This window comes from Centropristis striata, chromosome 3 (assembly GCF_030273125.1).
Source record: "Centropristis striata isolate RG_2023a ecotype Rhode Island chromosome 3, C.striata_1.0, whole genome shotgun sequence".
Taxonomy (NCBI): domain Eukaryota; kingdom Metazoa; phylum Chordata; class Actinopteri; order Perciformes; family Serranidae; genus Centropristis; species Centropristis striata.
This window is the reverse complement of record NC_081519.1, coordinates 44,530,360-44,634,203: the sequence shown is the minus strand read 5'-3', so window position 1 is coordinate 44,634,203 and position 103,844 is coordinate 44,530,360. Positions and strand designations below refer to the sequence as shown.

Sequence of the window (103,844 nt, the reverse complement as noted above, 5' to 3'; positions counted from 1 at the left end):
AATATACTTTATACTTCTTACTTCTGAAATCAGCTTCAACTTTACAAGCTGCAAAATCACTTACAAAGGTGTCTCTTGGAAAATAGATTTTTTTTGTGTCATTTTTTAGTCATTTTGTGTCTTTTTTGTCTTTTTTATTTATTGTGTGTCTTTTTTTGGTCATTTTGTGTCTTTTTTGGTCATTTTGTGTCTTTTTTTAGTCATTTTGTGTCTTTTTTTAGTCATTTTGTGTCTTTTTGATCTCAATGAGACTTTTATCTGGTTAAATAAAGGAGATATAATGTTTAAAATAGATAAATAGATAAATGCACATAAGACGTGCTAGTTATCAGCCCTCACACACTGCTTCACTCTTTACTTTATTCATGTTGTTTAGCTTTGATTTAGAAAATAAAAAAGGTTCTCCTGTTGTTCTACAGTATTTATGTTCACTTCAATAAATCAATAAAACTACTTGTGACATGTCATATTTGACTTTGACTGAATATTTGCTCTCACTTTGAGATAAAAATATCAGAATATATATCGTATATCCATATTTAGACTAAATATATCAGATATACTGTCAGTTTAACTAGAGCTGGACCAAAAGTTATCTCAGGTGTTGATGATGTTTTATTTGTTCCTGTGCAGCGCTGCAGCTGTTCCCCTCCCAGCCTGTAGGCGGCGCTGCTGCAGCCTTCCAGAGCCTGCTGAGGATTCTGGGAGCTGAAGCGGCGATGGAGTCCGTCATCATGGCGGTCGGCCTTCTAACCAACGATTAAACAAGACAAAATCATCTGTACAGGAACCGTTTATACACTACAGGCCAAAAGTTTGGAAACAAGATCAAATTTGTACAAAAAAAGTTTAGTTTCATTGTTATACTTTGCAACATACGGAAGCCCTGAACCGCAAGTGAAGAAATTTTTTTTTGAGATGTTATCTTGTTATTTCGAGATAATATCTCATTATTTCGAGATAATACACATATGTAAAAAAAAAAAAAGAATTAAAAAAAAAAAATCTTCCAAAAATTTTTTTTTCTTCAGATATCTCATTATTTCGAGATAATATCTCGTAATTACGAGATAACACACCTATGTAAAAAAAAAATAAAAAGATTTTTTTTTAAATATATATATATATTTTTTTACATAGGTGTGTTATCTCGTAATTACGAGATATTATCTTGAAATAATGAGATATCTGAAGAAAAAAAAAATTTTGGAAGATTTTTTTTAATTCTTATTTTTTTTTTACATATCTGTATTACCTCGAAATAATGAGATATTATCTCGAAATAACAAGATAACATCTCAAAAAAAATGTTCTTCACTTGCGGTTCAGGGCTTCCGTAGCAACAAAATAAACATGATTATTATAGAAAGAGTCACTTATTAAACACATTTTACTCTAAGCAATAAAAACCCAAAGACCTGATACTTAGACTTTGTGTTCCCCTAATGTATAAATCTGAACTCTTGATTCTTTAGTCAGAGAACAGTTGAGATTTATTGGGATTTTTGTCTCCAAACTCTCAAAAGACAAAGAGATAAAGAGAATAATGCAAACTGTGATTTGTTTTTTACTTTTGAACTGAAGTTGTGACTCTTCCTAATCTCCTCCACCCTAAAACTTATTTTCTTTTGGTAACATTTATTCACCAATGGTCTGATAACATCAATGTGCCTTTATTTGGTGATTTTGTGTCTTTTTTAGTAATTTTGTGTATTTTTAAGTCAGTTTGTGTCTTTTTTGGTCATTTTGTGTCTGCTAACATCAATGTTTACCTAAAGGTCAATGGAGGAAAATGGTTCAATTCAATAAAGGTAAAGTCTGATAATCAGTAAACTCAACCAGAAATACAAAGAACACACACTGGTTTTTAATAAGAAAGACTTTTGGAGACAAAACATTTAAGTTGCTTACAAACTTTTGGCCTGTAGTGAACATGTTAAAATGTAAAAACTGAGCTGAAGTAGAAATAAAGAGAAAACACACAGTGATGTTTAGTCTCTTAGAAATCTTTATTCAATAGAAAGAACTCGACTGTGACGCTTGTAACAGCAGAGCTCATCGGTCAAAATCTACAAAAATAAATAATTTAAATACAAAATGCCAGACAGCAGTGTCGCCTTTGTATTCTCAAATAGTTTTCTGTCTTTTTCTCTCAGATATTATTTACACACACGCAGTCATTAAAGTCTGTAGATCACAGTGCTGTGATGTTCAGGCAGCAGACAGGCAGGAAGACGCTCCAACCGACAGGTTAACATCATCTGCATAGAATCACATTCTGCACTTTATCAGCTTTATGGGAGGTTTTTGGAGCTGCTGTTTGTGTCCGTCTGGTCTTTATTAGTATTATGTTTTAATTAGAATTAAATCTCTGACAATCTGAACCCTCGAGGTCGTTTAACACCTAAATAAAACTGGAAAAAGAAGAAAAAAAGTTTTTTTCCAATTTTATTTCCGTTATTTATAGACGAGAAGCAAATTTAGAAACTGGAAAATCTCAATTCAGGGACCACCGACTCTTATTCTGAAGCTTTTGACTGAGTCGACTAGAGCTGCAACTAACCATTATTCTCATTATCGATTAATCGATTAGTTGTTTGGTCATTAAAATATCTGTTTTCCCAAACCACAAGATGACGTCCTCAATGTGAAATATTCACATTAAATAGAAAGGAAATAAAAGTCCAAATTCTCTGATTTCAGCTACTTCAGTCTTTAAAAAACTGCTCAAACCAATTATTGGATTATCAAAATAGTTGACGATTAATTTAATAATTGATTATTGTTCGATTAATAGAATTGTTGCAGCTCTAGATTCGACTCTGTTATTGTGTAAATGTTTAAACTTTCCTTTATTCTTAGCACCTTTTACATTTTCACATCAGCCAAAGTTTTATTATGCTCATTTTATGGATCTAGTGTTTCTGCACCTTGTTTTTAAAGCAATTTTTTAATGCTGCAGTTATTTTCATCTCGAGCCGTCTGATAACGTGACGGGACACAAACAGCTCCGGTTTCTTTTTCTCTGACGAGATCATAAAAATATTAATTCCAGACATCGCTGAAACGTTTCAGATCGGATGCTTTGGTTTCTATTTTTGTTTCGACATTTTAAAAAAAGCTACTGGAGACAAATACAGCGACTTTTTCCTGTTGTTATTGGAGACTTTTTGAGACTCGTTCTTACTCTTCTATAATAGGACACTCATTGAAATACTTGCAAATTCCAAATGTCAACCCTAGAGAATATTGGAGGATATTACAGACAGAATGTGTAAAAAAAAAAAAACATGAAAATAATATTTTGAGAAAAAATTTACAAGATTAAAGTGACAAATCTATGAGAAAAAAATGCTCAGATTTATGAGATTTAAAGTGGTGAATCTGGGAGGAAAAAGTTGTTTTCCCACTTTTTTCTCGTAAATCTGCGACTTTTTTCGCGCAGATTTGCCACTTTAAATCTCTTAAATCTGCGACTTTTTTTCTTATAGATTTTTATCACTTTAATCTAGTAAATTTGCAACTTTTTTTCCCGAAATATTACCTGAAGTTACCAAATAAAGTTCTTTGCCTGATAAAGGGTTAAGAAGAGTAAGAACGAGGGTCCGGAGGCTCGTTAAGAAGAATTTGAAACATTTCAAATCAAAGTAAAATCAAATATCTGGCGTCTCATATCTGAGACAACACAGACGTCCCTTCTGACTCCAACTCCCATGAGCCTTTGCTTCCTGTCAGCTGCCTGCTGCGTCTTCAGTTCAACAGTTAGAACGATCAGTGGTTGGTTCACTTCTCTGCTCTCCACTCTCCAGCCGGGACTCACAACGGGGACATCTGATTGGTTAAAGGTCAGAAAACTGCAGAGCAACAAGTGGTGAAGGAGTTCTGAACGACAAACTGGAATCTGTTTTAAACCTTTTTAGTGTTTGGATTTTACAGAACTACTGTTGTAGCAGTAGGGCTGGGCCATATATAAGATATAAAAGATATATATCGATATATTTTTAAATGGGATATGGAATTAGACGAAATCAGATATATCCATATAGTTCAAATTGTTTCCTTTCTTTCTATATAAATGCTGCCCTTGCTAGGGTTTGTCATATTTAGTTGTTTTGTAATGTTCATTGTTCTTTTCTTATATAAATAAATTTATTTCTGGCCATATGATGCTTTAATATGTAACGGAGTGTATTTTGATCATTTTTAGGCATTTTAAAATTTGAATGACTTTTATTTTGAAAGGGTAATTTTTGCACATCCCATAAAATGGTGTTTTTCTGTCATTTCTGACCATATTACGCTTTAATATGTATCAACAGACTATAATTGACCAATTTTAAGCATTTTTAGACATTTTAAAATTTGACAATTTTTGACCAAAATCGACATGCTATAGTATGACTTTTATTTTGAAAGGGTCATTTTTGGACATCCCATAATATGGTGTTTTTCTGTCATTTCTGGCCATATTATGCTTTAATATGTATCAACTATACATAATTGACCAATTTTAAGCATTTTTAGGCATTTTAAAATTTGACAATTTTTGACAAAAATCGACGTGGAGTCATTTTTGGACTTCCCATAATGTGGTAATTTGTTTCTATTTTTTGACAAATAGTTCCTGACCCGTGAGTCCTGGGATTCGAACCGATGGCCACAGACCACACATATATAATAGTGTTTTTCAGCTACTTTGGGACAAACTATACCACCATTGGTCTATTTTATTTCATAAACAAAAAGGTTCTCCTGTTGTTCTACAGTATTTATGTTCACTTTAATAAACAGTTTCAACAAAACTACTTGTGACATGTCATATTTGACTTTCTTCAACATTTGCTCTCATTTTGTGATAAAAATATCAGGATATATATCAATATTCATCCTAAATATATCTGTATCAGCCCTACAGACTCTGCAGCAGTTATCAGGATGGTTTCAGTCTTGTAGTGTGATTTTTGTGATTTTTGTGGTTTGTTTTGAGACGTTTGGTTGTTGCTGGAGGTTGGAGAGTGGACGCTGTAAACAGGAAGTGAAGTCAAGTGTTACCAGTTTATCTGAAGCGTCTGAGAGCTGATAGTTGGAGAGGACGATGACATCACCAGGAGGAGATGACATCACAGGTTTGTACCTGATGAAGACCACCAGAGAATCTGAATAAAAACATTTCTCTTTTCTTTTTCTGTGTCTCCTCCTCTGTTCTTCTGCCTGAGACCCAGAAATCTGCTCCAGTGCTCCACCTTAAAGGTCTCAGGTCCTGAACTTTATCTTGAGGAGATATTAGAGGGTCTTTTCTGCACCGTGACGTCTTTAGGAGTCTGTAAATCTGTAAAGTTTTTACAGTGTTTTTTTTTTTAAGTGGACATTTTCAGCCCAGAGGGTCTACAGTGGAGTAGATGACAGTGGGATGAAGGTGCCCAGAGGGTTAAATCCTCCACAGTAACAGAGCGGTCTGTGCTCTGAGCTCCTGGTGACGTCACCGTCCCGTCCTCAAAGCTCCCAGCGCCCCTGAACGCATCGTCTGACGACCTGCTGAGCTTCAGGATGTTGGAGGTACTGAGAGGTCACGGCTGCGTCCAAACTGATCTACAGTCAGTCTGAAGAACCAACAGCTGCTCTGAGCCTGAACGCAGCCTGTAACAAGGGTTATCAACACACACACACACACACACACACACACACACACACACACACACACACTAACCACACACACACACTAACCACACACACACACCTCCCTCCACCCTCCAGTCCCACCAGAACATTTAGGCACATGGACAAACACACAACAAGCCACTTATGGCACAAAAACCAGCAGAGCAGCAGCATGAAGCTCGGCCCGCCAGCAGAGGAGCGCTCCGTTACCCAGAATCCTTTGCTCTGCTGGGTAACAGACACATAGATAGATATATATATAGATATATATAAGAAAGGCTAGATGGCTAGGTTAGTCTACGGTGCATGTAGCATTTAAATAACCAGAGATTGATTCATTTTAACCCATTTAAGGTGTTAAAGCATCACCTCATCTCTACCATTAAAACCTGTTGTGTTATTCTACCATTAAAGCAGAAAGAGGATATGTGGTTTTGTAGTATTTGTAGTTTTTTCCGCCTATTTTCGGTCTCTTGGCCAATGAAATGCATCAGAATACATGTGGGAGTGTCGCAATGCATCATGGGACTTTTCCAGAACTTTGAAATCATCACCAAAAAAGACACAAAATGACTAAAAAGACACAAAATGACCAAAAAAAGACACAAAATGACTAAAAAAGACACAACATGACCAAAAAAGACACAATATGACTAAAAAAAAAGACATAAAATGACCAAAAAGACACAAAGTGACTAAAAAAAAGACACAAAATGAGAATCCATGTGGGAGTGTCCCAATGCATCATGGGACTTTTCCAGAACTTAGAAATGAAATTCATAAAGTATCAGAGCTTATAGCTGTTATATCTGAGCTCCCTCCGCTATAGTCGTCTTCACCATGATTTCTATCTGCTACAGAGGCTGAAAAATCTATTATTTAGTAGAAGAGTTGACACTTCTGTTGGATTTAGAGAGAAACTTCAGGTTTTAGGGGCTGATTTTAAAATCACCAATCAGAGGTTTACAGGCAGTTTTTATTATTCTCGAGTACGCAGGAACAGAACTACAACTCTGAGGTTTAGAACAAACCAAACCGTTAGAAAATGGGTTTAAAATGAATCAATCTGGTTATTTTAATGCTACGTGCAGCTTTAGACTGATGTTATGAGTCGTCTCCGTTGGCTAACAGCCATCTAGAGTTATATATTTATATATAATATAATTGTATATATCTATATAATATAATTCTATCTATCTATGGACAGAGATCTGCTCTGCTGTGGCTCTGCTTCCTGCTCCGCCAGCGTACGGTACATCAGTCTTCTGCTCATGATGTCACGCTGCAGCAGTGTGACATCACAGGTCAAAGGTCAACTCTGACCTGTGATGTCACACGGAAACACCAGACTGAAGTGTTACTGTAACCGCACTGTTACAAAGCTACGCATCACCAGGTTAACACAGGAGTGTTAGACAACAAATGTGATAACAAGAAGAAAAGCTAAATAATAATAATAATAACAATAATAATGTGCTTTTTTCTACAACACAAAAGGAGGTTTTAGGTTGGAACAGAAAAAGGCAGCTGGACACAAACGTCGACAGGAGGAAAGTCTGGATCCTGTTGAAGTGGGACACTTTGAGATTAATAATCTGGAATCTCGGCTCCTAATCTGATAAGAAATCAGGTCAAGTTTATGCTATATTTATAATATTTACACTGCTTTACCCAGCGGTCAGGTGGAGAACTGGGTTTGAAGGCTTCAGACTCATCAAAAGTCACAATAATACCAATAAACGGTTTTAAAAGGTTAAAACTAGAGCTGCAACTAACGATTATTTCCATTATGGATTAATCTGTTAAATATTTAAACAATTAATCGATGATTTAAACAATTAGTTGATTAGTTGTTTAGTTAATAAAATGTTGAAAAATATCAATCTCTTGTTTTGTCCACAAACCAAAGAGATATTCAGTTTATTGTCATAAAGGAACAAAGAAACCAGAAATATTCACATTGAAGAAGCTGAAATCAGAGATTTGGACTTATTGCCTTTAAAAAACTGCTCAAACTAATTATTGGATTATCAGAATAGTTGACGATTAATTAAATAATCCATTAAATGAATAATTGTTGCAGCTCTAGTTAAAATCCTCCTTTAGAGTGTGAACAGGGCTACAGTCTAACAGCGAGGTAAAGCACTAGAAATAATCATAAATATTTGAAAACGCTTCTGATTTCGTCCCACTTCAAAGAACTCTGAACGTTTCCTTTAACGCCACTAAACTTTCTGCCCTGATAAAGAAAAAAACTAAAGCCACAAACATTTTGACCTTCGACACGTCAGGTAGAAACACCTGACGAGAGAACGAGTTAGCACGCCGCTAACGAGTTAGCACGCCGCTAAGGACTCACCAGGATTATAAAACACAAAGTCAAACGTCATAAATCACAATCTGCTGGAGGAAGGTTTCTCCTCGTCAGACTGGTAAACCTCCAGAGGACTGAAACAGCCCGTTGTGTAATCAGATTACTTCTCCTCTGTGTCTGCAGCTGGTAACTAGTGCTCCCGTTACCATGACAACGACACAGTTCAACCTGGACATACATATTGGCTCCGCCTCTCTGCCACCAGAGGCCCCGCCTACATTCAGGATATGACATCATACGTACGACAGCGCCCCAAAAAAACCTGCTTCCACTTTCCTTCCTTCCTTCCTTCCTTCCTTTCTTTCTCTCCGCTGAGATGGTCGCCATGACGACAGTAAACGTCCCGTCAGGAGGTTTTTTTTTATCTCGGAGAGGAAAAAACAAACAAAAACAAAGCTCCCTGTGAGCGAGTTTTCTAATAAATATGTATCATGTTGGATTAAACCTCCTGACAGGTGAAGAAGAAGAAGAAAAACAACAAGAATCAGTAACAGAAAAAGGTGGAAGTCGCTTCATGTCTGATGATTTTACTGGAGACTTCCTGGAGAGTTTTAGTTTTGCTGAATGGAGACAAAGTGCTGCAGCTGACGTGGTTCTGGACGTCCCTGTTTGGGTCTCCAGCGTGGTGGTGGTGGTGGTGGTGGTGGTGGTGGTCCGGCTCTCGTCGGGCTCACAAAGGTTTGAAGTGCAGCGTGCAGTCGGACTCTCTCTCTGCAGAAGAAGAGCAGAAGATGGCGGCGTGCGGCTGCAGCAGAGACACCCTGGGCAGAGCTCCTCCCGTCCTCAGGTAGCAGGACACGATCTTCTGGTCCAGGCGCAGCTGGCGGGGGATGCTGTCCAACGGCTTGGGGTCCAGATCCAAGATGGACACGCAGTAGGAGAAGGCCGGAGGTCTGGAGGAGGACAGGAAGTCCCTGAGACGCCTCGGACTGGACAGACTGGAGGAGGAGAAGAAGAAGAAGAAGAAGGAGGAGAAGAAGGAGAAGAAGAAGAAGAAGGAGAAGAAGAAGAAGTAGAAGGAGGAGAAGAAGAACAAGGAGAAGAAGGAGAAGAAGAAGGAGAAGAAGAAGAAGAAGAAGGAGAAGAAGAAGAAGAAGAAGAAGAAGAAGGAGAAGGAGGAGAAGGAGAAGAAGGAGAAGGAGAAGGAGAAGAAGAAGACGGAGGAGAAGAAGAAGAAGAAGAAGAAGAAGAAGAAAAAGAAGAAGGAGAAGAAGAAGAAGAAGAAGAAAAAGAAGGAGAAGAAGAAGAAGAAGAAGAAGAAAAAGAAGAAGAAGGAGAAGAAGAAGAAGAAGAAGAAGAAGAAGAAGAAGAAGAAGAAGAAGAAGGAGAAGAAGGAGAAGAAGGAGAAGGAGAAGAAGAAGAAGAAGGAGAAGAAGAAGAAGAAGGAGAAGAAGAAGAAGAAGAAGAAAAAGAAGGAGAAGGAGAAGAAGAGTTAGTGGTGTTCATGTTTAGATATGAAGTGTGGCTCCACCTGCTGGACGTCACCAGCTACTACACTGGTTATTAACAGCACATGATGCCTTCAGGGACTAAAACTAATGGTTCGTTCAGCTGCCCCCTTTTAAATTTGTTCTCATCAGGAAGTTGCCCTCAGATAGTTACACTCCTTTATCATGGGAACATCTGCAAAAGGAATTGAAATAGTCTGAGTTGATCACAATTGGTGAATTTAAATCTATTCTAAAGGATAAATAAATAATTTCCCTTGGTCAGTGTGATGCTCCTTATAGTCTCTACTGAGGCTCTTTTCACTGTTGTTGTGATATTTGTATTTAATTGTATTTAATTGTTTATGTTAACTGTGTTTAAATGTTGTAACTTGTCACTTTTTATGCTGCTTTCTTGTCCAGGTCTCTCTGGGAAAAGAGATTTTTTTCAACGAGTCAACGAGACTTTTTACCTGGTTAAATAAAGGATCTCTCTCTCTGATTGTATTATAATTAATAATTGTATTATAATTAAAATATATAATGAACAGAACATGCTTGTACAGACTGATGAGTTCAAGGTTCAAGGAATCTTTATCATCCTCGAGGGGCAATTCACTGTATTTTAAAAACTGTTTTTAATCATTTCGTTGAATTGAAATCAGTATTCCACTTTTTGGTAAATTATTGAATTTAATATTGACTTTTTTTTCTTATAACTGCCAGAGATTCTAGATTCTAATTGTTACTCTGTATATTTAAAATGTGTCCTGTTTGAGGACCCCAGGAAGAATAGACATTACTCCCACAACAGAGTGATGGATAATGGGGATCCTAATAATAAACTAAATAAATAAATTAAATAAATTAAACTAAATAAAATAAATTAACTAAACTTAATAAACTAAACTAAACTAAACTAAATAAATAAACTAAACTAAACTAAATAAACTAAACTAAACAAATAAACTAAACTAAATAAATAACTAAATAAATAAACTAAATTAAACTAATTAAACTAAACTAAATAAATAAACTAAACTAAATAAATAAATAAACTAAATAAATAAATAAACTAAACTAAACTAAATAAACTAAACGAAATAAATAAACTAAATTAAATAAACTAAACTAAACTAAATAAATAAACTAAACTAAACTAAATAAATAAACTAAACTAAACTAAATACATTAAATAAACTAAACAGTGCAACAGCAGGATGCATCATAATCACATACACACACAAACAACCATCATCAACAATAGACAGAATTCATTCATCTTACATTGAATTATTAAATTAATCTCTATCAGCAGGAACAAAAGAGTTTTTGTGTCTGTTTGTTCTGAGTTTATGCAGCAACGTGAATCAGCTGGTCACAACCTGAACCTTAATGTTACACATTAGATCTGAGAGTCTCACTGCAGACTGAAAGTTAACCCTTACCCTTCATCATCCTCCTCTTCCTCACTGCTGGGCACCAGGGCCACCATGATGGAGCAGTCCTTGGTCGTCATGGAGACGCGGTACTGATGGACCTGGAGACGCAACACACAGCAGTAAATCTACAGGATCCTACATCAGTTCAGAGGACAGCTGGGACATAGGAAACATACATCCATATATGGAATTAGACCAGATCACATTGTTATAGTTCTTTTCTATTTAAATGCTGCCCTTACTAGGGTTTGTCATATTTAGTTCTTTTGTAATTTCTTTTTGTAATAATTTCAGAAAAAGACTGTTGACTTATCTCATAATTTCCACTTTTTTTATCTCAATTATGACCTTTTATCTCATAATTATGACTTTTTATCTCATAATTATGACTTTTTATCTCATAATTATGACTTTTTATCTAATAATTTCCACTTTTTTTCACAATTATAACCTTTTATCTCATAATTATGACTTTTTATCTCATAATTTCCACTTTTCTTCACAATTATGACCTTTTATCTCATAATTATGACCTTTTATCTAATAATTATGACTTTTTATCTCATAATTTCCACTTTTTTATCTCAATTATGACCTTTTATCTCATAATTATGACTTTTTATCTCATAATTATGACCTTTTATCTCATAATTATGACTTTTTATCTCATAATTTCCACTTTTTTATCTCAATTATGACCTTTTATCTCATAATTATGACTTTTTATCTCATAATTATGACCTTTTATCTCATAATTATGACTTTTTATCTCATAATTATGACCTTTTATCTAATAATTATGACTTTTTATCTCATAATTATGACTTTTTATCTCATAATTATGACTTTTTATCTCATAATTATGACTTTTTATCTCATAATTATGACTCAGGATATGAATTTTGGTACGTATCACCCAGCCCTAGAACAGAATGTGGAAAGCCAGCTTGTTTCGTAACAGATTGAGAAAGATTTAACAATGAATAGTTGTTAATGAGTCAGGACATTTCTTCTTGGTGTGGTCATCAGTAGAAATGTCCCAACTTCCCTTCTTCACTAGTTTTCCTCAGTTGGACTGTTGAACTGTACAATCCCAACTAAAGGAACAGTTCCTGCTGTTTCACCTGGTTTAAATGTTTTAAAGTCTGCTGGTGTTTAGGGAACATAAAGAACAGTTCCTGCTGTTTCACCTGGTTTAAATGTGTTAAAGTCTGCTGGTGTTTAGGGAACATAAAGAACAGTTCCTGCTGTTTCACCTGGTTTAAATGTGTTAAAGTCTCCTGGTGTTTAGGGAACATAAAGAACAGTTCCTGCTGTCTCACCTGGTTTAAATGTTTTAAAGTCTCCTGGTGTTTAGGGAACATAAAGAACAGTTCCTGCTGTCTCACCTGGTTTAAAAGTTTTAAAGTCTCCTGGTGTTTAGGGAACATAAAGAACAGTTCCTGCTGTCTCACCTGGTTTAAAAGTTTTAAAGTCTCCTGGTGTTTAGGGAACATAAAGAACGTTTCCTGCTGTCTCACCTGGTTTAAATGTTTTAAAGTCTCCTGGTGTTTAGGGAACATACAGAACGGTTCCTGCTGTCTCACCTTGTTTAAATGTTTTAAAGTCTCCTGGTGTTTAGGGAACATAAAGAACGTTTCCTGCTGTCTCACCTGGTTTAAATGTTTTAAAGTCTCCTGGTGTTTAGGGAACATAAAGAACGTTTCCTGCTGTCTCACCTGGTTTAAATGTTTTAAAGTCTCCTGGTGTTTAGGGAACATAAAGAACGGTTCCTGCTGTCTCACCTGGTCTAAATCTGTTAAAGTCTCCTGGTGTTTAGGGAACATAAAGAACGGTTCCTGCTGTCTCACCTGGTTTAAATCTGTTAGTCTCCTGGTGTTTAGGGAACATAAAGAACGTTTCCTGCTGTCTCACCTGGTTTAAGTCTTTTAAAGTCTCCTGGTGTTTAGGGAACATAAAGAACGGTTCCTGCTGTCTCACCTGGTTTAAATTTTTTAAAGTCTCCTGGTGTTTAGGGAACATAAAGAACGTTTCCTGCTGTCTCACCTTGTTTAAATGTTTTAAAGTCTCCTGGTGTTTAGGGAACATAAAGAACGTTTCCTGCTGTCTCACCTGGTTTAAATGTTTTAAAGTCTCCTGGTGTTTAGGGAACATAAAGAACGTTTCCTGCTGTCTCACCTGGTTTAAATGTTTTAAAGTCTCCTGGTGTTTAGGGAACATAAAGAACGTTTCCTGCTGTCTCACCTGGTTTAAATGTTTTAAAGTCTGCTGGTGTTTAGGGAACATAAAGAACGTTTCCTGCTGTCTCACCTGGTTTAAATGTTTTAAAGTCTCCTGGTGTTCAGGGAACATAAAGAACGGTTCCTGCTGTCTCACCTTGGCGGCAGCGTACTCCACTGATCCGTCGTCCTCAGCTGGACACTTCTGCAGCTTCTCCAGGAACGCCTCGTTGTACGGTCCGTCCATCTGGAGACGAGTCCTGACAGAGGCAGACAGGAAGTGATGTCAGAGAGGCAGACAGGAAGTGATGTCAGAGACCAGCCCACGCCCCTCCAGCAGGGATGGCTCAACAGTGAGTGCAGGTTTATTACCTCTCCTTGGGGAAGTCCTGCAGGTGTTGCTCCACCCGGCGGTACAAAGGGAAGAGTCCTTCGATGTCCAGCGTGTCCAACATCTGAGTCTGAAGGATCCTGAACAAGACGCTGTCGCTGGGTAAACCCTGAGAGCCTGCACACAGACACAAGGAGAGGGGTCAGCTTTTCTCTTCTCATCAAACAGACAAATTTACAAGGAAAAAGTGACAAATTAACGAGAAAAAAGTGACAGATTTACAACAAAAAAATGACAAACAGCCAACATTTATTGTGACCTTATTGAATCTGGCACCCAACAAATACCCCATTACAAAAAAACTAAAAACTAATAAAAACTAAACTAAAACTGAGCATTTTCCAAAAAATAAAAACTAACTACAACCAGCAAACTCATTCTAAAAACTCATTAAAACTAACTGAATTTGAAAACAAAAAATCACAACGAAATTAAAACTAAAACTAATGAAACATCCAGAACTATTCTAACCTTGATCAGGAATAGTATTATGTGTCTCACTCTTCGAGAGAAAACATGCAGAACAATTCTCAGGTTTTTTAGTTTCACATATTTACATAATCAGACTCAGATGTTGTTGAGCAAAATGTTTGTGGTTTGAAAGAAACATTTGTGTCTCTTCAACACAAACATTTCTGACGGAGGCTGCTGCACAACAACAAGCTTTGTGAGAGAACAGACGGACGGATCTGTTCCAACTGGACCACAGAGTTCTTTTTCGCTCATTTTTTTTCAGCCGTCCCATTCATTTCAATGCTAAATTTTGGGCAGTTTTTCACGACGTCCCTACAGATATTGCTGGATGGGACCAGTGCTCGGTGCGATTGCCCCGTGGCCCTAATAACAAGAGGTTTTTTTAAAAAGGATACCTAACTGAAACTGTATTGTATGGTTACAAAACACAGAACAATATAGACGGACAGACAGACAGACAGACAGACAGACAGACAGGTTCCTACCATGGCGAATCCTCTCCTTGTTGAACAGACTGGCTTCACAGAAGCTCCGTCCTTCTCCTCGTCTGTCTGTCACCACGCCTCCACCTCCTCCTCCAGCACTCAGCAGGGCGTTCACCAGCACCTGCAGACAGACAGACAGGCAGGCAGACAGACACAGAGAGACAGACACAGAGAGAGAGACACACAGACAGACAGACAGTTTGTATGAGGCTTCACCACTGTGTGTCTGAAGGTAATAAACCATTGAGTTTTACATTCTGGCTGATTTTCCTGAGTCAGAATGTTTAAGTTAATTTCAGTTTATTGCTCAGCTGTACAACATTGATTTTTACTGTCAATAAAAATGACTCTTGTTGGTTTTACCTGGATGAAGTCGTTGAGGACAGCTTTGCAGGTCATGTGACTGTTGATGCGGTTGTTTCCGTACAGGAAGTAAGGTCTGAGATGATGCAGCAGAGAGTTGAGGTCTGTCGACTCATCACTGCCCTCTTTACTGCTGTAGACACACTGACCGCCCTGACACACACACACACACACACACACACACACACAGAAATATTTATCACAGTTTTGGTTCAAAGTGAAACAGGCAGCATCAGAAGATCTAATAAATTACATTTTCAGCAACTTCAGAGGTCTAAAGCAGAGATAAAGTCTGAACATCTTGGATTAGAATCTACAGTTACACATATAAAGGTTATTATATTTAACAAAAACTAACAAAATAACCAAAACTAGAATTGAAAAAACATTTTCGTTAACTGAAATAAAAAATAAGAACGAGTTTAAAAAAAAAAAAAAAGATTACTAACTGAAACTGTATTTTGTGGTTCCAAAACTAACTAAAACTAACTAAAATTATAGTGAAAATGTCCTTCGTTTTGGTCTTTGTCAACTTTTTTCATCCGTAAACCTTTTTGGTTGATATGAAATCTATTTCATCTATCTGGTTTTATGACTTAATAAACTTATTGGGGCTGAGATGGATCAGACAAAGGAAATAAAGGAAACATTTATTGTGACCTTATTGAATCTGGACCCAACAAATACCCCATTACAAAACAACTACAACTAATAAAACCTAAAATACAATTAAGCATTTTCAAAAAACAAAAATAAAAGAATTAAAACTAGCAAACTCACTCTAAGAACTCATTAAAACTAACTGAATTTGAAAACAAAAAAATCACAAAGAAATGAAAACTAAAACTAATGAAACATCCAAACTATTATAACCTTGGTTCATATTAAAGTGTATTTGAACGGGACAAAGCCGGTAAGTTTTAAGGAGTAAAAGTTAAATAATGTCAGTAGAAATCTTTGAACTCAATGGGACTTATTGTACCAGAATAACTAACTTTGGTAGATATAACGACTTTATTGATCCATCTCAGACTGCTGGAGCTTTTTATTTGTTCCAGCTGAACTTTAAAATGTTTTTCTGCACAGAACAAAGACTGGATTCACTCCGTCTCTGACATAAAAAATGGTTTTAGAAGAAAACGCTTTGCAGCCAGTATAGACAAGAGGAATAACCTTTAATGGACTTAAACGTTAACAATTAGAAGCTCTTCTATAAAGCAGGAGTTTAGTATTGATCCACTGTGGTGCTGATAAGGCCTGTCACAATAATTACTACATCAACTTATCGTTTGATATATAAAAATAGACATGATAGTTTTTTTCTGGACTCAATATATTGACTTTTACATGCGAGACTTTGTGTTTTTTTAAGTTGCAAATGTTTGACAGGCAGCACGAATTGCCAAAAAAACCTCTATATTTCCCAAGCAGCCATTCCAGCTGTTTATATGTTATTTTAATAATAAAATAATATTATAAATAAGGTTTATCTCAGTGCAATGTTTTGTTAACAGAGCCTGAAAGTCTATTTAATTTGTTTTTGTTGTAGTTTATATATTTACGTTTTATTTATCTAGGATATTTTAATATTTCTTTTCCACATTTTAGTTCCAATGTTTAATATTCTCCATTGTTGTGTTAAAGGATGAACTTATTATGCTCTAATATGGTTATAAAACTAAAACAACATTGATGCAACGATACTATCGTTTAGACAGACACTCTTAGGTATAGACAGACAGACACTCTCAGGTATAGACAGACACTCTCAGGTATAGACAGACAGAAAGACACTCTCAGGTATAGACAGACAGAAAGACACTCTCAGGTATAGACGGACAGAACAGACAGACAGACACTCTCAGGTATAGACAGACAGACACTCTCGTACAGACAGACAGACACTCTCAGGTATAGACAGACAGACACTCTCGTACAGACAGACAGACACTCTCAGGTATAGACGGACAGAACAGACAGACAGACAGGTTGTGTCTCACCTTGAAGATCTTTAAGTTGTTCTGAGGTTCTTCTATCAGGTGTCTGATGGCAAAGTGCATTCTCTGTCTGTTCCTGAACAGAGAAACCAGAGAACATCATGTTCTGCTGCAGAACAACGACTCAGTGCTGCAGAACTAACTTTAATATAGTTACAGGTAGAGAAGTGTTGTCATATACACTACACAGGTATAACTCTGTTTGTCACAGAGAACAGAGCCCAAGGGGAATCTTTTAGAAATTAAAATTTGACTTCTCAGTGTGACATTTTGTTTTATTTGTTCCATCAGAAGCTGATGTGATGTGACAGTGATCTCACCCTGAGAACAGGTCCAGAGGACAGTACAGGCTGCGTCTCTTCCACTTCCCATTGGCCACCTGCACACACACAAAACACAACGTGATGAGGAAGAAATGTCAGAGAAACAGAATTACCGGAGACAACAAGAAAATATTTAGTTGTTTTTTTTGTTGTACTCGTGATGATACAGCTCATCACTGCAGGAGGTTTTTCCATTTCGCTGGTGAAAGCTACAAGGAAAACAGTTGTTTCATATGATAAATACAATAGTCATTTCATCATTGACTGAATAAAATCATTCATTTGCCTGCCACCACGTGCCTCGACCACAAACCACGCTGCCATGACAACACAGTCTATTCGACTCCATTTTTTCCAGATATTTCAGAGCACCAAGCAGCAAAAAGGAGACAGACTTTCTGTGCAATTTCCTATGAAATGTCTGAAGATAGCTGCATAGATTAAAATGAACTTAAAATGAATTAAATTACAAAGAAAACAGACCTTATTATGAGCAATATCCTGTAGAAACCGTTCTCCTTCTAGTATCGTTTCTACATTAAACTGCTCAGTCTGTGGATTATCTTCCACTTCTGGACAGAGACATTACTGTTGAGTATTTAAATAAATCATCCTGTTCTACTGTATTCAGGAGAAGGCAAACGGCTCTACAGCAGATATCTAAACTATCTACACTGATGAATAGAACGACAGGTGGGGAGAAACAATCAGTTTTTTCTGGTTTGGGGTGAAATGTGTCTTTAAGAAAACAGCCCTACCTATTCTGTAAGTGTATTGATTGTTCATGTATTTGGTCATAAAGTCTTAAAACCTAAATATTGATTGAATATTTATATTTTTGACTTTTTTTTTCACGTGAATTTGAATTTTTTCTCCTTATTTTGACTATTTTCTCGTTATTATGACTATTTTTAGTGATTTCGACTTTGTTTTTCATTTTGAATTATTTCTTGTGACGACTTTTCTTTCATTATTTTGACTTTTTCTCTCGACTTCAACTTTCTCGTTATTTTTACTTACTATAAACTCGTTATTACTTTTTTTCTCATTTTTTATTATTTCTTGTGACTTTTTTCTTCTCATTTTGACCTTTTTTTAATGCTTTCAACTTTTTTTTTCTCATTTTGACATTTATCAGACACATTAAAATAGCAACAAAAGCTACTAAATCTGACTTGATCCAAACACTGAAGAACCCTGATTCAACACTATTATGTTTACCAACTTAACCTTTCATTCATAGTATATTAAAAATAAGTAAACTTTGAGTTGTGCTGCAGTCTGTGTAGTTGTGCTGTAGAGTGGTTGGTGTAGCTGCAGGTGTATCGTGGTTGTAGTTACCTTGTAGTGTTGGTGCATGCAGAAGCGACATACTTTGGTCTTGATGTCTTTGCTGACGTGTTTGGAGGACGGCAGGAAGCCACACTTGGGCTGAAACACAGAAAATAAGCAGTTGAGTAACACACTCACAGTGAAGAGTCACACTCATGTGATTTGTTGCTTTAACTCTGAGAGAGTGATTCATGGGCAAAGATTTCTAAAACTGTGGCTGTTTCTCAGGAGAGAGAACAACATTTTAAAAAAACTAGAAACAGAGTTTTATTACAGAGATCAAACAAATAAAAAACAGCCTCAAAAGAAATTACAGTGTTCTCAAAAATCTTAAAAATCAAAGTTGATTCAATTTGACTCTTTTTTGTGCGCTTCTTTGTTAGAAATTTAATGAAATAATGTCAGTGCACACTATTCAAATTAAAAAACTGGGAACACAATGTTATTCCTTTGAAAATGAATCCATAACCGTGTGTGTGTGTGTGTGTGTGTGTGTGTGTGTGTGTGTGTGTGTGTGTGTGTGTGTGTGTGTGTGTACCTTGATCTCGATGCAGAGTGGAGGAGTGTGTGTTGTCTGGTGGAGAGCTGGAGACGTCAGGTTGGGCAGACAGAGAGCACAGCCGCTGTAGATGTCCATCACCTTATCACAGCGCCACGCTGACACACACACACACACACACAGAGAGAGAACATGTTCACTACGTGTGTTGTGTTGTGTGTAAATAAATCTATCTATAGAGCAAAAAGTGTGTGTGTGTGTGTCTAGTTCATATCTCCTGACCGTTAGTCAGACTGACCTCAGATCTCGTGTGTGTCTTGCTCATGGCATGAAGGTGTGCATCCGCGATTTTGAAGATTTTTGAATTAATTTTTCTAAATATCATTATTTACGTAGGACGCATTGCAGCATTGCTCCTTTTAGGGGAGCTCTGCCCCCTTTTAGTGGAGCTCTGCCCCCTTTTAGTGGAGCTCTGCCCCCTTTTAGTGGAGCTCCGCCCCATTGTGTGATAGGCCTACACCTGGTCAGTAACACAGTAATTCTCTCTGGATTTCCACCCTGACTCATCTCATCTGAAGTCTATTTAGCTTTATTCACTTCTTATGTTACATTACTATAGCCTGGCTAACTCCAGACTAATCTCAAATGAGATCTAGTCTGGGAACCAGCCGTTCATTTCTCCGTAGAGGAGGTGTGGTTTACGATCCTCCAGAGCCGTTTATTGGGCGCTTAGAATGTCTATCAAAGCGTCTGTAGGTAGCTCTTAGCCAATCAGATCAGTTATACCAGATGACGTAGTAGAGCAACAGAGATGGATGTTTGTTGTGTGTGTGTCTGTGAGAGAGTGTTGCTGCTGCTTTGCTTCTCCAGTTCTCGCTTTCTGCAAGATTATTTATTTTCACGCTTTATTCCCCCTCATGTCATTCAGCCACACACATCCACTGATTTTATGGGCAATAAACAAGCTGCTGCGGGTCTCTGGGGGCTCCGCTGTCCCCCGGCTCGGAGCCAGATCAGCGGTAGCGCCGGTGATTAGCGCCGCTAGATTCGCGCCGCTAGATTCGCTCTAAACTATTTAAAACACCATCTACAGCTAAAGAGAGTTTCGCGTCTGCAGCAGCCATGTTGGATCCGTAAGAAAACTACAAAACTACAAGCTTCCAAGTGCCGAGTAGTACGCGTCATCGTCTTGCCGTCCCTCCCCGCTCTGTGATTGGATCCTAAAACAGGGCTAAGAAAGCTTCCTGGTTGCCAGACCGTCTGGAGGTTCGAAATTAAATTCGAGCACGCAAGGCAGTCTGGGTATACCAGGCTACCATTACTATGTAATTCAGGGATGACATTCATTTTGCTTAGCGTAATGCCCATAATCATTTCATATGAGATACTTACATGTAATATATCAGCTAATTGGGTTCATGTTAATGTACTTTTAGTGCAGCATACTGTGTAATGTGCTATCTCACCATTAGCATGCTAAGCTAAGAGATTTAAGCCCTTTCTTCTACATCAGTTTGATCCATTGAAAACAGTAAAAACTAAACTTTATTAACTGACTGAAAGATAGCGTCTCTGTGTTATTTAAGGTTGCACTAGCAAGAGGCATTACCTACAAAATACAATCTCGCACATATCTAATATAACTTCTTTTAAATGAGGGGAATAGTCCAACGTTTTGGGAATATGCTAACTGACGTAGTGATGACTGATGCCACTTTCAATATAAAATGTAATATTTCATCATATCAAACACATTGTGTTAATTAGTGACCTGATTGTGTAACCTGGAGATAGAACCAGGCTCGAGGTTTCTCCAGTTCCCAGTCTTTGTGTTAAGCTAAGCTAACTGTGGCTAGCTAGTTTACCTCACAGATATGACAGTTTTTAGTGTCTTTCCATCCAACTTAAAACACCAAAATGTTTGACACAGAGGTAATTAAAAACAGTTTTACCTGGTCGTTGATGTTGAACTTTGATTGACAGCTGTCTCACAAACTCCAGCGGCAGTTTGACCACTTCCTGTGGAGGAAACCAAGAGTCCAGTTAGTAAACACAACGTTTCACTACTTCTGTTTCTGCTGACGGCTCCTGGTTTCTGTTTTATTACCGATGAACAGCCAACACACTCAGTTTATTACAGGGTTGATGATGTACCGAGTCATCTTAGTGACTTTTGACAGATAATTTGAGATGGTGAATCCAACTTCAAGCTTAGAATTAAATCTAAAATGAGGCTCCATCTGACCAGAGTGCTGCTCATGTGCTAAAACCTCCACACTTCAACACTGAGGCTCTTTGTTTTTGACTTCAGCTGCTAGAAAACTGTTTTATCAGCCAGCAATAATTGGAGCGTGTATTCCAAAAGGGTTCACATGATAAAAATGATTTATGTACTCTTACTATTGTCTTTATTTCTTTGATTCTAACCCCAAGATTTTTGACAACCAAACTTTCAATCTGAACAGAGAACCAAACAAGAGATTTGAGGATGTCATCTTGTGGTTTGGGAAACACTGATTGATATTTTGATACATTTTCTGTCTTTTTTTAGTCATTTTGTGTCTTTTTTTAATCATTTTGTGTCTTTTTTTAGTCATTTTGTGTCTTTTTTTAGTCGTTTTGTGAAACAACCAAAAACAAAAACAACCCCAAATGTGTGGCGTCTTGGAAGCCAGGTAGATTTTCAGGTTTGTCCAGGTCGGTCTGGTGTCCAGACTAGAACCGGTTTGATTTTATGCCAACAGGCAGAATCAACATTGCTCATGATGACACGTGTTGGCAAATTACAAAGCAGCAGATATCAGAAAGCTGTGTCAGCGCTGAATCTAACTCATATTTCTGTGTTTCCATACGTAGACTACACCTGGCCGGGCCACCGGTGTTTAGTTTAAAAATTTTTAGTCATTTTGTGTCTTTTTTTTTTCATTTTGTGTCTTTTTTAGTCATTTTGTGTCTTTTTTAGTCATTTTGTGTCTTTTTTAGTCATTTTGTGTCTTTTTTAGTCATTTGTGTCTTCTGTGGGGTTTTTTAAATAATTCTGTCTGCTCATTTTGTGTCTTTTTTTAGTCATTTTGTGTTTTTTTAGTCATTTTGTGTCTTTTTTAGTCATTTTGTGTCTTTTTTTAGTCATTTTGTGTCGTTTTTTAGTCATTTTGTGTCATTTTGTGTCTTTTTTTAGTCATTTTGTGTCTTTTTTTCTTTAAACACTTTATTTTTTATTGTATTTTTACATTTTATTGCTTGAAGTATGCCTAGGTTGTTCTTTTTATTTAATTGTGTTGTTATTGTCTCTGTGTGTAATGCTGCTGCTACACTGTAATTTCCCAGCTTGGGATAAATAAAGTCAGTCTATCTATCCATCTATCCATCTATCCATCCATCCATCCATCCATCTATCTAAAAGATGAGATGTAAAACGGATATATTAATAGTGTAACAGTGTGTGGATGTGGTCTGACCCCGCTGTGGATGAACTTGTCCCCCAGCAGGCTGCTCATCACGTTGGAGCTGAAGTCAACAATGTTCTGGATCTGCCTGAAGGCCTGCTCCACCGTCTGCACACAAACAACAAACACACCATAAATAAACAAGGTGAAACCAGTTTAGGACTTTGTGTTTACACTCAGAGCACTTAGTTCAGTTATTTGTCCTCTGGCTCAAAGAGGACCACAAAGTTATCTCTGATCTGATCTGATCCGTCTCCACCCAGACCAACAACAACATGGGACTCTCACCAAGGTTACAATAGTTCTGGGTTTTCATCAGTTTTAGTTTTAATTTCATAGTCATTTTTTGTTTTCAAATTCAGTTAGTTTTAGTGAGTTTTTAGAGAGAGTTTGCTAGTTTTTATTCGTTTTTATTTTTGGAAAATGCTTAGTTTTAGTTTAGTTTTTATTAGTTGTAGTGTAGTTTTTATTAGTTTTAGTGTAGTTTTTATTAGTTTTAGTGTAGTTTTTATTAGTTTTAGTGTAGTTTTTATTAGTTGTAGTTGTGTTGTAATGGGGTATTTGTTGGGTGCCAGATTCAATAGGGTCACAATAAAGTTTGTCACTTTTTTCTGTACGTTTTTCCTGTAAATTTGTCACTTTTTTTCTCGTTAATTTGTCACTTTTTTCTCGTAAAATTGTCACTTTTCTCGTAAATTCGTCACTTTTTTTTCTTGTAAATTTGTCACTTTTTTCTCGTAAATTCGTCACTCTTTTCTCGTTAATTTGTCGCTTTTTTCTTGTAAATTTGTCGCTTTTTTTCTTGTAAATTTGTCGCTTTTTTTCTTGTAAATTTGTCGCTTTTTTCTTGTAAATTTGTCGCTTTTTTTCTTGTAAATTTGTCGTTTTTTTCTTGTAAATTTGTCGCTTTTTTCTCGTAAATTTGAGATTTCTTTCTTGTAAATTTGTCACTTTTTTCTTGTGAATTTGAGATTTTTTTTTCTCGTAAATTTGAGGGTTTTTTTTATTAGTTGTAGTTGTTTTGTAATGGGGTATTTGTTGGGTCCAGATTCAATAAGGTCACAATAAATGTTTCCTTTATTTCCTTTGTCTGATCCATCTCAGCCCCAATAAGTTTATTAATCATAAAACCAGATAGATGAAATAGATTTCATATCAACCAAAAAGGTTTACGGATGAAAAAAGTTGACAAAGACCAAAACGAAGGACATTTTACTATAATTTTAGTTAGTCTTAGTTAGTTTGGAACCACAAAATACAGTTTCAGTTACTTATTGTTTTTTAAAAAAAATCTTTTTTATTTTTATTTCCGTTAACGAAAATGTTTTTTCAATTCTAGTTTTGGTTATTTCGTTGATTCTGACTCAGATTGAGTGAAACTCTTCCACAAACTAAATTCTTTCAGACATTCAAATGTTCCTGCTGCTGAGCTCCCTGACAAACGTTTCCTCATCAGATAAGAACATAGAACTCTACAGAACTTAATAGCCACCAAGGAAGAGGATTACACAATTCATCTGTGACCATTATCATTATTTTTTTTATTGAAAATGAGAATTATGATGAAAAAAAAAAAGGATATGGTAATAAATTAATTGCTGTTAGTCCCTGCAGGCCAGGGGTCGGCAACCTTTACCAACCAAAGAGCCGTTGTTGGCCAAATAAGAGAAACATCGTTGGAATTGAGCCGCAAACATTATTATTATGAATGAAAATAAAAGTTTTTATTAGTTTTAGTGTTCGTTTTTATTAGTTGTAGTTTAGTTTTTATTAGTTGTAGTTTCGTTTTTATTAGTTTTAGTTTAGTTTTCATCAGTTTTAGTTTAGTTTTTATCAGTTTTAGTTTAGTTTTTATCAGTTTTAGTTTAGTTTTTATCAGTTTTAGTTTAGTTTTTATTAGTTGTAGTTCAGTTTTTATTAGTTTTAGTTTAGTTTTTATTAGTTTTAGTTCAGTTTTTATTAGTTTTAGTTTAGTTTTTATTAGTTGTAGTTTAGTTTTTATTAGTTTTAGTTTAGTTTTTATTAGTTGTAGTTTAGTTTTTATTAGTTTTAGTTTAGTTTTTATTAGTTTTAGTTTAGTTTTTATCAGTTTTAGTTTAGTTTTTATTAGTTGTAGTTTAGTTTTTATTAGTTTTAGTTTAGTTTTTATTAGTTTTAGTTTAGTTTTTATTAGTTTTAGTTTAGTTTTTATTAGTTGTAGTTTAGTTTTTATTAGTTTTAGTTTAGTTTTTATCAGTTTTAGTTTAGTTTTTATTAGTTGTAGTTTAGTTGTTATTAGTTTTAGTTTAGTTTTTATTAGTTTTAGTTTAGTTTTTATTAGTTTTAGTTTAGTTTTTATTAGTTTTAGTTTAGTTTTTATTAGTTTTAGTTCAGTTTTTATTAGTTTTAGTTTAGTTTTTATTAGTTTTAGTTCAGATTTTATTAGTTTTAGTTTAGTTTTTATCAGTTTTAGTTTAGTTTTTATTAGTTGTAGTTTAGTTTTTATTAGTTGTAGTTTAGTTTTTATTAGTTGTAGTTTAGTTTTTATTAGTTGTAGTTTAGTTTTTATTAGCTGTAGTTTAGTTTTTATTAGTTGTAGTTTAGTTTTTATTAGTTGTAGTTTAGTTTTTATTAGCTGTAGTTTAGTTTTTATTAGTTTTACATTATTTTGAATGAAAATAAAATAGCCTACTAAGTCTAAATCAGTCTACACACATGATTAATTGGTCAAAAGGAGCATTTATTAACATGATTTTGTCGTTTGGAATTGAAAGTTAGCCTAGCGAGGGAAACTCAGAACTAGACTTGAAGTTGGTGAAACGTAGAGGTTATAAGGCTTTTTAAGATTTTCATAAACTGTGAATATATAAACAGGTGACAGCTGAGTGAATGTGAGCTTCAGGTTGGGTGAGGGCGGGGCTGGGTGTACTTTAAGGCAGAGTCCTGATCCAAACTAAAGCCTTTAATCTGAGCAGGATGTAGGATCCGTTAATGCTCCGCTGACTAGAAACAAAGCTGGAACCAAACATCACAGCAGCATGAAGCCTGAAGGCTGCAGGCTTCATGCTGCTGCAGTAGACAGGGACGCTCTGTGGTAATTAATGCACCTGATGCAAACCAGCAGCCCAGTGTGAAGCCTTTACACCAGGGGGCTCAAACTGCCGGCCCGCGGGCCAATTGTGGCCCTCGTGATGATATTTTGTGGCCCCCACCTTGATATGAAAGTTTAATGTGAGTTTTATATGAATGGCACTTTACTGTGTTGAGTGTGGAAGGTCCCTTTAATTACTGTTTTTGGTAATTTTGTGTCTTTTTTTGGTCATTTTATTTCTTCTTTAAGTAATTTAGTTTTTTCTGTCATCTTGTGTCTTTTTTGGTCATTTTGTATCTTTTTTTGGTCATTTTGTGTCTTTTTTGGTCATTATATATCTTTTTTTGGTCATTTTGTGTCTTTTTTGGTCATTTTATATCTTTTTTGGTCATTTTATATCTCTTTTTGGTCATTTTGTGTCTTTTTTGGTCATTTTGCATCTTTTTTTGGTAATTTTGTGTCTTTTTTTGGTAATTTTGTGTCTTTTTTTGGTTATTTTGTGTCTTTTTTTGGTTATTTTGTGTCTTTTTTTGGTTATTTTGTGTCTTTTTGTTTCTTTTTTGGTCATCTTGTGTCTTTTTTGGTCATTTTGTATCTTTTTTGGTCATTTTGTGTCTTTTTTTGGTCATTTTGTGTCTTTTTTTGGTCATTTTGTGTCTTTTTGTTTCTTTTTTTGGTCGTCTTGTGTCTTTTTTGGTCATTTTGTATCTTTTTTTGGTCATTTTGTGTCTTTTTTGGTCATTTTGAATAGCGTAACAGGTTTTAATGGTAGAAATGAGGTGATGCTTTCCTGCCTTAAATGGGTTAAATAATCCTCATCAGAGGATTGTGTGATAAGTGCCACAGGTCTGAACATCACCTCCAGGTCACTGAACACATCATTCATCAACATGAAGCTTTTATTCCCGGCTCATATTTACCTGTGGAGGGTTCTCAGAGTCCTCAGCCGGATACTTGAGCAGACGCAGAACTCTAGAAAGCTGCAAGAGAAGAAGAGAAGCTCAGTAAGAACCAGAACTAGTGATCAGGTTCAATACAACAGCTATTCTCAACCTGGGGGTCGGGACCCCAATTGGGGTCGCGAGATGATTTCTGGGGGTCACCAAATCATTTAGGAAGTCAGCTCTGTCTCCACTGTGTTAAAGTGTTCATGTGTTTGCCTTTTTGGTCACTTGATGTCTTTTTTTTTTGGTCATTTTGTGTGTTTTTTGGTCAATTTGTGTCTTTTTTGGTCCTTTTGTGTCTTTTTTTGATCATTTTGTGGTCAATTTGTGTCTTTTTTGGTCATTTTGTTTCCTTTTTTGGGTAATTTTGTTTCTTTTTTGGTAATTTTGTGTCTTTTTGGTCATTTCGTTTCCTTTTTGTGGTCATTTTGTTTGTTTTTTGGGTGATCTGAACTGTGCGTGTGAGATTGTGTTCAGTGAGCGGGGGTCACGGACAACATGCATGTTAAATTGGGGGTCGCGACTCAAAAAGGTTGAGAACTACTGCAATACAAGAACATCTCCAGGAGAGTCCTGGTGGTTCAAACACTCACAGACAACAGGAACAACAAGTCCACTACGAGTTGGGACAAGCGTCTGGGATTATCTACAGAACTTTAATACATAAAACACTGTAGTAACTGACACAATACACAACTACGTCTGCAGCAGGGTGTGTTTATATAAAGAACATAAACATAAAGACAGAACAGATGTGTGAATATTTTAACAGTGATTATCGACATGAGACAATCAGGTTCAGCAGGAAACCAGTTAATGTGTTTATATGTATTTTATGAAGCTGGTTATCATTAAAACAAGCAGACGGTCGGTGATAAAATGTCTCAAAGGTGACTAGAGATGGAACCATTAGTCAGCTAATCAATGAGGGAAACGACAGGAGAATTTATTTACTATTTTGATTGAACTGATTTATTGTGAAGAAAATGTCGTTTTCAGCTTCTCAAATGTGGAGATTTTCTGCTTTACATCATATTAAATTTAACATCTTTAGGTTTTGGACGACTAACCGAGAAATTAAAACTAAAACTAATGAAAAATCTAAAACTAGTATAACCTTGGTCAAGAGGAAGACAAACCTCAAAGTTAAAATATTAAGTAACGTAAATAAAGTGGTCAGAAAAGTTCGATATTGTAAGAGTTTAAAAAAGTCATAAGATTAAAAAGAAGGTAATAATTTGAAAAAAAGAAATCCTAATTTTACAAGTTATGATATGCAAAGTAATAGAGTCATGGAAAAGATGATTAGACCTCCTTGTTTTCTTTAGTGTCTTGTTCATTTTAATGTCTGGTTCAACTAAAGGTTCATTTGTTTGGACAAATATAATGAAAACAACAAAAATAGATGCAGATTTATTGTGCAGAAAATGCCATTTTCAGGTTCTCAAATGTGGAGATTTTCTGCTTTACATCATATTAAATTTAACATCTTTAGGTTTTGGACATTTAAAGACTTGGACTTAAAGAACTGAGATGGACATTTTTCACTATTTTCTGACATTTTATTGACTGAGAGATTAATCCAAAATAATTAAATATTTCAGCAGATCAATCTCTAAAAAAATAAAATAATAAATAACTGTTAGGGGACACTTTCCCTTTTTGTTTTGCAGTGACAGTTTTTCCTTCCAGCTCAGTTTTGTCCAAATTTTACAGTCAAATGATGAATAGAGGAAACAGGCTCATTTAACCCTCTGGGGTGAAGTTGGTTTCACTTTTAGTCCGGCTCTGAACTGAATTATTCTGACTAGGAGGATGTGATTATCTGTCCGTATATCCTGTCTCTGACACTGTCCCTGTCTGCACCTGCTGAAATGTAAAAACGTATTTTAAAGCTGGTTATGTGTGCAGCAGACGAGACAATATATTCAATAAAAAGAGGAATGTGAAGAGTTTTATATCAGGTGAAACTGCTGGTTGCTTTAACTCTTTGATGCTCAACATATAAACACCTTCTAATGTACAACATTCATTCTTTCCCCATGTTATTAATGCTGCTGTGTTTGAATATCTTTTATTTTATTACAACAGATCATTAAATCAATTTTTCCTTTCATACTTTATGAAGAAAAATAGTTTTTGTATTATTACATCAAGTTTAAACACATGGGTCTAAAATGACCTTGTGCATTAGAAGAGTAGTGATACAAAAAGTGATTCACTGAATTAACAATGTGAGTATATGTGTAACTATGTTTGTCTTATTTTGAAGGTTTAACTTTAAAAGAGTTGTTAGAACCACCAGATTACATTGGAAAATCACATGTTTTAACATTTCAGACTTATTAGAGCCACCAAATAATAATTTCCATTGGAAAAAACACCAATTTAACAAACGAGGATAGTTAATATTTGTGTCTTCTTTGTCAGGTTTTAAATTGATAAATATATAAACACCTTCTAATGACCAACATGGGTCAGAAATCACCTTGTGCATTAGAAGAGTAGTGATAAAAAAAGGGTTTTTATTCAAAAAGTAAGAAATGAAAACATAAAATTAGGATGTATGACGATCAAAAACAAGTTATTGGAGGAAAACCTGCAATACTGAATGATGAAATAAATTTATTGCAAATATATAGAATATAAAACCTTGTCTGGTCACTTTAGAGCATGTTGGGCATTAAAGGGTTAATTGTGTTTCGGGTTGTTTTGCTTTTCTGTCCTTCTGTACAAACTGTGATTACTATCAACAATAAAAAAGATACAGTCTAGGAAATATGTCTGTAATCAGTGGAGCAATGTTGATAACATTACAATATCAGAATATGACAAATAATCTGCAACATCACAAATGAAATATTCACCATAATTAACCCTGTTGCAGAACATCTTACATGACTGGATTTGACAAATGCAAACGCTGCATCAAATACGGTTAAAGAACTGAAGTTTCATATTTTTTATCTTTCTATTAGTATAATTGTTAATGTTTCTGTTTCTCTGCTCTTTTGCCTCCCTTTATATTATTATAATACTATGGGTTTTTTTTATTGCATTGTTTTGTTTTGTGGGTTGTCTCTTTTTTGTGGTTCTTTGTTCTAATGTACCCTTTAAAAAACAATAATGTGGAAAACAGCTGTGGAATAAGTTATGTCTTGTACTGATGCTTATGAATGCTAATTTCCAATAAAAAAAAAGAACTGAAGTTTCTTATCAAACAAACCCTGATTTCAATAATAATTTTGCCATCTGAGACTTTATTTTACTTGGAAAAAGTTCCTGTACAGCTGTTTGTCTTAAGACAACACATCATTTGTACAGTGAAAAACAAACAGTTTGGGTTTTTTTAAAACATTCCTTTAAATACACTAAAAAATAGTTGCATTTGTGTTTTTATGGAAGATTACAAATCTTCTCTTAGAAACAAGAAGATGCTACTCTCTGCTGTTCTTAAGACTCTTTTTATGCAAAGTTTAGTTTTTTAATTACCTGTGAATATTTATTAAGTTGTAACACTTTTTTACTGTTAAATAAGTTAACTGCAGATATAGTGCTTTTGCAAAAAATGCAGGAAATAACATTTGTCTCATCTGTATAATAATTATTGGATTCAAAAACACCACCAGCATTATACAGTCATGGAAGAGATTATTAAGCCTCCTTGTTTTCTTCAGTTTCTTGTTCATTTTAATGTCTGGTTCAACTAAAGGTTCATTTGTTTGGACAAATATAATGATAACAACAAAAATAGCTGCAGATTTATTGTGCAGAAAATGCCATTTTCGTCTTCTCAAATGTGGAGATTTTCTGCTTTTTTCTGCTTTACATGATAACAAATTTAACATCTTTAGGTTTTGGACGACTAACCGAGACATTTAAAGACTTGGACTTTTTTTTTTTTTTCCAATAATGATAACAACAACAAAGATAGCTGATAAGAGTTTAATTTAAGAGCTGATATAGATACATTTAACATGGTTTTCTTGATAATAAGCAAAATCATGATCAAGAAAACCATGTTAAATGTCTGGATATGGCCAAACAATGTACCTTTAGTTGTACCAGACATGAAAATGAACAAAGAAATGAAGAAAACGATGGTCTAATAAGTTTTCCCATGACTGTATAAACACCCTGATCTCTAAATGTCGACATGAACCTTTGAACAACACATGTTGGTCAACCACTAATTCACTTTAAAGTCAGCAAACAGCGACATTGACTCATTGACAAGACAATGTAAGTTGATCCATGTAAACCAGGGGGGCCAAATTTGGCCCGCAGTGTAATTTTATTTGGCCCACGAGCCAATACCAAATTATTATATTATTATTGTACTATAAAAGCTGACCCGCCGGTATTATACGGCACATTTACCGCTAATACTAGATTTATTATTGTTATTTTATTTTTAAATGTATTAACCTGTTGAAAAACTTTGTTTTGATATTTAAATCAGAAGGATGCAAATAGAAAAGAGGCATACGATTTTTATTTAATTTTAATTTAATAAATTAATGACACTGATGTGTTTTTTATTTGAAATTTGATTTTGCATGTCTGCACTATTTAGTTATATATTGTATGTTTATAAGCGTTGCTGGTTCCATATTTAATGTTAAAGCAAAACATGTTTGGTATATATTAAAAGGTTTATTTGTTCAATGTTGGCCCGCGATTTTATTCAAGTTTTACATTTTGGCCCATTGTGTATTTGAGTTTGACAGCCCTGCTGTAAACAATCAGACAGGTTGACAGGTTGACAGTTGCTGATGTGATGACAACCAGAGATGTGTGTGATTACAACACCGCAGCATGTCGTACGTCATACAACATGTCAACTGTTGCTCAACATGAGCAACATGACCAGACCGGTCCACGGAGGACACTTTCCCACAGTCTGGGACGGGCTGAGTGGGTGTGAGCCACCAGCAGGACCGGGTCCCAGCAGGACCGGGTCCCAGCAGGACCGGGTCCCAGCAGGACCGGGTCCCAGCAGGACCGGGTCCCAGCAGGGACTCACCTGCCTGCAGGTGAACTCAGTCAGCCATCAGGTCCCGTCCCAGGCAGCAGAGTGTTTCTCTGAAGCTAACGGCTACATTAGCTCCCTGCTGCCTGTTACACTCTTTATTAACCAACAACAGACAACCAGTCAGCCACTTTAACTCAACATGAATATATATATGTCATTTCTAATAATTAGCTATGATTTAAAGCGTTGTCGTCACTGTTTGGACATCATTTTTTCTTTTCTTTTTAACTCTTAGTTGTTTGCTAGCAAGCCGGTGTTGATAACAACCAAAATCATTATGATAATAAAAACCATGTTAAATGACTAGATATCAGAAGATCTAATATTTTTTTCCATGACTGTATTTTTGGTCATTTTGTGTATTTTTTAAATTCATTTTTACATCTATTTTTGTCATTTTGTGTGTTTTTTTGGTCATTTTAACATCTATTTTTGTCATTTTGTGTCTCTTTTGGTCATTTTTACATCTATTTTTGTCATTTTGTGTCTTTTTTGGGCATTTTTACATCTATTTTTTTTATCATTTTGTCTTTTTTGGTCATTTTTACATCTAATTTTGTTCATTTTGTGTCTTTTTTAGTGATTTTTACATCTATTTGTTAGTCATTTTGTGTCTTTTTCGGTCATTTTTACATCTACAGTCATGGAAACATTCTTGATAATAACCAAAATCATCATCAATAAAACCATGTTAAATGACTAGATATCAGCTCTTAAATTAAACTCTTATCAGCTAGTTTTGTTGTTATCATTATATTTATACAAAACGAATTAACCTTTAGATCATTAAAATGAACAAGAAACTGAAGAAACAGCCGCACACACCAGTGCGGGGGGCAGCAGATAGCTCGGAAACCAGTTAGGACATAACACCGGCTAGGCTAGGCTAGGCTAGGCTAGGCTAACGGTTAAATAAAACCCTAACAGTTGACATTTCTCCCGTCAGTTATAAACTAAACTTTACAGATAATTATGGTAAAGTTCCCGTCGGCAGCAGCACTAAGGTGACCCGGAGTAGATAAAGTGTCTTATAAAAGGTGACTCTGTCTTTAAAAGCGACATTTGTTGGGTCTGAACTTGTGTTAGCTCCGTGTTAGCCTAGCCTAGCCTAGCCTAGCCTAGCCTCGTTATGTTAGCTCCGTGTTAGCCTAGCCTAGCCTAGCCTAGCCTAGCCTCGGACCCACCTGGACGTGTGAGACCACCAGGCTCTTGTTGCCCTCCCCGTGGTACTTCCAGTCCTTCTCCTCCATCTTGTCCAGCTCCATCACACCGGCGCCGGCTCGCGGAGCTCCGTTAACGGCCAGAGAGTCACACAGCACGACGGCACGGAGACATACAGGTCGGTCCTCCCGGTAGCTCACTGATCCAGCCCGGCCCCGGCTCACCATAGATATCTATGCGGCGCACCATAGGGATCGATGCGGCTCACACCCAGCAGACCTCCGCTTCCGGCCAGCACTTCACAATAAAAGCCCCGGCCGTTAGAAGGACAATAATAAAGTTGTGAACTTCATCACAGTATATATATATATATATATATATATATATACAGGCAAGCTGACAGTCTTGCCTGGGCCCAGGACGAGATTATCTTAGATGGGCCCCCCGCGCCCAGATCTCTCCTTTTCTCTTGTTGTTCCTCTCCTCTCCTCTCCTCTTTCTTTATAAGCCATGACTAAATGTGCAGCTATTTACCCTGCAGATTATAAGTATATATTTTGAAATAAGGGGCTAATTCCCATCTTTCAAGTATAATATCCCTGATTTACAAAAAGCTTTTTTGCAGATAGCCTATTTGTGCAATGAGCTTTATGAATCTATTTTATACTTAAAAAATAAATTAAATATTAATTTAATAAAACATTGCAAGCAAAAACATTCTCTCCTGTTCCTCTCCTCTCCTTTCCTCTCCTCACATCTCTCTTTGACAAGAGACAATAATGGTTAAGATTAACAAACTACACATGCGCTGTTGCTAAATACACTCTTCATATGTATTGGAATTCTGACACTAGCAGGAAAATAACTGACTAAATAAATAAACTATAAATGCATCACTCTCTCTGTCACCTGCCAGCTGCTGGATCTCTCCCCTCTCTGTCTCATCCTCTCTGACGGAGCTACCAAACTTTGTTTCTGTCAAAGATAACGTGTTGTGTCAGGCTTTCATACAAGCTAATGGACGTTAACATTAGAGCGAGCTTGTTAGGTGACGTCACAAGGCTGTAAACATTGGCTGCGCTGTTTCTTACCTTGCTCTACGTTCACTTTACTAGTCCCAGCTTCACCTCACCACCTTTTTAAAAAATACTTGTTCATAAAATAAGGCCTCCATTTTCTTCTTCTTGTCTTCTCTTTTCTTTCCGTTTCTGAGCACCGGACTTGTGTTTACCGGACATTTTGAGCGAACTTCAAATCAAACGGCAACATCAAAGTTTGATCAGTGGCCAAACCATTTCTGTGTTGGGGGTGGGGGGGGGTTCTTGACCACTAGTTCAAGGACAATTAGGAAGAAAACAAATAAAAAGCTTTTAACTCAAATACATATTACATATTTTTTCCACAAATAGGCCTATTTCATTTTGTTTTAATCATTCCATAATTTAATGAGGGCACAGTTCTGGGCCCCCCCCCCTACCCTGGGCCCGGGACAGCAGACCCGTTTGTCCCCCCCTATCGGCGGGCGTGTATATATATATATATATATATATATATATATATATATATATACTGTATATATATATATAGTATATATATATGTATATATATATATATATAGTATATATATATGTATATATGTATATATATATATATATATATATATATATATATATATACAGTATATATATATATATATATATATATATATTTATTTATTTATTTTTTATTTTTTATTTTTTCATCAATATCTTTATTGATGGAGACATAAAGTGACACAAAATGACAGAAAAAAACTAAATTACTTAAAAAAGACACAAAATGACCAAAAAATACACCAAATTACTAAAAAAAAAAAAGACAAAATTATTAGAAAAAGACACAAAATTGCTAAAGAAAAAGACACAAAATTATTAGAAAAAGACACACAATTACATTTATATATATATTTAAATATGTATATAATATATATATGTATATGTAGATATATATATATTTTTTTTTTTATTTTTTATTTTTTCATCAATATCTTTATTGATGGAGACATAAAATGACACAAAATGACAGAAAAAAACTAAATTACTTAAAAAAGACACAAAATGACCAAAAATACACCAAATTACTAAAAAAAAAAAAGACAAAATTATTAGAAAAAGACACAAAATTGCTAAAAAAAAAGACAAAATTATTAGAAAAAGACACAAAATTACATTTATATATATATTTATATATAATATATAATATATATATCCATCCATCCATTTTCTATACGGTGCAACTTTTTCCAATATTACGGTAAAATGATATTAGCACTGTTGATTTCACGTTTAAGATTGCCATTTTATTCCATATTTGAGTGCATAAATAAAAAGTTTTTCCATCAAAAGAAACGCTGTTCTGCCATATAATTGACAAGAAAATACTTTATAAATGCTGCATAAATTAAATATTTTACTATTAAATATTACAGTATATTTCTGTTAGAGATATGGTGTTTAGTACATTTAACAGGGAGAAAAAGTATTTTTACAAAAAAAAAAATGCAAAAATGATGGATTGTATATTTTTGCTACAAACACGGTGTCAGAGTATTTGTTATAAAAACTGTAAAAAAAATTACAGTTTTGTCTGATATAAACATTTACAGTGTTTCATTGTTACTGAAACTGAATTAACTCATTTATCATTTTACGTCTTTTACTGTCGTGGTTTAGCAGTTTTTCACCCTAAAATCTTTTTTTTACAGTGTGTTGTAAATATAATTTATATTACATGGAACACTTTTGGATTTTCTGGCCTTTGGACTCTGGAGCTTCAGAAAAAAGTCAACAAATCCTCCCAACTGCTGCAGAGATGTGATTGGCTGCTGCTGGTTTTATATGAAGGAGCTGACTGACTGGTTCTGGTTGTGATCAGCTGCTGTTCTGCCTGTTGCTCGTGTTCCTGAGCACTTTGTTAGAGTAGACAAACATGGGCATTAAGTTATCCTCAGAGGCAGTGTATTTCAGCGTTGCTCTTGGGTTGTATGATTTGTCATTAAATCAGGCGTGTCTCTTCCCAGATATCGGCCTGGATGAGTCTCTGCTGAAGTATTCTGGTACCAACTCTACTGCTGAGCTGCAGTCTTACTCCGACGGGCTCCTCGACACGGTGCCGGGCTACGTCAACAGTTTGGGATCTGCTTTGGGTGCGTTTACATCAGTCCCGAATGCTGTTGGACTTGGAGCTTTGGTGATTTCCATGATCATCGAGATGTGCATCAAGAGCAGCAGTGAGCCTCAGGAGAAGACGTACAGCATGCTGCAGAGAGTGTTCGGGGAGGAGAAAGCTTCCGACGTCCGGGACACGATGTCAGAGTACCTGAAGCGCCATCGCATCTTCATCAACAATGAGCAAAGCTTAGGGGTGGAGCTCCAGAGGCTGGAAGCCCAGCTGAGCAACCACCTCACCACCCTGAAGAACTCCCTGCAGCAGGACGGACAGATGAGCACCCGCGGCTTCAAAATCTGGATCAACGGAGTTTCCTTCCACGTCCAGATGATGATCCACCAGGCTCGGCTCAGTAATCACACCATAAAACCTGCTGCACAGTCTGAGAATGAAATCCAAGCTGCCATAGATCTCTATCTGCTGGATCTGGACAACATGCTGCAGAAATACAAGACGTTCATGATCAATAGTAAATTTGCTAAATATTTCATAATCTCGGCTTTTAACAATAATAGAATTGACTGTAGCATGGCCAATAATGACACTATAGAAATACCTTGCAAAAAGGTTGAACCCGATGAGTATGACCCCTGTGGAGATGTTGGTTTGATGGAGGCTTACATGGATCTTCTTTTCACAAGATATGAACCCATCTCTGGGTTAAAGAGTCATTTTTTAGATATCAAGCGAAGCCTCACTTCTCTCATCAGTCAACGTGATTCTTTCACTCTGAACCACACTACACTTCAATAATTGGGCATAAAATAATGTGACAGAAAAGTATCTTAGAATAATAGTTTGTCATTATAAATGTGTGATCAAGTGGTAACAACTTGTTTTCATGTTTATTTGATCACTTTTCTGTTCCACTGTCCAGAGATGTGTTAATGTCTTTTCCACTAACATGTAACCGAGATATAAAATGCTTCAATAAATGTTTGTTTTTTCAAATAAACTGCTTTGAATGTTTTGTATTTGAGATATTTTGTCGCCTCAGTTAGTTAGAGCATTTTAACAGAAACACAAACCAAATATTGTCACATCAGAAAAAGGTCAGCCTGTCCTGTGATTGGTCGGCTGGACCGATGACTGTTTATTGATTTTCACAGCACAGAGTGAAAAACAAACAAACACAAAGAACAAACAAACAAATAAAAAAATAAAACACTGGGCTATACTACACTACAACTCGGCTCACAGACACAAAGAAAAATACATATCAACACATGATTCAGAAATGATATAGATACAAAAATAAATGCCAGTTAAGCATTAAGTCCTGTGTAAATCCTCGTGTAAATATGGTTGAAATATTCATACCAATGTAAAACATAAAAGGGTCCCATGTTCTATGAAGGATGTTTATCATGCAGCAAACATGTCAGATAGTCAAAAGATAAATATTCTATTATAACATTATGCTATTGTGTTCTAGAGGTAAACTTTATCTCTTATCCACTTTAAGAGAATTAGTTAGAGCATATTAACAGAAACACAAACCAAATATTGTCACATCAGAAAAAGGTCATCCTGTCCTGTGATTGGTCGCTGGACCGATGACAGCTGATGTGCAAAAGGAAATAAATAACTAAACGTATTTACTCTTTGTTGTTTACGCGATGTTGCTACTCAGACTTCTGTCGGGTTAAATATTTGTTTTTAGCTCTAAACTTCTGGACCTTGGACAGGAGCGTAACATCATGGTGGTGGGCCCCGGAGACCGCACACACACACGCTATTATCTCCATCAGGGGATAAAGTGGGCTGGAACACTCAGAAACTGTGTTGTGGCACCTCAGATAAATGAAAAGGTAAAAAGATTCATTCATATCAACAATCGTGCGGTGCAAAAACTGAAATCTAAGTAAGATAAATATCTCAGATCAAGGGGATATCTGCTTATTTTCTGTCTGATCAGATAGTTCTTCTAAGTCAGCAGTTTTTATTTTAGTCTGTTTCACTTGTTTGATATAAAGATTTCTGTTATGGTTTGAATGAGCTGGACCCAAAAAGCACACGATGGGAATGATAAATCAACCACAGCAGTTTATTGTGAGGGGGGAAAGGTGAGGCGGCGTCTCCAGACGCAGGGGGGAAGTCAGGGCTGGGTGTGCTCGGAGGCTGGCAAGCCGAGGGGGTTCGAGGCAGGGGGAGAGGGAGGCAGGAAGCCAGGTAGGGTTGGTGGCTAGAGCTGGTGGGTGCTGTGGCTGGGCAGAGTGAGCGCTGGATCCTGGAGGCAGAGCACAGACAACACAGGTTAGAAATTCAATCAGAAATCTCAAGTTATAAGCTCACACAGTTCGCACAGGACGATCTACCCTGAAGCAGTGGAACAATCTGGCAGCGAGAGCCCAGGAGGCTCTTAAATACAGCTCCTGATGATGATGAGCCACAGGTGTGTGCAGTCAGCTCCTCAGCAACCCAGCAAGCCACGCCCACCTCTGCCAAGAGAAACACAAAACAACCCCCAGCCTCCACACACCACAGTACCCCCCCTCTAAATGACGCCTCCAGGCGTCCTCCCAGGCTTATGAGGGAACTCACGATAGAACTCACCCAATAACTGCGGGTCCAGGATGAGGCGGCGAGAAATCCAGGATCGCTCTTCTGGACCGTATCCCTCCCAGTCCACTAAATACTGAAAACCACGCCCCCGACGCCTCACATCCAAAATCTTGTGCGCAGTGCAGGCAGGATGGCCATCAACGGTCAGGGCGGGAGGAGGGGGCTCGGCCGGAGGGCTAAGGGCACTGGAAGACACGGGCTTTAGTAGAGAGACATCGAAAGTAGGATGAATTTTCATTGAGTCAGGCAATTTCAGTCTCACAGCAGATGGATTAATAACACTCTCAATCTCAAATGGACCAACAAAGCGGGGGGCCAGCTTCCGTGACTCCACCTGCAGAGGGAGATCCCGTGTAGATAACCAAACCTTCTGCCCGGGTTGATACTGGGGAGCGGGAGAGCGATGTCTATCTGCTAGCATTTGGTTGCGCTTAGCAGAGTGAGAGAGTGCTGCTCGGGTGGACTTCCACACCTCCTGAACCTGAAGATGTGCTCGAACTGAAGGCACTGCTGCCACACGCTCCTGAGTGGGGAACAGAGGTGGTTGAAAACCATTAGCTGCCATGAATGGGGACATACCTGTGGCTGAGCTGACAAGGGAGTTGTGGACATATTCAATCCACGGCAACTGAATGCTCCATGAAGAGGGATGCTTGGCGGAGACACACCGAAGAGCTGCCTCCAAATCCTGATTGGCCCGCTCTGTCTGGCCGTTGGATTGAGGGTGGTAGCCGGAGGTAAGACTGGAGGAAGCACCAATAGCTCTGCAAAAAGCTCGCCACACTTGAGATGTAAACTGGGGGCCTCGATCCGAAACAATGTCCAAAGGGATACCATGAATCCTGAATCCATGAATCCTTGTGTGACACAAGTAGGTCCGCTGTCTCGAGAGCAGAAGGTAATTTGGTGAGAGGGACAAAATGAACAGACTTAGAGAAACGGTCAACTATAGTGAGGATGACAGTGTTCTCTTGATGGTGGCAGGCCAGTGACGAAGCCCACAGCTACCAAGGGCGGCTGGGGTTGGTAGGGGGCGTAGCAAACCTGCTGGTGGACGATGGGAAGCCTTTCCTCGAGTACAGATAGAGCAGGCCGCCACAAACTCCCTAGTGTCCTGTGTAATGCCCGGCCACCAGAAGCACTGCTGGAGGAACTGAAGAGTCCGCAGAAAACCAGGATGGCAGGTGAGATTTGATGAATGCCCCCACTGCAACACTTGGGAGCGAACAGTCTCCGGGACAAACAGGCGATCAGCTGGGCCTCCCCCCGGATCTGGTTGGGAACGCTGAGCTGCTTTCACCACAGACTCAATTCCCCAATGTGCAGCTCCCACTAAACAAGAGGAGGGCAGAATGGGCACTGACTCAGAAATGGCTGCATCAGGGGAAAACTGGCGAGAGAGGGCATCTGGCTTCGAAACCTGGTCGCCTGACCTGCCTGGTCGAAACGAGAGTGTGAAGTTAAAGCGGCTGAGGAATAGAGACCAACGGGCTTGACGAGAATTTAGACGTTTAGCCGAATGTAGATAAGCCAGATTCTTATGATCAGGCCAGATGAGAAAGGGTTTTGGATCCTTCCAGCCAGTGCCTCCATTCTTGAAGTGCCAACACAATAGCCAACAGCTCACGATTTCCCCGGTACACCCCGTACACCGCTCGACTTATGTCTGTTGCAGTTCCCAGCATTGATTCTTTAGTAAGCCTCAATGTGGCCCTATCTTCCTGCCCTAAACATCACATCAGGACAGAGCCCACTGGTCAACACGTTCCCCTCAGTCATGGTGTTAGAATTGTTAAGTTCACAGAGTCAGTTCCCACAATGCCTTGTGTCTTGAATACCAAGTAGGTCGCCGCCTACTTCATGTCCCACCATGCAGGAAAACCCAAATTTCTTTCACAGATGGATTGTATATTTTTGCTACAAACACGGTGTCAGAGTATTTTACAGTGGAGGATTGTATTTTAAATGAAAATTAAAACTGTAAAAAAAAATTACAGTTTTGTCTGATATAAACATTTACAGTGTTTCATTGTTACTGAAACTGAATTAACTCATTTATCATTTTACATCTTTTACTGTCATGGTTTAGCAGTTTCTCACCCGAGAATCTTTTTTTACAGTGTGTTTTAAACATCATTTATATTATATGGGACACTATTGGATTTTCTGGCCTTTGGACTTCAGAGAAAAGTCAACAAATCCTCCTAACTGCTGCAGAGATGTGATTGGCTGCTGCTGGTTTTATATGAAGGAGCTGACTGACTGGTTCTGGTTGTGATCAGCTGCTGTTCTGCCTGTTGCTCGTGTTCCTGAGCACTTTGTTAGAGTAGACAAACATGGGCGCTGAGTCATCATCTCCAGAGACATTTTATCCCAGCCTTGCTCTTGAAATGTATGAATTGTCATTAGAGCATCCGTGTATCTTCCCAGATATCGGCCTGGATGAGTCTCTGCTGAAGTATTCTGGTACCAACTCTACTGCTGAGCTGCAGTCTTACTCCGACGGGCTCCTCGACACGGTGCCGGGCTACGTCGAGAGTTTGGGATCTGCTTTGGGTGCATTTAAATCAGTCCCGAATGCTGTTGGACTTGGAGCTTTGGTGATTTCCCTGATCATCGAAATGTGCATCAAGAGCAGAATTCAATCTCAGGAGAAGACGTACAGCATGCTGCAGAGAGTGTTCGGGGAGGAGAAAGCTTCCAGCGTCCGGGACACGATGTCAGAGTACCTTAAGCGCCATCGCATCTTCATCAACAATAAGCAAAGCTTAGGGGTGGAGCTCCAGAGACTGGAAGCCCAGCTGAGCAACCACCTCACCATCCTGAGGAACTCCCTGCAGCAGGACGGACAGATGAGCAGCCGCGGCTTCAAAATCTGGATCAACGGAGTTTCCTTCCACGTCCAGATGATGATCCACCAGGCTCGGCTCAGTAATCACACCATAAAACCTGCTGCACAGTCTGAGAATGAAATCCAAGCTGCCATAGATCTCTATCTGCTGGATCTGGACAACATGCTGCAGAAATACAAGACGTTCAAGAGCAATAGTAAATTTGCTAAATATGTCATACCCGCGTGTTATGGCGGTTATGGAACTTTCTGCTCTCCATCATACTGTTGGATAGACAATGATGACAATGCACATTGCGGCAGAGAGGTTAAACACGTTGCGTATAAACTCTGTGGACATGTTGGTGTGAAGGAGGCTTACATGGATCTTCTTTTAACAAGATATGAACCCATCTCTGGCTTAAAGAGTCATTTTTTAAATATCAAGCAAAGCCTCACTTCTCTCATCAGTCAACGTGATTCTTTCACTGTGAATCACTTCAATAATTGGGCATAAAATAATGTGACAGAAAAGTATCTTAGAATAATAGTTTTTCATTATAAATGTGTGATCAAGTGGTAACAACTTGTTTTCATGTTTATTTGATCACTTTTCTGTTCCACTGTCCAGAGATGTGTCAATCTCTTTTCCTCTAACATGTAACTGAGATATAAAATGCTTCAATAAATGTTTTTTTTTTCAAATAAACTGCTTTGAATGTTTTGTATTTGAGATATTTTGTAGCCTCCCGCAAATGAGATTTAGGGTGCCTCAGTTAGTTAGAGCATATTAACAGAAACACAAACCTAATATTGTCACATCAGAAAAAGGTCAGCCTGTCCTGTGATTGGTCGGCTGGACCGATGACTGTTTATTGATTTTCACAGCACACAGTGAAAAACAAACAAACACAAAGAACAAACAAACAAATAAAAACATTTTTAAAAATAAACACTGGGCTATACTACACTACAACTCGGCTCACAGACACAAAGAAAAATACATATCAACACATGATTCAGAAATTATATAGATACAAAAGTAAATGCCAGTTAAGCATTAAGTCCTGTGTAAATCCTCGTGTGAATATGGTTGAAATATTCATACCAATGTAAAACATAAAAGGGTCCCATGTTCTATGAAGGATGTTTATCATGCAGCAAACATGTTAGATAGTCAAGAGATAAATATTCTATTATAACATTATGCCATTGTGTTCTAGAGGTAAACTTTATCTCTTATCCACTTTAAGAGAATTAGTTAGAGCATATTAACAGAAACACAAACCAAATATTGTCACATCAGAAAAAGGTCAGCCTGTCCTGTGATTGGTCGCTGGACCGATGACAGCTGATGTGCAAAAGGAAATAAATAACTAAACGTATTTACTCTTCGTTGTTTACGTGATGTTGCTACTCAGACTTCTGTCGGGTTAAATATTTGTTTTTAGCTCTAAACTTCTGGACCTTGGACAGGAGCGTAACATCATGTTGGTGGGCCCTGGAGACCGCGCACACACACACACACACACGCTTTTATCTCCATCAGGGGATAAAGTGGGCTGGAACACTCAGAAACTGTGTTGTGGCACCTCAGATAAATGAAAAGGTAAAAAGATTCATTCATATCAACAACCGTGCGGTGCAAAAACTGAAATCTAAGTAAGATAAATATCTCAGATCAAGGGGATATCTGCTTATTTTCTGTCTGATCAGATAGTTCTTCTTAGTCAGCAGTTTTTATTTTAGTCTGTTTCACTTGTTTGATATAAAGATTTCTGTTATGGTTTGAAGTTAGCTGGACCCAAAAAGCAGACGATGGGAATGATAAATCATCCACAGCAGTTTATTGTGAGGGGGGAAAGGTGAGGCGGCGTCTCCAGACGCAGGGGGGAAGTCAGGGCTGGGTGTGCTCGGAGGCTGGCAAGCCGAGGGGGTTCGAGGCTGGGGAAGAGGGAGGCAGGAAGCCAGGTAGGGTTGGTGGCTCGAGCTGGTGGGTGCTGTGGCTGGGCAGAGTGAGCGCTGGATCCTGGAGGCAGAGCACAGACAACACAGGTTAGAAATTCAATCAGAAATCTCAAGTTATAAGCTCACGCAGTTCGCACAGGACGATCTACCCTGAAGCAGTGGAACAATCTGGCAGCGAGAGCCCAGGAGGCTCTTAACCCATTGAAGCCTGGAAAGCGGATACGTCGTTTTGTAGTATATGTATAAGCTCTCAAATACTTTTTGAATTTCATTTCTATCTGCTACAGATAGAAAATTTATTATTTAGTAGACGGCTGAAAAATCTATTATTTAGTAGAAGCGTTGACACTTCTGCTGAATTTCCAGAAAAACTTCAGGTTTTAGGGGCTTATTTTAAAATCGCCCAGAGGTTTACAGGAAGTTTTAGGCGTCGATGGGTTAAATACAGCTCCTGATGATGATGAGCCACAGGTGTATGCAGTCAGCTCCTCAGCAACCCAGCAAGCCACGCCCACCTCTGCCAAGAGAAACACAAAACAACCCCCAGCCTCCACACACCACAGTACCCCCCCTCTAAATGACGCCTCCAGGCGTCCTCCCAGGCTTATGAGGACACTCACGATAGAAGTCACCCAATAACTGCGGGTCCAGGATGAGGCGGCGAGAAATCCAGGATCGCTCTTCTGGACCGTATCCCTCCCAGTCCACTAAATACTGAAAACCACACCCCTGACACCTCACATCCAAAATCTTGTGCACAGTGCAGGCAGGATGGCCATCAACGGTCAGGGTGGGAGGAGGGGGCTTGGCCGGAGGGCTAAGGGCACTGGAAGACACGGGCTTTAGTAGAGAGACATCGAAAGTAGGATGAATTTTCGTTGAGTCAGGCAATTTCAGTCTCACAGCAGATGGATTAATAACTCTCTCAATCTCAAATGGACCAACAAAGCGGGGGGCCAGCTTCCGTGACTCCACCTGCAGAGGGAGATCCCGTGTAGATAGCCAAAACCTTCTGCCCGGGTTGATACTGGGGAGCGGGAGAGCGATGTCTATCTGCTAGCATTTGGTTGCGCTTAGCAGAGCGAGAGAGTGCTGCTCGGGTGGACTTCCACACCTCCTGAACCCGGCGAAGATGTGCTCGAACTGAAGGCACTGCTGCCACACGCTCCTGAGTGGGGAACAGAGGTGGTTGAAAACCATTAGCTGCCATGAATGGGGACATACCTGTGGCTGAGCTGACAAGGGAGTTGTGGGCATATTCAATCCACGGCAACTGAATGCTCCATGAAGAGGGATGCTTGGCGGAGACACACCGAAGAGCTGCCTCCAAATCCTGATTGGCCCGCTCTGTCTGGCCGTTGGATTGAGGGTGGTAGCCGGAGGTAAGACTGGAGGAAGCACCAATAGCTCTGCAAAAAGCTCGCCACACTTGAGATGTAAACTGGGGGCCTCGATCCGAAACAATGTCCAAAGGGATACCATGAATCCTGAAAACGTGTGACACAAGTAGGTCCGCTGTCTCGAGAGCAGAAGGTAATTTGGTGAGAGGGACAAAATGAACAGACTTAGAGAAACGGTCAACTATAGTGAGGATGACAGTGTTCTCTTGATAGTGGCAGGCCAGTGACGAAGTCCACAGCTACCAAGGGCGGCTGGGGATAGGTAGGGGGCGTAGCAAACCTGCTGGTGGACGATGGGAAGCCTTTCCTCGAGCACAGACAGAGCAGGCCGCCACAAACTCCCTAGTGTCCTGTGTAATGCCCGGCCACCAGAAGCGCTGCTGGAGGAACTGAAGAGTCCGCAGAAAACCAGGATGGCAGGTGAGATTTGATGAATGCCCCCACTGCAACACTTGGGAGCGAACAGTCTCCGGGACAAACAGGCAATGAGCAGGGCCTCCCCCCGGATCTGGTTGGGAACGCTGAGCTGCTTTCACCACAGACTCAATTCCCCAATGTGCAGCTCCCACTAAACAAGAGGAGGGCAGAATGGGCACTGACTCAGAAATGGCTGCATCAGGGGAAAACTGGCGAGAGAGGGCATCTGGCTTCGAAACCTGGTCGCCTGACCTGCCTGGTCGAAACGAGAGTGTGAAGTTAAAGCGGCTGAGGAATAGAGACCAACGGGCTTGACGAGAATTTAGACGTTTAGCCGAATGTAGATAAGCCAGATTCTTATGATCAGGCCAGATGAGAAAGGGTTTTGGATCCTTCCAGCCAGTGCCTCCATTCTTGAAGTGCCAACACAATAGCCAACAGCTCACGATTTCCCACATCATAATTTTGTTCTGCTGATGATAGTCGCTTAGAAAAGAAAGCACAGGGGTGAAGCATCAACTTCCAGCACTTCTCGAGGAATCTGGGTGGAGGAGCACTGGAGCATGGGTGAATAATCCTTTAAGTTGCTGAAAAGCCCATTCAGCTTCATTCAACGCCAAGGGTGAGCCTGGTTAGAGGGCTAAGTTTGCAAAGCTGCAGTTGTTTGCGTGAGGTAGGGATTGAATCTTGAAGCTCGAATCTTAATTTTAATTTTTATCCCACGATTTTGTAACCCATTTTATTCATCACCCAGTTTGTCCTATCTTGATCCTACAGGGAGAGATTCCCCGGTGGCACGTGGGTGGATCACGTTATTCCCACCGGTTCCCCCCCCATCAGGCGCCCTGACCGACCAGAGGGAGGCTCAATGCACGTTGCATCCTCGGGGGACACGGGGAGAACATGCAAACTCCACACAGAAAGGCCCTTTTGCCGACACCGCCCAGCGCTACGGACATCGGAGACATGGAGGTGGGGACACGCCTCCAACGCCCCTGGCGGGAATCGAACCCAGGACCTTCTAGCTGTGAGGCAAGAGCTTATATAAGCTATATGTGAGGGATCTGACGGATAACTAGAGGGCTGCTGATCAAACACTAGAGAGCATTGTAACAGGAAACGGCCACAAGAGCCCACATCACCGGAGTAATGCTCAGGGGGAGGGACAAAAGGTTCCTTTATGGCTGAAGGGAGGAGTGATGGAGCCTGAGAAGAGGCATGCCTGCTCACTGCTGCTGGAGGGTCACCTGGAGGAGTCTGGTTGGACAGCTGAGAGACAATTTGGGCCACGCTGGAATGCAGCTCCTGTAGAGAACTCATGACATCAGCGAGTACTCCGTCATGCCTTCCTAATAGTATTCCTTGGCTGGAGAGGGCTTGCTGAAGTGTGTCTTGGTCTGCTGGGTCCATAGTATTGGCCAGATTGTTCTGTTATGGTTTGAAGTTAGCTGGACCCAAAAAGCAGACGATGGGAATGATAAATCAACCACAGCAGTTTATTGTGAGGGGGGAAAGGTGAGGCGGCGTCTCCAGACGCAGGGGGGAAGTCAGGGCTGGGTGTGCTCGGAGGCTGGCAAGCCGAGGGGGTTCGAGGCAGGGGGAGAGGGAGGCAGGAAGCCAGGTAGGGTTGGTGGCTAGAGCTGGTGGGTGCTGTGGCTGGCAGAGTGAGTGCTGGATCCTGGAGGCAGAGCACAGACAACACAGGTTAGAAATTCAATCAGAAATCTCAAGTTATAAGCTCACGCAGTTCGCACGGGACGATCTACCCTGAAGCAGTGGAACAATCTGGCAGCGAGAGCCCAGGAGGCTCTTAAATACAGCTCCTGATGATGATGAGCCACAGGTGTATGCAGTCAGCTCCTCAGCAACCCAGCAAGCCACGCCCACCTCTGCCAAGAGAAACACAAAACAACCCCCAGCCTCCACACACCACAGTTTCACAGCTTTTGCCTTATTTCAAGAATTTTAAGAAAAATATTCTACATCCAGATAAAAATCTTTGTAGCTGTCTGAAGAAAAGTTGACTAGTTTTTAGTGTGACTTTGCTGGTTTCTATAAATATAATGCCTATCATATCATTATGTCAAGATGATGGCTCTAGCATTTACTGATTATTAATTCAATAATATGTTTCAACATATTGAGAAAATAGGTCACGTGTATTTCATTAGAATCAAGAACAAGCCACTTGTTATCAGTTAGAATACACTAATTCTAAGGTATTTGTGGTTCATTAGATTAGATATTTTTACTGGTTTTGGAAAGTCTTGACAAGACACATTTTATTCTTCCATTGACAGATCATTTTGATATTTTTAAGCAAAATAAACCTAATTTTTGTACTTTCCCCCCTTGTTTTTAAGAGCTGACTTTTTCAGTGTTCGGTGCTTTATTTTCTTCCACTGCTCCGGTTGCACCATCGATATTTACGCCACTGACCTTTGGGCATAATGGGACATTAGAAAATGATCAACAAATGTTCCTGGTTTTATCTGGTTAAATTTGGCTCCAGCTGACTTTTCTCTTTATGCTGCTCATAACATAAACTCTTAAGACATCACTGTAATTTTTGTATTTATCTTTAGTAAAAATCCTTTTTCTCACTGTTAAATGTACTAAACACCATATCTCTAACAGAAATATACTGTCATATTTAATGGTAAAATCTTTAATTGATGCAGCATTTATAAAGTATTTTCTTGTCAATTATATGGCAGAACAGCGTTTCATTTTATAAATAAAAGTTTTTCCATCAAAAGAAACGCTGTTCTGCCATATAATTAAAAAGAAAATACTTTATAAATGCTGCATAAATTAAAGATTTTACTATTAAATATTACAGTATATTTCTGTTAGAGATATGGTGTTTAGTACATTTAACAGTGAGAAAAAGTATTTTTACAAAAAAATAAATGCAAAAATGATGGTGTCGTGGCAATTCTGGTCAATTGCACTAAGTTAGTGGGTGAGCTGGCCAAGAACAAAGCACTCAATACTCTGTTCAGCACAATTTATTAGTACATTCGTATTCCATACACCGCAAAATCCCGAATGACTCTTTCACAATACAGCAAAGTCCCGTACACCGCTCGACTTATGTCTGTTGCAGTTCCCAGCATTGATTCTTTAGTAAGCCTCAATGTGGTCCTATCTTCCTGCCCTAAACATCACATCAGGACAGAGCCCACTGGTCAACACGTTCCCCTCAGTCATGGTGTTAGAATTGTTAAGTTCACAGAGTCAGTTCCCACAATGCCTTGTGTCTTGAATACCAAGTAGGTCGCCGCCTACCTCATGTCCCACCATGCAGGAAAACCCAAATTTCCTTCACAGATGGATTGTATATTTTTGCTACAAACACGGTGTCAGAGTATTTTACAGTGGAGTAATGTATTTTAAATGAAAATTAAAACTGTAAAAAAAATTACAGTTTTGTCTGATATAAACATTTACAGTGTTTCATTGTTACTGAAACTGAATTAACTCATTTATCATTTTACGTCTTTTACTGTCATGGTTTAGCAGTTTCTCACCCGAGAATCTTTTTTTACAGTGTGTTTTAAACATCATTTATATTATATGGGACACTATTGGATTTTCTGGCCTTTGGACTTCAGAGAAAAGTCAACAAATCCTCCTAAGTGCTGCAGAGATGTGATTGGCTGCTGCTGGTTTATATGAAGGAGCTGACTGACTGGTTCTAGTTGTGATCAGCTGCTGTTCTGCCTGTTGCTCGTGTTCCTGAGCACTTTGTTAGAGTAGACAAACATGGGCGCTGAGTCATCATCTCCAGAGACATTTTATCCCAGCCTTGCTCTTGAAATGTATGAATTGTCATTAGAGCATCCGTGTATCTTCCCAGATATCGGCCTGGATGAGTCTCTGCTGAAGTATTCTGGTACCAACTCTACTGCTGAGCTGCAGTCTTACTCCGACGGGCTCCTCGACACGGTGCCGGGCTACGTCAACAGTTTGGGATCTGCTTTGGGTGCGTTTACATCAGTCCCGAATGCTGTTGGACTTGGAGCTTTGGTGCTTTCCATGATCATCGAAATGTGCATCAAGAGCAGAATTCAATCTCAGGAGAAGACGTACAGCATGCTGCAGAGAGTGTTCGGGGAGGAGAAAGCTTCCAGCGTCCGGGACACGATGTCAGAGTACCTGAAGCGCCATCGCATCTTCATCAACAATAAGCAAAGCTTAGGGGTGGAGCTCCAGAGACTGGAAGCCCAGCTGAGCAACCACCTCACCATCCTGAGGAACTCCCTGCAGCAGGACGGACAGATGAGTAGCCGCGGCTTCAAAATCTGGATCAACGGAGTTTCCTTCCACGTCCAGATGATGATCCACCAGGCTCGGCTCAGTAATCACACCATAAAACCTGCTGCACAGTCTGAGAATGAAATCCAAGCTGCCATAGATCTCTATCTGCTGGATCTGGACCACATGCTGCAGAAATACAAGACGTTCAAGATCAATAGTAGATTTGCTAAATATGTAATACCCGCGTGTTATGGCGGTTATGGAACTTTCTGCTCTCCATCATACTGTTGGATAGACAATGATGACAATGCACATTGCGGCAGAGAGGTTAAACACGTTGCGTATAAACTCTGTGGACATGTTGGTGTGAAGGAGGCTTACATGGATCTTCTTTTAACAAGATATGAACCCATCTCTGGCTTAAAGAGTCATTTTTTAAATATCAAGCAAAGCCTCACTTCTCTCATCAGTCAACGTGGTTCTTTCACTGTGAATCACAATACACTTCAATAATTGGGCATAAAATAATGTGACAGAAAAGTATCTTAGAATAATAGTTTTTCATTATAAATGTGTGACCAGAGATGTGTCAATCTCTTTTCCTCTAACATGTAACTGAGATATAAAATGTTTCAATAAATGTTTGTTTTTTCAAATAAACTGCTTTGAATGTTTTGTATTTGAGATATTTTGTCGCCTCAGTTAGTTAGAGCATATTAACAGAAACACAAACCAAATATTGTCACATCAGAAAAAGGTCATCCTGTCCTGTGATTGGTCGCTGGACCAATGACAGCTGATGTGCAAAAGGAAATAAATAACTAAACGTATTTACTCTTCGTTTTTTTACGTGATGTTGCTACTCAGACTTCTGTCGGGTTAAATATTTGTTTTTAGCTCCAAACTTCTGGATCTTGGACAGGAGCGTAACATCATGGTGGTGGGCCCCGGAGACCGTGCACACACACGTGAAGGTGAGTCGCGGACAGTTTGGGGAAGAGAGTTCCAGAGTCGGGGTGCAGTTCGGGAGAAGGCTCTGTCGCCAAAGGATTTGAGTTTAGATGGTGGTACTGTCAGTGAGAGAGTGGAGGAGGATCGGAGGGCACGGGTGGGGCGGTGGGGGATGAGGAGGTCAGACAGGTAAGGGGGAGCCAGATGGTGGAGGGCCTTGAAGGTGAGGAGGAGAATCTTGAAGTTGATGCGCTGTTTGATGGGGAGCCAGTGGAGAGAGTGGAGAACAGGAGTGATGTGTTGGCGGGTGTGGGTAAGGAGGCGGGCAGCAGAGTTTTGGACCAGTTGGAGTTTGTGGAGGGAACGTGAAGGGATGCCAGTGAGGAGGGAGTTACAGTAGTCGAGGCGGGAGGAGATGAAGGCGTGGATGAGGGATTCGGCAGCAGGGGGAGAGAGGCAGTGTCTGATTTTGGCGATGCGGCGAAGGTGAAAGTAGGAGGTCTTGACGGTGGAGCGGACATGAGGATCAAAGGAGAGGGTGGGGTCCAGGATAACACCGAGATTGCGTGCCAGGGGTGGAGGGAGTGATGGTGGAGGTGTCGATGGTGAGTGAGATGGGTCCGGTATTTTTGAGGGTGGATTTGGTGCCTATGAGGAGGAGCTCAGTTTTGTCACTGTTGAGTTTGAGAAAGTTGTGTGTCAGCCAAGATTTTATTGTCGAGATGCAGGTTTCGATGTGGGTTTTGGGTGGGTTTGGTGCTGATGTAGATCTGGGTGTCGTCGGCGTAACAGTGGAAGTCCAGGTTGAGTTTGCGGATGATGTGACCAAGGGGGAAAAGGTAGCAGATGAAGAGGAGGGGTCCGAGGACTGAGCCTTGAGGGACCCCCTGCGTGACTGGAGAGAGAGAGGAAGTGTGGCCGGAGAGGGAGACGAACTGTTGCCTGTTGGTGAGGTAGGAGGTGAGGTAGGAGGTGAGCCAGTCGTGTGCGGTGCCCTCAACACCAAGATGGCGCAGCCTTTGAAGGAGGATGGAGTGGTAGACAGTGTCAAAGGCTGCGCTGAGATCTAGAAGTATCAGGATGTTGAGGGCACCGGAGTCTGCAGAGGTGAGGAGATCGTTGATGACTTTGACAAGGGTGGTTTCGGTGCTGTGAAGTGGGCGGAATCCAGACTGGAGGGGTTCGTAGAGATTGTTGGACTGGAGGTGGGTGTGTAGTTGAGCGGCGACGATGCGTTCCAGGGTTTTGGAGAGGAACGGGAGGTTGGAGATAGGGCGGTAGTTAGAGAGGTTGGCTGGGTCCAGGTGGGGCTTTTTGAGGATAGGGGTGATGGAGGCGAGTTTGTAGACAGTGGGAAAATGACCAAGGGACAAGGACTGGTTGAAGAGGGTGGTGAGGTGAGGGAGGAGGACAGGGAGGCAGGCCTTGGTTAGGGTCGTTGGGAGGGGGTCAAGGGAGCAGGTGGTTGTCTTGGATGCGGTTATGATGTCCAGGATGTAGGAGGAGTCGACAGGGGAGACAGCAGTGAGAGGAGGGAAGGGGGGGAGGTCAGGGAGGGGGGGCGGGAGTGGTAGGGGAGGAGAGGTGGTGGAGGGGGAGTTACTGACGGTGGCAGTCAGAGAGCTGTTGATTTCGGAGATTTTGTTGTTGAAGGCAAGGAGGAAAGAGTTACAGAGGTCCGGGGAGGAGGGTGGATTGATGGCTGGTGGCTGGAGCAGTTTGTTGACAGTGGAGAACAGGATGCGGGGGTTCCGGTTGGTGCTGTTGATGAGGGATGAGTAGTGGGCAGATTTGGCAGCATGAAGAGCGTCACGACAGGAGGAGGTGTGTAGTTTGAGAGCTTAGGCGTGGACAGTGAGGTGGGTTTGTTTGAAGAGACGTTCAAGTTGGCGGCCGGTTTGTTTCATGGTGCGGAGTTCAGGGGTGTACCAGGGGGCAGAGTATGTGAATGAGACAGAGGAAGTTTTCCAGGGGGCTAAGGAGTCAAGGGAGTCAGAGAGGATGGTGTTCAGCATGATGGCGTAGTCGTCAGGGGAAGAGGGTGCAGAATCAAGGGGAAGGGCAGAGGATATGAGCTGGGAGAACGTGAGTGGGTTTACTGCTTTGATGTTACGGTAGGAGATGGTGCGCTTATAGGGGGTTATGGGGTGAGGGTAGAGGGGCAGCGAAGAGGATACAGAGATGATCAGAGAGTGGGAAGGGGAGAGGATGGGGGTTGACTATGAGTGGGAAGGAGGAGCAGACAATGTCCAGAGTGTGGCCTTTGGAGTGAGTGGGGAAGTTGATGTGTTGGGTGAGATGAAAGCAGTCCAGAAGAGAGAGGAAGTCAGGTGTCAGTGGAGCATTGGGCTGGTCGATGTGGATGTTGAAGTCACCGGTGAGTAGGAGGCGGGGGGAGAGAGTGGATACAATGGTGAGGAGTTCCGAGAGTTCCGAGAGAAAAAGGGGGTGTGGTTTAGGGGGGCGGTAAATGAGAACAGAGGTAATGGAGTTGGGGAGGGAGAAGGCAAGATATTCAAAGGATAAGATAGGTGGGAGGTTGAGGTTCAGTTCAGTGATGTGTAGTGATTGTTTATGAAGAACGGCAACACCTCCCCCTCGCCCGGAGAGGCGGGGCTTGGCGATGTAACTGTAGTTGGAGGGAGTGGCTTGATTGAGAGCGTAGAATTCCAGGGGCTACAGAGGAAGAGCAAGTCAATGTTGTTGTCCAGTAGTAGTTCAGAAATAACACGTGATTTATTGGAGAGGGAGCGACAGTTCAGCAGTGCGAGGGAGATGGATGGGGGAGCAGGGGGGGGGAAACAAAGGTTGTTGAGGTTGACAGTACGGGACGTGGGGGTGATGGGGGGGCGAGAAGCAGACCAGAGCGGTAGAGGAACCAGAGCCACGGTGGATGTAACGGCGACGGCGAAGGATCCCAGCTTTGCTGGCAGCGGTGGCAGCAACAGCAGGGAGACGGTGGTTGTTGTTGAGACGGTGGAGGTCAGCAGCAGAGTAGATGAGTGGACGGGAAGTAGGTGGAGAAGGAGCCTGGGGTAGCAGAAGTGATAATCCAAGGAGGAGATGAGACGAGGCAGCAGCTGAGAGTAGTCCAGGTAGTGTAGTAGTGATAGCAAGTAGCTGATTAGCTAAAAGTTGGGAGGCAGTGAGAAGTGTGGAGGGAGCGGTGGACCGGGTGTAGACATTGGTGAAGTAAGTGGTGTTGGCTGCCCCAGACCGTACCCGCGGGGCCGGCAAGCCCCACTGTGCCATGACGGCACACAGCTAGGCCATGGCCGACGAGCTGGCAGGTGGAGAGTGGAGTGGAGTGGAGACTCCCCCCCGAAAACGCCGGCCGAATAGCCAAACAGCTGGGCCGTCAGTGAGGGACGCAGCGGGTCGGTCCGGGTTGGCACAATCACCACCACAAACACACAAACGTACTCACCCAAGTACAGGGCGAGCGGTCACACACTTAAAGCGGAGAGGCAGATGGGTCCAGCGGTGGTGGGGTTCAGCCAGCTGTTAGCTAGCTGGCTAACGTAGCTAGTAGTCCATGGATGAGGAAACAGTTGAGTGAAACAGATGAGTGAAACGGATGAGTGCGAGCCGAGCTGCAGAGATGTAGGGAGGACTGGAGAGGCACGAAAACAACCGGACAACACAAACACGAACACGGTCCCGGGACAGAAGCGGCAGTCAACAGACTAGACGCCGGCGTTGCTCCGACCCGGAAGGGGCGACACAGACAGGGAGGAGCGTTGATTTATTATGGTGATAATTATATTATCATTACACTCGACTGAACACTCACTGTTGCAAACCTGCTTCACAGTCTGTGAATGTAATCGAAGCTATAAATTTGTATTTGCAGGACCTGGATAACATGCCAATTTGTGTTTCTCCTTATGGTTTATGCCCTACAGGAGAATGCTATATAGGAAATGGTGACACAAAATGTAAAATATGGTTTCAACACAATCACAAAGATCTCTGGGTTAAAGAGTCATTTTTCAAATATCACTCAAAGCCTCACTTCTCTCATCAGTCAACGTGGTTCTTTCACTCTGAAACACAATACACTTCAATAATTGGGCATAAAATAATGTGACAATCTTCTCAAAAGTCTTAACAATACAGGGAGGTAACAAAAATATTTTTCAAAATATTTCAAATGACAATCAGAAAATCATAATCTTACGAGGTATAATATGCAAGTAATTGTTTTTCCGAAAAAAGGTATTCTTATTTATTTGAAAAGTTGTATTGTAAAAGAGTCATATTACAATAATAATAAAGTCATACTTTACAGAAAATGTCATATAACAAGGAGAAAATCATCATTTTACAAGAATAAATCATGATTTGCAAATAGTCATAATTTTATCAGCACAGCCACATTAAAAGAAAATGTCTTCTCTTACAAAAAAAGTCATATTACCAAATGAAAAACAAGGTTATAATATATTTATGTAGTTGTAATATTTGAAATGTTTTGATTTCATGAGGGGAAAAATGTATAGTATTAAAAACAGGAAAAGTAGTATTTTCATGAGGAAAGCACTAATATTGAGACAAAAAATATTTCCCTAAAAGACTTGAAATGTCTATCATTATATCATCAGCTTATTTTAGTAGTGCTTTTGGTTTTTCTGCTTTTATTTTGAAGCCATTTCCGGTATTATTCTGGTTGACTCAGTACACTTTGATTGGCTGTTTGATTGACAGGTTGACGGACCGCTCCCTGTACCGCTCTTCACTGAGGTCCCGCCCCCTTCACTGTGATTGGTCAGAGCGGATATCAACAGGACTGAAAGAGGCCGGAAAACTTTTATGATTCTGATTCTGACAACAAATACAGAAACACGAGATAATAATTTATTATATGATTAATGAGAATGTAAAACTAGAGCAAGTTTGACCTAAAATACACTTTATTTACTGTTTTTAGATAAATAGACAGACTGTATTCTTCCAGTAATGGAGAAATGAGTTATTGGAGTGTTTTAACTGTCATAATTATGTTCTTAAAAGTTAATTATCTTCAGTGGTGGAAGTATTCAGTATTCAGATCAAAATTAACTTAAAGTATCAAAATGACGTTGTTCTGTTTCCCAAATAGATTGTTTGATCGCAAAAAAAACACAAAATGGCAAAAAATAGATGTAAAAATGACCAAAAAGACACAAAATGACTAAAAAATTGATGTAAAAATGATCAAAAAAGGCAGAAAATGACAACAAAAAGAAAATACGTAGGGTTATCATTTTAAATTGATCATGATTTTAATGTTTAATCTTATATTCAAGCTAAATGTAGAGGAGTAAAATGTTCCTCCTTCTTATTGTAGAAGTTAAATAACTTCTCGTAGCTTATGAAAAACCTTCAGGTTTGACTGCAACATTCAGCACTAAAATACTCTGAAATCTTATCTTTATCTGAGTACTTTTCTCTTCTTTCTTCAGGTTTTTGTGTGAATTCTTTCCAGCTTTTATAAATCAAAACCCGCCTCAGAGATCCACCATCAACATTCTGCTGAAGTGGAAACAAAGAAATCCTCCTTTCAGTCTCTGAAGCTTTAATCAACGATATGATGAAAAAATAACATCCACCCTGAGAGGCATAGAGATAAAGAGCTTTCATACAATACGCCAGCCATTTATGGACAATTATACCAAATATAATCCATGAAAAATTAACAACTGTACATTTTAGAACACTTGACACCCTCCAAGTTGTATTCATATTTAAATCTCTTTCTTTTATTTGTAAACCTTATTGTTTTGTCTTTTGATTGTTTTGTCTTTTTTTGTTATTTTGTGTGTTTGTGTCCTTTTTTAGTTATTTGGTGTCTTTTTTAGTGATTTCATGTCTTTTTCTAGTCATTTTTTGGTCATATTGTGTCTTTTTTAGTCATTTTGTGTCTTTTTTTGGTCATATTGTGTCTTTTTTTAGTCATTTTGTGTCTTTTTTTGGTCATTTTGTGTCTTTTTTTTTGGTCATTTTGTCTTATTTTAGTTATTTTATGTCTTTTTTAGTGATTTCATGTCTTTTTTTAGTCATTTTTTGGTCATATTGTGTCTTTTTTAGTCATTTCGTGTCTTTTTTTGGTCATATTGTGTCTTTTTTTAGTCATTTTGTGTCTTTTTTTGGTCATTTTGTCTTATTTTAGTTATTTTGTGTCTTTTTTTGGTCATATTGTATCTTTTTTTTTGGTCATTTTGTGTCTTTTTTTGGTCATATTGTGTCATTTTTAGTCATTTTGTGTCTTTTTTTGGTCATATTGTGTCTTTTTTTAGTCATTTTGTGTCTTTTTTGGTCATTTTGTCTTATTTTAGTTATTTTGTGTCTTTTTTAGTGATTTCATGTCTTTTTTTAGTGATTTCATGTCTTTTTTTAGTCATTTTTTGGTCATATTGTGTCTTTTTTAGTCATATTGTGTCTTTTTTTAGTCATTTTGTGTCTTTTTTAGTCATATTGTGTCTTTTTTTAGTCATTTTGTGTCTTTTTTTAGTCATTTTGTGTCTTTTTTTTAACCATCAACAGCCAAATGAAGTCCCACAGAAGCAGACAGCAGCTCGTTAATTATAAATCAAAAATGTTTTAATACGTATAAAAACAACAAGAAAGACGTCACACACGTATTCACACACACGAGTTCTATACATGATGGATCCTACAGAGACACAAGACAGAGATCTCTACTGGGACCAGAGGACCAGAGGACTCGTTCCTCCTCCTGAGGAGGCTCGTGAGGAGGCTCGTGAGGAGGCTCGTGAGGAGGCTCCTGAGGAGGCTCCTGAGGCTCGTGAGGAGGCTCCTGAGGAGGCTCGTGAGGAGGCTCCTGAGGAGGCTCCTGAGGAGGCTCGTGAGGAGGCTCGTGAGGAGGCTCCTGAGGAGGCTCCTGAGGAGGCTCCTGAGGCTCGTGAGGAGGCTCGTGAGGAGGCTCGTGAGGAGGCTCGTGAGGAGGCTCCTGAGGAGGCTCGTGAGGAGGCTCCTGAGGAGGCTTGTGAGGAGGCTCCTGAGGAGGCTCGTGAGGAGGCTCGTGAGGAGGCTCGTGAGGAGGCTCGTGAGGAGGCTCGTGAGGAGGCTCCTGTGCTCTGGTTGGAGAGGAAGCAGTCCACCAGTGTGATATCCCATCAGGCTTTGTGTCTCTGTGTTTGGAGCCTGTAGGAGAGTCACAGTCAGTCCATCCCTCCCATGTCGTGTTGTTTATACGCTGCTGACACCAAACTACCTGCAGAGGAAACAACAACAACAACCGTCACAACAAACAAACTAAAACACTCTCATGTTCTCCTCACATTCATCTCTCACTTCTCTAACAGTAAATCTGCTGCATGGACAGATCATTTACCTTGACAAGATTTATTAAATTAAGATTATTAAATCTAGAAATAAGCATGTTGAACACTTAAAATAAGAAATTAACTCTTAAAACAAGATAAATTAAAGCTGCCAGCAGTGATGAACTGGCCCGAGCAGAGTGACCTGATGATTATTTGGTTCTTACCAAGATAAAAAAAAACTTTAGATTTAGAAGTGTTAGATCATTTATCTTGTTTTAAGAGTTAATTTCTTATTTTAAGTGTTCAACATGCTTATTTCTAGATTTAATAATCTTAATTTAATAAATCTTGTCAAGGTAAATTATCTGTCCATGCAGCAAGATCATTTCCCTCAGATTTACTGTTTGATCTGGTTTTAGACCTTTAGATTTACTGTTTGATCTGGTTTTAGACCTTTAGATTTACTGTTTGATCTGGTTTTAGACCTTTAGATTTACTGTTTGATCTGGTTTTAGACCTTTAGATTTACTGTTTGATCTGGTTTTAGACCTTTAGATTTACTGTTTGATCTGGTTTTAGACCTTTAGATTTACTGTTTGATCTGGTTTTAGACCTTTAGATTTACTGTTTGATCTGGTTTTAGACCTTTAGATTTACTGTTTGATCTGGTTTTAGACCTTTAGATTTACTGTTTGATCTGGTTTTAGACCTTTAGATTTACTGTTTGATCTGGTTTTAGACCTTTAGATTTACTGTTTGATCTGGTTTTAGACCTTTAGATTTACTGTTTGATCTGGTTTTAGACCTTTAGATTTACTGTTTGATCTGGTTTTAGACCTTTAGATTTACTGTTTGATCTGGTTTTAGACCTTTAGATTTACTGTTTGATTTGGTTTTAGACCTTTAGATTTACTGTTTGATCTGGTTTTAGACCTTTAGATTTACTGTTTGATCTGGTTTTAGACCTTTAGATTTACTGTTTGATCTGGTTTTAGACCTTTAGATTTACTGTTTGATCTGGTTTTAGACCTTTAGATTTACTGTTTGATCTGGTTTTAGACCTTTAGATTTACTGTTTGATCTGGTTTTAGACCTTTAGATTTACTGTTTGATCTGGTTTTAGACCTTTAGATTTACTGTTTGATCTGGTTTTAGACCTTTAGATTTACTGTTTGATCTGGTTTTAGACCTTTAGATTTACTGTTTGATCTGGTTTTAGACCTTTAGATTTACTGTTTGATCTGGTTTTAGACCTTTAGATTTACTGTTTGATCTGGTTTTAGACCTTTAGATTTACTGTTTGATCTGGTTTTAGACCTTTAGATTTACTGTTTGATTTGGTTTTAGACCTTTAGATTTACTGTTTGATCTGGTTTTAGACCTTTAGATTTACTGTTTGATCTGGTTTTAGACCTTTAGATTTACTGTTTGATCTGGTTTTAGACCTTTAGATTTACTGTTTGATCTGGTTTTAGACCTTTAGATTTACTGTTTGATCTGGTTTTAGACCTTTAGATTTACTGTTTGATCTGGTTTTAGACCTTTAGATTTACTGTTTGATCTGGTTTTAGACCTTTAGATTTACTGTTTGATCTGGTTTTAGACCTTTAGATTTACTGTTTGATTTGGTTTTAGACCTTTAGATTTACTGTTTGATCTGGTTTTAGACCTTTAGATTTACTGTTTGATCTGGTTTTAGACCTTTAGATTTACTGTTTGATCTGGTTTTAGACCTTTAGATTTACTGTTTGATCTGGTTTTAGACCTTTAGATTTACTGTTTGATCTGGTTTTAGACCTTTAGATTTACTGTTTGATCTGGTTTTAGACCTTTAGATTTACTGTTTGATCTGGTTTTAGACCTTTAGATTTACTGTTTGATCTGGTTTTAGACCTTTAGATTTACTGTTTGATCTGGTTTTAGACCTTTAGATTTACTGTTTGATCTGGTTTTAGACCTTTAGATTTACTGTTTGATCTGGTTTTAGACCTTTAGATTTACTGTTTGATCTGGTTTTAGACCTTTAGATTTACTGTTTGATCTGGTTTTTAGACCTTTAGATTTACTGTTTGATCTGGTTTTAGACCTTTAGATTTACTGTTTGATCTGGTTTTAGACCTTTAGATTTACTGTTTGATCTGGTTTTAGACCTTTAGATTTACTGTTTGATCTGGTTTTAGACCTTTAGATTTACTGTTTGATCTGGTTTTAGACCTTTAGATTTACTGTTTGATCTGGTTTTAGACCTTTAGATTTACTGTTTGATCTGGTTTTAGACCTTTAGATTTACTGTTTGATCTGGTTTTTAGACCTTTAGATTTACTGTTTGATCTGGTTTTAGACCTTTAGATTTACTGTTTGATCTGGTTTTAGACCTTTAGATTTACTGTTTGATCTGGTTTTAGACCTTTAGATTTACTGTTTGATCTGGTTTTAGACCTTTAGATTTACTGTTTGATCTGGTTTTAGACCTTTAGATTTACTGTTTGATCTGGTTTTAGACCTTTAGAGTTACTGTTTTATAATTTTTTATCAGTGTAGCTCTAGTCTCACGTTAGAACTTCAGTAAAAAGTAAATCTTGACAGCATTAATTCCATCAGGACAACAGCAGCATGTTATACTCACCACTCTGTTCTGCTGAAAACACTTTAGTTTGAACCGTTCATATTTACTGATTAATGCTAATTACTATTATTTATTGAACTGGACTCTTCCTGCAGCTTTCAGCTGATGAACTGGTTCTAAACTGAAGCTGTTTGATAGAAAGCTGATAGTTGTGATCAGCTGTGATTCTCCAGGAGACGCTGGAATAAAGGAACAGTTCAACATTTTGGGAAATAGACTTCATTTCTATAGTCTGTGTGAAGTCCAGAGCTGGAGTCTGGACAGGGTTAGCTTAGCTTAGCATAAAGCCTGACAGCCTCGCTTTGTACAACATTTAACACGAACTATCAACTAGACCAGGGGTCGGCACCCTGCGGCTCCAGAGCCTCATCAGGCTCTTCAGGCTCCCTTTTTCCTCATAGATTTGCCACTTTTAATCTCAGAAACCTGCAATATTTAAAGAGATTTAAATTTCATAAATGTGTGACTTCCATACTAATGGTCCTAATTGGCAAAATTTAGAGGATTAGAGGATGACCAAAGAATTATACGAAATAATAGGTTGTTTTTTTTTACATTTTAACTTTAATTTATCATTGGTGTATGCCCAAATCAATTTGTATTCTTCAATTGTAAGAATGTGGTTTATAAACAGCAGTAAAACATTTTTTTAAAACATTTTAGTCAACTTTAATGTGCATCATAGCTTATAAAAGTCTACAACCTGAAGCCTTAACCTCTAAATTGAGCCAATTTCTAGTCGAGTTTAGAGTTTCCCTCACCAGGTTAGATTTCCTTGATATTTCTCAGAGTCTCACTTCTTGTTTACACTTGTGTCCTTTACTGCTTTATGACAAAACCATATTAATAACTGCTCATTGTGACCTATCAGTAATGTTGGTAGGCTCATTAGGCTTCAATTAAGGCTGTTTTATCTTTGTTGTAAAGCAGATTTTTTCTCTTTTTCTAGCCAACAGTGGCTCTTTTGTTAATAAAGGTTTCTGAGCCCTGAAGTAGATGTGAAGCTCAATAATAACATGTTGTTGTTACCATCAACAGACAGAAAGCAGAAATCAGCAGTAAACTCCCAGACTTTCACTTTTATATTTGTGTTTGTGTGTCGATCTTCTCATATCTCACTTTCAGAAAGAAAGAAAATGAGTTGCTGATTTCCCAAAAGGTTGAACTATTCCTTTAAGATGATTCACATCAGATATTGTTTTGTTGTTGTTGTTTTTTTCTTCTTTCCGTCTTCAGATTTCTCAAACGTCTTCACTGATAAAAGCTCATTTACATCCATAAAGTCTTCCTCTCTCCTATAATTAACTCGTCTCTACTGAAATAAAACTAGAACTAATGTGAGGAATATAAGAGGAAAGTTTGATTAATAAACGTCTCATCTGTGATACAATTATACAATTAATCTACGTATTCTTCCTCATTTGATAGTGAGGAAGAGCAGTGAGCTGTTGGTTTATATTATATTATTAATCTTTAATAGTGAACATATATAACAGGGTTAATGTAGCTGTGATGGAGGTTGACAGTCAGTCAGACTGGAGCTGAAACTTCTGGAACATTAATTCAATTATTATTAAAAACATCACTGGGGGGATTTTTACCAAATTAATATATATATATATATATTTTTTTAATTTTTGCTTTTAACAAATCCAGTCATGGAAAAAGTATCAGACCTCCTTGTTTTCTTCAGTTTCTTGTTCATTTTAATGTCTGGTTCAACTAAAGGTTCATTTGTTTGGACAAATATAATGAGAACAACAAAAATATCTGATAAGAGTTTAATTTAAGAGCTGATATCTAGACATTTAACATGGTTTTATTGATCATGATTTTGGTTATGATCAATAAAACCATGTTAAATGTCGAGATATCAGCTCTTTTTGTGTCTTTATTTGATCATTTTGTGTCTTTTTTTGGTCATTTTTGCATATTTTTTTGTCATTTTGTGTCTTTTTTAGTCAATTTTACATTTAAAGTCATGGAAACATTCTTGATAACAACCAAAATCATGATGAATAAAACCATGTTGAATGTCTAGATATCAGCTCTTAAATTAAACTCTTATCAGCTGTTTTTGTTGTTATCATTATATTTGTCCAAACAAATGAACCTTTAGTTGAACCAGACATTAAAATGTACAAGAAACTGAAGAAAACAAGGAGGTCTAATCATTTTTTCCATGACTGTATTTCACTTTAAACCGTTCAGCTCTAGTTGAGACATCAACAGCGTCTCCATCAACAGACACAGAGACAGAAACAGAAACAGACCTGAGCAGCTACAGACACACCATCATGTCACATGACAAGCCCAGGGAGCGAGGGGGGGCGAGGGGGGCGAGGGGGAGCAGGAGGGTCAAAGGCCAAGCAGGAAGTAGACGGAGACTAGCCAGCTAGTCGCCATGGAAACAAGCTGCACCATCCCACCATCAGCCACCACCTTAACACCATCTACAGCTACTACGACAGTCAACTACAGTCAACTACGGTCAACTACAGTCAACTACGGTCAATTACAGTCAACTACAGTCCAACTACAGTCAACTACAGTCCAACTACGGTCAACTACGGTCAACTACGGTCAACTACAGTCAACTACAGTCAACTACAGTCAACTACGGTCAACTACAGTCAACTACAGTCCAACTACGGTCAACTACAGTCAACTACGGTCAACTACAGTCCAACTACAGTCAACTACAGTCAACTACGGTCAACTACAGTCCAACTACGGTCAACTACGGTCCAACTACAGTCAACTACAGTCAATTACAGTCAACTACAGTCCAACTACAGTCAACTACGGTCAACTACAGTCAACTACGGTCAACTACAGTCAACTACGGTCAACTACGGTCAACTACAGTCCAACTACAGTCAACTACAGTCAACTACGGTCAACTACAGTCAACTACAGTCCAACTACGGTCAACTACGGTCCAACTACAGTCAACTACAGTCAATTACAGTCAACTACAGTCCAACTACAGTCAACTACGGTCAACTACAGTCAACTACGGTCCAACTACGGTCAACTACAGTCAACTACAGTCCAACTACAGTCAACTACTGTCACCTACAGTCCAACTACAGTCAACTACAGTCAACTACAGTCAACTACGGTCAACTACAGTCCAACTACAGTCAACTACAGTCAACTACAGTCAAGTACGGTCAACTACAGTCAACTACAGTCCAACTACGGTCAACTACGGTCCAACTACAGTCAACTACGGTCAACTACAGTCCAACTACAGTCAACTACGGTCAACTACAGTCCAACTACGGTCAACTACAGTCAACTACGGTCAACTACGGTCAACTACCGTCAACTACAGTCAACTACTGTCACCTACAGTCCAACTACAGTCAACTACAGTCCAACTACAGTCAACTACAGTCAACTACAGTCCAACTACGGTCAACTACAGTCCAACAATCAACAATCAGTCAGAGAGCTGTTAGAGAGTCGTAACGCCAGTCTGGAGGGACTTTAACTCAGCTGCTGAGGACCAGAGTTATTATAGGTAACCAAAACTAGCAAAATAACCAAAACTAGAACTGAAAAAACTCTTGTTTTTATACGATAACTAACTGAAACTGTGTTTTATGGTTCCAAAACTTACTAAAATTATAGTGAAAATGTCCTTCGTTTTGGTCTTTGTCAACTTTTTTCATCTGTAAACCTTTTTGGTTGATATGAAATCTATTTCATCTATCTGGTTTTATGACTTAATAAACTTATTGGGGCTGAGATGGATCAGACAAAGGAAATAAAGGAAACATTTATTGTGACCTTATTGAATCTGGACCCAACAAATACCCCATTACACAACAACTACAACTAATAAAACTACACTACAACTAATAAAAACTAAACTACAGAGTTCTGCAGGTCTGATTAAGAAAACTTGTTAAAAACGCCTGAAACAGAGTTGATTTAAGATGAATATTTAAGGTGAAAAGTGGTTCTTAATCTCACTACGGGGATATTTCCTGGTTAAATAAAGGTTGAATAAAATAAAACAAATGGTGACCTCCAGACTGTGGCGTTACCACATGCTCTCTGTCAGTGGGTGGTGGTTTGGTGGGTGGGTGGAGTGGGGTGGGGGGGGTCATGTTGGGTATAAGCAGTACAGGAAGGGGGGGTGGGGGGGGGGGGGGGTGTTGCCGTGGAGACAGGTTGGGCTGGTGGGGGTCAGTCAGACTAGCAGAGCTCCCAGACAGCAGCAGCAGCAGCAGGTAAGGGGGCGGGGGGGTTCTTACCTGTGGCCAGGCCCCCCTCTGCTCTGCCCTTCATCCCTCCTCCTCCTCCTCCTCCTCCTCCTCCTCCTCCTGGGCCAGAGCTGCCCAGGGTCTCCACCAGGGGGAAGGAGGGCCGTTCGCCCCTGTAGGGCTTGGGCCTGAAGGGGAAGTCTTTGTCTTTACCTTTGGAGCCTTTGGGCCGGCCGGCCGTCTTCTTCTTCGACTTGCCGTCCCCCTTCACTCCCAGCAGGGGGTGCACCTCTACAGGGGGGGGGCAGGGTCAAAGGTCAGCTTTTCACAATAAAACTATAGGCATCCCAATGTAGAATTCATGACAATAAACACTGTGACAGCACTATAACTGGTAACTCTGGTTTTCTATTGAACCCATAAGAACCTATGGTGACACCAGTGGAACAAACACTGTAAATCTTCTAGAATCTCCCATATTCAGACACAAAATGACAAACAATAGATGCAAAAATGACTAAAAAAAAAGACACAAAATGACCAAAAATAGATGTAAAAATGACTAAAAAGACATAAAATTACTAAAAATAGATGTAAAAATGACTAAAAAGACACAAAATGACCAAAAATAGATGTAAAAATGACTAAAAAGACACAAAATGACCAAAAATAGATGCAAAAATGACTTAAAAAAGACACAAAATGACAAAAATAGATGTAAAAATGACTAAAGACACAAAATGACCAAAAATAGATGTAAAAATGACTAAAAAGACATAAAATGACCAAAAATAGATGTAACAATGACTAAAAGAGACACAAAATGACCAAAAATAGATGTAACAATGACTAAAGACACAAAATGACCAAAAATAGAAGTTAAAATGACTAAAAAGACGCAAAATGACCAAAAATAGATCTTAAAATGACTAAAAAGACATAAAATTACTAAAAATAGATGTAAAAATGACTTAAAAAAGACACAAAATGACAAAAATAGATGTTAAAATGACTAAAGACATAAAATTACTAAAAATAGATGTCAAAATGACTTAAAAAAGACACAAAATTACCAAAAATAGATGTAAAAATGACTAAAAAAGACACAAAATTACCAAAAATAGATGTAAAAATGACTTAAAAAAGACACAAAATGACCAAAAATAGATGCAAAAATGACCAAAAAAGACACAAAATGACATAAAGTTAATAAGTTTACATAAATGTTGGTGAGTGAAAAGTGTTATTTTCTCTCTTGAAGTCCCAGAATGAAGCAGAGAAAAGTCGGTTCCTAATATTGTGCTCAGCATACAACCTCTAAATATTGTTCTAATTGTTATTGTTTATTGTATTTATTTATTTATTTTGTGCACTACCTCAGACCTGAAGCTTGCTATCATAGTTTCTTTTTGCACTACTGTTTTTTAATATAAATATTTAACATGTGGTTCTGTTCATTTTTACATGTTGCATTATTTATTATTTAAAGAATTTTAAGGTATTTTCTCACATGTTTAGACACTGTGAGCAACAAAATTCATTACCGTAACACATTTTTAAATAAAAACAACAACTAAAAGGTTTTTTTCTTTTTTTTCTTCTTTTGAAGCTCTTAAATATGCTCAAGGCTAGCTGCTATCACCAACATGTATTTATTAAAATACACACATATTTTAATTCAAACAATTCTATCATTACCGTAACATTTAACCATTTTTATCATCAATTTTCATTCAGATGTTGTTCTTTAAACATTGTTAAAAACCATTATGTTTGATTATATTCTGTTAAATTATACATTTTTAAACAAATGTATATTTATTTTTATAAAGTTTATTAAATATTTATTGTATATAAGTGTGGGGGAAACATGACATTTTTATCTGGATCCATTACAGTAGTGAATTTATGAATCAAAAATATGTTTAGAAATATTATTTTAGCACAAAACAATGACTTGTGCCTCATCATGTCTTTATTGTTCATTCATATAAAAGTGAAATATATTTAGTTTAATAAAGTATGTCCTGATAATCTCCACAGACAGAACTCAGACTGGCTTCAGGAGAATCACCCAACTGGTAACTCTGGTTTTCTATTTCAAACTACGTTTGTTTTCATTCACTGCATTTGCTTCTACTTTGCATTTTTTAAATCATATGCAAACATTTCCTTCTCAGCATGTAACACAGAGTTCTGCTGAAGGGAGCGGAGAACATTCTGACAAAGGTTAGAGCAGGAGAATCTGCATGTTTTAATCACATTCTGTTGGAATCAGACTTGATGGCTTGAATTAGCAATAACTATATAGATAAAGCCAATATTTTTGTTGATGGAGTTGTTTACTTATTAGTTTGTACAATTCGTCTTGAAGGGAACATTAATGTCTGTAGCACATGTTGACTAACTAAGTGAAGACTTTTACATAAAGCTAAATGTCCCGAACATTCAAGCCAAACGAGTTCACACGATGCTGTCTGTATATCACACAATACTGACGTTGTGGTGTTCATGCTGTTGATAAAAAGAAACTTTGCATTTGTGAGTCACAAGCAGCAACAGTGTTTCTGTACTCGCTCTCACTACCAGAGCAAAGAGATTACATCTCCACACTGCAGGTTGAAAAGTCTTCAGGATCCGTCCTCTGGGGATCATGACTGTCTTTAAAAAATTTAATTGGACCAACTGACAACAGATCAGAAACCAGGAAGACTTCTTATTAAAATATGATCAAAAACCATAAACAAAAGTCTTTTAACCCTTTATCGGGCGAAGAACTATATTTGGTAACTTCAGTGGATATCTAAATGGGGTCCCCAGGTCTCTCTGTGAGAAAAAAGTTGCAAATTTACTAGATTAAAGTGGCAAATCTACAAGAAAAAAAGTCACAGATTTAAGTGATTTAAAGTGGTAAAAAAGCTACTTTTTTTCTCCCAGACCACTTTAAATCTCATAAATCTGCACATTTTTTTCTGGCAGATTTGCCACTTTAATCTCTTAAACTTTTTTTCTCAAAATATTACCCCCCTCCCCCGGGTCCGTATGTGTTTTTTTTACACATTCTGGCAGTATGTAATATCCTCCAATATTCTCCAGGGTTGAAATTTGGAATTTGGAAGTATTTCAATGCGTGTCCTATTAAGGGTTAAACAAAACTGTTTCTACTTTCTTCTAGTTCCTTCATGCAGAAGGAAATACAGAACCTGGCCAGTATCTGTAAAAGTATCCACTATATAAACCTGTTGACAGATTGAATCTATTGACTGTAGTGTTTGGGTGTCTCACCGTCACTGGGGACCCCCTGCAGCTCGATGGTGGTGGTGCGGGCCTTCTTCTTGGCCGGACCTCCTTCAGATGACGGCTGGCGCTTCTTGTCCCCGCCGGCTAACGCCTCCTCTGGCGTGGCGGTCTGGGAGGCGGCGTCAGGCGGGGGGCCGAAGGGGTTCTCCTCGGGGTCCTCCACCTCCGGGGCGATGGGCAGGTAGAGCAGGGCCTTATAGTCCTCCAGCTCCTCGTCACTGCACCACAGGGACACAAGAGGAGACGCTCTTATCATTTCTTGACTATGTGTGTTTTTTAACTTATTTTGTGTCTTTTTTGGTCATTTTGTGTCTTTTTTGGTCATTTTGTGTCTTTTTTTGATAATTTTGTGGTCAATTTGTGTCTTTTTTGGTCATTTTCTTTCCTTTTTTTGGTCATTTTGTGTCTTTTTTGGGTCATTTTGTGTCTTTTTTGGTAATTTTGTTTCCTTTTTTTTGGTCATTTTGTTTCTTTTCTGGATCATTTTGTGTCTTTTTTGGTCATTTTGTGTCTTTTTGGTAATTTTGTGTCTTTTTTTGATAATTTTGTGGTCAATTTGTGTCTTTTTTGGTCATTTTCTTTCCTTTTTTTGGTCATTTTGTGTCTTTTTTGGTCATTTTCTTTCCTTTTTTTGGTCATTTTGTTTCTTTTCTGGATCATTTTGTGTCTTTTTTGGTAATTTTGTGTCTTTTTTTGATAATTTTGTGGTCAATTTGTGTCTTTTTTGGTCATTTTCTTTCCTTTTTTTGGTCATTTTGTTTCCTTTTTTGGTCATTTTGTGTCTTTTTTTGACATTTTGTGTCTTTTTTGGACATTATGTGTCTTTTTTTTGGTTATTTTGTGTCTTTTTTGGTAATTTTGTTTCTTTTTTGGTAATTTTGTTTCTTTTTTGGTAATTTTGTTTCTTTTTTGGGCCATTTTGTGGGTTTTTTTGGTCATTTTGTGTCTTTTTTGGTCATTTTGTTTCTTTTTTGGTAATTTTGTTTCTTTATTGGGCCATTTTGTGGTCAATTTGACTCCTTTTTTGATCTGAACTGTGCGAGTGAGATTCGCGGGGGTCGCGGACAACATGCATATTAAATTGGGGGTCGCGACTCAAAAAGGTTGAGAACTACTGATTTAACACACCGAGCCCTTTTCTGCCCATCAGCAAATCTTGACATGACCACCATGTTGAGAACCAGAAGACAAAAATCTGACTTAAGACACAACTTAAGTTTGAGTTGAGGCTGGTCAGAGTCAGAGGTCAGAGGTCAGATCAGGGTTTGTTGTTTCTCACCTGCTGCAAAAAGCAACTATAGGGTCGACGGTGGTGACGTCAACCTCTTCATCCTCCGCAGCGTCTGCACCTGCAACACGACAACAGCTTTATGTCTGAGGCATCAAGACACATTCTAATGTCTGGTTCTACTAAAGGTTCATTTTTATGGACAAATATAATGATAACAACAAAAATATCTGATAAGAGTTTCATTTAAGAGCTGATAACTAGACATTTAACATGGTTTTATTGGTATTGATTTTGGTTAATAATCAAGAATAAAAATAAAAATAAAAAATAGATGCAAAAATGACTAAAAAGACACAAAATTACCAGAAATAGATGTAAAAATGACCAAAAAAGACACAAAATGACAAAAAAATATGCAAAAATGACTAAAAAATGACACAAAATGACCAAAAATCAATGTAAATATGACTAAAAAGACACAAAATGACCAGAAATAGATGTAAAAACGACTAAAAAGACACAAAATGACCAGAAATAGATGTAAAAACGACTAAAAAGACACAAAATGACCAAAAATCAATGTAAAAATTACTAAAAAGACACAAAGTGGCAAAAAAAAAATTACAGTCGTGGAAAAAAGTATTAGACCATTGTCTTTAAATTAAACTCTTATCAGATATTTTTGTTGTTATCATTATATTTGTCCAAACAAATGAACCTTTAGTTGAACCAGACATTAAAATGAACCAGAAACTGAAGAAAACAAAGGTGGTCTAATCATTTTTTCCATGACTGTATTTTGCAATGGTATAGAGCCAGACATGTCAAACTGGTGTGTGTGTGTGTGTGTGTGTGTGTGTGTGTCTGTGTGTCTCTGTGTGTGAGTGTGTGTGTCTGTGTGTGTCTCTGTGTGTGTGTGTGTGTGTGTGTATTATCTACCTGTCTGCTCTGGTTCACTCTTGTCTTCGTCCTCGATGTCGAACTCAGACTCTCTCTCCTCGTACTCCACGTTCTCGTCCAGCTCTTTGAAGTCGGGAGCGAAGGCGCTCCAGTTCTCCTACAGACAAACATTCAGTCAGTGGCTGTGGTTGTTTTTAAAGTGCTTTACAAATAAAGTTGAGTTGAGATTGACAATGAAATAATAATAACAATAATCAATGTGTTTCCTTTCATTGATACATGAATTAATGGTCTACTCACCACTTGGTTCTGAGCCCAGATGGAGACCACGCCGCTGGAGATGGAGGCGATAATCGGACGGACAGGATGCCACTGAACACAGGAAAAGGTGAGAAAGGTCAATTATTTGGTTTTTAACAACACAACGTCTCAATATATCTCAATTTGTTGGGCTGCACAATTACTTGAATTTTAATCGTGATCATGATTTTGGCCGCCACGATTAAATAGGGTTGTCAAAAGTATCGATACTCAAAAAAGTATCGATACTAAAACGTTGTATCCGGATACAATACTCATTTTCAAAAGTATCGATCCAACAACTTATTAAGCAGCTAAACCATACAACCTCTAAATATTGTTCTAATTGTTATTGTTTATTGTATTTATGTATTTTTTGCACTACCTCAGACCTGAAGCTTGTTATCATAGTTGCAGTTTCTTTTTGAACAACTGTTTTTATTATAAATATTTAACCTGTGGTTCTGTTCATTTTTACACGTTGCATTTTCCTTGTTAAAAAAAATATTTCTGTTAAATTTACGGGTCTTTGTTTTTATCCTGGTGGTATCGAAAATGGTATCGAGTATCGAATATTTTCCTGAGTATCGGTATCGAGTTGAACATATCGTATCGTGACAACCCTACTATTAAATTAACCTGATCGTCGGTGATATTTACATTTTAAAATGCAGAATTACCAAAAAAAGACATACAATTATTTTTTTTAAAACTCCAGGTTTTAGGAGGTTATTTTAAAATCACCCAGAGGTTTTACAGCCATTTTTTCCAGGCGTTTTAGGCCTAAATGGGTTAAAAGTAGTGCAATAAAAAATACAGATGTTTTCCCTGACATGATGAATAATCGTGATTAATAATCATGAGATGACAGCGTCCTTACAGCGACGTCCAGCAGCAGCTCTCCTCTGGTCCCGTGGAGGATCTTCACCAGGTTCCCGATGCTCTTCTCCCAGATGTAGAGCGCGTGCTGCCGGGCTGAACCGGCCACGATGTACTCGCCATCTCCGGAGAAACAGCAGCGTTTCCACGGAGTCCTGCACACAAAACACAGACGTTTTAGTGTCATTATAAGGTTATTATAGTGAACGAAAACTAACGAAATAACCAAAACTAGAACTGAAAAAACATTTTCGTTAACTGAAATAAAAATAAAAATAAAAACGAGAGTTTTTTTAAATAACGAACTGAAACTGTATTTTGTGGCTCCAAAACTAACTAAAACTAACTAAAATTATAGTGAAAATGTCCATCGTTTTGGTCTTTGTCAACTTTTTTCATCCGTAAACCTTTTTGGTTGATATGAAATCTATTTCATCTATCTGGTTTTATGACTTAATAAACTTATTGGGGCTGAGATGGATCAGACAAAGGAAATAAAGGAAACATTTATTGTGACCTTATTGAATCTGGACCCAACAAATACACCATTACAAAACAACTACAACTAATAAAAACTACACTAAAACTAATAAAAACTAAACTACAACTAATAAAAACTAACACTAAAACTAATAAAAACTAAACTAAAACTAATAAAAACTACACTACAACTAATAAAAACTAAACTACAACTAATAAAAACTAAACTACAACTAGTAAAAACTAAACTAAAACTAGTAAAAACTAAACTACAACTAATAAAAAAAATCTCAAATTTACGAGAAAAAAGTGACGAATTTACGAGAAAAAAGTGACAAATTAACAAGAAAAAAATCTCAAATTTACAAGAAAAAAATCCCAAATTTACAAGAAAAAAATCTCAAATTTATGAAAAAAAGTGACAAATTTACGAAAAAAAATCTCAAATTTACAAGAAAAAAGTGACAAATTTTCCCCGTAAATTTGTCACTTTTAAAAATAACCCATTACAAAAAAACTACAACTAATAAAAAAATTCTCAAATTTACGAGAAAAAAGTGACGAATTTACAAAGAAAAAAGTGACAAATTTACAAGAAAAAAGTGACGAATTTAGCCTGTAAAAAATACAAATATTTGTAGATATTTCGGAGAAAGGTAAATAAAAGCAGTAAATGCTGGCGTACCTGTTGACCAGGTCCTGGAGCTTCTGCATGGGTTCAGGCTCTCCGTCGCGGCCACAGGTCAGGATCTCCCTGCCGTCATACACCCGGATGATCCGGTCCGCCGTGTTGATCAGGAAGCAGCTGCACACAAAACAACAAACAGAGGCAGAATAAGAGACAGAGGGAGGAATAAAGGAGGAGGAGCTGAGTCTTCTCTCCATCATGTGTAAATACTGATATATGGATTTGTTCTACAATCACAGTGAGACAGTCACAGATCACAGAGAACTACTGTTAACTCTTTAAGAACCGTATCTGGTAACTTCAGCGGATATCCAAAATAAAACATAAAAATATTTAGAGAAAAAAGTTGCAAATTTACTAGATTCAAGTGGCAAATCTACAAGGAAAAAAGTCCTAGATTTCAGAGATTTAAAGTGGCAAATATGCGTGAAAAAAGTCCCATATTTACAAGAAAAAAGTGGTAAAAAAGCAACTTTTTTCTCGCAGGTTCACACCTTTAAATCTCATAAATCTACGCATTTTTTCTCGTAGATTTGTCACTTTAATCTCGTAAACTTTTTTCTCAAAATATTATTTTCGTATGTTTTTTTTTTACACATTCTGTCTGTATGTAATATCCTCCAATATTCTCTAGGGTTGAAATTTGGAATTTGTAAGTATTTCAGTGAGTGTCCTATTAAGGGTTAACTGTACATTTAATACCACTTGACGACTTTACTGCTAATTTATTCTCTGCTCCAAACACCATCAGTCTCTGTCTCTCAACTTTACATTAGAAAATCTATTTTTTATTTATTTTTCTGACATTGGCAACATGTGCTCAGCTAAACTGAAAAAAATCACAGATTTACAAGAAAAAAGTGGGGAAAATAGCTTTTTCCTTGCAGATTCACCAAATCTGCACATTTTTTTTCTTGTAGATTTGCCGCTTTAAATCTTGTAAATTTATCTCTCTAAATATGACCCCCCTCCTCCGGGTCCGTATGTTGTTTTTCTGGCTGTATGTAATATCCTCCAACATTCTCTAGGGTTGACATTTAGAATTTGCCAGTATTCCAATGCGTGTCCTGTTAAGGGTTAAAGGTGCAGATTGTGGTGTGGATAGATAAAGAGCTCCTGCTGCCTCTCACCTTCCCTTGCGTGCGAACTCGATGGATTTGATGGCGGTGGTGTTGCTGGTTCCAGTGGTGACTCTGAAGGAAGCCACCAGCTCCTGAGTGTTTGTGTTCAACACCAAAATCTGTAACAGAGCAGCAGAGAGAATGTTAGTGGAGAAAGAACCACAAAAACACTGAACAACAACAGTTTACAGGGTAGAATGAGAGTGCAGAGAAATCTACAAATGCTTGTGTCTTCATAAACTAAACTATTATAAACTTTTACCATTCAGGTAAAAACTGGAGCATTCCACAGTTAGAACTTTTAGCACTGAGCTTTTTGTTCTCTATTAAATTCACATTATATACTGTGTTAAAATGCAGTGATGTGGTTAAAAGTTGTACTCTGCCCTACAAAGTCTAACTGCAGTAACTACATTTTTGGTCGAAATTGAGTTATAACTAAAAATGAACTCCTTGATGTCTGTTTTAGATTTCAATTTTGCTTTATTTCAGAGAAATGATTATATAAAAACCACAAACTCCAACTCAAAACCAAGCAGAAATTACACTTACTACGGTCTGCTTTGGATATATATACTAATTTAAACATAAAAATAATAGAAATTTTACGTTTATTTGAAAGGGAAATTATCTAGATAGTGATAGTGAAGTAAGAAAAGTGAGATAAAATTATATTCAGACTAAAATACAACATTTCTTTATAATATTAAGTTTAAAATACACAAATCTTTGAACAGAGTTGTTAAACACTTAAAAAACGTTTAAAATCTTTAAAGCATTTTTCTCAGTTTTACCTTTTGCGTATATTGTACTTTAAGCATTAAATAATCATTAAAGACAGATTTACCAACAGCAGGTGTCCATATATGTTTGATTTTCTGATATTTACAGATCACATATAAGTGATGTTTATTTTGAAACCAGAATAAAACCAGTTAAAAACCAGAATAAAACCAGTTCAAACCACTTGAAATAAATTGAAATAGTCATTAAAACACAGATTTACCAACTTTTATTCATCAACTTTAAAAAAAAATCATAAAAATGACATCATCACTACATGTAGAAGTAAGTGTCATATCACTGATCTACCTATAACTCTTTTGGCTGGCCAGTTAAAAACGTTAAAGAACATTAAATCAGTTTCCTCAGTCAGACTGTGTAGGACTCTGAGCCTGGCAGCGTGTCTGACCTTCCCCTTGGCGTTGCCCGTGTAGATGTATTCTCCCCGCCGGTCGAACGCCGCCACCACGTTCAGGTCCGAGTCGTCGTCCACCGGCAGGACCACGTGTTTGGAGTCGGACAGAGTCAGCAGCACCGGGGCCGACTTCATGGGACACACCAGGACCTTGTCCCTTCAACACACACACACAATATGTTAATAATCTGAATAACAACTCCATAACCCCATTCTGTGCTTATTGTTATGTAGCAAAGCAGAATTATGGTGCAAAAGGAGTTATACAGTCATGGAAAATATTATTAGACCAGTTTCTGGTTCATTTTAATGTCTGGTTCAACTAAAGGTTCATTTGTTTGGACAAATATAATGATGACAACAAAAATATCTGATAAGAGTTTAATTTAAGAGCTGATATCTAGACATTTAACATGGTTTTATTGATCATGATTTTGGTTATTATCAAGAATGTTTCAATGACTGTAGATAAAAAAATGACTAAAAAGACACAAAACAAAATGACAAAAAATAGATGAAAAAATGAATAAAAAGACACAAAATGACCAAAATAGATGTAAAAATGACTAAAAAGGACAGAAATTGACCAAATATGACAACAAAAAAATACACAAAATGCCTTCAGGTTCTTCTGGTTCAACTAAAGGTACATTTGTTTGGACAAATATAATGGTAACAACAAAAATATCTGACATCTAGACATTTAACATGGTTTTCTTGATAATAAACCATGTTAAATGTCCAGATATCAGCTCTTATATTAAACTCTTATTACCTATTTTTGTTGTTATCATTATATTTGACCAAACAAATGAACCTTTAGTTGAACAAGAAACTGAAGAAAAAGGGTGGTCTAATATTTTTTTCCATGACTGTGGAAAATATCTGATAAGAGTTTAATGTAAGAGCTGATATCTAGACCTTTAACATGGTTTTATTGATCATGATTTTTGTTATTATCAAGAATAAATTAAAAAAAAAAAAATGCAACAATGACTAAAAAAAGACACAAATTGACCAAAAATAGATGTAAAAATGACCAAAAAAGAAATAAAATGACAAAAATAGATGCAAAAATGACCAAAAAAGACACAAAATGACATAAAATGACAAAATAGATGTAAAATGACTAAAAAATCAATGAAAAAATTAATAAAAAAGGCACAAAATGACAAAAATAGATGCAAAAATGACCAAAAAAGACACAAAATGACATAAAATGACAAAATAGATGTAAAATGACTAAAAAATCAATGAAAAAATTAATAAAAAAGGCACAAAATGACAAAAATAGATGCAAAAATGCCTAAAAAGACACAAATTGACCAAAAATATCTGATAAGAGTTTAATGTAAGAGCTGATATCTGGACCTTTAACATGGTGTTATTGATGATGATTGTGGTTATTATTGTCCATGGCGGTGTGTGTGTGTGTGTGTGTGTGTGTGTGTGTGTGTGTGTGTGTGTGTGTGTGTGTGTGTGTGTGTGTGTCTCACATGTCTCTGGGGTGACACTGCAGCTTGAGGATGGGTGATGGGAAGCGAAACCTCTGGTCACAGTCTCCTGTCAGGACGTCCCACTGGGACACGATGTTGTCTGTTGAAGCACTCACCAGCTTGTGTCCGTCTCGACTCCAGCTGCACGCACACACACACACACACACACACACACACACACACACACACACACACACACACACACACACACACACACACATAGAACATGAAGTCTAAGGAGGAGCAGGCAGGTAAAGATGGAGGAGTCTGAGGCCCCGTTTACACCAGGACGCTTGCGGGTGAAAACGACAAAATATTTTATGTGAAGTGCCTTTCGTTTAGACGGTGACGGCGTTTTTGGGGCTTAAAAACGCAAAAATCTGAAACCACCCTCCAAAGTGTAAAACTTAGATCCTCTCCTCCGTAGCGTGTCGTCTACACTGACAAGACACAAAACTCTGATCTGATCTGCTCACGTCACGTATGTGTTTACGTCACATACATGCTCCAGGACAGGAAATAAAGAAACGTGGGATTATTTCCATGGTGGGACCTTCAAGCTGCTCTGGCAGCTCTAATAAACTTACAGGAGTCTTTCCACCAAATGTCCAGGATATGTACAGATAGTATTAGTGAACAGAGAGTGTGTGTGTCTGAGTGTGTGTGTCTGACCATAGGGAGCAGACTGGGTGGATGTGTGTGTGTGTCTGTGTGTGTGTGTCTGTGTCTGTGTGTCTGACCATAGGGAGCAGACTGGGTGGATGTGTGTGTGTGTGTGTGTGTGTGTCTGTGTGTGTGTGTCTGACCATAGGGAGCAGACTGGGTGGATGTGTCTGTGTGTGTGTGTCTGACCATAGGGAGCAGACTGGGTGGATGTGTGTGTGTGTGTGTGTCTGTGTGTGTGTGTCTGACCATAGGGAGCAGACTGGGTGGATGTGTCTGTGTGTGTGTGTGTGTGTGTGTGTCTGTGTGTGTGTGTCTGACCATAGGGAGCAGACTGGGTGGATGTGCCTGTGTGTGTGTGTCTGTGTGTGTGTGTCTGACCATAGGGAGCAGACTGGGTGGATGTGTCTGTGTGTGTGTGTGTCTGTGTGTGTGTCTGTGTGTGTGTGTCTGACCATAGGGAGCAGACTGGGTGGATGTGTCTGTGTGTGTGTGTCTGTGTGTGTGTGTCTGACCATAGGGAGCAGACTGGGTGGATGTGTCTGTGTGTGTGTGTCTGACCATAGGGAGCAGACTGGGTGGATGTGTCTGTGTGTGTGTGTCTGACCATAGGGAGCAGACTGGGTGGATGTGCCTGTGTGTGTGTGTCTGACCATAGGGAGCAGACTGGGTGGATGTGCCTGTGTGTGTGTGTCTGTGTGTGTGTGTCTGACCATAGGGAGCAGACTGGGTGGATGTGTCTGTGTGTGTGTGTCTGTGTGTGTGTCTGTGTGTGTGTGTCTGACCATAGGGAGCAGACTGGGTGTCTGTGTGTGTGTGTGTGTGTGTGTGTCTGTGTCTGTGTGTGTGTGTGTCTGACCATAGGGAGCAGACTGGGTGGATGTGTCTGTGTGTGTGTGTGTGTGTGTGTGTCTGTGTGTGTGTGTCTGACCATAGGGAGCAGACGGGGTGGATGTGTCTGTGTGTGTGTGTGTGTGTGTGTGTGTCTGTGTGTGTGTGTCTGACCATAGGGAGCAGACTGGGTGGATGTCTGTGTGTGTGTGTGTGTGTGTGTCTGTGTGTGTGTGTCTGACCATAGGGAGCAGACGGGGTGGATGTGGGCGCTGATGATCTTGGCGATGCCTCGTGTCAGGAAGTCCCAGATGACGATGCGTCCGTCGTTGCAGCCGACAGCCAGCAGCGTCCCCCAACGGTTGAAGGTGCAGGTGAGGGCCATGCTGATGCAGTCCAGGGTCCCATCTGCCTCCTACACACACACACACACAGACACACAGACACACAGACACACAGACACACAGACACACACACACACACACACAGACACACAGACACACAGACACACACACACACACACACACACACACCATGAAACCAGAGTTAGCATCATCCAGGAGAAGCTTTACATACTTTATGACTGTTTCCTAAATCAAGACATGATCTCTGTGTGTTTTTGGTGTTTGGATCATTTTCATTTCACAAATTATATCAGCGACTTCTACATGAAGTAGGGCCGGGCGATATATCGATATAAAAGATATATTTTTTAATTTGATATAAAATTAGACCATATCACATATATCGAGATAGTTCAAATGTTCTCTTTCTTTATATACAGTCATGGAAAAACATTCATCAGACCTCCTTGTTTTCTTTAACTTCTTGTTCATTTTAATGTCTGGTTCAACTAAAGGTTCATTAGTTTGGACAAATATAATGATAACAACAAAAACAGCTCAAAGAATTTAATTTAAGAGCTGATATCGAGTCATTTAACATGGTTTTATTGATAATTATTTTGTTTATCACCAATAAAACCATGTTAAATGTCTAGATATTCAGATTCCAGATATTTTTGTTGTTATCATTATATTTGTCCAAACAAATGAACCTTTAGTTGAACCAGACATTAAAATGAACAAGAAACTGAAGAAAACAAGGAGGTCTGATCATTTTTTCCATTACTGTATTTTTTTGTTGTTGCCATTTTGTCTTTTTATTAATTTTTACATCTATTTTTGGTCATTTTGTGTCTTTTTTGGAACACTTTATGGAGCTTTAATTTTAAAAAAGGTACCCCTTGTGACATGTCATATTTGACTTTGACTGAACATTTGCTCTCACTTTGCGATAAAAATATCAGGATATATATCGTATGTACATATTGATCCTAAATATATGGGGATATGACTTTTGGTCCATACGGCCAGCCAACATGAGGAGCTGGTGACTTACCTCTGGATAGTTCTGCCCGAACGATTCTAGCAGAGAAATAACAAACAGGAAGTGATGAGAAACATTTAACAACAACAATCAGACAATCATCTATTTTTGGACTATTAATGACTTTAATAAACTAATAAAGTGAGAAATTTACAACAAAGATCATTTTTATTTATCTGAGATTCATGTCAGATATTCACTAAAAATACAACAAAAAGTCTGAAGTATATTCAAAATTAAAACTGGAAACTTTAAACAGTTTAAGCTTAATATTCACCAGAAAGCAACAGAAACATTATTCATGAGTTAAATGAGAAATCTGTGAGAGATATCTTGACATTTTATCCAAATTCTATAAATGAGTCTATAATTCATAAGAAAGAACTCTAAGTTTACCAAGATTAAAGAACATTTACAGGAGAAAAACACTGCAATACTAAAATAAAAAACTGCTTATAAAAAAGGTATAATTTCTGTGATGGAGCAGCCAATTTACAAGAAAACTAGTTTAAACAAATCCTACAGCAAATGAGAGGAAAAATAAAAATGTGTTTCTTTATCAAGTTAAAAATAGAGTATAGAGATCTCTGTTCTTATATTATCTAATAACATCAGAAGAAAATGAAGTGTAGGTTTACAACTAAGAGAAATATCTGAAATAAAATGTGTTTTCACTGGCAAAATTCTCTTCCCAACAAACTTGAATATGTTTTTTTCCTCCAAGGCTGAACTTTGCTTTGGATTTACAAATTAAACTGTTTCAAAGTTGTAAAACATAAATACACGTCATACTGAAGGCCCTAACACTTGAGACTGAGAAAGATTTGTTGTGTTTTATTTAGGTCAATGTCAGCTAAACATAAAACAATATTAAAAACACAATACTTGGACTTGCCAAACCTGGACTTAGAGTAAATCAGACTATTTAAAGCTGCATACAGACATAATTCTAGCTCTGAAAACAGAAATAAGTACGACTTCACTGCTTTTCCTCCATCCAGACCATCACCTACCAGCTGTAGATCAAAGAGAATACAGATATTTAGACTTCTCAAACCTCCACTCAATTAATAATTAACTACAGTGACTGTTTATTAAAACCCAGATATAGACATCATTTTATTAAATATCTTCTAAAGACTCACTTTTATTGATTGGCCTTCTCTTAATTTCCTTTTATTATCGTTGTATGAATTACCTTGTTGAGAATGATGATTTTAAATTTTATATTTTTTTTAGTCTAATGTCATTTCTTTTTGTGGTTTTATTTTGTTGTTGTCAGTTAATTGTATTTGATATGTTTTATTTCTGTTGTACAACATCTTGTAACTCGGTTTTGAAAGATGCTATATAAATATTTTAAATAAATATATAATATAATAAATATATAATAAAATTATATATATTATATTATAATATATATGTTATAATTCTTATTATTATTATCATTATATATATATATATTATATTTTAAGTTTTCTCTTTTTATTATATATATATATATATATTTATTTTTACTATTATATATTATATTGTTATTTTAAGTTTTCTCTTATATATATATATATATATATATATATAAAGGGAAAACTTCAAATATAATATATTATAATATATATTTAATTATTATAAAATATATATTTTATATTAAGAGTTTTCTTTTTTATTATATATATAAGCCACTTACAGAAAAAAGGGAACACTTAAAATATAATGCAATACATATAATACTTTAAGTTTTCTCTTTTTATTATACATATATAACTATTATATATATTATATATAATAATCATTATTAATAATAATAATAATTATTATTATTATTATTATTATATTTTAAGTTTTCCCCTTTTCTGTAAGTCGCTTTGGATAAAAGCTAAATGACTAAATGTAAATGTTTTGTTGCCTTGATTTAATTTGTAAAATTAAAAAATGAGTAAAGTAAGTAAACATAAATAAATCAAAATTTATTTAGTTTTTATTAATAATATTTCTGTGAATATTAATGTTCCTTTAGCAGCTGTTTATTTATATTTAATAACGTTAAAAGCAACAGTTTGTAGCAGAGGTGACATAAATAATATATGTGATTAAATCACCATTAAAAGGATTATCTCTGTTTGTTTATTTTCTCATAAATAAACATTAAAAATCAACATAAATAAAAACATAATAAAGCGGCTAGCATTAGCCGTTAGCACCGGCAGCTGCTTTTATCTGCTAAACTAACATTTACATTAAAAACCAGGCGATATATTGGGATTAGATCCAAGCTAAAAGGTTTAAAAAATGTAAACAAAGCGATTATAAATAACGATAAATATATTTTATTTATTCTTTGGTTGGTTTCGGCTGATGCTAACATGCTAACATGCTAACAATGCTAACCATAACAAGCGGAATAAAATAAAGAAAAGTCTCGTTTAATGAGAGAAAATAAAGATGTTGTGTTATTTACCGAGCAGCTCCAGATTCATGGTTGAACGACTGAAGGTCCAAACGTCCTTAACGACTCGATTTAACGGATTATTTCATAAATTTACTCGGTTTTTATAGATTTTAATGTTGACTGGCGCCGAGCCTCCAGTCAGGACCCCAAACAGGCGACCCGGAAGCTGCCTGAACAGAAAGACGTGACGCGGCGACACTGACACCTAGCGGCCGGAAGTCAACAAGTACAGCGACTCAAGTTTATTCTTTAAAGGCGAAAACATTTCATGCACTGGTCAATTTTGACATATTGTGCCTTGCAAACATGTGTGGAATTTCGCAATAGTTATACATTCAAATAGTTATAACTCTCTATCAGTTTTTGACTCCTTTTCATTTTGCCTGTATAAAACACTTAAAAAGTGTTCACCATGACGTGTTGGTATTGTTTACAGCACAACCTCACCTATATGACCTGATTATTATTTTTTTTTATTTTGACTTACTGGATCAACATTTTCAGCACAAAAAAAACATATACAAAAAATGACAAAAAACACACAAAAACACACATAAAAAAAACACATTTTACAACAAAAAACATCCAATGAAAACCCACTTAAAACACACAGAAAAACACCCAAAAAATTACAAAGAACACACATAAAATGCACAAAAACACACAAAAAACACGCACAAAAAATAACAAAAATCACACAAGACAAAATATTGCATTAAAAATGCTGAATGCAAACTGCAAAATTTGAAAAACCTGCAAAAATTTAAATTTGGTCGAGGTGTTTGTTTTTTTTACCTTTGCTGAGAAAGGGTTGATGCATTAAATGTGACATGGAAACTTCTAGAAAAGACAAAACTTTAGAGAAAAGGGACAGCAGGGAAACATGCTGCATGCTTTCTGCACTCCAGACGGTTAAATAGTTAATACTTACGTTTATTACAGTCAAGTACAGTTTTGTACACTTAAGTTAATAATTCAGCACAATTTGGAGTGACTTGGACTTTATTTGAATATTTTTATTGAACTTTATACTTCTGCTCAACTACATTTGGAAGTCAATATGGTGCTTTTTATTGCACAACATTAATTTGACAACATTACTTACAGATTAAGATAAGAGATAAGAGATAAGATATTCCTTTATTGATTAAATTCAGGTGTTGCAGCAGCACAAGTACAGAGTAAAGTAAAGTTTAAAAAAAAGTAAAGTAAATAGTATAAAGCAAAGAAAAAAATGACAAAGACCAAATAAAAATAAAATAAATAATATGAATATGAATATGAATACAAAATATAAATCAGCTAATAATTTATGTTATATTATATATACTGTTGTACAAGTTTAATAATTTAATTATTTGAAGTAGTTTAATTTAGCTCCAATTTACCGGCAGCACTATTAAAGTGATGAAGACATTAATGCATCTGTAATTTAACCTAATAAATTATTATGTCGTAGGAAAGTAGAAAGTAACAAAATAATGGAAACACTTAAATAAAGCAGCTCAAAATTGTAGTTGAATAAATATATCTAGTCCAAGATATTAATGTGGCGACGTGTTCAATCTATTTAGTTGTATTTAGTTGTGTTTAGTTGTATTTAGTTGTGTTTAGTTGTATTTAGTTGTATTTAGTTGTGTTTAGTTGTATTTAGTTGTATTTAGTTGTATTTAGTTGTGTTTAGTTGTATTTAGTTGTGTTTAGTTGTATTTAGTTGTATTTAGTTGTATTTAGTTGTATTTAGTTGTGTTTAGTTGTGTTTAGTTGTATTTATTTGTATTTAGTTGTGTTTAGTTGTATTTAGTTGTATTTAGTTGTATTTGTTGTATTTAGTTGCAGTAACAGTTGGTGCCAACATCATCAGACAGACTGGACCCTTGACTCTGATCTCAACACTTCAACACTTTCTTTATGGTGTCAACCTATAGACACAGGCCCTCCATACAGGCCCCAGGGTGTGTGTGTGTGTGTGTGTGTGTGTGTGTGTGTGTTGATGGAGGACCCGGAGCCGGAGATGCATGACTTCCTGTCTTCACAATAAAAGCTCAAAATAAATATTCTACAGAAGAAATGAGTAGAATTATTATGTGGATGATATAACTATTCTTACTTTTATTTTTACCCACTGTAATCTATTTATTTTTATTTCTTTTGTCCCTGTTTTATGTTTGGAACAATTATTACATTACTGTTTAATTTTATATCTCAGTGTTTCTGTATGTGTCTAGATAAAAAAAAAATAGATACAATAGAGTTGAAAATAAAATAAAATAATAATAATGATAATATGCACTTACTTTCTAGGCAAAGAATATTAAAACTGAAACTGTTTATTTATATATATTTTTTATTTATAGACATTTAAAAACAGCCTCAGTTGACCAATGTGCTGTAAAGTTATTAAAAAAAATAAAAAATAAAAATCATACACAAATAGAGCAATAAATATAAAGAATGAAAACGATATAATGCTAAAAACAATAAAACTATAAAATACTAAAAACAATAAAATACAAAAAAACTCAACAAAAACAGAGTTAGAGTTAAAAAAAAAAGGAAATAAAAGAATAAAAAGTAAAAAAGCCAAGAAGAATACACATTACACATGCTTATAAATTAAACCATGTAAAAGTGTAATATATATTGATTGATTGATTGTCTTTATTTCAAACATGCAGGCAATAAAAAAAACAAGTTTAAATATTAATAGATGAATAAATAAAAAACAAAACAAAAAAGCAAAAAAATAAAAAAAAAAAAAAACAGTTTCTGAACTTTCTTCAAGCTCGAAAGGGGGTAGAAATTGATATGTCATTTTTTTTATTATGATTATTTTACGTGTAAAAGTACACACACACACACACACACACACACACACACACATATACACGTATTCCACCTCATCACTGCGAAGGGTTTTAATTTGAAGGAGCTAAACGGAAGTCCCGTGTGTGTGCGTATGCGTGTGTGTGTGTGTGTGTGTGTGTGTGTGTGTGTGTGTGTGTGTGTGTGTGTGTGTGTGTGTGTGTGTGTGTGCGTGTGTGTGTGTGTGTGTGTGTGTGTGTGTGTGTGTGTGTGTGTGTGTGTGTGTGTGTGTGAAGGCGCCACGTCGGCAGTACAGCAGCTGAACAGAGAGCTGCTGCTGCTGCGTAGCTCAGCCTGAAGTTACAGAGCTGACTCATGAAATACTGACAGAAAGATCATTCAGAAAACCTGCCGAGGAGAAGAAGAAGAAGAGAAGAAGAGGAGAAGAAGAAGAGAAGTGAGCAGGTTTTCTCCTCCAGAGAGAGATAAATCTTTATTTCCAGCAGAGTTTCCAGTCGGAGGTGATCACCAGCTGCTGTGTGTCCAGGTGTGTTAGTGGGAGAACACTGGGAACACTGGGAACAATGGTGAAGGTAAGAGCTCCACCAGCAGCATTAATTCATCATTTCATCAGGATTATAAAACCTGTTGAAACGAGCTTTATAACGTGCGTGTGAGTGTTAGTGGGTTGTTTCTAACCGCGTGCAGCCTCTTCATGACTGATGTGGATTTAAAAGTGATAAGATCTTATTTTATTTTATTGGTTGTGTGTTTTTCCCCTTCAGGAAATGTGGCCTCTTCCTTTCTGAAATATGTTTTTTTTTTCTTTTTGTGGGTCAGCTACATTAAAATGAGGCGTCACAGCTTCCTGCAAATGACTCAAAAATTACTCAAACTCTGATCCAGCAGTGCCACTTTAAAAAAAAAACTTTTTTAATATAACATTTGACTTTTAGGTTCTAAAGTGGCAGTTTATTTAAAAAAAAAACATGCAAAAAAACACGAACAGTGGTTGTAGAGCTGTGAGATCTTGGGCCTGTTTTTATGGGTCACAAGAAGAAAAACCAGGGGGGGGTGATTCTGTTGGCAGATATGATCGAAAACATACTTTCTGTATAAAAGCTTGTCAAACATGGACTTATTTGAAGCTTCGACGTGTCATTTTACAGTAACAGAGTCACTGAGCAGCAGCTTCTCACCTGTAATTAGAAGAAAAGCTTCATTTAAAGGGTCACAAGTCACAAAGGTGAAGACCACCAAGCATATGTTCAATCTGCTGCACGTGTTCCTTCTGTCAGCCTGATGATGATGATGATGATGATATACCAAGTAAAACTGGAGACAAGCTCAAATAGATTTAGTATCAAATGATAGAACTGGATGGAACCCTCTTATATGGTAGATTTGACACCTTTGGTCACATTTAACATTCTTTATTGAGCATGATAGTGTTTTGAAAGTTAAAAAAGATTCAAAATCACATTTTATGTTGGACTAAAGGACTAAAAAAGACACAAAATGACTAAAAAAAAGACACAAAATGACTAAAAAAAAAGACACAATGACAAAAAAGACACAAAATAACTAAAAAAGACACAAGATAGCTAAAAAAAGACACAAAATGACCAAAAAAGACACAAAATTACCAAAAAAACACGAAATAACTAAAAAAAGACACAAAATGAGAAGACAAAATGATAAAACAAAACAATGAAGACACAAAATTACTAAAAAAAGACACAAAATGACCAAAAAGACACAGAATAACTAAAAAAAGACACAACTAAAGACACAAAATAACTAAAAAAGACACAAAATAGCTAAAAAAAGACACACAATGACCAAAAAAAGACACAAAATGACCAAAAAAGACACAGAATGACTAAAAAAAGACACAAAATGAAAAGACAAAATGATAAAACAAAACAAAGAAGACACAAAATGACCAAAAAGACACAAAATAACTAAAAAAAGACACAACTAAAGACACAAAATAACTAAAAAAGACACAAAATAGCTAAAAAAAGACACAAAATGTCCAAAAAAAGACTGTAAATGACAGGCAGGATGAAAATGATTCAGAAATGGACAAAATAGACCAAAACTCCAGAGAGTTAACCGTCTTTTACTTCATCACATTATATTTTATCAGAAAAAGCATTTTTATTCCCTCATCTGTGATATAAAAAGAGAGGAAATACCATTTAATAAAATAAAGAATGTACACACACAAATAAATATGTGAACTGAACGATAAAATGTATAAAAAACAAGGTTGAGATTAAATAAATGACCCTGGAATGTTTTCAGAGTATGATAAGTATGTGAGATAATTACATGTTTAAATATGACTCCGTCTAGACGTTCTCTATCTGTAATTCAGACGGAATAAATAGTTTTTATTTGCACTGAATGATTTATGGTTTAAAATAGTTTTCTTTTTCATATAAATGAGGCATAAACATCTGAAGATTCAACATCATTACACCCCAAATATTAATCATAGCTGCACAATCAATCAAAATCTTTCACAATTTAGACTTTGTTCAAATAGCAGGATGTTTGTTTAAAGTAAAATGTGCTAATATATAAACCACTAAACCAATAAAATACTATTTTTAATGAAGTGTTGTGGTTCTGCAGAGATGTCCCAAACCTACAAATCTTATTTTACTGACTTTATTTAGTTCAGATCCTCACAAAAACAATCACACATCATCATTTTAATATATTTTCAATTGAAAATGAGATATGGCAAATACAATATCAATAAAAATATCATAATTAGGTATTTATTTTCTAAATTGTGCACCAGTCACATGAATCTCCTTAATTTATTTCACTTAATCAAGTAATATTTGATTAAAGAAAACAGGAGCAAAAGGCCAAACTAACAGTAGTTAATAAAATAAAGAATGAAAGTACCCACACATAAATATGTACACAACAGTAAAAAAACCAAAACGGTTTAGGGTTTAAAAAGTAAAATAAATGCATGTAAATGCTGGAAAAAAAGATGTAACAAGGACGATTTGAGGGCCTGAAGTGACAGGAGCCGTGTTTCCATTTAACTAATTTGAAACAAAATTTTTCAATGTTGAATGAAAGAAAATGAGAATTATTGAGTTTTCAACAGTTTTAAACATTTCCTTCACTTTATCAAGTAATATTTTATCAAAGAAAACAGAAGCAAAAGGCTTTTTTTTACACACAGAGATTTTTAAAAAGGAAACAGTAGTTAATAAAATAAAGAATGAAAGTAAACTCACATAAATATGTACACAAAACGGTAAAGAACGTAACCATTTTTCAAGCAAAAAGTAAAAAGTATCGAGTCGGGTCCAGCTCCACCTTCTAGCAGGTGCAGTCGGTTGTTATCAGCTCTTTCAATGGACGGTTGCTGAAAAGTGTTTCCCCTTTATTCATTCAGTTACATGAGCTGCTGCTGAAACGTTATTTTGACTTGTTTTGAGTCAACGAGGGATCAAATCCTGTCTCTCAGGACATCAACGTAAAGGGTGACGTTCAACTAGAGCTGCACAATTAATCAGATTTTAATCGTGATCATGATTTTGGCCGCCACGATTAAATAAACCTGATCGTCGGTGATATTTCCATTTTAAAATGCGTCTCTCCTGCAGATCTAATCAACACTTTCTACACCAGTAGTCCACCAACCACCAGGGGGCGGGGCCGTGTTTCTACCCTGTAAACAGCCTGGTTGCTGATTGGATAGAACGCTAAGCAGGATGTGACGTAGTACTGGACGCCACAACAACACGCGACATTTGTAAAAGCTGGTGAAGCAGTGTTGCCAACTTAGCAACTTTGTTGCTATATTTAGCAACTTTTCAGACCCCCTTAGAGACTATTTTTCAAAAAAGCGACTGGAGACAAATCCAGAGACTTTTTCTGGTGTTATTGGAGACTTTTGGAGACTCGTTCTTACTCTTCTTAACGAGCCGCAGGGGCCGGAGGCTCTTCTTAAAGAGCCGCGGGGGCCAGAGGCTGTTCTTAACGAGCCGCGGGGGGCCAGAGGCTCTTCTTAACGAGCCGCGGGGGGCCGAGGCTCTTCTTAACGAGCCGCGGGGGACGGAGGCTCTTCTTAACGAGCCGCGGGGGCCAGAGGCTCTTCTTAACGAGCCGCGGGGGACGGAGGCTCTTCTTAACGAGCTGCAGGGGGCTAGAGGCTCTTAACGAGCCGCGGGGGACGGAGGCTCTTCTTAACGAGCCGCGGGGGCCGGAGGCTCTTCTTAACGAGCCGCGGGGGCCGGAGGCTCTTCTTCTTCTTCTTCTTCTTCTTCTTCTTCTTCTTCTTTTGGGTTTTCCGGCAGAGCAGGAACAGCTGATCAGACATGTGAGTTAAATGTTCTCTATGTCAGAACTTATTCAGAAAAAGACAATTTTCGTAAAAGACAAAAACAATTCAAGTGAGCGTAAAAACTGTTATGTACATTTTCAAAAAGTTTTACGATATTTTGCTGTTTCCATGAAGCTTTTTCTCATTAAAATCTTCAAAACACGCAGAGAAATTTGTTGACGGAAACACGACTAAAGTTTGTAAAACTTGTTCTCACCCGAGCCTTCTGGGGGAAAGTCCTCGGCCCCAAGACAGACTTCTCTTACTTCACACTCCATTTTCTTGCATCCAGATTTGATTTCACACTCGTCACTTCTGCCTTGGCGTTGTTCGTAACCCCTGCGGTCACTAGAGGGCGCCACCAACAACACGTTAATATCGCAGCACATTCAGTGAGCTGATAACAACCTGCTGGACCAGCAGGCGGAGCCTCTACTCACCTGCTCTGATAACCGCTGATCAACTCACATTAAATCAGTTGATAACGATCAAATCAGGTGTTTAGATTTGACTGTGACTCCAGACTGTGGACAGACTTTATGTTTATTTAAAACAGGAAGAGGAGATTCAGCATCAACAACCACAGCTTTAATGACTTCCTGTGAGACTTCAGACAGTTTCTGAGGTTAACACCAGTCTGTTGGTTATATTTAGGATTTAAACATAGAGTATGTCACATTTCTGCATTAAAATGTCTAAAAATGACCAAACCAGGACCATGCAGTATGGAGAAACATCAAATGTCACATTATTTTTATTACCAAATGCTTCACTATGGATATTGTGATGATATTCAAGGGCTGACTAAACATTAAGGCAACTAAAAGCTAATAATACAATAATAATAGAACAGCTAACAGCCTCTTAATTCTGGAATATTACTTAATTTTACTGTTAAAATCCACTCCTGCCATATTAGGAAATCCAAAATGTAAAAGGATATCTCGGCTGATATCATGATACTGAAATAAGTCATACTGATATATTACCATTCCCCCTGGTTTTATATTTTGTATTTTATATATTATTTTATTATTAGTTGTACTTGCATATCTCAAATGTTCAAAATCATCAAAGTTTAAACAAAGAAATCTATGATTTTAATTAAAAAAAACACATGATGTTTGATTTGGTCACCTGTCAATGTTCATATAACCTTTCAACCCACTTTTATCTATCTGAAATCTTTCTATTCAACAAATATGTTAAGATAAAGAATCTGATATAAAATACCAAATTCCACTATGTTTTAGATTGAATTGTGTTGTCTTTGCTGGTACTGAGAAAACTAAATGCAGTTTCCAGAAGTGGAAAGAATCAAATAAAATATTGAATAAACAAAAGACACAAAATTACAAAAAAAAGACACAAAATGACCAAAAAATATACAAAATGACTAAAAAAAAGACACAAAATGACCAAAAAAGACACAAAATGACTAAAAAAAGACACAAAATGACCAAAAAAAGACACAAAATGACCAAAAAAGACACAAAATGACCCAAATTGTTCCTCTAAACACAAAGAGCCAAATCAAACAGAGTCCCACTAGAATAAACCCAGAGTTGATGACAGGATCACACACAATCACAAGATCACATTTATGTTGGTTTTTCTTTGTTTCTTTTTGGTTCTAAATGTTGATCCAGTAAGTCAGGATAAAAAATCTATTATTATTATTATCAGGTCATATAGGTGAAAAAATCTCCCAACATGGTATTTAAACCTGTTTTAGTGGTTTATAGAGGCAGGATGGAAGGACTGTGTGACTGAATAACCTCCTTCTAGTTAATGTTCCCTGCTGAGGCTCCGTCTCTATTATCTCTATTAAATGTTGGTGTGTTCAGTAATCAGTCGGGTGTTTTCCTGTGTTTTGCAGAATGTGAACAGCGTGAACGTGGAGCCCCAGCCAGGGACCAGCGTGGCCCCGGAGGAGGCCGAGCCCGTCGACATGCAGCCCTCGGAGGGTAAGCACCAGGCGCCGGCCCCCGGCCCCCGGGGACCCCGGGCCCCGGCCCCCGGGCGCCGGCCCCCCGGGCGGGAACATGGTGCAACCCTGCTCACATGTTGCTGCTATTTCAGAGCGGGTGTGTGTGTCGGGGGAGGCAGCCTGTTTGTCTAAGAGCTGCTCCAACCTGCTATTTGTGTCTCAGGTCTGGTCCCTGCTGACGCTCTCAGTAAACACCATGTTTCTGCATTAATGCATGAAGATCATGTCAACAGCACCAACAGAGACTCTTTATCACATTAAAGCTGTGATCAGATTATCAGAGATCTGATCAAATCAGCTCGCTTTATGCACGTTTCCCGTTCTTCAGTAGATATATATACAGTCATGGAAAAAATGATTAGACCTCCTTGTTTTATTCAGTGTCTTGTTCATTAGAGTTTAGTTTAAGAGCTGATATCTAGACATGTAACATGGTTTTATTGATCATGATTTAGGTTATTATCAAAAATGTTTGCATGACTGTAGATGTAAAAATGACACAAAATGACCAAAAATAGATACAAAAATGACTAAAAAAAGTCACAAAATGACCAAAAAAATTATGGAAAAATGACTAAAAAAGACACAAAACAACAAAAAATAGATGTAAAAATTACAAAAAAAAGACAACACAACCAAAGATGGATGTAAAAATGATGTAAAAATGACTCAAAATGACCAAAAAAGACACAAAATTACCAAAAATAGATGCAAAAATGACAGAAAAAGACACAAAACAACCAAAAATAGATGTATAAATGACTAAAAAAGTCACAAAATAACCAAAAAAGACACAAAACAGACAAAAATGTATGTAAAAATGACATAAAATTATGTAAGAATGACATTTAACATGATTTTATTGATGATGATTTTGGTTATTATTAATAAAACCATGTTAAATGTGATTGTAAATGTAAACTGCAGCTCTTCCTGCAGACTGTAGTTCAGACAGGCTGCCTCCATTAACCCTCTCAGAGCTGATAGTGTGTGTGTGTGTGTGTGTGTGTGTGTGTGTGTGTGTGTGGGTGTGTGTGTGTGTGTGTGTGTGTGTGTCTGTTGGCAAACTGTCAGGAGTTTCACAACATGAAGGAAGCCTTGCAGTGATTAGGTGAAGGGTGGAGCAGCAGGAGGAGAAGCTTCCAGAAGGTTAAACCAGTTTACACCAGATGGGAAATATCAGCAACACACCAGAGATCTTCAGCAGAAAAATATGACAAACATCAGAACTGTTTCCAGTTTAATGTTTCCATTAAAGTAGAAGCTAATTTGAAGCAAAATTTTTAAATGTTGAATGAAAGAAAATTAGAATTATTGAGTTTTTTATCAGCTGGTTTAGAGCGAATAAACAAAGCTGCAGTAACGTTCTTTGGACAGTAGATGGCAGTGTGATGTGTTGCTGTAATCCGTCAGTAAACAGGAGAAGAAGAAGAGAAAAAATAACAATAACTTCTTCTTCTTCTTCTTCTTCTTCTACTGCTACTCCTTCTTCTTCTTCTTCTTCTTCTTCTTCTTCTTCTTCTTCTTCTTCTTCTTCTTCTTGGGTTTTCCGGCAGAGCAGTGTCATTGTTTTGTTCTCTCTAAAGTAGGAAGTTGTCACTTTTCGTGTTTTCTTTGTTGTCGTGCTGAACTGGATCTTGACGCAGCGTGTTTGATGTGTTCCAGATCCCGGTAAGGACCACACGGCGCCGGCTCCCGGCATGATTTGGCGAGTGGGCGGCGGCCTCTTCAACGTCACCAAGGGCGTGGTGGGCGCGGCGGTGGGCGGGGTGGCCTGGGTGGGCGGCAAGAGCCTGGAGATCACCAAGACGGCGGTGACCACGGTGCCGTCCATGGGCGTGGGGCTGGTGAAGGGCGGCGTGTCGGCCGTGGCCGGCGGCGTCTCCTCCGTCGGCTCCACCGTCGCCAACAAAGTCCCGTTCACGGCCAAGAGGAAAGACAAGGCCGAGTGAAGAGGACGAAGAGGATTGATGATGATGATGATGATGATGATGGACTTTGCCCCGCCCTGAGCCAGCAGAGAGCGCCGATCTCTGCCCGCCAATCAAAACTCCACCGTGCCTTCTGATGCTCGCCGTCGCCACGCAGACATCCAGACGCTGAAACATCCAGACGCTCGACGAAGCAGATTCACCAGAAAACAAACGATGAAAACATTTCCGCTCCTCTTCCTCCTCGTCCGTCTGCAGGTGAATCTCTGGACGCGGATCCTCTTCAGCTCGTGGTCGACTTCATGAATATTTTTATTATTCTGTTTACAATCCGAGAGGCTGCCATCCTCTTTTTCCAAACTACACATATTTAGTGAAGTGTTTCTGAATTAAAATGCTGATTTTTAGTGTTTTTTTTTTTCTTTTTTGCAAAGGTATTGAAGTTAAAATGTGTGTGAGAAGAATAGTGTGTTGAGAGAAAAGGGATGTGATCTGTCTGAGCTGGTTTTCCTCCTGGAGGAGCCCGAGGCCCAGCTTCATGTAGGAACACTTCTCTGAAACACAATCTGAGCGCTCCGGCTCCGGGCTCACCTCTGTCTTTTCACAGCTGCGTTATTATTATTATCCACATGTTTTCTTTTCAGTGTGAAATGTTAAAATGCTGCGTTGGACCTTGAAAAGTTGGGGGGAAAGGAAAAAAAAAAAAAAGATTTAAAGAAACATTCAGCAGCGTTTCACGGCTGTTTTAGAGGAAAAGTGCCTGATGTTGTCTGAGCTGTTCAGTCAGTAAAGGTGGAAGTGAACCTTTATTCTGAAAGGAACTCTGCTGCGCTGCAGGCGACAATCCAGAACGTTTATATGCAATATCAGCATTTCAATGCAACATGTGGAGAGAGCGGAGCCGTTGCAGATGGGACTCATCTATGTGAATCTGTGTCTTTATGTGTTTGTTTTCCCAATATATCAATAAAGTAGTTTGGAAGTTTAAAGCTGTGTTTTCTTGCAAACAATAGCAAATACTACCAAACTTTTCAGTGTGCCAGAAAAAGATTTAGTATGTCCCAGAACATGGTGGTAAAATGCAGTATTCAAAAAATGCAACCCTGCATGGTTTACAGCCAGGTGTTCCAGCTGTCAGGATATCTGGTATTGTAGAAGGAGGTGAAGTCAGGAGACGTCGTGTCTTTATCTTTGTGGTGCAACACATGCAGCGAGGATGCACCTGCAGGAAGAGAACACCTTGGTTTAGAACCTCAGAGCACCTGGACGGAAACCTTCCTGCTGCTGGAACCCTCCAACATCACTGCAGAGCAAGGCTACAATAGTCTGGGATGTTTCATTAGTTTTAGTTTTAATTCCGTTATCAATTTTTGTTTTCAAATTCAGAAATTCAGTTCAAATTCAGTGAGTTTGCTAGTTTTAATTAGTTTTTATTTTTTGGAAAATGCTTAGTTTTAGTTTAGTTTTTATTAGTTTTATTGTTAGTTTTAGTTTAGTTTTTATTAGTTTTAGTTTAGTGTTTATTAGTTTTATTGTTAGTTTTAGTTTAGTTTTTATTAGTTTTAGTTTAGTTTTTATTAGTTTAGTTTTTATTAGTTTTAGTTTAGTTTTTATTAGTTTTAGTTTAGTTTTTATTAGTTGTAGTTTAGTTTTTATTAGTTGTAGTTTAGTTTTTATTAGTTGTAGTTTAGTTTTTATTAGTTGTAGTTGTTTTGTAATGGGGTATTTGTTGGGTCCAGATTCAATAAGGTCACAATAAATGTTTCCTTTATTTCCTTTGTCTGATCCATCTCAGCCCCAATAAGTTTATTAAGTCATAAAACCAGATAGATGAAATAGATTTCATATCAACCAAAAAGGTTTACGGATGGAAAAAGTTGACAAAGATGAAAACGAAGGACATTTTCACTATAATTTTAGTTAGTTTTAGTTAGTTTTGGAACCACAAAATACAGTTTCAGTTATCGCTTTTAAAAAAACCCTCTAGTTTTTATTTTTACTTCAGTTAACGAAAATGTTTTCGTTAACAATAATAACCTTGGTCCAGGTAAACTGTATGTGTTTTTTTTTTATAAATTAACTATAGGACGGCCTGTCATGACAGGACGGACATATTTGGCTAATTTTAGCATTTCATTTAGCATGAATGGACCTTCAGTTAGCAACATGACGGGGTCATCCCTATGTTCCCCGCCCCGGGAAAAAGGTCCTATGTTCCCTGTTTTTCCCAAAAAGGGTCCTATGTTCCCCTGTCTCATACAAAGAGGGGAACATAGACACGCTCCCAACTTGACTCAGTTAGCATGTTGAGTATTTAGCAAATATATTTCAAATTTCAGAAATATTTTTATATTTAGATTAGATTAGATTTTCCCCCTTTTCTTATTGGACTGTGAGTAATGTAACAATCATCAGCAAGGACTTTAACTACAAATGATTTGACCCGTAATTATTAATGATTTGGTTTATATGTGTGTTTTTAAGTGTATTTGTTGTGATTTTCATATAACATCATCATCTGAATCTTTATATCTTTATATCTTTCTATCTTTAGGGGTGTGACGAGATCTCGCGAGATTAAAGTCCGCCGATATTTCTCGTCGCGTTGAAAATCAGTCTCGCGAGATTTGTGAGTTATCCAAACTTCTATTTGTGACCTGTGGGGCAGTAAAAGGAAAAGAAGAAGAGGAGGAGAAGCAGCAAACAGCCAGAATGACGTCACAGGGGCTCGTTAAGAAGAGTAAGAACTAATCTAAGTGGCACAGTCCTGCACAGTGACTGTAAGTTACTGCAACAGTTAGCTCTGTAGCAGTACAGTGTGTATGTGCTAACAGGCTAACAGTTAGCTCTGTAGCAGTACAGTGTGTATGTGCTAACAGGCTAACAGTTAGCTCTGTAGCAGTACAGTGTGTCTGTGCTAACAGGCTAACAGTTAGCTCTGTAGCAGTACAGTGTGTATGTGCTGCTGCAGCAGGAGGTGTTCACTTAGTGATCTCTGTTTGTTTACAACAAGCACTGGACACTCTTTGCCATGCCGGTTAATTAAAGATCACTATGTTTATGATAATTAGCCATGCTGCTTTGTTTTGATCTGCTGCTGATGTTGTGCAGTTGGCTAAGCGATTATGCAACAATAGAAAACCATACATCACCTCCGGAGTCTCAATAATCCCTTTGGGGGATTTTATTGTTTTATTTATCTAAATTTTACTTTCAGTTTCAATTTGTGGAAGAAGAAGTTTATTAAAAGCTCTTGCTTAGCCTACATCATGCATGTATGAGTTATAACAAAACATTTCAAAATGCATGTGCAACTCGGTTAAATAAAAGTCAGTTGGTCCAGTCATATATTGTGTCATTCTAGTTATCTTAAAATCATGTCTCGTCTCGTCAACCCAATATCATGTCTCGTCTTGTGAGTTGAGAATATCGTCACACCCCTAGTAATCTTGCTTTCTACAGACAGTCTGTCTTATATGCAACTAACTTTACTAACCTTTGATTTGCTCACAAACTGATTTACACATAAAATTCTTGAAATTGGCTGTAACAAAGACACAGTTTTGCAAAGCAGCACACGGCCAAAAGGCCAGGCATCGCTTCACAGCTTGAGTTTTATGACCCTTTGTGTGATGAGCTTGATTTGATTTGATTTGTATATCGGATTTTAGATGAATTCATAACTGGTTTAGATTTGTATATGGGATTTTTTGACAAAAAGACAAATACAGATTTTTTTTTCTTAAAAACCGGTCAAAACTAATTTTCAAAAACTACAACAACTCTCTGCCTCTGTCATTTTCTGTGGCAGCATATTAGCAACAAACATTTAAACTGGACTTAACTACAAATAATTGAGTTTTAACTCAACCTGTGGACACATTTTCATCAGAAAAAATGTTTTGACAAACACCATTTTATTTCTAATCATCAAACCTTTATTATTTTTTATATTTTCAAACAACAATTAATAATCATCTCCAGTAGGTTTCAGAATACAAAGAGAAGATAACATGTAATCAGTTATATACAGTTTACTCATCTGCTTTTCCCTGACAGAGTAACTTACAGTGAATTAAAAAATAAACCTGAAGTCTTCACTGTTTAAAATTAAGTTCTGTTACAAATTGACTAATAGTGCAGAATAAAATCAAAACTCTGAACAATAAAAGTAGCAATTACCCATAAAACAAGATTAAAAATATATAATTTTCCAAAATGAATTATATTCCCTTAAATCAAATGGCTAAACATGCATGTACATAATGTAAGGAAGAAAATAATATTCATGCTAATAATGGTTTCCCTATTATCAGAATCATCATCATCGTCTTCTTCCTTATTTTCTTCCCATCAGTTCCTGATTGACACATTTCACATTTTAGTTTTTACAGAGTAACTCAGTTAAAACAGAACATAGATAATAAAACCTCCACCTTTGCCTCATTATCATCACATTATTTTCCCCCATTATCAACATAGTTGTTATTGTTACAGTGCAGATACTCTGAACAGTTAAAAAACTGAAATTATTCAATATTTAGACTAGAAAATTATTAAAAACAAAAACAAAAAACATCTAGCTGTTTAGTACATTTAAAAAAGTCAATTTGATGTGTGTTGTTGCTAGTTGTTCCTGTTATTTGCTGTTAGTATAAAACAGTGAAGGCTGTTCATTTCTTGTGTACTAACTGCAGAAACAGTTTACCATGAAGATTAATATATAGCACACACTGTTTACAATTAATACGTAGTTATACTATAATTGTGACATACAGGGCCGGTTCTAGCCCATTGGCTGCCCTAGGCGATATTGAGATTTTGCCCCCCCCCCCACCGAACCACATCCATTCCATGGAACCACATGTGGTCCAGTGAAAGAAAACACAATTTTAATTAAACTTTAGAACTAATGTCTGAGATGAAAATACATACCTCTATACTGTGCTTTATTCTCCTCCTCCTCTTTTCTTCGTTTTCGCCCCTGTGCACCAGACAGTTTGGTCCTTTTCATTTTGCTAGTTGACCTTCTACGACCGTTAGCGTGATCTAGTTCTAGTGTTTTGTGACTTGCAACTGCATCGTCATGACGAGTGACGACACCCATGCACATATCATATTTTATATAATATAATATTACATTTTCATTCGAAATATGGGTTGGGGCATGTTCATTTAATTCAATGAGGGTTTTATTGCCCATGCTTTTTAAAAAATGTTTCGTTAATCAATGTTGTTAAAACAAAGATGTGTGCTTGTGGCGCCCCCTGCCAATTTGGCGCCCTAGGCAGCCGCCTTGGTGGCCTGTAGGAATAACCGGCCCTGGTGACATATCAACACATAATGATCCCAAAAAGAATAAAGACAACAAAAAATGTAAGAAATCATATTACAGATTGTTGACCTTTCCTGTGTCAGGAATATATATATATATATATATATATATATATATATATATATATATATTCTGTGCATATAATTCTATGTATAGTATCACTGAGATGCCAAACGATGACATTCCTGAGAAATTTTACTCACATGAAATAAAATGCTGCATTCATTAGCTTGATGAAGGGACTGTGTGCTGTCCCACTGTGACAGAGACCGTCTCTGGTAATATCTTCAGGGATGTTTGATTCCAGTTAGCAATATATGGAAACAGTCTCTCAGTGAAAGTGTGTGTGAAGGTGTGTATGTGTGTGTTTGTATCAGAATCAAAGAATGACAGTTTTCCTTTGTCAAAGTCCAGATGAACTCTGATCCTCTGTGGCCTCTTCTTCACTGAGAGGACTTTTCTAATGTGTGGTGGGGAGACTGCTGTGTGTTTTCCATCAATGAAACCAATCTCCCAGAAGCCAGTTGGTATATCACCCTTTCTCCAGACAGACTCCTTCACCACACCTATGGACCAGTATTTATCATATGTAACCTCAACGTCCCAGCTGTGAGTCCCAGAGTTAAAGCCCTCAGAGCTCAGGACAACGGCATAGTGATCAAACCTCTCTGGATTGTCAGGAAGTTTCTGTTTCTCTCCAAGTCTCACACTGGTCAGATCTTCAGACAGGATGAGATATGGATAAGCAGTGTTTGGATCCAGAATCAGAGGAGTGTAGGAGACCATCTCCTTCATCTTGTTCCAGATGTTGAAGGCCAGGTTGCCCAGGTGTTTGGCCACATCTATCAGAGCTCCTGAGAGCAGCTGTGGATCCTCCAGCAGGAGGCGCTGCTGGACTCTTTCCACTGCAGCCTTGTAGTTCTGCAGGAATGAGACGTGTTCAGCTCTCAGCTCCTCCTCTGTGGCTCTGATTGTGTCTGAAAGAGCTGCTATCTCTCTGCTCAGAGCATCAATCTTCTCCTTCATCATCTGAGTCTTCTGCTCCTCTTCCTCCCTCAGAGCAGAGATCCTGGCCTCCTCTTCCTCTTGTAGACACTGGTGAAGCTTCTTAAACTGCTCCTTAATCTGCCTCTCTGTGTGTCGGGCCTGGACCTTAATGTGTTCTGCTGTTTGATCACAGTTTCCTTTAACTTGTCCAAAGAGCTTCAGTTTCTCCTGTAAGGGCTTCAGGGATTTCTGGAGCTCCTCTTTGTGATCCTGTGCAGCTTCATCGATGGGACTGAATCTGTGATTCTTGTGTGTCTTTGAGTCTTTGCAGATGACACAAACTGGCTGCTGATGGTCCAGACAGAAGAGTTTAAGTTTCTCAGAGTGCAGACTGCAGAGAGGCTCTGAAGATCTCTGATCTCTCTCCAGTAAGAACGCCTCACACAGGTTCTTTAACGCCAGGTTACGAGGTGTATCACTTAATAAATGTATTTCCTTGCAAACTGGACACTGGTGTACCACTTTCTCTGTCCACCATTCCTGTAAACAGTCTTTACAGAAGCTGTGGCTACACGACAGAACAACAGGGTTCTTAAAGATCTCCTTACAAACAGGACAAGTGAGATCCTCCTCTGATCTGGAAGCCATTTTCTCTCCGAGTGAAGCTGAAAACACAGCACACAAACAAGGCAGTTGGTCTGTTGAGGAAGTTGAAAGTTTTACTTTCACTTTGAGTCGTAGCTCCTCCAAATCTCCTGTTTATAATGTGAAAACAGCAGCAGGTTTAAATGGTGATAATCCAGAACGCCAGTAATCCCAGTGTTCCCAGTATTTCCTTCTTTCTCGTCTTCTGTCTGTGGTGTCTGATCTTGTGGTGCATGTTCACTGGGCACAAACTGCGAGAGTGTACTATGACTCATGTTACTCCACGCCCAAATCTGTGGAATGAGGAAATCAGACAGCACACACCCCTATCTGTGTGTGTTTATTCAATATGTAAGCACAGTGAAGGTATCTACTGTGACTTCTAGACTTCTATTCTAGATTTTTTTTTTCACTCGTTAGTCTGTCTGTAGATACTCTCTGACTTCCCTGTTTGTGGCCAAAAGCTTATTTCAGGGGTCATCGACTGCATTTGTCCCAGAATACTTATACTTAGTTAGCTCATCATTGTTTGATATTTTAACTTTCTGACTGACTTCATGCTAATTTTATTTGCCTATATCAGTGTCAATCAAGCGGCAATCTCGGGTCCAGAGCTGTGAAGCCTATGTGGAAGTACCAAAAACTGCTGCAATTCCTCGACTCGCCGCTTGAGGCTGGCTGCAGAAGGGAGCAAGTTAGATTGACCCTCATGTTAAAATGTCCGATTTCACAGTAGAAATAAACGTGTTTACAGCCTGATTCAAACGATGCTTCTACTCTCAAAAGCTGATTTCCCCTTCCATGACAACTCTGAGAGGGGTGAATTATTTTATGTCACTCGTTTAATTTTAGAAAATTCTGCATAATGAAGCATATATATATATATAAATATATATATATATATAATTCTACTGATACTGTAACTTACATTTTTCATTGTATGTCTTGTTTATATACTGAATGCCTGTATTTCCTTCATTGATAAAAAAAAAGCTAGCTACTAGCTGCCTCGAGCCGCTAGCTAGCCGCCAGCTGCCTCGAGCCGCTAGCTAGCCGCCAGCTGCCTTGAGCCGCTAGCTAGCCGTTAGCTGCCCCGAGCCGATAGCTAGCCGTTAGCTGCCACGAGCCGCTAGCTAGCCGTTAGCTGCCCAGAGCCGCTAGCTAGTCGTTAGCTGCCTCGAGCCGCTAGCTAGCCGCCGGCTGCCTCGAGCCGCTAGCTAGCCACCGGCTGCCTCGAGTCGCTAGCTAGCCGCCGGCTGCCTAGAGCCGCTAGCTAGCCGCTAGCTGCCTCGAGCCTCTAGCACTGCATCTTATTCACTGGAAACTTTACCTGTCAGCTGTCGGGAGTTTTACAGGCAATCATCGGACTAATAACACCACCTGCTTCATGGTGAGCTGTACCACTGCTCCACAAGAAGCCCAGACTCCAGTTGTTGTTTTTTAGTCCTTTGAAGACAGAAACTGTGATTATAATGTCAGCTGTCTGAAATCAAGTTACCAAGACTGGAAGTTAAATTTATTGACAAATGTACTGAAAGAAAGAAATGTCATCTTCTGTGGCAGCATACTAGCAACAAACATTTAAACTGGACTTAACTAGTTGGGATGGCCGACGAGTGAACGCTGGCGCAACTAGCTGCCGCTGCTCGCCGGTAACTTTTCAACTTTTAACATTCCAGGCTGATTTTATTTTATGTTACTATGATCTAGTCGGACAGTGAAATTGCCATCATTGTGGAATACTTTTAAAAACTGCTGGCACTATCGTTTACGTGAGCTGTCACTTTTCGCTCACCTGTCCTGTCCCGGTGTGATCCTCACCTGGCGTTTTCTGGCCGTCAGCGCTGCCTGAGTCCTCGTCCACAATGTGGGCCGGTAGGACATTCATCCTGTTTGTCTGTGTCTGGCTCTTTGTACTGCCCGTCCACCTGCCAGTGGCGGGTCTAATCCAGTACTCGGCCACTGACCTGCTCCGGCTGCGCCATCACCTGCCTGGACCAACGCCAGAGGCTCTTCACCTCCACCCGGACATCATCTTCCACCCCCGCCGGAGATACATCCAACGAGGGTCCCGTCGGAACTTTCAACACAACACCTCAACAGCAATAAAGTCCATCTGGTCCAGTTCCCGACGCCGGACTCATCACCCTCCACACTCCACCAGCCGGGCTGTCGACCACAGCGTGTTAGCCCGCCTAGCCCGGTCGGCTAGCACCACCACCAACTGCGACAGCTCTCCACTCAACTTCGCTCTGCTCAACATCCGCTCACTGACAGGCAAGGGACATCTCATCCAAGACATCATTACAGACCGGAAGCTCGACTTTCTCTGTTTAACCGAGACGTGGCAACAGCCCCAGGACTACTCCCAGCTCAACGAATCCACTCCTCGTGGGTTTGTTTACACCTGTCAACCCCGTGGCTCTGGTCGGGGAGGAGGTCTCGCGATATTTTACCGCGAGAACTGGAAAGTCTCGCCGGTATCTGTGTCCTGTGTCCGTCTCCACCACGTTTGAGTCGTCTGTCTGTAAACTGTCTGGTCCCACTCCAACCATCATTGCTACTGTCTACCGCCCCCCAAAACCCAATAGTGACTTTTTAACTGACTTTGCTGCTTTCCTCACCCATCTCTCCTCTCACTCACCAAACATTATACTGCTGGGGGATTTCAATATCCACATGGACAATACCAATCTGCCACTTACCAAAGACTTCACATCCTGCCTAGAGAGTTTTGGATTACAGCAACACACCACCATTCCCATACACTCCAAAGGACATATTCTGGACCTAATCTGCTGCTCTGGTGTCACCCCTCTGGACATAACCGCTGATGATCTCCCCATAACTGACCACTTTCTCCTCTCATTTACAGTGAAACTCACTCTCTCCATCTCTAAAACACCACGCCTCATTTCTTACTGGAATATAATGAATATTAACCCCGCCACTCTCACTTCAATTATTCACTCCTCCGGCCTCCTTGACATCCATAATCTGTCCACTCCCGATGATCTGGTTTATCATTACAACAATGGACTCCACAATATTCTTGACTCTCTTGCTCCGTTAAAAAACAGGTCTGTCTCCTTCACCGTCTCTGCCCCCTGGTTCACCCCCGATCTTCGTCTCATGAAAACTAAAGGTCGGCAACTTGAAAGACTCCACAGGAAAACTGGTCTCACCATACACAAAGACATGTACAATAACCACACATTACGCTATAAGTTCTCCATTGCAAGCACAAAAACCCACTACTACTCCAGTTTAATCACTGCCAATGAAGGAAACTCCAAGTCACTGTTCTCCCTACTTAACAATCTCACCAAACCCCAGGACTCCCTCCCCCCTCACTTATACACAACATTCTCCTGCAATACCATTATGTCCTTTTTCGCAGAAAAAATCAAGAACATCCACCAGAACCTCGCATCACTGCCTCACCTCAGCACCTCAGCTGACCTCCCCCACCCACACACCCACTCTCCTCCTTCCAGCTCCCCACTCTCTCAGAAATCTCAGAACTCATCCGGACATCCAAGCCATCCACCTGTCAACTGGACCCCCTGCCCACACAACTTGTCGAAGCCTGCCTCCCTTCTCTGGTCCCCCTCATTTCTGCCATCATCCACTCCTCTCTCACCACTGGAACCGTCCCTACACCCTTCAAAACTGCTGCCATTACCCCAATCCTGAAAAAACCTGGCACTGACCCATCCAACTTCAACAACCTCCGCCCTATCTCCAATCTACCCTTCATCTCCAAAATCCTAGAAAAAACTGTTGCCTCCAGCTCCGCTCTCACCTATCCCACAATAATCTGTATGAACAGTTCCAGTCTGGTTTCCGTCCACTCCATAGCACCGAAACAGCACTCATCAAAATCACCAATGACCTTCTTATGGCATCTGATTCTGGACTCCTCACCATCCTCATCCTCCTCGACCTGAGTGCAGCCTTTGATACCATCTGTCACACCACCCTCCTCAGCAGGCTTTCTTCCATTGGCATCACCCACACCTCCCTGGACTGGTTCACATCATACTTCTCTGGCCGCACTCACTTCATTCAACTCAAGTCGCACAAATCCATCCCTTCCGCCGTCACCTCAGGTGTGCCCCAGGGCTCTGTCCTGGGGCCCCTCCTCTTCATCATCTACCTCCTTCCCCTCGGCAATATCTTCCGCAAATTTAACATTCACTTCCACTGCTATGCCGATGACACCCAGCTCTACCTCACCACCAAACCCTCGTCCTCTCTTCCACCTACCTCCCTCACCGATTGCATCTCTGAAATAAGAACCTGGTTCACCTCAGACTTCCTTAAACTAAACAGTAATAAAACAGAGGTTCTACTCATTGGCACAAAATCAACTCTATCTAAAACCGACAGCTTTTCCCTCAACATCGACAACTCCTCTGTTTCACCATCCCCCCAGGTTAAGAGTCTGGGTGTCATCCTGGACAGTACACTATCCTTCCAATCCCACATCAACAACATTACCCGGTCTGCCT

The 103,844-nt window shown here is 38.3% G+C and overlaps 5 protein-coding genes across 8 annotated transcripts in view; 2 read left to right on the top strand and 3 right to left on the bottom strand.

Moving 5' to 3' along the window:
• The window catches only part of cenpp (centromere protein P), a 161,318-nt gene extending 160,411 nt beyond the window's left edge, over nt 1-907 (top strand). Inside the window, exon 9 of the mRNA XM_059329897.1 lies at nt 634-907. Within this exon, the coding sequence (XP_059185880.1) occupies nt 634-764 (131 nt within the window). The 3' untranslated portion in view covers nt 765-907. The remainder of the gene's footprint in view (nt 1-633) is intronic.
• A 1,210-nt stretch (nt 908-2,117) lies between these two features.
• ippk (inositol 1,3,4,5,6-pentakisphosphate 2-kinase) lies at nt 2,118-32,964 on the bottom strand. Its single transcript, XM_059329890.1, has 14 exons — nt 32,664-32,964; nt 26,421-26,480; nt 22,443-22,538; nt 20,937-21,003; nt 19,024-19,142; nt 18,495-18,584; nt 17,151-17,209; nt 16,834-16,906; nt 14,834-14,986; nt 14,471-14,591; nt 13,493-13,628; nt 13,278-13,380; nt 10,908-10,999; nt 2,118-8,970 (listed from the first exon to the last, which is right to left on the bottom strand). The coding sequence occupies exons 1-14, from the start codon at nt 32,865-32,867 to the stop codon at nt 8,703-8,705; spliced, it is 1,641 nt and encodes a 546-aa protein (XP_059185873.1). The 5' UTR covers nt 32,868-32,964; the 3' UTR covers nt 2,118-8,702.
• A 24,294-nt stretch (nt 32,965-57,258) lies between these two features.
• rbbp5 (retinoblastoma binding protein 5) lies at nt 57,259-81,448 on the bottom strand. Of its 2 annotated transcripts, none has more exons than XM_059329887.1 (14): nt 81,287-81,448; nt 78,841-78,866; nt 77,682-77,854; nt 75,946-76,086; nt 74,444-74,606; nt 73,261-73,370; nt 72,128-72,247; nt 70,964-71,117; nt 70,084-70,155; nt 69,823-69,940; nt 68,932-69,001; nt 67,638-67,870; nt 64,404-64,643; nt 57,259-57,457 (listed from the first exon to the last, which is right to left on the bottom strand). In XM_059329887.1, the coding sequence occupies exons 1-14, from the start codon at nt 81,303-81,305 to the stop codon at nt 57,405-57,407; spliced, it is 1,692 nt and encodes a 563-aa protein (XP_059185870.1). In that variant the 5' UTR covers nt 81,306-81,448; the 3' UTR covers nt 57,259-57,404. The 2 variants fall into 2 exon arrangements, with proteins under 2 accessions (XP_059185870.1, XP_059185871.1); XM_059329888.1 differs by having other exon boundaries at nt 64,566-64,643.
• A 2,931-nt stretch (nt 81,449-84,379) lies between these two features.
• zgc:153675 (uncharacterized protein LOC768179 homolog) lies at nt 84,380-93,352 on the top strand. The gene is made up of 3 exons (XM_059329899.1): nt 84,380-84,675; nt 90,322-90,409; nt 92,098-93,352. Exons 1-3 carry the CDS (start codon nt 84,667-84,669, stop codon nt 92,382-92,384), a joined length of 384 nt encoding a protein of 127 aa, XP_059185882.1. The 5' UTR covers nt 84,380-84,666; the 3' UTR covers nt 92,385-93,352.
• Nucleotides 92,599-99,333, bottom strand: LOC131968848 (nuclear factor 7, ovary-like). Of its 3 annotated transcripts, XM_059329894.1 has the most exons (3): nt 98,006-99,333; nt 95,387-95,407; nt 92,599-92,784 (listed from the first exon to the last, which is right to left on the bottom strand). In XM_059329894.1, the coding sequence occupies exons 1-3, from the start codon at nt 99,331-99,333 to the stop codon at nt 92,724-92,726; spliced, it is 1,410 nt and encodes a 469-aa protein (XP_059185877.1). In that variant the 3' UTR covers nt 92,599-92,723. The 3 variants fall into 3 exon arrangements, with proteins under 3 accessions (XP_059185877.1, XP_059185874.1, XP_059185875.1); XM_059329891.1 differs by lacking the exons at nt 92,599-92,784; nt 95,387-95,407 and adding an exon at nt 93,980-94,144 and having other exon boundaries at nt 97,957-99,333; XM_059329892.1 differs by lacking the exons at nt 92,599-92,784; nt 95,387-95,407 and having other exon boundaries at nt 97,888-99,333.
• Nucleotides 99,334-103,844: the final 4,511 nt, after the last annotated feature.

Bases quoted from the DNA above. Each gene is read 5' to 3' on its own strand.
- ippk (XM_059329890.1), bottom strand. From the start codon at position 32,867: ATGGTGAGCCGGGGCCGGGCTGGATCAGTGAGCTACCGGGAGGACCGA. The intron at 16,907-17,150 runs GTGAGATCACTG...TTCTCTGTTCAG, and splicing joins CCTCTGGACCTGTTCTCAGG to GAACAGACAGAGAATGCACT. The intron at 11,000-13,277 runs GTGAGACAGCAG...TTGCGTCTCCAG, and splicing joins TGGAGTACGCTGCCGCCAAG to GTCCATCAGTACCGCGTCTC.
- rbbp5 (XM_059329887.1), bottom strand. The intron at 74,607-75,945 runs GTGAGACACACA...TGTGTGTTGAAG, and splicing joins CAGTGTCACCCCAGAGACAT to GGACAAGGTCCTGGTGTGTC. The intron at 71,118-72,127 runs GTACGCCAGCAT...TTTTGTGTGCAG, and splicing joins CTCCAGGACCTGGTCAACAG to GACTCCGTGGAAACGCTGCT.
- zgc:153675 (XM_059329899.1), top strand. The intron at 90,410-92,097 runs GTAAGCACCAGG...GATGTGTTCCAG, and splicing joins CGACATGCAGCCCTCGGAGG to ATCCCGGTAAGGACCACACG.
- LOC131968848 (XM_059329891.1), bottom strand. From the start codon at position 99,333: ATGGCTTCCAGATCAGAGGAGGATCTCACTTGTCCTGTTTGTAAGGAG. The intron at 94,145-97,956 runs GTGGGACAGCAC...GAGATGGATCAG, and splicing joins CAGAGACGGTCTCTGTCACA to ACAAAGGAAATAAAGGAAAC.